Here is a 138,116-nt window from a genome sequence, read left to right as displayed (position 1 = left end):
CCCCAGTCTGTGTCAGATTCCATTTCTCCCACACTGACCAGAATGCGTGGGTTTACCCAGAATCTCACAGAGAGCGGGGTTACTCTCACCAAACACTGTCTCAGTCCCATTCACTCCAGCTCCCTCAGCAACCCTGGGCTCTGCTCAGTACTCACTGCCCTGTTCTGCTATTGCCCTCTGAAGGTCCTGTCACATGACCAAGGCCCACAGTCTTCATCTATTGACGGCGCAGCTTTGATTGGCCTTTGATGTTGTCTTGCCCCCTTAGTCCCTTGTCTTCCTCATTTCCATGTTATTCTTCAACAACACCATTCAAGGACTTGACACCATGACTTCCAGCTACGCACCAATGATAGTCAGTCTCACCCTTCCACCTGCTCCCCTGATTCCGTATAACTTCACTACGGCAGATTGATCATCCAAAGTCCAGGCCTGGGTCTAACACCATTTCCCCCACTTAAAAATGATGGAAAACCAGGACAATTGTCTTTAAACATCGCTGCAAACTCCGGAAGTCATCGCTGATTCCACCACCCACCTTTAACCCCTGACTGCTCACCCACTTCATTGTAGGCAGTCTAACTCAGGCTTGAGTTACTGACACTACATTCTCATAATCACCCAGACCATCTCCATTATAACCCTCCCTTCCCACAGACTTTGCTCCTGACTCACTCATCCTACAACTTCTTACTTAATCATTCCAATTGTCTGTCTTTAACCTGATACCATCCAAAGCTCGCTGACCCAATCCTAGCCATTGCCAATTCTTCCCCTCACCCCCAACCCCCATGAAGCTCCCATCCCTACAATGTTCCAAGTTTAACATTCTCATCCTGATGTTTAAGTCACCTTGGTACCCTAATGGGTGTCAGCCTCCTTGAGGTTAATAGTGTAATGACGCTTTGTTGGGTAGTAAGAGTGAATAATCACTTGGACCCATGTTGGATCTGGCTGAGCAGAGATTGTGGATCGGATAGTGAAGAAGGCATGTTTTCCTTTGTTGGTCAGAGTATTGAGTACAGGAGTTGGGAGGTCATGTTGCGGCTGTACAGGACATTGGTTAGGCCACTGTTAGAATATTGCGTGCAATTCTGGTCTCCTTCCTATCGTAAAGATGTTGTAAACTTGAAAGGGTTCAGAGAAGATTTACAAGGATGTTGCCAGGGTTGGAGGATTTGAGCTATAGGGAGAGGCTGAACAGGCTGGGGCTGTTTTCCCTGGAGTGTAAGAGGCTGAGGGGTGATGTTACAGAGTTTTATAAAATCATGAGGGACATGGATAAGGTAAATAGACAAGGTCTTTTCCCTGGGTGGGTCAGTCTAGAACTAGAGGGCATAGGTTTATGGTGAGAAGGGAAAGATTTAAAAGGGACCTAAGGGGCAACTTTTTCAAGCGGAGGATGGTGCGTGTATGGAATGAGCTGCCAGAGGAAGTGGTGGAGGCTGGTATGAATTCAGCATTTAAAAGGCATCTGGATGGGTACCTGAATCGAAAGGGCTTAGGGGGATATGGGCCAAGTGCTAGCAAATTGGACAAGATTAGGTTAGGATATCTGGTCGGCATGGATTAGAGTACTTACAGTGTGGAAACAGGCCCTTCGGCCCAACAAGTCCACACCGACCCACCAAAGTGCAACCCACCCAGACCCATTCCTCTACATTTACCCCTTCACCTAACACTACGGGCAATTTGGCATGGGCAATTCACCTAACCTGCACATTTTTGGACTGTGGAAGGAAACCGGAGCACCCGGAGGAAAGACACAGGGAGAATGTGCAAACTCCACACAGTCAGTTGCCTGAGGCGGGAATTGAACCCGGGTCTCTGGCGCTGTGAGGCAGCAGTGCTAACCACTGTGCCACCGTGCCACCCATAGGGACCAAAGGGTCTGTTTCAGTGTTGTACATCTCTATGACTCGATGACATGTGGTGAACTGTCATCAGGCAGGGGATGAGGAAAAACCAAAAAATATAATGATAGTTGCTGCCTGTTCGACCAGCGAGCTGAGTGGGAGCTCACTCGGGTTGGTCAGTATAGAGGGCATTCTGAGGTCAAGGGTATTCCACATCCACCTCACTCACCTCCCACAGAGCTGGGACATGAAGAGGCAGAAAGTAGGAGATCCAAAGGTGTATTGACACCCAGAGGGCAAAGTAAAACAAACCCAAAATGGAAAGAACGGTGAAGAGTGAGGTGGGGGAGGTCTTGCCTTGATAACATGGGCTAAAGCAATTAGAAATCCTTTTTAAGGTTGTACCTGGTCTCCCATTGGCTCCTGGATGTATGTCTTGAGGAGGTACTCTCTCTGTGCCTCATTCGGAGAGTTGTATCCAGTAAAACCATGGGCCTGAGGCAATGGTGATGAAACTTGGACACTGACTTCAACATCAAACAGGAAAGGCTTATCAATCATCTCAAACACATCACTCACACATTGCTTCACTCTCAACCAACCTAACGCACACTCATGACTCCTCCAGCTCAGCTCCGTGAGTGACTTCACCATCACTCACTGGTCAAACAGAAATAGCTCAATGTTCACAAATGACACAATGCTTTCGGAATCTTCTGTTAATCTACGTTCCTGTCTGAGATCTGACTTGGATGGTCACAACACCAGCTGGGTCATAACAATATTCACATTCTTTAGATACCCATTCAATCTTAATCCCAGTTGAGGAACAGTAGTGTCCTCGGACATCTATGGCTCCTTCATCAATGACTTTCCCTCCACTACCATAAGGTCAGGAGTGGGGATGTTTGCCGATGATTGTACAGTGTTCAGCACCTATTCGCATCTCCTCAGATACTGAAGCAGTCTATCTTCAAATACAAGATCTGGATAATATCCAGGCATGAGCTGATAAGTGGTAAGTAACATTTGTGCCATACAAATGCCAAGCAATGACCATCTCCAATAAGAGACACTCTAACCACCACCCCTTGACATTCAATGGTGTCACTATCAATGAATCCCCCACTATCAACATCCTGGGGGTTACTATTGACCAGAAACCCAAATGGACTTACCACATAAACACAGTGGCTACAAGAGCAGATCAGAGGAATACTGCGGTGAGTAACTCACCTCGTGACTCCCCAAAGCCTGTCCACAAGGCACAAGTCAGAAGTGTGAGGGAATACTCCCCACTTGCCTGGGTAGGTGCAGCTCTAACAACACTCAAGAAACTTGACACTATCCAGGAGAAAGTAACCTGCTTGATTGGCATCACATCCACAAACATCCACTCCCTCCACCTCAGTAGTAGCAGTATGTACCACTTGCATTATGCACTGCAGAAATTCATGTAAGATCCTTAGACAGCAGCTTCCAAACCCATGAGCACTTCCATCGAGAAGGACAAGGGCAGCAGATACATGGGAACACCATCATCTGCAGGTTCACCTCCAAGCCATTCACCATCCTGACTTGGAAATATATCGCGGTTCCTTCATTGTCGCTGGGTCACAATCCCGGAATTCCATCCTTAAGGGGATTTGAATTTACCTGCGGATTGTATCAGTTCAAGGCGGCAACTCACCACCACCTTCTCAAGGGGTAACTAGGGATGGGCAATAAATGCTGGGCCCACCCAGTGACACCAATGTCCAGAGGTGAAATGATCATATTCCAGATGTAGGTGAAGTGTCTCTTGGGAGTATTTGAAATGGGGACATGGTTAGTAAAATTTGACATGCAAATGTGTAATTGCAAATTTTCTCTCTAGAGATGCTGCCAGACTTGCACCAGCAATTTCTGCTTTTGTTTAAGATCTCCAGCATGGGCAGCTCTTTGTTTTACTTTACCATGTTATCTATCCATTTATTTCCAAAGATTGGATTCATAGAGACAGGATGACACCAGCCAGCTCCATTAAAACTCTTTCGATGTCCAACTCAATGGCTGATCTGTATCTTTATCACATTGACCAAACTATGCTCCATATCATGCACATAGAGTCATACAGCACGGAAATAGACCTTTTGGCCCAACCAGTCCATGCCGAACACAATCCCAAGCTAAACTAGTCCCACATGCCTGTTCCTGGCCCAAATCCCTCCAAACCATTCCCATTCATGTATTTACCTAAATGTCTTTTACGCATTGTAACTGTACTCACATCTCTAACGTCCTTTGAAGATTCATTCTACACACCAACCACCTCTGTAAAGAAAAGTTGTCCCTCATGTCATTTTTAAATCTTTCTCCTCTCACCTTAAAAATGTGCCCCCTAGCCTTGAAATCCCTCACCGTAGGGAAGGACACCATAGGGAAAGCCACCTTACCTATACCTCCCATGATTTTTAAACATGTGTTAAGTCACCTCTCAACATCCTACACTCCAGTACAAAAAAGCCCCAGTCTATCCAACCTCTCCTTATCACTCAAACCCTCTATTCCTGGCAGCATCCTGGTGAATCTCTTCTGAATCCTCTCTAGTTTAATAATATCTCCAACAGGGAGACCAGAACTGGACGCAGTACTCCAGAAGAGGCCTCACCAATGTCCTGTACAACCCCAACATGATATCCCAACCCCCAGTCATAGGACTGAGCAATGAAAGCCAGCGTGCTAAACACCTCCTTAACCACCCTGTCTGTATGTGATGCAAACTTCAAAGAATTATGTACCTAAGCCCTTTTATCTTTAACCCTATATCTTTCACACTCTTAAAGAAAAATTTGGCAGGCAGAGTTCTGACTCCAAATCCTCAGTCTTTTGAGGGTGTGAGTTCCAGACTTGTGCACAGAAGTGTTTTCTATTTTCATTCCAGAATAATTTGCTCAAACCTTAAAACAGTATCCTTTTGTTCATTGATTCCACAGCCTGGAGGCAATAGTTTCTTTGCAAGATTCCTTCACCCGGAAGTAATTCTCCTGTGTGTCAAGTGGCAACAAATAAACTCCGATGAAATGGAAAGGTAGGACAATGCCAGAGCTCCCAGGATGATAACAAAAAAAAGATTGACAGACTTGAAAAATGTGGTGCTGGAAAAGCAGAGCAAGGAGCAGGAGAATCGACGTTTCGGGCATAAGCCCTTCTTCAGAAAAAGACTTGGGAGTCAAACTGAGCAGAAAAAAGGAGTGTATGGGATAGGTTTCAGGTTGATAAGTGAGAACTAAGGTAACTAGGAATAAGTCCAGAGGGACTTTGTTAAGACAAAATTGAGGTGCTTTGTCTTTGCTGAGGAAGAAGATGCTACACTAAATCAGAGTGAAAGAGACATTTGTTGTGTTTAAAATGGATATGACAGAAAGCCCGGCTAGAGTTAACATTGACGAGGCACCTTGTCCAGCTGAGATGCATCCCATGAAAGTAAGGGGGGAATGGGAATTGCAAAGGCATCTGCTTTAACGTTCAATTTCTCCTTGGTGGCGCCAGAAGACTGGGGCATTGCAAATACTCTGCTCCTGCTCAAGAAAATGCATAAAACTAAGCCCAGCAACAATAGTCCAGTGGCGTTAACCTCCATTGTGGAAAAATGTATCAGCAATGATAAATAATCAAACACATTTAACAGTTCACTCGGGCAAATGTGAATTTAGATTCAGTAAAGTCAGCCCGGATTTGTCAAAGACGTCACAAAGTCACAGAGTTACATGCCACGGAGTCTGCACTGGTCAAAAATAACCCCCTAACTGTCCTAATGCCTGAATAACTTGCCTGAATTTTTTTGGAGAGGGCTTAAAGTTAGGTTAATGAGGACAGATGGAACTGCCAGGGAGCCGGCTTCGATTCCAGCCTCGGGCGACTGTCTGTGTGGAGTTTGCACATTGTCTGCGTGGGTTTCCTCTGGGTGCCCCGGTTTCCTCCCACAGTCCAAAGATTTGCAGGTTAGGTGAATTGGCCATGGGAAATTGCCCATAGTGTTAGGTGCATTAGTCAGAGGGAAATGGGTCTGGATGGGTTACTCTTCGAAGGGTCGTTGTGGACTTGTTGGGCCGAAGGGCCTGTTTCCACACTGTAGATAAGCTAATCTAATTACAGATTCACCAATGAAGGTAAAACTCCCAGAATAAAAGGGATAGTAGCAGCACAGTGGAGCTACAGGGAACATAGTGGGCGTCACGGTGGCACAGTGGTTAGCACTGTTGCCTCACAGCGCCAGAGACCCGGGTTCAATTCCCGCCTCAGACGACTGACTGTGGGGAGTTTGCACATTCTCCCCGTGTCTGCGTGGGTTTCCTCTGGGTGCTCCGGTTTCCTCCCACAGTCCAAAAAATGTGCAGGTTCAGCGAATTGGCCATACTAAATTGATCATAGTGTTAGGTGAAGGGGTAAATGTAGGGGAATGGGTCTGGGTGGGTTACGCTTCAGCGGGTCAGTGTGGACTTGTTAGGCCGAAGGGCCTGTTTCCACACTGTAATGTAATCTAATCTAATCTAATAGTGGCTGGTTACTTTTTATGGAGGAGCTCTGCCGGGGTCAGTGTGAGATCCTCTGCTTTTCCTGTTGTATATTAACAGCAGGGAGGGCAAGGCATCACACTTGAAAGAGTCATGAAGGCTGAGGAAGACAAAATTGCACTTCCAATGGACGATTGATGGAAATGAAGACAGAGAGGCGTGAAACAGTTTGTTGTAGTGAGAAGATTGGGAGAAGCAAAGGGCAAATGAAAGGAGTAATTGTAAAGAGGATGCAGAGGCAGAGGTAACCAAGGGTATTGCTGCACAGATTGTTAAAATTGTAAGGCAGGGTGAAAATAGTGGTCAATAAACCCATCAGTGTCCTGGGCTTGATGAACAGGGGTTATCTATACAAGAATAAGGAAGACAAGGGAATACTGAGAGTTAGTTTGGAGGTCATTGGTATCTCACTTTAGGAAGGATATGAAGGCAGCAGAGCAGATGCAGAAACATTGTGTGAGAAAAGTTCCGTTGGTGAGAGGTTTCAGTTCTAAGAGTAGATTGGTGGTGCAGGGACTGTTCTCTGTAGGGAAGGAGAAGTTCAGAGCAGACATATTGCAGATTTTCAAAACAATGAGGGGCCTGGACAGCAGAGAGTTGGAGGAAACGTTCCACTTGGCGGTTCGGATCTGGAAAGCACTACTTGAGAGTGTGGCAGTGGAAAATTCAAAGATAGCTTTCCGAAGGTAATTGGATAATGTCCTGAAGGAACGGTTTTGTGGAACATCAGCAGGAAGTGGGAGCGGCGAAGTATCTCTCACAGAGAGGCACTGTGGGCAGAGTGGCCCAGAGTGCAGGGACCACTTTATGATTCATTCTGCAATCCTATGTTTAAGTTAGTTCCTGTTTTGTGGAAAGCAAGATGAAGAACATGGTTTTGAGGAAGAGCAGAGCAATGAATCAAAGCAGCACTCATTGGGGTCGATGAACCACAGATGGAATGGCATGTCTTTCCAGGAAGTTGCAGTGTCGTCTGCATCAAATGGAAATAAACCCCAAGGCAAACCCCTAAGCAGGTGGAGTCCATTCAGCCCTATCAGTCTGCCCCACCATTTCATTAGGCCACAACCAATCCACACCTCAACTCCACTGCCCGTAATATCTTTGCTGAATAAAAATAAAACAAAAGCCTTTAGCATTGAAAGCTCCAACTGCGCACCCAGCAGCTTAAATCTTTTGGGAACAAGAGGGAATCTAAGATTTCTCCAACTGCCTGTGTGATGAAGCATGTCTGCCAGGGCTGGAAAATATACTCCAACATTATGTTCAATTGCACTCCGATCACCCAGTGTATTTATTTTCAGTATATTAAACCCTTTCACATGGAATAAAGCCCATTAAACATGAATCAATGCTGAAACCATTCAATATATCATAATAAAATCGCAAATATGATATTATGTATTTTTCATCAGTTCTCATTTCTCTTTAAATGGACTAAAGGATCCTAAAATATGGCTGACAGAAGTCACAAGACTATCTATTGATTCAGGCAGCAGAGTGAGCAGGCAAGTGTATTAGCTCAGTATCAGACACCAAGGGAGTACTTGGATTTTATTTCACCCTTTGACAATGCGATGTGTCCTTCCGAAACTGTGAGAATTCAAAGCTTCTGAGAGAAAAAAAAGCAGGAGGCTGAAAGAGCTGAAAGCAGGAGAATTTCAATGCAATTTGTTTTGATTTGTGGAAGCAATGCCCATCAAAAGATAACATCACATCTTACATTCTGACATGTGCAGGACAGGCTGCACTATAGACTGGGGAGGTAATAGCCCAACAAGTCCACACCTACATTCTGATCAGTAACCCACCCATACCCATTCCCCTTACCCTATTTTTACCCCTGACTAATGCACCCAGCCTACACATCCCTGAGCACTATGGGCAATTTAGCCTGGCCAATCTCCCTAACCTGCAAATGTTTGGAGTGTGGGAGGAAACCAGAGCACCCAGACGTAACCCACGCAAACACGGGGAGAATGTGCAAACCCCACACAGCCACCCCAAGGCTGGAATCAAACCCAGATCCCTGGCGCTATAAGGCAGCAGTGCTAACCACTGAGCCACCTTGCCACCCTAGACTAATAATCAAGAGACCCCGGTAACGTTTGAACTGGGTTCAAATCCCACCATGACAAATGGTGCAACTGAATTCAAGAAAAATCTGGAATTAAGAGTCCAATTGTTGGAAAATCCCATCTGGTTTACTAATGTCCTTTAGGGAAGGAAACCGCCATCCTTACCTGGTCTGGCCCACATGTAACTCCAGACCCACAGCAAAATGGTTGAATCTCGATGCCCCTCTGGGCAATCAGGGATGAGTGATAACTGCTGGTCTGAGCAGCGACACCCTCATTCCATGAATGAATTGCCTCCCTCCTCTTCACCTGATGACGGACCAATGTTTGCAATTTTAAATAAATCTGTTGGACTATAACCTGGTGTCATGTGACGTTTGGTTAAATTATGGCAGGGGAAGCAGAATTTTCAAACAAGTAACAGTCCTGTAACAGTAATAAACTGATCTTATTCTCGTATTTTATGAGTTCTTTTATCTATATTTGCTTTCAATCTTTGTATCTGTACTTTATTTGCTGTGATACTGTAAACTTCTGAATCTTAGCAACTGTTTGTGGGTTGGAAGAATCTACAAAGGTAAACTGCTACAGAGTAGCCAAGCAATAGCTAAACTGTGAAAAAGACAAAGGCGAGCTGCTGCATAGGGAATTAAAAGTAATTAGCCATTTCTGGGAAAAGAAGGAGTCGAGGCAACATGACCAACACTGTTTTGAAACCTGCTCGATAATTGGTTGTCTTGTGGCACTGCTTAAGAATTTAAGGAGTTAATTGGAAAAGAGATTGGGTCTTCAAACAGACAGGTAAGGTCAAATGCAATGAGGAGCAGAAGATTACTTCTGATAAGGAAGCAAGTTACGGTCTCAAGGACTCCAGAAGAGTAATTATCAATAATATAGAGCCGAAGGACAAAAAATTGTATAAGAGTTCAACTCCAGAACTCATCCACAGTCGACTTCAAAGAGCAACATTGGACGATGATCCTACTCTGGACATCCACTGCTGGTTGGGCTTATAGCCACCTTTAATCAGTGAATAGCTAAGTTGTGTTATGAGGCTTAATGTGCTTGGTTGATTAGCTTTCCTGAGCTGCTACATGTAATATACTCGAAATCATTGTTTCATTATTTGATTGTCTGTGAGATTTCTTAATGAGTAGCCGAATTAAAGGCAACTTGTGGTGATTTACCCACAAATCTACTAGCTGAATTCCTGTACAATTCAGTAACTTTCAGAAATGTTTGTCTGATAGCTAGCCTTCAATCTTGTTTAAAACTAAGGCTGTTGACTCTTCTTACCTGGGCAGACTCAAAATCAAATCTGAAAGGCGTGTAAATGAGTTGTACTCATTCACAGCTCATGGGTCATTATGCCTGGTGTGGTCATGACATATCGTTGGTGAATCCGGGTCCCTGCTAACACTCATCCTTCAAATAAAAAGGAACAAAAATAAAAAAACACATCAGCTGGTCATTTACTTAGTGGGATCTTATGTGTCAGAAGTCTGTTGGTTTCGTGTGTGGTTAGAATTATAATTAGTCAGTTCACAGCAGCATTCACCATAGGTTTGTTGAAGTGCAGCCTCAGGTTAGGTAGAGAACCCCCTCGCTGATTTGACTTGATCACTTAGTGGGCGGCACGGTGGCACAGTGGCACAGTGGTTAGCACTGCTGCCTCACAGCGCCAGAGACCCGGGTTCAATTCCCGCCTCAGTCGACTGACTGTGTGGAGTTTGCACGTTCTCCCCGTGTCTGCGTGGGTTTCCTCCGGGTGCTCCGGTTTCCTCCCACAGTCCAAAGATGTGCAGGTCAGGTGAATTGGCCATGCTAAATTGCCCGTAGTGTTAGGTAAGGGGTAAATGTAGGGGTATGGGTGGGTTGCGCTTCGGCAGGTCGGTGTGGACTTGTTGGGCCGAAGGGCCTGTTTCCACACTGTAATGTAATCTAAATCTAATCACTCTCACACTGTTCATCGCAGGGAACTAAAACATAGCTGCACATTAAATATGTGAAACTTACAATTACAAGGCCTGACATGCACAGAGAGAAGATGTTGAACGACATTAGGAATTATCTCTGGAAATATTTTGTCATGTTTGTCTGTGGAGTATGGGTACCACACCAGAGAGCATGACTGGAGTTGGCCATGGTGGTGGGAGGGAAGAATGGTTTTCATTTCCCTCTTCACAATGGGTTTCTTCTTTATTTTACTCATTTACAGGATGTGGGCACCACTGGCTGGGCCAACATTTACTGTCCACTCCTAAGTACCCAAATAGCAATTCAGGGTAAAGCACATTGCTGTGGGTCTGGAGTCACATGAAGGCCAGACTGTGAAGGATGGCAGATTTCCTTCCCTAAAGGGCATTAGTGAGCCAAATGGGGTCTCCCTGACAATGGATTCATGGTCATCATTAGACTCTTAATTCCAGATTTTTGTTGAACTCAAATCCCACCATCTGCTGTGACGGGACTCGAACCTGGATGCCCAGAACTTTGCCAGAGTCTAGTGGTAACATGAAAAGGTATTGGCTCTCCATGTTATAACAAACTTCAATTTGTTTCCAAAGGACAATATGCATGGGTAATGGAGTCCAAACAGAGGGGGCTGGAGGAAGATAGGAAACTTGGGTGGGAAGAGAAACAGTTAATGTCTAGAGTCTGATCTAACTCTTCTTCTGAACTGAAAGAGGCCATAAAATGATGGTTTTCATGTCAGAGACAGAGGGAGAGTAAGAGCAAGGGGCACAGTTGGTGAGGGTGTCCACAGCCAAAGGCAGAGGTTGCTAATGGTGGTGAAGGAGCGATTGAGATGTCAAATGTGTGCTAATGAAGGTGCAAAAGGGAGAAACCGTCCACACTACTCAGAGTCAACAAGACATGGCCACATGGGTAAACAGAAGCAAACTGGAGAAGGCAAACCAGGATTTACACAGTTAGCAGTTGGGTCCTGGGTGTTCTGCTGAACAATGCAATCTAGGGGTGCAGGTGCATAGTTCCTTGAAAGTGGATTCGCAGGTAGATGATTGCTTTCATTGCTCAGCGCATTCAGTGCAGGAGTCAGGTGGTCATGCTGTGGTAGTACAGGACATCGGTTAGGCCACATGTAGAATATTGTGTACAATCCTGGTCACACTGCTGCAGATAGGATTTTGTTCAATTGGAAAGGGTGAGAAAAGATTTGCAAGGGTGTTATTGTGACTGGAGGGTTTGAGCTATAGGGAGAGGGTGAATAGATGGGGCTGCTGTCCTTGGAGTGTTGGAGGCTGAGGGGAGATCTTATAGGAGCCTGTAAAATCATGAGGGGTGTGGTTAGCGTGATTAGCCAAGTTCTTTTTCCCCAGGGTCGGGGAGTTCAAAACTCGAGGGCATAGGTTTAAGGTGAGACAGGAAAGATTTGAAAGGGACCTGAAGGATACCTTTATCACACAGAGGGTGGTGCGTGTATGGAATGAGCTGCCAGAGGAAGTAGTGGAGGCTGGTTCCATTACAATATTTAAAAGGCATCCGGATAGATATATGATTGGAAGCATTAAGTGGGATATGGGCCAAATGCTGGCAAATGGGACTACTTCAGTTTAGAACATCTGGTCATAAAGTCAAAGAGATGTATGAGACTGAAACAGACCCTTCGGTCCAACTCGTCCATGCTGACCAGATACCTTCAATTAATCTAATCCCAATTGTCAGCATTTAGCCCATATCCATCTAAACCCTTCTTATTCATATCAACATCTGGATGCCTTTTAAATGCTGTAATTGGTACAGCCTCAACCACTTCCTCTGGCAGGTCATTCCATACACGTACCACCCTCTGTGTGAAAAGGTTGCCCCTCGGGACCCTTTTACATCTTTCCCCTCTCACCCTAAACCTATCCCCTCTAGTTCTGAACTCCGCCGACCCGTTAAAAAGACTGTAAATAACCCTATCCATGCTCCTAATGATTTTATAAACTGCCTAAAGGTCACCCTAAAGCCACTGACTCTCCAGGGAAAACAGCCCCAGCCTATTCGGCCTCTCCCTTTAGCTCAAACCCTCCAACCCCGGCAACATTGCTGCACAGATGAGTTGGACCAAAGGGTCTGTTTTTGTGCTGTATGACTCGATGTGGAAATTCCATGCAAGTTCAGACACATGTTGCCAGGGTTGAAGGATTTGAGCTGTAGGGAGAAGCTGAACAGGCTGAGGCTGTTTTCCCTGGAGCGTCAGAGGCTGAGGGGTGACTTTACAGAGGTTTACAAAATTATGAGGGTCATGGATAGGATAAATAGACAAAGTCTTTTCCCTGGGGTGGGGGAGTCCAGAACTAGAGGGCATAGGTTTAGGGTGAGAGGGGAAAGATATAAAAGAGACCTAAGGGGCAACTTTTTCACACAGTGGGTGGTACGTGTATGGAATGAGCTGCCAGAGGATGTGGCGGAGGCTGGTACAACTGCAACATTTAAAAGTCATTTGGATGGGTATATGAATGGGAAGGATTTGGAGGGATATGGGCCGGGTGCTGGTAGTTGGGATTAGATTGGGTTGGGATATCTGGTCAGCATGGACGGGTTGGATCGAAGGGTCTGTTTCCATGCTGTACATCTCTATGAGTCTATGACATGTGTAGAGTTTACATGCCCTTTTGTAGAGAGATCTGAATGTTAAACAAACAGTTTGTACCCGAATTGTTGGCCTCAGCCACCTGACCATTGTACAGAAACTTGGTTGGTCTAGAGTTCCCAATCAGGAAGTTTGGTTTATCAATCACATCTACCGAATTGGGTACTTGATTCTGCCAATATTGGAAGGCTAGTATGTACCCACCAACAAATAATTAGGTTTTCTGCTGTTTCACTGCATTACAACAGTGTCTATAGACCAAAAGAATTCCTGATGTTGTGAAAGGTGCTACACAAATGCAGGTGATTTAGTTCTGCTCTTTCTCTCTGGTCTGCCTGAGATGTGTTGGTCTTCCAGAACAAGGAGTTGTCCCTGACTGAATGTTACAGACTGGCACATTCCAAGGTCCCGCACTATGTGCTGAGGGACGCACTAAAGGTCAAGGCAGCTGCTGCCAAGGGGCAGTGGGGAAAGACCACTGTCTGAGGGATTCCTGCTGAAGGGAAATGGGGGCCCATCGCTGGGTCCTCCAGGTGCATCAACTGTATGTAAGTACAACCAGATCCAAATAACAAGGACCTTTGGGTTGTCTGCGCATAGAATCAAACTCCAATGTTTGTTTCATTTGCATTTGCTAATGTACAGAGCACAGCTCCTTCAATGACCGTGCATGCAGGTGATGAGTTTTTTGGAAGAAAGCGTTTTCTTGAAGTAAGAGAAAAACGTCTCTCCCCTCACCTGCCCAAGATATGAGCCCATGGGGGATACATGGAGAGGCTGGGGGGATTGCTGGGGCCCACTTTGGGTTACCGACAGGATTTCCTGGTTTTGGGAGAAACTGCTGTGGTTCCACGTTGGGTGAGAGTTAGACAGAGCCAGTCCCACATTCGAGCTGGAGAGTGATCGCTTTCCAATCGCTGCTGTTTCTGCCTGGGGATTTCCCATTCCATTTCATCACAGCCAGCAGTGACTGTGCTGCTCCTGCTGGGTATAAAGAGCTGTTAGTGAGCAGCAGCAGCAGTTCGAGAGCAGGCAGCTCCCTCCCAGAGAGAGAGAGAGACAGAGACACTCATACAGAGCCTGAGTGGACCCGAGAGAGGCTGACCCAGCGAGCTCCCTCTGCCACCTGACAGCATGAACACTGAGGCCAAGTTCTTGGAGCTGGAGAATGGGGGGCTGCTGCCCATCAGGGAGTCAGGCTCCAACACAAGCTGTTTCTGGCGGGCTCTGTGTGCACTCGCTGTCCTCGGCTTGTTGCTGCTTTGTACCTTTCTCTGCCTGCTTCAGTTTGGAGTGCTCCCTACAAACCAGGTGAGGGTCAGCCTTGGGGAGGGGGTTCTCGGAGACTAGCGCTCGCCTTCCACTTGCCGCTTGCATTGCTCCGGGACAGGGACTTGTTGGGAAGCGGGCACTTCAAGCTGCGAAGGGATTTCACTCTCAGTTCCTGCTGCAACTCTGCAGCGAAACAGCAACCTGGCCCCCAGCCCTTCAGCCAGGCCGGCCCTTTAACTGCAGTCTCTCCAACAGCGAGAGCGATTTTCCCCGGGACCCTGCTCAGTGCCCAGCCTGAGCTGAGGGAACTGTTGGAACTGCTCCCTGTTCTATGGGTCCCGCCGGATAAAGGCGGCTCTCTCAGTCTGTGCTGCCGGCGCTACTAAAGGACAAGCAGAGACTGGCAGCTGTCACTCTGAGAGTGACCGGGGGGGACACTCAGCCAGTCTGCATGGTGTCAGCGTGTGTCTGTACACAGTGGGGATGGGGGAATAGGCTGGCTGGGTCACTCCGGCTCTCCAGGGTAGCCTGTCTGTCCTGGACAGTGTACAACACAGGGGCTCCAATCCACTTAGTGTCTACAATCGTCTGGATAACATTGTGTTTCTGTCCAACACCGGGTCGCCCCTACAGCCCACCCAGCTGCAGCCCTGGGATGGGCACCAACTCCTGTTCGGTGGAGCGGAAACTCGAGTCAATTTCACATCTTAACACTTGTCCTTGTTTAATTCCTTCAGGGTTCAAGATCAAAGCTGGAAGTCTCCCATCCCTCACTGACAACAGCGGCTCAGACCAGCGGTAAGTGCTGTCAGCATCAGTGCTGTTTCTCCCACCCATCTCTCCCTCACCCTCTGGGACATTCCTTATTCATATTTTCATCAATATCTTTCCTAACATTGCTGCACCATTCCCCCTTTATCAGTCTTGTCCTTTAGCGAGTTGTCTGTTTTCCTGACTCCCTCTCAGTCTTTCCCACAAACTCTTTCAGATTGCAGCAATACTGGACTCGAGATGTTAACTCGGAGTCTCCACCCACTGATGCTGCCAGACCTGCTGAGTTTCTCCAGCCTTTTCCGTTTGTATCGCATACACTCTTTGCTCTCATGAGCCCACCTGTCTATCTGTCCCATCCTTCACCCCTCCCCCCCCCCCTCTCTCTCTGTGTCTGTCAGTCTGTGCTCTGTGGGTGATCCAGCTGGGTCTGAGTTTCTATCTTTTCCATTTCCAGGTTTGCCCCGACTCATGAAGCAGGTGGGGAGTGACCCCCGGCCGAGAATCGCAGCTCACCTGACAGGTACAGAACTGTTCTCAATGTGACAGCATCCTCTGGAGAATAGGCCACAGCAGCTGGGAGGGTGCAGGGGTGGATTGGGAAGGTGCTAACTCTCTTTATCAATAATGCAGTGTGGAGAGAGCACTGGAGGAGGAGAGTGGGAGATAACAGGGTCCTGGGCAAAGAGAAGGGGCTGTGGTGTGAATTGGTTCATCTGAACACAGAGGCAGCAGCACAGGCATCAGAGATGAAATCCTCCTGTGACCGGCCTCTCTATGGGTCAGGGTGACAAGGGAGCTCAGTTTCCAATTAAGATGCAGACCGTCCAGTTTCTTTCCCATGGGAAATCGTGGGATCTTACTGTGCACAAAGTGGTGGCTCCATTTCCTGAAATAGCACAATTACTCCTTCAATAACACCTCATTGGTTGTAAAGCGCTTTACCATATCCACAAGCCATGCCTGGTGCTACATCAATGCGGGCTAGTTATTTCTCTTTGTTTGATCCTCATGATGTCTTCTCTGTCTCTCCCACCCCTGCCCCCTCAGCTTCCCCAACCAGGAAAGGAGAGAATGTGATTTGGCAGAATGAGAGTGACTCCACCTTCACTGAGGGCCTGGAGTTCAGGGACAACCACCTCATCATCAAGAGGCCTGGACAGTACTTTGTCTACACCCAGGTGGTCTTCCACAGCATGGAGTGTCAGCCCCAGGCCGTCTACCTGAGCCACGAACTCGCCAAGCTGTCGCCAAATTATCCTGAAGAAGCCATTCTACTGAAAGCCACCAAATCCGCCTGCCACTCTCACCAACGCAAGGAGCCCTGGTACAAAACCTCCTACCAGGGAGCCATCTTTGAGTTCCTGGAGGGAGATCAGATCTTCTCCAGGGTTAACGAGGAGACAACGGGATATGTAGACACAACCGAAGGGAAGACTTTCTTTGGAATATTTGCTGTATAATTTTCCTGGTACATGCACATTGATTATCAATGACTGATCAAGAATTTCAAATTGAAATTCAGTGCAAACTGACAAAGGCACATTGTCTTCTTATCGTTAATTGTGCACAAACTAGATTAATTTCTCTTGCATTTGATTTCAAGAGTTTGCAACAACAGAAGGTGTCCGATGTGTGTGGCTTTGAGGATTGGGTGGTGCAGTGAAGTATCAGAGTAAATTTTCAGTGTTGCAATTCCAGCTTTGTACAAAGCACAGAATGGTATTGGTCAGGGAATCTGTGCTTGCCTCCAGCTTAAACCTAGGCTTGAGGGATTGAATGGCCTCCACCTGTCACTATAATGTCCCTGCTTCTAACATCCCTTTAACACTGGGCCCAGGTGGAGGTGTTTCACTGCTGTGTAACATTGATCCTGTTGGATGAGTGAATACGATTGGAACAATGTGAAGAGAGTTGTTCAGAAATTGCATTCCAAATCTGCTGTTTCTGATTGACGTGAACACAAAGCCTCACAGATCGTATACTTTATTTCATATTTAAATTGTGTTTTGTGTTGCTCACTTTATTTGAATTTGTCCTCCTCAGGTAGAAATACGTTTGTCTATCCCTGGAGTTAAAAAGAACTCCAGGATCCTGGGTCTGATATTCAGACTGATTATTCCCTGAGACCAGGTACTGGTCCTTGAAGTGTATGGTCTATTCCTCATTATTGATTTACATTCCAAAGGATCCCTGCTCTCTTTGTGAAAAATGAAGCAAGTTGATTGAGTTCGCTGTTGGGTGAGGAATGCCAAAGCACGTTCTCAGCAGGGCATTGGCTTTCTACCTCGACAATGTGATTGGTCAAATCTTCACAGAATCTTCCCTCCCCTTGAGTCCATATGGTCAGCACTGCAATTCAAATGGTGACAGAACATTCAGCAAACACTAAGAGGTTGGCTCACTAAATGTTGCCCTGTGCCTGATCTGATGGGACTGTATTGTGCTCCGACAGCTTCATCCTAGTCAATGTTGGAGGGGATTCTTTGCTGCTCTGATCCAAGGGGAATGGTTGAGATTGTTCCTTCATGGCAATGTTACCTTCTCTTTGTACCTTGTACTCTCCATTGGTCACCCTTCAGACTGGGAAATGCACAGTAAGATCCCAGTAAAAATCTGATTGGCTCTGCACGCCGAGAGATTCTCTATCTCGAATGAAGGACCACCGAAATTTAATTGCAGTTCATCGACCAACCTGAGTGTTTGTGTAAAACTGTAACATCTGTTCTATAGGTGTCTTTTAGTGACAATGATATTGTCAATGTTAAGATATTTCAGATTGATATAAGTTATTATTTAATTCTATTTATCAATGGTTGTATTTATATTATTTATATTAATATTTATGTCTGCAAACATAAAGAGGAATTAATAAAATTATTTGAAGAGTATCTAATGTTTCCTTCTGGCTGTTGTACATTGGTTTGGCTTTGGAGATGTTCCTGGACGGTGTTTAAATGAGAGGGTACACTTTCTACTCTGTTACAACTGACTGTTTGATTGATGATCACATTGGGAATTTGGGATTGACAGTATTCAGCTGGGCAAATTAATGGGATTGGGAGGTTGAAAATATGAGATAACAAAACCGGATCTTGGTAATCTTGTTGGGAGAGGAGATTGGGAATCTGAGAGAGGGAATACAGAGTTTGAAAGAAGAAATGAACAAGAGATTGTTAATGTGACCTACCCATAAGCCTCCTGTATCTTTCAATGAGATGTGGATGACAAATTGAAAATACTTGAACAAATAAACTCGCTAATGTTTCTCCCACTTTCCGCACATAGGCATTTCTCGCTATCTCTGTCTGAAATGGCCATCCCCGAATTCTGGGACTGTAGTTACACATCCTGTCCAGCCTGGTTAGAACCAGCTGCCTCTCAGCATCTCTCCTGATGAGCCATTAGAATTGGATCTGTTTCAAAGAGATCACATTGTACACAGTTCATTTCCAATGAGCACCTCTCCACACATCACTTCAGGAATCAGAAGATTAAAACAAGTGTGTGACGATAGGGTATCAGACAGTGTGCAGTGGGTGCCTGACATGCACTGCCAGGGGAGATGACAGAAGCAGATACGATAGCAACAGGTTACAGATATTTGAGCAGACACATGAAACAGGCAGAAACAGAGGGATATAGGATTTGTTTATATGAGCATCATAACTGGCACAGAGATATTGAGCTGAAGAATGTGTTCCTGCTCTGTATTATTCTATGTCCCATGTTTGAAAAATGTCCAAATTCCTCTAAACAGAGACTGGAAGGTAACATCTAAGTGTGGAAGGAAGAATCAATGCTTTCCCTCCCAGATCAGTTCTCGATAAAACACTGAGAAATATTCTATTTGCAATCCACTGTCACTAAACCATATCAACTGTGTAACAAACAGGCTGGTAGGGTGGTTTTTTGGAAGATGATAAATTAGTGAGGTTTTTGTAAATTACTGAGGCCAATGAAAGAACTATTTAAAAGTTAAAAGTATGTGGTGTATTTCAGAAAGCAAAACACTTATTGCAAATCTCTGAGCCACAACCACAGACATTCAGCGCTCAATGTCAGAACGGCTCACATGTTCCCAAGAGAGTAGAAGTTTTTCAAAGGGAGACATTTAAACATCCGACAGGACAGCCAATACTTACATGCTTTCTATGTCTTGAAGGAGATGCAGTAAATCTGCGCTCATGGATTAACTCTTGTTTGGGAGTTAACCCTTTCTTTACTTGTATTTTTGTCCTTTTCCAGGGAACTGTTAAAACACTTTATGTACAACATTTCATGCTGTGATCAAACTCGGCTGAAGCAGACCTGAATAGATTGGACCCTATGCAATGTGAAATATTTACTTTCCCTCCCAGATCGGTTCTCTATAAAACACTGAGAAATATTCTATTTGCAATCCAGTGTCACTAAACCATATCAACTGTGTAACAAACAGGCTGGCAGGGTGGTTTTTTGGAAGATGATAAATTAGTGAGGTTGCTGTAAATGTACTCAGGCCAATGAAAGAACGATTTAAAAGTTAAAAGTATGTGGTGTATTTCAGAAAGCAAAACACTTTTTCCAAATCTCTGAGCCACAACCACAGACATCAATGTCAGAACGGCTCACATGTTCCCAAGACAATAGAAGTTTTTCAAAGGAAAAAAACATTTAAACATCCAACAGGACAGCCAATATTTAAATGTCTTGAAGGAGATGCAGTAAATCTGCGCTCATGGATTAACTCTTGTTTGGGAGTTAACCCTTTTTTTAGTTGTATCTTTGTTCTTTTTCAGGGAACTGTTAAAACACTTTATGTACAACATTTCATGGTCTGATCAAACTCTGCTGAAGCAGACCTGAATAGATTGGACCCTATGCAATGTGAAATATTTACACGTGATATTTGAAACAGGGGACCATGCCCACCATCTTTGTGCTCCCAGGAAATCAAACGTTCCTGTCCATGGAGTCAGCCTGTGAGAATCTGACCGTCAGGCACACCCTGTTTTCCTGACTGATTCCATCGGTTCCCAGCCATCCCTGTAGATACACCATTCTCAGCTGAGCACAGCTCACACCAATAACACGCTTACCCCACTGTTTGGCCAAAGACTCGCAGAAATTTAAATTTCAATTCCAGCCAAAAGGAATTGCCACCGCACCCTGTTCTGTCATGGGGAATGGTGTGTGAATGAGAAACTATCACCCACTCTGCCTCAGACAGATGCACTCTGAGAATGTGTCAGGCTAACTCAGACTAACACGGCTGGCTCCATGATGAGAAATTATTCCTGTCCAAGATGGCTCGGCTTGTGACTTCCTTCCCCATTTCTAGAAAGGCACTTGCAGAATTCTGTTACACAGGAAGGGGTGTTCAGTGAATGGAAATACATACTCATCACGGTCAATCTGACCAGGGTTGGGATGAAGGGCTTTCCAATTCTCAGGGAAGTAGGGGTTGGGTTCCATCTTGATAAACTCCTTCTCCTCCCATTCACTAACGGGCCTTTGTCTGGATCCAAAGCAGGACTCGCCTCTCACTCTCAGTGAAAGCAAGTTCTACCTGAACAAGCGTTGCTCAGAAAACAACCTGTTCATTCCCGGTGTCAGTCTCACAGCCTCCTCCAACACATTCTAACTCAGTATGTAGATTGTCCAACCAGAGGTGTGGCCATATTGGATTTGGTACTTGGTAACGAACCGGGACAAGTGATGGGCTTGTTAGTGGGTGAACATTTTGGTGATGGTGACCACAATTCTGTGACTTTCACCTTGGTTATGGAGAGAGTTAGGTGCAGTCAACAGGGTAGGTTTTCCAATTGGGGGAAGGATAAATATGATGCTGCAAGACAGGATCTGAGGAACATAAGTTGGGAGCATAGATTGTCAGGGAAGGATGTCATTGAAATGTGGAACTTTTTCAAGGAACAGTTACGACGTGTCCTTGATATGTATGTACCTGTCAGACAGGAAAGAGATGGTCGTGTGAGGGAACCTTGGTTGACGAGGGAGCTTGAATGTCTAGTAAAGAGGAAGAAGGAAGCTTAAATAAGGCTGAGGAAACAAGGTTCAGACAGAACGTTGGAGGGATACAGGATAGCCAGGAGGGAGCTGAAGAAAGGGATTAGGAGAGCTAAGAGAGGGCATGAAAAATCTTTGGCGGGTAGGATCAAGGATAATCCCAAGGCCTTTTATGCGTATGTGAGAAACATGAGAATGACGAGAACGAGGGTAGGTCCGATCAAGGACAGTCGTGGGAGACTGTGTATTGAGTCGGAAGAGATAGGAGAGGTCTTGGATGAGTACTTTTCTTCAGTATTTACGAACGAGAGGGACCGTATTGTTGAAGAGGAGGGTATGAAACGGACTGGTAAGCGAGAGGAGATACTTGTTAGGAAGGAAGATGTGTTTGGGCATTTTGAAAAACTTGAGAATAGACAAGTCCCCCGGGCCTGACGGGATATGTCCTAGAATTATGTGGGAAGCAAGAGAGGAAATTTCAAAGCCGTTGGAATGATCTTTTCGTCTTCACTGTCAACAGGGGTGGTACCAGGGAACTGGAGAGTGGCAAATGTTGTGCCCCTGTTCAAAAAAGGGATTAGGGATAACCCCGGGAATTACAGGACAGTTAGTCTTACTTTGGTGGTAGGCAAAGTAATGGAACGGGTACTGAGGGATAGGATTTATGAGTATCTGGAAAGACACTGCTTGATTAGGGACAGCCAGCATGGATTTGTGAGTAGTAGGTCTTGCCTTACAAGTCTTATTGAATTCTTTGAGGACATGACCAAGCATGTGGATGAGGGTAGAGCAGTGGATGTAATATACATGGATTTTAGTAAGCCATTTGATAAGGTCCCCCATGGTAGGCTTATGCGGAAAGTCAGGAGGCATGGGATAGTGGGAAATTTGGCCAGTTGGATAGAGAACTGGCTAACCGGTCGAAGTCAGAGAGTGGTGGTAAATGGTAAATATTCAGCCTGGAGCCCAGTTACAAGTGGAGTTCCGCAGGGATCAGTTCTGGGTCCTCTGCTGTTTGTAATTTTTATTAATGACTTGGAAGAGGGTGTCGAAGGGTGGGTCAGTAAATTTGCAGACGATACGAAGATTGGTGGTGTTGTGGATAGTGAGAAGGGCTGTTGTCGGATGCAAAGGGACTTAGATATGATGCAGAGCTGGGCTGAGGAGTGGCAGATGGAGTTCAACCCTGCCAAGTGTGAGGTTGTCCATTTTGAAAGGACAAATAAGAATGCGGGATACAGGGTTAACGGTAGGGTTCTTACTAAGGTGGAGGAGCAGAGAGATCTTGGCATCTATGTTCATAGCTCTTTGAAAGTTGCCACTCAGGTGGATAGAGCTTGTAAGAAGGCCTATGGTGTATTAGCATTCATTAGCCGAGGGATTGAATTCAAGTGTCTAGAGGTGATGTTGCAGCTGTACAGGACCTTGGTAAGGCCAACTTTGGTGTACTGTGTGCAGTTCTGGTCACCTCATTTTAGGAAAGATGTGGAAGCTTTGGAGAGGGTGCAGAGGAGATTTACCAGGATGTTGCCTGGAATGGAGAATAGGTCGTACGAGGATAGGTTGAGAGTGCGAGGCCTTTTCTCATTGGAATGGCAAAGGACGAGAGGAGACTTTATAGAGGTTTATAAGATGATCAGGAGAATAGATAGAGTAGACAGTCAGAAACTTTTTCCACGGGTACAACAGAGTATTACAAGGGGACATAAATTTAAGGTGAAGGGTGGAAGGTATAGGGGGGATGTCAGGGGTGGGTCTTTACCCAGAGAGTGGTGGGGGCATGGAATACGCTGCATGTGGGAGTGGCTGAGTCAGAATCATTGGTGACCTTTAAGCAGCAATTGGATAGGTACATGGATAGGTGTTTACGCTAGGACAAATGTTCGGCACAACATCGTGGGCTGAAGGGCCTGTTCTGTGCTGTATTGTTCTATGTTCTATGTTCTCTTTATATTCTCCCCTCAATACAGAGACTGAAACTGTACACGTTATTCCAGATTGGTCTCACCCATGAGGCTGGTCTCACTGAGGAATAGCATTTTTACTTGTTTTTACAGTGTACCTAATTGATTTCGTCCCAACCCTATATGCCTTAGCCCTTTATCATGACCTGCGATCAGTCTCAATCACATTGATGTGACACCAGTTGTGGATATAGCTCAGACCCTCCCACAAACCACCCAGCCATCCATTGACTGCATCCACACTTCTCATCTCTGTGAAAAGGCAGCCAATACCAAAGAGCCCTCCCATCCCAGTTATCATCACTTCCAACTTCTTCAGTCACGCCGGGGATTTAAAGATGAAAAGTTCGTGCCAAAAGGGTGAAGGACAGCTTCTTTCCCGCTGTGAATAGACTGCTGATTGGACCTCTCATATGTACGTTAGTTCGCTCAATGAGCTGGAAGGTAGGTTTTCAGATGTTCCATCACCATGACTAGGCAACATCATCAGTTAGAGTATTCACACTTTTCATTGCACTCAGGTACATCTGACAAGAATTCATCAAATTAAACCAAATCAGCATTCTGACTAATCCAGGTAGAGTGCGTCAGGGACCTCCCCTTTACCCACAGCCCAATGTACTCCTTCCACTAATTCAAAGACACTGACTAAACCTTCTTTCCCTTTCACAAATTCCTGCTGGCTCTTCCTCACTATCTGGAGGGTTTCAGGTACACAGCTAGAACCACTTGAGTCATCAATTCCATCAGTGTCCCCATGACAGATGTCAGGCTCACTCTCCAATACTTTCCCTTCTGGAATACAGGCAGGACATATGTTGCTTTGCAGTCTGATGGAACACTTCCAGAATCTGGGGAATCCTGGAAAATGCACACCAACAAATCTCCTGCTGTATTAGAGCTGCTGTGAGGACCTTGTTGTGAAGTCCATTAGGAACTAGGAGTGGCCCTCCCACAGCTCTCTCACTGTCTTCAGTATCACTTCCCCCCTGACGATAATTTCACCAGGTTCCTGCATCCATTGCACCCCCTGATGTCCATCTCCCAGTGGAAGGTGTTTGGTTCCCCCACAGTGAAGATGGGAGGTGACTAGCTGCTGGGTTATTGTTCCATGTCCTTATTCTGGGGGTTGAACTCCCCAGTCTCACTCTCTGGGTGATCCGCACTGACGACCCTCGCTCCGCTGCTGTTTCATGACACGGAGAGCTTTCGTTGGGTTGGTCAGAGAGTCTCATTTTGTCCACCTGAGAGATCAGTTCGTTTCTCACTTTGCTGCTGCCAAGGGTTTTGTCCCACCATCTGACCACTCACACAGCTTTCTGCATGGGATGTTTTGGTTCAGCTTGATCTTTCTCTAATTTAATCCGTTATCCACTGTCGGTGGGTCTGCCCCACATTAGGACAGAACCAATTATTTCGGTAATAAAGTTAGTGCTGTGCTCTCCCTCCCTCTCTCTATCTCCTCCCTCTGTCATTGTTCCCAGTGAGAGCCAGGAGCCCATGGGGGATACATGGAGAGAGTGGGGGGAAATGCTGGGACCCACACTTTGGGTTACCGACAGGATTTCCTGGTTTTGGGAGAAACTGCTGTAGTTCCACGTTGGGTGAGAGTCAGACAGAGCCAGTCCCACATTCGAGCTGGAGAGTGATCGCTTTCCAATCGCTGCTGTTTCTGCCTGGGGATTTCCCATTCCATTTCATCACAGCCAGCAGTGACTGTGCTGCTCCTGCTGGGTATAAAGAGCTGTTAGTGAGCAGCAGCAGCAGTTCGAGAGCAGGCAGCTCCCTCCCAGAGAGAGAGAGACAGAGACAGAGACACTCATACAGAGCCTGAGTGGACCCGAGAGAGGCTGACCCAGCGAGCTCCCTCTGCCACCTGACAGCATGAACACTGAGGCCAAGTTCTTGGAGCTGGAGAATGGGGGGCTGCTGCCCATCAGGGAGTCAGGCTCCAACACAAGCTGTTTCTGGCGGGCTCTGTGTGCACTCGCTGTCCTCGGCTTGTTGCTGCTTTGTACCTTTCTCTTCCTGCTTCAGTTTGGAGTGCTCCCTACAAACCAGGTGAGGGTCAGCCTTGGGGAGGGGGTTCTCGGAGACTAGCGCTCGCCTTCCACTTGCCGCTTGCATTGCTCCGGGACAGGGACTTGTTGGGAAGCGGGCACTTCAAGCTGCGAAGGGATTTCACTCTCAGTTCCTGCTGCAACTCTGCAGCGAAACAGCAACCTGGCCCCCAGCCCTTCAGCCAGGCCGGCCCTTTAACTGCAGTCTCTCCAACAGCGAGAGCGATTTTCCCCGGGACCCTGCTCAGTGCCCAGCCTGAGCTGAGGGAACTGTTGGAACTGCTCCCTGTTCTATGGGTCCCGCCGGATAAAGGCGGCTCTCTCAGTCTGTGCTGCCGGCGCTACTAAAGGACAAGCAGAGACTGGCAGCTGTCACTCTGAGAGTGACCGGGGGGACACTCAGCCAGTCTGGATGGTGTCAGCGTGTGTCTGTACACAGTGGGGATGGGGGAATAGGCTGGCTGGGTCACTCCGGCTCTCCAGGGTAGCCTGTCTGTCCTGGACAGTGTACAACACAGGGGCTCCAATCCACTTAGTGTCTGCAATCGTCTGGATAACATTGTGTTTCTGTCCAACACCGGGTCGCCCCTACAGCCCACCCAGCTGCAGCCCTGGGATGGGCACCAACTCCTGTTCGGTGGAGCGGAAACTCGAGTCAATTTCACACCTTAACACTTGTCCTTGTTTAATTCCTTCAGGGTTCAAGATCAAAGCTGGAAGTCTCCCATCCCTCACTGACAACAGCGGCTCAGACCAGCGGTAAGTGCTGTCAGCATCAGTGCTGTTTCTCCCACCCATCTCTCCCTCACCCTCTGGGACATTCCTTATTCATATTTTCATCAATATCTTTCCTAACATTGCTGCACCATTCTCCCTTTATCAGTCTTGTCCTTTAGCGAGTTGTCTGTTTTCCTGACTCCCTCTCAGTCTTTCCCACAAACTCTTTCAGATTGCAGCAATACTGGACTCGAGATGTTAACTCGGAGTCTCCACCCACTGATGCTGCCAGACCTGCTGAGTTTCTCCAGCCTTTTCCGTTTGTATCGCATACACTCTTTGCTCTCATGAGCCCACCTGTCTATCTGTCCCGTCCTTCACCCCTCCCCCGCCCTCTCTCTCTGTGTCTGTCAGTCTGTGCTCTGTGGGTGATCCAGCTGGGTCTGAGTTTCTATCTTTTCCATTTCCCAGGTTTGCACCGACTCATGAAGCAGGTGGGGAGTGACCCCCGGCCGAGAATCGCAGCTCACCTGACAGGTACAGAACTGTTCTCAATGTGACAGCATCCTCTGGAGAATAGGCCACAGCAGCTGGGAGGGTGCAGGGGTGGATTGGGAAGGTGCTAACTCTCTTTATCAATAATGCAGTGTGGAGAGAGCACTGGAGGAGGAGAGTGGGAGATAACAGGGTCCTGGGCAAAGAGAAGGGGCTGTGGTGTGAATTGGTTCATCTGAACACAGAGACAGCAGCACAGGCATCAGAGATGAAATTCTCCTGTGACCGGCCTCTCTATGGGTCAGGGTGACAAGGGAGCTCAGTTTCCAATTAAGATGCAGACCGTCCAGTTTCTTTCCCATGGGAAATCGTGGGACCTTACTGTGCACAAAGTGGTGGCTCCATTTCCTGAAATAGCACGATTACTCCTTCAATAACACCTCATTGGTTGTAAAGCGCTTGACCATATCCACAAGCCATGCCTGGTGCTACATCAATGCGGGCTAGTTATTTCTCTTTGTTTGATCCTCATGATGTCTTCTCTGTCTCTCCCACCCCTGCCCCCTCAGCTTCCCCTACCAGGAAAGGAGAGAATGTGATTTGGCAGAATGAGAGTGACTCCACATTCACTGAGGGCCTGGAGTTCAGGGACAACCACCTCATCATCAAAAGGCCTGGACAGTACTTTGTCTACACCCAGGTGGTCTTCCACAGCATGGAGTGTCAGCCCCAGGCCGTCTATCTAAGCCACGAACTTACCAAGCTGTCGCCAAATTATCCTGAGGAAGCCATTCTACTGAAAGCCACCAAATCTGCCTGCCACTCTCACCAACGCAAGGAGCCCTGGTACAAAACCTCCTATCAGGGAGCCATCTTTGAGTTCCTGGAGGGAGATCAGATCTTCTCCAGGGTTAACGAGGAGACAACGGGATATGTAGACACAACCGAAGGGAAGACTTTCTTTGGAATATTTGCTGTATAATTTTCCTGGTACATGCACATTGATTATCAATGACTGATCAAGAATTTCAAATTGAAATTCAGTGCAAACTGACAAAGGCACATTGTCTTCTTATCGTTAATTGTGCACAAACTAGATTAATTTCTCTTGCATTTGATTTCAAGAGTTTGCAACAACAGAAGGTGCCCGATATGTGTGGCTTTGAGGATTGGGTGGTGCAGTGAAGTATCAGAGTAAATTTTCAGTGTTGCAATTCCAGCTTTGTACAAAGCACAGAATGGTATTGGTCAGGGAATCTGTGCTTGCCTCCAGCTAACACCTAGGCTTGAGGGATTGAATGGCCTCCACCTGTCACTATAATGTCCCTGCTTCTAACATCCCTTTAACACTGGGCCCAGGTGGAGGTGTTTCACTGCTGTGTAACATTGATCCTGTTGGATGAGTGAATACGATTGGAACAATGTGAAGAGAGTTGTTCAGAAATTGCATTCCAAATCTGCTGTTTCTGATCGACGTGAACACAAAGCCTCACAGATCGTATAATTTATTTCATATTTAAATTGTGTTTTGTGTTGCTCACTTTATTTGAATTTGTCCTCCTCAGGTAGAAATTCGTTTGTCTATCCCTGGAGTTAAAAAGAACTCCAGGATCCTGGGTCTGATATTCAGACTGATTATTCCCTGAGACCAGGTACTGGTCCTTGAAGAGTATGGTCTATTCCTCATTATTGATTTACATTCCAAAGGATCCCTGCTCTCTTTGTGAAAAATGAAACAAGTTGATTGAGTTCGCTGTTGGGTGAGGAATGCCAAAGCACGTTCTCAGCAGGGCATTGGCTTTCTATCTCGACAATGTGATTGGTCAAATCTTCACAGAATCTTCCCTCCCCTTGAGTCCATATGGTCAGCACTGCAATTCAAATGGTGACAGAACATTCAGCAAACACTAAGAGGTTGGCTCACTAAATGTTGCCCTGTGCCTGATCTGATGGGAATATATTGTGCTCCCTACAGCTTCATCCTAGTCAATGTTGGAGGGGATTCTTTGCTGCTCTGATCCAAGGGGAATGGTTGAGATTGTTCCTTCATGGCAATGTTACCTTCTCTTTGTACCTTGTACTCTCCATTGGTCACCCTTCAGACTGGGAAATGCACAGTAAGATCCCAGTAAAAATCTGATTGGCTCTGCAAGCCGAGAGATTCTCTATCTCGAATGAGGGACCACCGAAATTTAATTGCAGTTCATCGACCAACCTGAGTGTTTGTGTAAAACTGTAACATCTGTTCTATAGGTGTCTTTTAGTGACAATGATATTGTCAATGTTAAGATATTTCAGATTGATATAAGTTATTATTTAATTCTATTTATCAATGGTTGTATTTATATTATTTATATTAATATTTATGTCTGCAAACATAAAGAGGAATTAATAAAATTATTTGAAGAGTATCTAATGTTTCCTTCTGGCTGTTGTACATTGGTTTGGCTTTGGAGATGTTCCTGGACGGTGTTTAAATGAGAGGGTACACTTTCTACTCTGTTACAACTGACTGTTTGATTGATGATCACATTGGGAATTTGGGATTGACAGTATTCAGCTGGGCAAATTAATGGGATTGGGAGGTTGTAAATATGAGATAACAAAACCGGATCTTGGTAATCTTGTTGGGAGAGGAGATTGGGAATCTGAGAGAGGGAATCCAGAGTTTGAAAGAAGAAATGAACAAGAGATTGTTAATGTGACCGACCTATGAGCCTCCTGTATCTTTCAATGAGATGTGGATGACAAATTGAAAATACTTGAACAAATAAACTCGCTAATGTTTCTCCCACTTTCCGCACATAGGCATTTCTCGCCATCTCTGTCTGAAATGGCCATCCCCGAATTCTGGGACTGTAGTTACACATCCTGTCCAGCCTGGTTAGAACCAGCTGCCTCTCAGCATCTCTCCTGATGAGCCATTAGAATTGGATCTGTTTCAAAGAGATCACATTGTACACAGCTCAACTCCAATGAGCACCTCTCCAGTCTCCCACACATCACTTCAGGAATCAGAAGATTAAAACAAGTGTGTGACGATGGGGTATCAGACAGTGTGCAGTGGGTGCCTGACATGCACTGCCAGGGGAGATGACAGAAGCAGATACGATAGCAACAGGTTAGAGATATTTGAGCAGACACATGAAACAGGCAGAAACAGAGGGATATAGGATTTCTTTATATGAGCATCATAACTGGCACAGAGATATTGAGCTAAGAATGTGTTCCTGCTCTGTATTATTCTATGTCCCGTGTTTGAAAAATGTCCAAATTCCTCTAAACAGAGACTGGAAGGTAAGGTCCAAGTGTGGAAGGAAGAATCAATGCTTTCCCTCCCAGATCAGTCCTCGATAAAACACTGAGAAATATTCTATTTGCAATCCAGTGTCACGAAACCATATCAACTGTTTAACAAACAGGCTGGTAGGGTGGTTTTTTGGAAGATGATAAATTAGTGAGGTTGTTGTAAATGTACTCAGGCCAATGAAAATACTATTTAAAAGTTAAAAGTATGTGGTGTATTTCAGAAAGCAAAACACTTATTGCAAATCTCTGAGCCACAACCACAGACATCCAGCGCTCAATGTCAGAACGGCTCACATGTTCCCAAGAGAGTAGAAGTTTTTCAAAGGGAGACATTTAAACATCCGACAGGACAGCCAATACTTACATGCTTTCTATGTCTTGAAGGAGATGCAGTAAATCTGCGCTCATGGATTAACTCTTGTTTGGGAGTTAACCCTTTCTTTACCTGTATCGCTGTTCTTTTCCAGGGAACTGTTAAAACACTTTATGTACAACATTTCATGCTCTCATCAAACTCGGCTGAAGCAGACCTGAATCGAGTGGACCCTATGCAATGTGAAATATTTGCACGTGATATTTGAAACAGGGGACCATGCCCACCATCTTTGTGCTCCCAGGAAATCAAACGTTCCTGTCCATGGAGTCAGCCTGTGAGAATCTGACTGTCAGGCACACCCTGTTTTCCTGACTGATTCCATCGGTTCCCAGCCATCCCTGTAGATACACCATTCTCAGCTGAGCACAGCTCACACCAATAACACGCTTACCCCACTGTTTGGCCAAAGACTCGCAGAAATTTAAATTTCAATTCCAGCCAAAAGGAATTGCCACCGCACCCTGTTCTGTCATGGGGAATGGTGTGTGAATGAGAAACTATCACCCACTGTGCCTCAGACAGATGCACTCTGAGAATGTGTCAGGCTAACTCAGACTAACACGGCTGGCTCCATGATGAGAAATTATTCCTGTCCAAGATGGCTCGGCTTGTGACTTCCTTCCCCATTTCTAGAAAGGCACTTGCAGAATACTGTTACACAGGAAGGGGTGTTCAGTGAATGGAAATACATACTTATCACGGTCAATCTGACCAGGGTTGGGATGAAGGGCTTTCCAATTCTCAGGGAAGTAGGGGTTGGGTTCCATCTTGATAAACTCCTTCTCCTCCCATTCACTAACGGGCCTTTGTCTGGATCCAAAGCAGGACTCGCCTCTCACTCTCAGTGAAAGCAAGTTCTACCTGAACAAGCGTTGCTCAGAAAACAACCTGTTCATTCCAGGTGTCAGTCTCACAGCCTCCTCCAACACATTCACATTCTTCCCTCAATACAGAGACTGAAACTGTACACATTATTCCAGATTGGTCTCACCCATGAGGCCGGTCTCACTGAAGAATAGCATTTTTACTTGTTTTTAGAGTGTACCTAATTGATTTCGCCCCAGCCCTATATCCCTTAGCCCTTTACCATGACCTGTGATCAGTCTCAATCACATTGATGTGACACCAGTTGTGGATATAGCTCAGACCCTCCCACAAACCACCCATCCATCCATTGACTCCATCTACACTTCTCATCTCTGTGAAAAGGCAGCCAATATCAAAGAGCCCTCCCATCTCAGTTATCATCACTTCCAACTTCTTCAGTCACGCCGGGGATTTAAAGATGAAAAGTTTGTGCCAAAAGGGTGAAGGACAGCTTCTTTCCCGCTGTGAATAGACTGCTGATTGGACCGCTCATATGTATGTTAGTTCGCTCAATGAGCTGGAAGGTAGATTTTCAGATGTTCCATCACCATGACTAGGCAACATCATCAGTTAGAGTATTCACACTTTTCATTGCACTCAGGTACATCTGACAAGAATTCATCAACTTAACCCAAATCATCATTCTGTCTAATCCAGGTAGAGTGCGTCAGGGACCTCCCCTTTACCCACAGCCCAATGTACTCCTTCCACTAATTCGAAGATACTGACTAAACCTTCTTTCCCTTTCACAAACCCCTGCTGGCTCTTCCTCACTATCTGGAGGGTTTCAGGTACACAGCTAGAACCACTTGAGTCATCAATTCCATCAGTGTCCCCATGACAGATGTCAGGCTGACTATCCAATACTTTCCCTTCTGGAATACAGGCAGGACATATGTTGCTTTGCAGTCTGATGGAACACTTCCAGAATCTGGGGAATCCTGGAAAATTCACACCAACAAATCTCCTGCTGTATTAGTGCTGCTGTGAGGACCTTGTTGTGAAGTCCATTAGGAACTAGGAGTGGCCCTCCCACAGCTCTCTCACTGTCTTCAGTATCACTTCCCTCCTGACGATAATGTCACAGGTTCCTGCATCCCCTGATGTCCATCTCCCAGTGGAAGGTGTTTGGTTCCCCCACAGTGAAGATGGGAGGTGACTAGCTGCTGAGTTATTGTTCTTTGTCCTTATTCTGGGGGTTGAACTCCCCAGTCTCACTCTCTGGGTGATCCGCACTGACGACCCTCGCTCCGCTGCTGTTTCATGACACGGAGACCTTTCGTTGGGTTGGTCAGAGAGTCTCATTTTGTCCACCTGAGAGATCAGTTCGTTTCTCACTTTGCTGCTGCCAAGGGTTTTGTCCCACCATCTGACCACTCACACAGCTTTCTGCATGGGATGTTTTGGTTCAGCTTGATCTTTCTCTAATTTAATCCGTTATCCACTGTCGGTGGGTCTGCCCCACACTAGGACAGAACCGATTATTTCGGTAATAAAGTTAGTGCTGTGCTCTCCCTCCCTCTCTCTATCTCCTCCCTCTGTCATTGTTCCCAGTGAGAGCCAGGAGCCCATGGGGGATACATGGAGAGGCTGGGGGGATTGCTGGGACCCACTTTGGGTTACCGACAGGATTTCCTGGTTTTGGGAGAAACTGCTGTGGTTCCACGTTGGGTGAGAGTCAGACAGAGCCAGTCCCACATTCGAGCTGGAGAGTGATCGCTTTCCAATCGCTGCTGTTTCTGCCTGGGGATTTCCCATTCCATTTCATCACAGCCAGCAGTGACTGTGCTGCTCCTGCTGGGTATAAAGAGCTGTTAGTGAGCAGCAGCAGCAGTTCGAGAGCAGGCAGCTCCCTCCCAGAGAGAGAGAGAGACAGAGACAGAGACACTCATACAGAGCCTGAGTGACCCGAGAGAGGCTGACCCAGCGAGTTCCCTCTGCCACCTGACAGCATGAACACTGAGGCCAAGTTCTTGGAGCTGGAGAATGGGGGGCTGCTGCCCATCAGGGAGTCAGGCTCCAACACAAGCTGTTTCTGGCGGGCTCTGTGTGCACTCGCTGTCCTCGGCTTGTTGCTGCTTTGTACCTTTCTCTTCCTGCTTCAGTTTGGAGTGCTCCCTACAAACCAGGTGAGGGTCAGCCTTGGGGAGGGGGTTCTCGGAGACTAGCGCTCGCCTTCCACTTGCCGCTTGCATTGCTCCGGGACAGGGACTTGTTGGGAAGCGGGCACTTCAAGCTGCGAAGGGATTTCACTCTCAGTTCCTGCTGCAACTCTGCAGCGAAACAGCAACCTGGCCCCCAGCCCTTCAGCCAGGCCGGCCCTTTAACTGCAGTCTCTCCAACAGCGAGAGCGGTTTTCCCCGGGACCCTGCTCAGTGCCCAGCCTGAGCTGAGGGAACTGTTGGAACTGCTCCCTGTTCTATGGGTCCCGCCGGATAAAGGCAGCTCTCTCAGTCTGTGCTGCCGGCGCTACTAAAGGACAAGCAGAGACTGGCAGCTGTCACTCTGAGAGTGACCGGGGGGAGGGACACTCAGCCAGTCTGCCTGGTGTCAGCGTGTGTCTGTACACAGTGGGGATGGGGGAATAGGCTGGCTGGGTCACTCCGGCTCTCCAGGGTAGCCTGTCTGTCCTGGACAGTGTACAACACAGGGGCTCCAATCCACTTAGTGTCTGCAATCGTCTGGATAACATTGTGTTTCTGTCCAACACCGGGTCGCCCCTACAGCCCACCCAGCTGCAGCCCTGGGATGGGCACCAACTCCTGTTCGGTGGAGCGGAAACTCGAGTCAATTTCACATCTTAACACTTGTCCTTGTTTAATTCCTTCAGGGTTCAAGATCAAAGCTGGAAGTCTCCCATCCCTCACTGACAACAGCGGCTCAGACCAGCGGTAAGTGCTGTCAGCATCAGTGCTGTTTCTCCCACCCATCTCTCCCTCACCCTCTGGGACATTCCTTATTCATATTTTCATCAATATCTTTCCTAACATTGCTACACCATTCTCCCTTTATCAGTCTTGTCCTTTTGCGAGTTGTCTGTTTTCCTGACTCCCTCTCAGTCTTTCCCACAAACTCTTTCAGATTGCAGCAATACTGGACTCGAGATGTTAACTCAGAGTCTCCACCCACTGATGCTGCCAGACCTGCTGAGTTTCTCCAGCCTTTTCCGTTTGTATCGCATACACTCTTTGCTCTCATGAGCCCACCAGTCTATCTGTCCCGTTCTTCACCCCTCCCCCCCCCCCCCTCTCTCTGTGTCTGTCAGTCTGTGCTCTGTGGGTGATCCAGCTGGGTCTGAGTTTCTATCTTTTCCATTTCCCAGGTTTGCACCGACTCATGAAGCAGGTGGGGAGTGACCCCCGGCCGAGAATCGCAGCTCACCTGACAGGTACAGAACTGTTCTCAATGTGACAGCATCCTCTGGAGAATAGGCCACAGCAGCTGGGAGGGTGCAGGGGTGGATTGGGAAGGTGCTAACTCTCTTTATCAATAATGCAGTGTGGAGAGAGCACTGGAGGAGGAGAGTGGGAGATAACAGGGTCCTGGGCAAAGAGAAGGGGCTGTGGTGTGAATTGGTTCATCTGAACACAGAGGCAGCAGCACAGGCATCAGAGATGAAATCCTCCTGTGACCGGCCTCTCTATGGGTCAGGGTGACAAGGGAGCTCAGTTTCCAATTAAGATGCAGACCGTCCAGTTTCTTTCCCATGGGAAATCGTGGGACCTTACTGTGCACAAAGTGGTGGCTCCATTTCCTGAAATAGCACGATTACTCCTTCAATAACACCTCATTGGTTGTAAAGCGCTTTACCATATCCACAAGCCATGCCTGGTGCTACATCAATGCGGGCTAGTTATTTCTCTTTGTTTGATCCTCATGATGTCTTCTCTGTCTCTCCCACCCCTGCCCCCTCAGCTTCCCCTACCAGGAAAGGAGAGAACGTGATTTGGCAGAATGAGAGTGACTCCACCTTCACTGAGGGCCTGGAGTTCAGGGACAACCACCTCATCATCAAGAGGCCTGGACAGTACTTTGTCTACACCCAGGTGGTCTTCCACAGCATGGAGTGTCAGCCCCAGGCCGTCTACCTGAGCCACGAACTCGCCAAGCTGTCGCCAAATTATCCTGAGGAAGCCATTCTACTGAAAGCCACCAAATCCGCCTGCCACTCTCACCAACGCAAGGAGCCCTGGTACAAAACCTCCTACCAGGGAGCCATCTTTGAGTTCCTGGAGGGAGATCAGATCTTCTCCAGGGTTAACGAGGAGACAACGGGATATGTAGACACAACCGAAGGGAAGACTTTCTTTGGAATATTTGCTGTATAATTTTCCTGGTACATGCACATTGATTATCAATGACTGATCATGAATTTCAAATTGAAATTCAGTGCAAACTGACAAAGGCACATTGTCTTCTTATTGTTAATTGTGCACAAACTAGATTAATTTCTCTTGCATTTGATTTCAAGAGTTTGCAACACCAGGAGGTGCCCGATGTGTGTGGCTTTGAGGATTGGGTGGTGCAGTGAAGTATCAGAGTAAATTTTCAGTGTTGCAATTCCAGCTTTGTACAAAGCACAGAATGGTATTGGTCAGGGAATCTGTGCTTGCCTCCAGCTTAAACCTAGGCTTGAGGGATTGAATGGCCTCCACCTGTCACTATAATGTCCCTGCTTCTAACATCCCTTTAACACTGGGCCCAGGTGGAGGTGTTTCACTGCTGTGTAACATTGATCCTGTTGGATGAGTGAATTCGATTGGAACAATGTGAAGAGAGTTGTTCAGAAATTGCATTCCAAATCTGCTGTTTCTGATTGACGTGAACACAAAGCCTCACAGATCGTATAATTTATTTCATATTTAAATTGTGTTTTGTGTTGCTCACTTTATTTGAATTTGTCCTCCTCAGGTAGAAATTCGTTTGTCTATCCCTGGAGTTAAAAAGAAATCCAGGATCCTGGGTCTGATATTCAGACTGATTATTCCCTGAGACCAGGTACTGGTCCTTGAAGAGTATGGTCTATTCCTCATTATTGATTTACATTCCAAAGGATCCCTGCTCTCTTTGTGAAAAATGAAGCAAGTTGATTGAGTTCGCTGTTGGGTGAGGAATGCCAAAGCACGTTCTCAGCAGGGCATTGGCTTTCTACCTCGACAATGTGATTGGTCAAATCTTCACAGAATCTTCCCTCCCCTTGAGTCCATATGGTCAGCACTGCAATTCAAATGGTGACAGAACATTCAGCAAACACTAAGAGGTTGGCTCACTAAATGTTGCCCTGTGCCTGATCTGATGGGACTATATTGTGCTCCCTACAGCTTCATCCCAGTCAATGTTGGAGGGGATTCTTTGCTGCTCTGATCCAAGGGGAATGGTTGAGATTGTTCCTTCATGGCAATGTTACCTTCTCTTTGTACCTTGTACTCTCCATTGGTCTCTCTTCAGACTGGGAAATGCACAGTAAGATCCCAGTAAAAATCTGATTTGCTCTGCAAGCCGAGAGATTCTCTATCTCGAATGAGGGACCACCGAAATTTAATTGCAGTTCATCGACCAACCTGAGTGTTTGTGTAAAACTGTAACATCTGTTCTATAGGTGTCTTTTAGTGACAATGATATTGTCAATGTTAAGATATTTCAGATTGATATAAGTTATTATTTAATTCTATTTATCAATGGTTGTATTTATATTATTTATATTAATATTTATGTCTGCAAACATAAAGAGGAATTAATAAAATTATTTGAAGAGTATCTAATGTTTCCTTCTGGCTGTTGTACATTGGTTTGGCTTTGGAGATGTTCCTGGACGGTGTTTAAATGAGAGGGTACACTTTCTACTCTGTTACAACTGACTGTTTGATTGATGATCACATTGGGAATTTGGGATTGACAGTTTTCAGCTTAGCAAATTAATGGGATTGGGAGGTTGTAAATATGAGATAACAAAACCGGATCTTGGTAATCTTGTTGGGAGAGTAGATTGGGAATCTGAGAGAGGGAATCCAGAGTTTGAAAGAAGAAATGAACAAGAGATTGTTAATGCGACCGACCTATAAGCCTCCTGTATCTTTCAATGAGATGTGGATGACAAATTGAAAATACTTGAACAAATAAACTCGCTAATGTTTCTCCCACTTTCCGCACATAGGCATTTCTCGCCATCTCTGTCTGAAATGGCCATCCCTGAATTCTGGGACTGTAGTTACACATCCTGTCCAGCCTGGTTAGAACCACCTGCCTCTCAGCATCTCTCCTGATGAGCCATTAGAATTGGATCTGTTTCAAAGAGATCACATTGTACACAGCTCAACTCCAATGAGCACCTCTCCACACATCACTTCAGGAATCAGAAGATTAAAGCAAGTGTGTGACGATGGGGTATCAGACAGTGTGCAGTGGGTCCCTGACATGCACTGCCAGGGGAGATGACAGAAGCAGATACGATAGCAACAGGTTACAGATATTTGAGCAGACACATGAAACAGGCAGAAACAGAGGGATATAGGATTTGTTTATATGAGCATCATAACTGGCACAGAGATATTGAGCTGCAGAATTTGTTCCTGCTCTGTATTATTCTATGTCCCATGTTTGAAAAATGCCCAAATGCCTCTAAACAGAGACAGGAAGGTAAGGTCTAAGTGTGGAAGGAAGAATCAATACTTTCCCTCCCAGATCAGTTCTCGATAAAACACTGAGAAATATTCTATTTGCAATTCAGTGTCACTAAACCATATCAACTGTGTAACAAACAGGCTGGTAGGGTGGTTTTTTGGAAGATGATAAATTAGTGAGGTTGTTGTAAATGTACTCAGGCCAATGAAAGAACGATTTAAAAGTTAAAAGTATGTGGTGTATTTCAGAAAGTAAAACACTTATTGCAAATCTCTGAGCCACAACCACAGACATCACACGCTCAATGTCAGAACGGCTCACATGTTCCCAAGAGAGTAGAAGTTTTTCAAAGGGAGACATTTAAACATCCGACAGGACAGCCAATACTTACATGCTTTCTATGTCTTGAAGGAGATGCAGTAAATCAGCGCTCATGGATTAACTCTTGTTTGGGAATTAACCCTTTCTTTAGTTGTATCTTTGTTATTTTTCAGGGAACTGTTAAAAAACTTAATGTACAACATTTCATGCTCTGATCAAACTCGGCTGAAGCAGACATGAATCGAGTGGACCCTATGCAATGTGAAATATTTACACGTGATATTTGAAACAGGGGACCATGCCCACCATCTTTCTGCTCCCAGGAAATCAAACGTTCCTGTCCATGGAGTCAGCCTGTGAGAATCTGACTGTCTGGCACACCGTGTTTTTCTGACTGATTCCATCGGTTCCCAGCCATCCCTGTAGATACACCATTCTCAGCTGAGCACAGCTCACACCAATAACACGCTTACCCCACTGTTTGGCCAAAGACTCGCAGAAATTTAAATTTAAATTCCAGCCAAAAGGAATTGCCACCGCACCCTGTTCTGTCATGGGGAATGGTGTGTGAATGAGAAACTATCACCCACTGTGCCTCAGACAGATGCACTCTGAGAATGTGTCAGGCTAACTCAGACTAACACGGCTGGCTCCATGATGACAAATTATTCCTGTCCAAGATGGCTTGGCTTGTGACTTCCTTCCCCATTTCTAGAAAGGTACTTGCAGAATTCTGTTACACAGGAAGGGGTGTTCAGTGAATGGAAATACATACTCATCACGGTCAATCCAATTCTCAGGGAAGTAGGGGTTGGGTTCCATCTTGATAAACTCCTTCTCCTCCCATTCACTAACGGGCCTTTGTCTGGATCCAAAGCAGGACTCGCCTCTCACTCTCAGTGAAAGCAAGTTCTACCTGAACAAGCGTTGCTCAGAAAACAACCTGTTCATTCCCGGTGTCAGTCTCACAGCCTCCTCTTCCAACACATTCTAACTCAGTATGTCGATTGTCCGACCAGTGGGGTGGCCATATTGGATTTGGTACTCGGTAACGAACCGGGACAAGTGATGGGCTTGTTAGTGGGTGAACATTTTGGTGATGGTGACCACAATTCTGTAACTTTCACCTTGGTTATGGAGAGAGTTAGGTGCGTGCAACAGGGTAGGATTTACAATTGGGGGAAGGGTAAATACGATGCTGCAAGACATGATCTGAGGAGCATAAGTTGGGAGCATAGGTTGTCAGGGAAGGATGTCATTGAAATGTGGAACTTTTTCAAGGAACAGTTACGACGTGTCCTTGATATGTACGTACCTGTCAGGCAGGAAAGAGATGGTCGTGTGAGGGAACCTTGGTTGATGAGGGAGGTTGAATGTCTTGTAAAGAGGAAGAAGGAAGCTTACAAGGTTCAGACAGAGCATTGGAGGGATACAGGATAGCCAGGAGGGAGCTGAAGAAAGGGATTAGGAGAGCTAAGAGAGGGCATGAAAAATCTTTGGTGGGTAGGATCAAGGATAATCCCAAGGCCTTTTATGCGTATGTGAGAAACATGAGAATGACGAGAGCGAGGGCAGGTCCGATCAAGGACAGTCGTGGGAGACTGTGTATTGAGTCGGAAGAGATAGGAGAGGTCTTGAATGAGTACTTTTCTTCAGTATTTACAAATGAGAGGGACCATATTGTTGAAGAGGGGGGTATGAAACGGACTGGTAAGCTAGAGGAGATACTTGTTAGGAAGGAAGATGTGTTTGGGCATTTTGAAAAACTTGAGGATAGACATGTCCCCCGGGCCTGACGGGATATATCCTAGGAGTATGTGGGAAGCAAGAGAGAGAATTGCAGAGCCGTTAGCAATGAACTTTTCGTCTTCACTGTCAACAGGGGTGGTACCAGGGAACTGGAGAGTGGCAAATGTTGTGCCCCTGTTCAAAAAAGGGAATAGGGATAACCCCGGAAATTACAGGCCATTTAGTCTTATTTCGGTGGTAGGAAAAGTAATGGAATGGGTACTGAGGGATAGGATTTATGAGTATCTGGAAAGACACTGCTTGATTAGGGACAACCAGCACGGATTTGAGAGTGGTAGGTCTTGCCTTACAAGCCTTATTGAATTCTTTGAGGACATGACCAAGCATGTGGATGAGGGTAGAGCAGTGGATGTAGTACACATGGATTTTAGTAAGGCATTTGATAAGGTTCCCCATGGTAGGCGTATGCGGAAAGTCAGGAGGCATGGGATAGTGGGAAATTTAGCCAGTTGGATAGAGAACTAGCTAACCGGTCGAAGTCAGAAAGTGGTGGTAGATGGTAAATATTCAGCCTGGAGCCCAGTTACAAGTGGAGTTCCGCAGGGATCAGTTCTGGGTCCTCTGCTGTTTGTAATTTTTATTAGTGACTTGGAAGAGGGAGTCGAAGGGTGGGTCAGTAAATTTGCAGACGATACGAAGATTGGTGGTGTTGTGGATAGTGAGGAGGGCTGTTGTCGGCTGCAAAGGGACTTTGATATGATGCAGAGCTGGGCTGAGGAGTGGCAGATGGAGTTCAACCCTGTCAAGTGTGAGGTTGTCCATTTTGGAAGGACAAATAAGAATGCGGAATACAGGATTAACGGTAGGGTTCTTAGTGAGGTGGAGGAGCAGAGGGATCTTGGCGTCTATGTTCATAGATCTTTGAAAGTTGCCACTCAGGTGGATAGAGCTTGTAAGAAGGCCTTTGATGTATTAGCGTTCATTAGCAGAGGGATTGAATTCAAGAGTTGAGAGGTGATGTTGCAGCTGTACAGGACTTTGGTTAGGCCACCTTTGGTGTACTGTGTGCAGTTCTGGTCACCTCATTTTAGGAAAGATGTGGAAGCTTTGGAGAGGGTGCAGAGGAGATTTACCAGGATGTTGCCTGGAATGGAGAATAGGTCGTACGGGGATAGGTTGAGAGTGCTAGGCCTTTTCTCATTGGAAAGGCAAAGGATGAGGGGAGACTTGATAGAGGTTTATAAGATGATCAGAGGAATAGATAGAGTAGACAGTCAGAGACTTTTTCCCCGGGTACAACAGAGTGTTACAAGGGGAAATAAATTTCAGGTGAAGGGTGGAAGGTATAGGGGGGATGTCAGGGGTAGGTTCTTTATCCAGAGAGTGGTGGGGGCATGGAATATGCTGCCTGTGGGAGTGGCAGAGTCAGAATCATTGGTGACCTTTAAGCGGCAATTGGATAGGTACATGGATAGGTGTTTACGCTCGGACAAATGTTCGGCACAACATCGTGGGCCGAAGGGCCTGTTCTGTGCTGTATTGTTCTATGTTCAATGTTCTATTTACATTCTCCCTTCAATACAGAGACTGAAACTGTACACGTTATTCCAGATTGGTCTCACCCATGAGGCCGGTCTCACTGAGGAATAGCATTTTTACTTGTTTTTACAGTGTACCTAATTGATTTCGCCTCAGCCCTATATCCCTTAGCCCTTTATCATGACCTGCGATCAGTCTCAATCACATTGATGTGACACCAGTTGTGGATATAGCTCAGACCCTCCCACAAACCACCCATCCATCCATTGACTCCATCTACACTTCTCATCTCTGTGAAACGGCAGCCAATATCAAAGAGCCCTCCCATCCCAGTTATCATCACTTCCAACTTCTTCAGTCACGCCGGGGATTTAAAGATGAAAAGTTCGTGCCAAAAAGGTGAAGGACAGCTTCTTTCCCGCTGTGAATAGACTGCTGATTGGACCTCTCATATGTACGTTAGTTCGCTCAATGAGCTGGAAGGTTTGTTTTCAGATGTTTCATCACCAGGACTAGGCAAAATCACCGGTGAGAGTATTCACACTTTTCATTGCACTCAGGTACATCTGACAAGAATTCATCAAATTAACCCAAATCAGCATTCTGTCTAATCCAGGTAGAGTGCGTCAGGGACCTCCCCTTTACCCACAGCCCAATGTACTCCATCCACTAATTCGAAGACACTGACTAAACCTTCTTTCCCTTTCACAAACCCCTGCTGGCTCTTCTTCACTATCTGGAGGGTTTCAGGTACACAGCTAGAACCACTTGAGTCATCAATTCCAACAGTGTCTCCATGACAGATGTCAGGCTAACTCTACAATACTTTCCCTTCTGGAATACAGGCAGGACATATGTTGCTTTGCAGTCTGATGGAACACTTCCAGAATCTGGGGAATCCTGGAAAATTCACACCAACAAATCTCCTGCTGTATTAGTGCTGCTGTGAGGACCTTGTTGTGAAGTCCATTAGGAACTAGGAGTGGCCCTCCCACAGCTCTCTCACTGTCTTCAGTATCACTTCCCCCCTGACGATAATTTCACCAGGTTCCTGCATCCATTGCACCCCCTGATGTCCATCTCCCAGTGGAAGGTGTTTGGTTCCCCCACAGTGAAGATGGGAGGTGACTAGCTGCTGGGTTATTGTTCCATGTCCTTATTCTGGGGGTTGAACTCCCCAGTCTCACTCTCTGGGTGATCCGCACTGACGACCCTCGCTCCGCTGCTGTTTCATGACACGGAGACCTTTCGTTGGGTTGGTCAGAGAGTCTCATTTTGTCCACCTGAGAGATCAGTTCGTTTCTCACTTTGCTGCTGCCAAGGGTTTTGTCCCACCATCTGACCACTCACACAGCTTTCTGCATGGGATGTTTTGGTTCAGCTTGATCTTTCTCTAATTTAATCCGTTATCCACTGTCGGTGGGTCTGCCCCACACTAGGACAGAACCGATTATTTCGGTAATAAAGTTAGTGCTGTGCTCTCTCTCCCTCTCTCTATCTCCTCCCTCTGTCATTGTTCCCAGTGAGAGCCAGGAGCCCATGGGGATACATGGAGAGACTGGGGGGATTGCTGGGACCCACTTTGGGTTACCGACAGGATTTCCTGGTTTTGGGAGAAACTGCTATGGTTCCACGTTGGGTGAGAGTTAGACAGAGCCAGTCCCACATTCGAGCTGGAGAGTGATCGCTTTCCAATCGCTGCTGTTTCTGCCTGGGGATTTCCCATTCCATTCCATCACAGCCAGCAGTGACTGTGCTGCTCCTGCTGGTTATAAAGAGCTGTTAGTGAGCAGCAGCAGCAGTTCGAGAGCAGGCAGCTCCCTCCCAGAGAGAGAGAGACAGAGACAGAGACAGAGACACTCATACAGAGCCTGAGTGGACCCGAGAGAGGCTGACCCAGCGAGCTCCCTCTGCCACCTGACAGCATGAACACTGAGGCCAAGTTCTTGGAGCTGGAGAATGGGGGGCTGCTGCCCATCAGGGAGTCAGGCTCCAACACAAGCTGTTTCTGGCGGGCTCTGTGTGCACTCGCTGTCCTCGGCTTGTTGCTGCTTTGTACCTTTCTCTTCCTGCTTCAGTTTGGAGTGCTCCCTACAAACCAGGTGAGGGTCAGCCTTGGGGAGGGGGTTCTCGGAGACTAGCGCTCGCCTTCCACTTGCCGCTTGCATTGCTCCGGGACAGGGACTTGTTGGGAAGCGGGCACTTCAAGCTGCGAAGGGATTTCACTCTCAGTTCCTGCTGCAACTCTGCAGCGAAACAGCAACCTGGCCCCCAGCCCTTCAGCCAGGCCGGCCCTTTAACTGCAGTCTCTCCAACAGCGAGAGCGGTTTTCCCCGGGACCCTGCTCAGTGCCCAGCCTGAGCTGAGGGAACTGTTGGAGCTGCTCCCTGTTCTATGGGTCCCGCCGGATAAAGGCGGCTCTCTCAGTCTGTGCTGCCGGCGCTACTAAAGGACAAGCAGAGACTGGCAGCTGTCACTCTGAGAGTGACCGGGGGGACACTCAGCCAGTCTGCCTGGTGTCAGCGTGTGTCTGTACACAGTGGGGATGGGGAATAGGCTGGCTGGGTCACTCCGGCTCTCCAGGGTAGCCTGTCTGTCCTGGACAGTGTACAACACAGGGGCTCCAATCCACTTAGTGTCTGCAAACGTCTGGATAACATTGTGTTTCTGTCCAACACCGGGTCGCCCCTACAGCCCACCCAGCTGCAGCCCTGGGTTGGGCACGAACTCCTGTTCGGTGGAGCGGTAACTCGAGTCAATTTCACATCTTAACACTTGTCCTTGTTTAATTCCTTCAGGGATCAAGATTAAAGCTGGAAGTCTCCCATCCCTCACTGACAACAGCGGCTCAGACCAGCGGTAAGTGCTGTCAGCATCAGTGCTGTTTCTCGGACCCATCTCTCCCTCACCCTCTGGGACATTCCTTATTCATATTTTCATCAATATCTTTCCTAACATTGCTGCACCATTCTCCCTTAATCAGTCTTGTCCTTTAGCGAGTTGTCTGTTTTCCTGACTCCCTCTCAGTCTTTCCCACAAACTCTTTCAGATTGCAGCAATACTGGACTCGAGATGTTAACTCGGAGTCTCCACCCACTGATGCTGCCAGACCTGCTGAGTTTCTCCAGCCTTTTCCGTTTGTATCGCATACACTCTTTGCTCTCATGAGCCCACCTGTCTATCTGTCCCGTCCTTCACCCCTTCCCCCCACCCACCCCACCCTCTCTCTCTGTGTCTGTCAGTCTGTGCTCTGTGGGTGATCCAGCTGGGTCTGAGTTTCTATCTTTTCCATTTCCAGGTTTGCCCCGACTCATGAAGCAGGTGGGGAGTGACCCCCGGCCGAGAATCGCAGCTCACCTGACAGGTACAGAACTGTTCTCAATGTGACAGCATCCTCTGGAGAATAGGCCACAGCAGCTGGGAGGGTGCAGGGGTGGATTGGGAAGGTGCTAACTCTCTTTATCAATAATGCAGTGTGGAGAGAGCACTGGAGGAGGAGAGTGGGAGGTAACAGGGTCCTGGGCAAAGAGAAGGGGCTGTGGTGTGAATTGGTTCATCTGAACACAGAGACAGCAGCACAGGCATCAGAGATGAAATCCTCCTGTGACCGGCCTCTCTATGGGTCAGGGTGACAAGGGAGCTCAGTTTCCAATTAAGATGCAGACCGTCCAGTTTCTTTCCCATGGGAAATCGTGGGATCTTACTGTGCACAAAGTGGTGGCTCCATTTCCTGAAATAGCACAATTACTCCTTCAATAACACCTCATGGGTTGTAAAGCGCTTTACCATATCCACAAGCCATGCCTGGTGCTACATCAATGCGGGCTAGTTATTTCTCTTTGTTTGATCCTCATGATGTCTTCTCTGTCTCTCCCACCCCTGCCCCCTCAGCTTCCCCAACCAGGAAAGGAGAGAACGTGATTTGGCAGAATGAGAGTGACTCCACCTTCACTGAGGGCCTGGAGTTCAGGGACAACCATCTCATCATCAAGAGGCCTGGACAGTACTTTGTCTACACCCAGGTGGTCTTCCACAGCATGGAGTGTCAGCCCCAGGCCATCTACCTGAGTCACGAACTCGCCAAGCTGTCGCCAAATTATCCTGAGGAAGCCATTCTACTGAAAGCCACCAAATCCGCCTGCCACTCTCACCAAAGCAAGGAGCCCTGGTACAAAACCTCCTACCAGGGAGCCATCTTTGAGTTCCTGGAGGGAGATCAGATCTTCTCCAGGGTTAACGAGGAGACAACGGGATATGTAGACACAACCGAAGGGAAGACTTTCTTTGGAATATTTGCTGTATAATTTTCCTGGTACATGCACATTGATTATCAATGACTGATCAAGAATTTCAAATTGAAATTCAGTGCAAACTGACAAAGGCACATTGTCTTCTTATTGTTAATTGTGCACAAACTAGATTAATTTCTCTTGCATTTGATTTCAAGAGTTTGCAACAACAGAAGGTGCCCGATGTGTGTGGCTTTGAGGATTGGGTGGTGCAGTGAAGTATCAGAGTAAATTTTCAGTGTTGCAATTCCAGCTTTGTACAAAGCACAGAATGGTATTGGTCAGGGAATCTGTGCTTGCCTCCAGCTAACACCTAGGCTTGAGGGATTGAATGGCCTCCACCTGTCACTATAATGTCCCTGCTTCTAACATCCCTTTAACACTGGGCCCAGGTGGAGGTGTTTCACTGCTGTGTAACATTGATCCTGTTGGATGAGTGAATCCGATTGGAACAATGTGAAGAGAGTTGTTCAGAAATTGCATTCCAAATCTGCTGTTTCTGATCGACGTGAACACAAAGCCTCACAGATCGTATAATTTATTTCATATTTAAATTGTGTTTTGTGTTGCTCACTTTATTTGAATTTGTCCTCCTCAGGTAGAAATTCGTTTGTCTATCCCTGGAGTTAAAAAGAACTCCAGGATCCTGGGTCTGATATTCAGACTGATTATTCCCTGAGACCAGGTACTGGTCCTTGAAGAGTATGGTCTATTCCTCATTATTGATTTACATTCCAAAGGATCCCTGCTCTCTTTGTGAAAAATGAAGCAAGTTGATTGAGTTCGCTGTTGGGTGAGGAATGCCAAAGCACGTTGTCAGCAGGGCATTGGCTTTCTACCTCGACAATGTGATTGGTCAAATCTTCACAGAATCTTCCCTCCCCTAGAGTCCATATGGTCAGCACTGCAATTCAAATGGTGACAGAACATTCAGCAAACACTAAGAGGTTGGCTCACTAAATGTTGCCCTGTGCCTGATCTGATGGGACTATATTGTGCTCCCTACAGCTTCATCCCAGTCAATGTTGGAGGGGATTCTTTGCTGCTCTGATCCAAGGGGAATGGTTGAGATTGTTACTTCATGGCAATGTTACCTTCTCTTTGTACCTTGTCCTCTCCATTGGTCACCCTTCAGACTGGGAAATGCACAGTAAGATCCCAGTAAAAATCTGATTTGCTCTGCACGCCGAGAGATTCTCTATCTCGAATGAGGGACCACCGAAATTTAATTGCAGTTCATCGACCAACCTGAGTGTTTGTGTAAAACTGTAACATCTGTTCTATAGGTGTCTTTTAGTGACAATGATATTGTCAATGTTAAGATATTTCAGATTGATATAAGTTATTATTTAATTCTATTTTTCAATGGTTATATTTATATTATTTATATTAATATTTATGTCTGCAAACATAAAGAGGAATTAATAAAATTATTTGAAGAGTATCTAATGTTTCCTTCTGGCTGTTGTACATTGGTTTGGCTTTGGAGATGTTCCTGGACGGTGTTTAAAGGAGAGGGTACACTTTCTACTCTGTTACAACTGACTGTTTGATTGATGATCACATTGGGAATTTGGGATTGACAGTTTTCAGCTTAGCAAATTAATGGGATTGGGAGGTTGTAAATATGAGATAACAAAACCAGATCTTGGTAATCTTGTTGGGAGAGGAGATTGGGAATCTGAGAGAGGGAATCCAGAGTTTGAAAGAAGAAATGAACAAGAGATTGTTAATGTGACCGACCTATAAGCCTCCTGTATCTTTCAATGAGATGTGGATGACAAATTGAAAATACTTGAACAAATAAACTCGCTAATGTTTCTCCCACTTTCCGCACATAGGCATTTCTCGCCATCTCTGTCTGAAATGGCCATCCCCGAATTCTGGGACTGTAGTTACACATCCTGTCCAGCCTGGTTAGAACCAGCTGCCTCTCAGCATCTCTCCTGATGAGCCATTAGAATTGGATCTGTTTCAAAGAGATCACATTGTACACAGCTCAACTCCAATGAGCACCTCTCCAGTCTCCCACACATCACTTCAGGAATCAGAAGATTAAAGCAAGTGTGTGAGGATGGGGTATCAGACAGTGTGCAGTGGGTCCCTGACATGCACTGCCAGGGGAGATGACAGAAGCAGATACGATAGCAACAGGTTAGAGATATTTGAGCAAACACATGAAACAGGCAGAAACAGAGGGATATAGGATTTGTTTATATGAGCATCATAACTGGCACAGAGATATTGAGCTTAGAATGTGTTCCTGCTCTTTATTATTCTGTGTCCCATGTTTGAAAAATGTCCAAATTCCTCTAAACAGAGACAGGAAGGTAAGGTCCAAGTGTGGAAGGAAGAATCAATGCTTTCCCTCCCAGATCGGTTCTCGATAAAACACTGAGAAATATTCTATTTGCAATCCACTGTCACTAAACCATATCAACTGTGTAACAAACAGGCTGGCAGGGTGGTTTTTTGGAAGATAATAAATTAGTGAGGTTTTTGTAAATGTACTGAGGCCAATGAAAGAACTATTTAAAAGTTAAAAGTATGTGGTGTATTTAAGAAAGCAAAACACTTATTGCAAATCTCTGAGCCACAACCACAGACATCACGCGCTCAATGTCAGAACGGCTCACATGTTCCCAAGAGAGTAGAAGTTTTTCAAAGGGAGACATTTAAACATCCGACAGGACAGCCAATACTTACATGCTTTCTATGTCTTGAAGGAGATGCAGTAAATCTGCGCTCATGGATTAACTCTTGTTTGGGAATTAACCCTTTCTTTAGTTGTATTTTTGTCTTTTTCCAGGGAACTGTTAAAAACACTTTATGTACAACATTTCATGCTGTGATCAAACTCGGCTGAAGCAGGCATGAAAGGAGTGGACCCTATGCAATGTGAAATATTTACACGTGATATTTGAAACAGGGGACCATGCCCACCATCTTTGTGCTCCCAGGAAATCAAACGTTCCTGTCCATGGAGTCAGCCTGTGAGAATCTGACTGTCAGGCACACGCTGTTTTCCTGACTGATTCCATCGGTTCCCAGCCATCCCTGTAGATACACCATTCTCAGCTGAGCACAGCTCACACCAATAACACGCTTACCCCACTGTTTGGCCAAAGACTCGCAGAAATTTAAATTTCAATTCCAGCCAAAAGGAATTGCCACCGCACCCTGTTCTGTCATGGGGAATGGTGTGTGAATGAGAAACTATCACCCACTGTGCCTCAGACAGATGCACTCTGAGAATGTGTCAGGCTAACTCAGACTAACACGGCTGGCTCCATGATGAGAAATTATTCCTGTCCAAGATGGCTCGGCTTGTGACTTCCTTCCCCATTTCTAGAAAGGCACTTGCAGAATTCTGTTCCACAGGAAGGGGTGTTCAGTGAATGAAAATACATACTCACCAAGGTCAATCAGACCAGGGTTGGGATGAAGGGCTTTCCAATTCTCAGGGAAGTAGGGGTTGGGTTCCATCTTGATAAACTCCTTCTCCACCAATTCACTAACGGACCTTTGTCTGGATCCAAAGCAGGACTCGCCTCTCACTCTCAGTGAAAGCAAGTTCTACCTGAACAAGCGTTGCTCAGAAAACAACCTGTTCATTCTAGGTGTCAGTCTCACAGCCTCCTCCAACACATTCTAACTCAGTATGTAGATTGTCCAACCAGAGGTGTGGCCATATTGGATTTGGTACTTGGTAACGAACCAGGACAAGTGATGGGCTTGTTAGAGGGTGAACATTTTGGTGATGGTGACCACAATTCTGTGACTTTCACCTTGGTTATGGAGAGAGTTAGGTGCATTCAACAGGGTAGGTTTTCCAATTGGGGGAAGGGTAAATATGATGCTGCAAGACAGGATCTGAGGAACATAAGTTGGGAGCATAGATTGTCAGGGAAGGATGTCATTGAAATGTGGAACTTTTTCAAGGAACAGTTACGACGTGTCCTTGATATGTATGTACCTGTCAGACAGGAAAGAGATGGTCGTGTGAGGGAACCTTGGTTGACGAGGGAGGTTGAATGTCTTGTAAAGAGGAAGAAGGAAGCTGAAATAAGGCTGAGGAAACAAGGTTCAGACAGAGCATTGGAGGGATACAGTATAGCCAGGAGGGAGCTGAAGAAAGGGATTAGGAGAGCTAAGAGAGGGCATGAAAAATCTTTGGCGGGTAGGATCAAGGATAATCCCAAGGCCTTTTATGCGTATGTGAGAAACATGAGAATGACGAGAGCAAGGGTAGGTCCGATCAAGGACAGAAGTGGGAGACTGTGTATTGTGTCGGAAGAGATAGGAGAGGTCTTGAATGAGTACTTTTCTTCAGTATTTACAAATGAGAGGGACCATATTGTTTAAGAGGAGGGTATGAAACGGACTGGTAAGCTAGAGGAGATACTTGTTAGGAAGGAAGATGTGTTTGGGCATTTTGAAAAACTTGAAGATAGCCATGTCCCCCGGGCCTGACGGGATATATGCTAGGATTATGTGGGAAGCAAGAGAGAAAATTGCAGAGCCGTTAGCAATGATCTTTTCGTCTTCACTGTCAACAGGGGTGGTACCAGGGAACTGGAGAGTGGCAAATGTTGTGCCCCTGTTCAAAAAAGCGAATAGGGATAACCCCGGGAATTACAGGCCATTTAGTCTTATTTCGGTGGTAGGCAAATTAATGGAACGGGTACTGAGGGATAGGATTTATGAGTATCTGGAAAGACACTGCTTGATTAGCGACAGCAAGCACGGATTTGAGAGTGGTAGGTCTTGCCTTACAAGTCTTTTTGAATTCTTTGAGGACATGACCAAGCATGTGGATGAGGGTAGAGCAGTGGATGTAGTACACATGGATTTTAGTAAGGCATTTGATAAGGTTCCCCATGGTAGGCGTATGCGGAAAGTCAGGAGGCATGGGATAGTGGGAAATTTGGCCAGTTGGATAGAGAACTAGCTAACCGGTGGAAGTCAGAGAGTGGTGGTAGATGGTAAATATTCAGCCTGGAGCCCAGTTACAAGTGGAGTTCCGCAGTGATCAGTTCTGGGTCCTCTGCTGTTTGTAATTTTTATTAGTGACTTGGAAGAGGGAGTCGAAGGGTGGGTCAGTAAATTTGCAGACGATACGAAGATTGGTGGTGTTGTGGGTAGTGAGGAGTGCTGTTGTCGGCTGCAAAGGGACTTAGATATGATGCAGAGCTGGGCTGAGGAGTGGCAGATGGAGTTCAACCCTGTCAAGTGTGAGGTTGTCCATTTTGGAAGGACAAATAAGAATGCGGAATACAGGGTTAACAGTAGGGTTCTTAGTAAGGTGGAGGAGCAGAGGGATCTTGGCGTCTATGTTCATAGCTCTTTGAAAGTTGCCACTCAGGTGGATAGAGCTTGTGAGAAGGCCTTTGGTGTATTAGCGTTCATTAGCAGAGGGATTGAATTCAAGAGTCGAGAGGTGATGTTGCAGCTGTACAGGACTTTGGTTAGGCCACCTTTGGTGTACTGTGTGCGGTTCTGGTCGCCTCATTTTAGGAAAGATGTGGAAGCTTTGGAGAGGGTGCAGAGGAGATTTACCAGGATGTTGCCTGGAATGGAGAATAGGTCGTACGGGGATAGGTTGAGAGTGCTAGGCCTTTTCTCATTGGAAAGGCAAAGGATGAGGGGAGACTTGATAGAGGTTTATAAGATGATCAGAGGAATAGATAGAGTAGACAGTCAGAAACTTTTTCCCCGGGTACAACAGAGTGTTACAAGGGGAAATAAATTTCAGGTGAAGGGTGGAAGGTATGGGGGGATGTCAGGGGTAGGTTCTTTACCCAGAGAGTGGTGGGGGCATGGAATATGCTGCCTGTGGGAGTGGCAGAGTCAGAATCATTGGTGACCTTTAAGCGGCAATTGGATAGGTACATGGATAGGTGTTTACGCTAGGACAAATGTTTGGCACAACATCGCGGGCCGAAGGGCCTGTTCTGTGCTGTATTGTTCTATGCTCAACGTTCTATTTACATTCTTCCTTCAATACAGAGACTGAAACTGTACACGTTATTCCAGATTGGTCTCATCCATGAGGCTGGTCTCATTGAGGAATAGCATTTTTACTTGTTTTTACAGTGTACCTAATTGATTTCGCCGCAGCCCTATATGCCTTAGCCCTTTATCATGACCTGCGATCAGTCTCAATCACATTGATGTGACACCAGTTGTGGATATAGCTCAGACCCTCCCACAAACCACCCAGCCATCCATTGACTCCATCGACACTTCTCATCTCTGTGAAACGGCAGCCAATATCAAAGAGCCCTCCCATCCCAGTTATCATCACTTCCAACATCTTCAGTCATGCCCGGGATTCAAAGATGAAAAGTTCGTGCCAAAAGGGTGAAGGACAGCTTCTTTCCCGCTGTGAATAGACTGCTGATTGGACCTCTCATATGTACGTTAGTTCGCTCAATGAGCTGGAAGGTAGGTGTTCAGATGTTCCATCACCATGACTAGGCAACATCATCAGTTAGAGTATTCACACTTTTCATTGCACTCAGGTACATCTGACAAGAATTCATCAAATTAACCCAAATCAGCATTCTGACTAATCCAGGTAGAGTGCGTCAGGGACCTCCCCTTTACCCATAGCCCAATGTACTCCATCCACTAATTCGAAGACACTGACTAAACCTTCTTTCCCTTTCACAAACCCCTGCTGGCTCTTCCTCACTATCTGGAGGGTTTCAGGTCCACAGCTAGAACCACTTGAGTCATCAATTCCAACAGTGTCTCCATGACAGATGTCAGGCTAACTATCCAATACTTTCCCTTCTGGAATACAGGCAGGACATATTTTGCTTTGCAGTCTGATGGAACAGTTCCAGAATCTGCGGAATCCTGGAAAATTCACACCAACAAATCTCCTGCTGTATTAGTGCTGCTGTGAGGACCTTGTTGTGAAGTCCATTAGGAACTAGGAGTGGCCCTCCCACAGCTCTCTCACTGTCTTCAGTATCACTTCCCTCCTGACGATAATGTCACCAGGTTCCTGCATCCATTGCACCCCCTGATGTCCATCTCCCAGTGGAAGGTGTTTGGTTCCCCCACAGTGAAGATGGGAGGTGACTAGCTGCTGGGTTATTGTTCCATGTCCTTATTCTGGGGGTTGAACCCCCCAGTCTCACTCTCTGGGTGATCCGCACTGACGACCCCAGCTCCGCTGCTGTTTCATGACACGGAGACCTTTCGTTGGGTTGGTCAGAGAGTCTCATTTTGTCCACCTGAGAGATCAGTTCGTTTCTCACTTTGCTGCTGCCAAGGGTTTTGTCCCACCATCTGACCACTCACACAGCTTTCTGCATGGGATGTTTTGGTTCAGCTTGATCTTTCTCTAATTTAATCCGTTATCCACTGTCGGTGGGTCTGCCCCACACTAGGACAGAACCGAATATTTCGGTAATAAAGTTAGTGCTGTGCTCTCCCTCCCTCTCTCTATCTCCTCCCTCTGTCATTGTTCCCAGTGAGAGCCAGGAGCCCATGGGGGATACATGGAGAGACTGGGGGGATTGCTGGGACCCACTTTGGGTTACCGACAGGATTTCCTGGTTTTGGGAGAAACTGCTGTGGTTCCACGTTGGGTGAGAGTTAGACAGAGCCAGTCCCACATTCGAGCTGGAGAGTGATCGCTTTCCAATCGCTGCTGTTTCTGCCTGGGGATTTCCCATTCCATTTCATCACAGCCAGCAGTGACTGTGCTGCTCCTGCTGGGTATAAAGAGCTGTTAGTGAGCAGCAGCAGCAGTTCGAGAGCAGGCAGCTCCCTCCCAGAGAGAGAGAGACAGAGACAGAGACACTCATACAGAGCCTGAGTGGACCCGAGAGAGGCTGACCCAGCGAGCTCCCTCTGCCACCTGACAGCATGAACACTGAGGCCAAGTTCTTGGAGCTGGAGAATGGGGGGCTGCTGCCCATCAGGGAGTCAGGCTCCAACACAAGCTGTTTCTGGCGGGCTCTGTGTGCACTCGCTGTCCTCGGCTTGTTGCTGCTTTGTACCTTTCTCTTCCTGCTTCAGTTTGGAGTGCTCCCTACAAACCAGGTGAGGGTCAGCCTTGGGGAGGGGGTTCTCGGAGACTAGCGCTCGCCTTCCACTTGCCGCTTGCATTGCTCCGGGACAGGGACTTGTTGGGAAGCGGGCACTTCAAGCTGCGAAGGGATTTCACTCTCAGTTCCTGCTGCAACTCTGCAGCGAAACAGCAACCTGGCCCCCAGCCCTTCAGCCAGGCCGGCCCTTTAACTGCAGTCTCTCCAACAGCGAGAGCGATTTTCCCCGGGACCCTGCTCAGTGCCCAGCCTGAGCTGAGGGAACTGTTGGAACTGCTCCCTGTTCTATGGGTCCCGCCGGATAAAGGCGGCTCTCTCAGTCTGTGCTGCCGGCGCTACTAAAGGACAAGCAGAGACTGGCAGCTGTCACTCTGAGAGTGACGGGGGAGGGACACTCAGCCAGTCTGCCTGGTGTCAGCGTGTGTCTGTACACAGTGGGGATGGGGAATAGGCTGGCTGGGTCACTCCGGCTCTCCAGGGTAGCCTGTCTGTCCTGGACAGTGTACAACACAGGGGCTCCAATCCACTTAGTGTCTGCAATCGTCTGGATAACATTGTGTTTCTGTCCAACACCGGGTCGCCCCTACAGCCCACCCAGCTGCAGCCCTGGGTTGGGCACCAACTCCTGTTCGGTGGAGCGGAAACTCGAGTCAATTTCACATCTTAACACTTGTCCTTGTTTAATTCCTTCAGGGTTCAAGATCAAAGCTGGAAGTCTCCCATCCCTCACTGACAACAGCGGCTCAGACCAGCGGTAAGTGCTGTCAGCATCAGTGCTGTTTCTCCCACCCATCTCTCCCTCACCCTCTGGGACATTCCTTATTCATATTTTCATCAATATCTTTCCTAACATTGCTGCACCATTCTCCCTTTATCAGTCTTGTCCTTTAGCGAGTTGTCTGTTTTCCTGACTCCCTCTCAGTCTTTCCCACAAACTCTTTCAGATTGCAGCAATACTGGACTCGAGATGTTAACTCAGAGTCTCCACCCACTGATGCTGCCAGACCTGCTGAGTTTCTCCAGCCTTTTCCGTTTGTATCGCATACACTCTTTGCTCTCATGAGCCCACCTGTCTATCTGTCCCGTCCTTCACCCCTCCCCCCCCCCCCCCCCCCCCTCTCTCTGTGTCTGTCAGTCTGTGCTCTGTGGGTGATCCAGCTGGGTCTGAGTTTCTATCTTTTCCATTTCCAGGTTTGCCCCGACTCATGAAGCAGGTGGGGAGTGACCCCCGGCCGAGAATCGCAGCTCACCTGACAGGTACAGAACTGTTCTCAATGTGACAGCATCCTCTGGAGAATAGGCCACAGCAGCTGGGAGGGTGCGGGGGTGGATTGGGAAGGTGCTAACTCTCTTTATCAATAATGCAGTGTGGAGAGAGCACTGGAGGAGGAGAGTGGGAGATAACAGGGTCCTGGGCAAAGAGAAGGGGCTGTGGTGTGAATTGGTTCATCTGAACACAGAGGCAGCAGCACAGGCATCAGAGATGAAATCCTCCTGTGACCGGCCTCTCTATGGGTCAGGGTGACAAGGGAGCTCAGTTTCCAATTAAGATGCAGACCGTCCAGTTTCTTTCCCATGGGAAATCGTGGGATCTTACTGTGCACAAAGTGGTGGCTCCATTTCCTGAAATAGCACGATTACTCCTTCAATAACACCTCATTGGTTGTAAAGCGCTTTACCATATCCACAAGCCATGCCTGGTGCTACATCAATGCGGGCTAGTTATTTCTCTTTGTTTGATCCTCATGATGTCTTCTCTGTCTCTCCCACCCCTGCCCCCTCAGCTTCCCCTACCAGGAAAGGAGAGAATGTGATTTGGCAGAATGAGAGTGACTCCACATTCACTGAGGGCCTGGAGTTCAGGGACAACCACCTCATCATCAAGAGGCCTGGACAGTACTTTGTCTACACCCAGGTGGTCTTCCACAGTATGGAGTGTCAGCCCCAGGCCGTCTACCTGAGCCACGAACTCGCCAAGCTGTCGCCAAATTATCCTGAGGAAGCCATTCTACTGAAAGCCACCAAATCCGCCTGCCACTCTCACCAACGCAAGGAGCCCTGGTACAAAACCTCCTACCAGGGAGCCATCTTTGAGTTCCTGGAGGGAGATCAGATCTTCTCCAGGGTTAACGAGGAGACAACGGGATATGTAGACACAACCGAAGGGAAGACTTTCTTTGGAATATTTGCTGTATAATTTTCCTGGTACATGCACATTGATTATCAATGACTGATCATGAATTTCAAATTGAAATTCAGTGCAAACTGACAAAGGCACATTGTCTTCTTATTGTTAATTGTGCACAAACTAGATTAATTTCTCTTGCATTTGATTTCAAGAGTTTGCAACAACAGAAGGTGCCCGATGTGTGTGGCTTTGAGGATTGGGTGGTGCAGTGAAGTATCAGAGTAAATTTTCAGTGTTGCAATTCCAGCTTTGTACAAAGCACAGAATGGTATTGGTCAGGGAATCTGTGCTTGCCTCCAGCTAACACCTAGGCTTGAGGGATTGAATGGCCTCCACCTGTCACTATAATGTCCCTGCTTCTAACATCCCTTTAACACTGGGCCCAGGTGGAGGTGTTTCACTGCTGTGTAACATTGATCCTGTTGGATGAGTGAATCCGATTGGAACAATGTGAAGAGAGTTGTTCAGAAATTGCATTCCAAATCTGCTGTTTCTGATCGACGTGAACACAAAGCCTCACAGATCGTATACTTTATTTCATATTTAAATTGTGTTTTGTGTTGCTCACTTTATTTGAATTTGTCCTCCTCAGGTAGAAATTCGTTTGTCTATCCCTGGAGTTAAAAAGAAATCCAGGATCCTGGGTCTGATATTCAGACTGATTATTCCCTGAGACCAGGTACTGGTCCTTGAAGAGTATGGTCTATTCCTCATTATTGATTTACATTCCAAAGGATCCCTGCTCTCTTTGTGAAAAATGAAGCAAGTTGATTGAGTTCGCTGTTGGGTGAGGAATGCCAAAGCACGTTCTCAGCAGGGCATTGGCTTTCTACCTCGACAATGTGATTGGTCAAATCTTCACAGAATCTTCCCTCCTCTAGAGTCCATATGGTCAGCACTGCAATTCAAATGGTGACAGAACATTCAGCAAACACTAAGAGGTTGTCTCACTAAATGTTGCCCTGTGCCTGATCTGATGGGACTATATTGTGCTCCCTACAGCTTCATCCTAGTCAATGTTGGAGGGGATTCTTTGCTGCTCTGATCCAAGGGGAATGGTTGAGATTGTTCCTTCATGGCAATGTTACCTTCTCTTTGTACCTTGTACTCTCCATTGGTCACCCTTCAGACTGGGAAATGCACAGTAAGATCCCAGTAAAAATCTGATTTGCTCTGCAAGCCGAGAGATTCTCTATCTCGAATGAGGGACCACCGAAATTTAATTGCAGTTCATCGACCGACCTGAGTGTTTGTGTAAAACTGTAACATCTGTTCTATAGGTGTCTTTTAGTGACAATGATATTGTCAATGTTAAGATATTTCAGATTGATATAAGTTATTATTTAATTCTATTTATCAATGGTTGTATTTATATTATTTATATTAATATTTATGTCTGCAAACATAAAGAGGAATTAATAAAATTATTTGAAGAGTATCTAATGTTTCCTTCTGGCTGTTGTACATTGGTTTGGCTTTGGAGATGTTCCTGGACGGTGTTTAAATGAGAGGGTACACTTTCTACTCTGTTACAACTGACTGTTTGATTGATGATCACATTGGGAATTTGGGATTGACAGTTCAGCTGGGCAAATTAATGGGATTGGGCGGTTGTAAATATGAGATAACAAAACCGGTCTTGGTAATCTTGTTGGGAGAGTAGATTGGGAATCTGAGAGAGGGAATCCAGAGTTTGAAAGAAGAAATGAACAAGAGATTGTTAATGCGACCGACCTATAAGCCTCCTGTATCTTTCAATGAGATGTGGATGACAAATGGAAAATACTTGAACAAATAAACTCGCTAATGTTTCTCCCACTTTCCGCACATAGGCATTTCTCGCCATCTCTGTCTGAAATGGCCATCCCCGAATTCTGGGACTGTAGTTACACATCCTGTCCAGCCTGGTTAGAACCACCTGCCTCTCAGCATCTCTCCTGATGAGCCATTAGAATTGGATCTGTTTCAAAGAGATCACATTGTACACAGCTCAACTCCAATGAGCACCTCTCCACACATCACTTCAGGAATCAGAAGATTAAAACAAGTATGTGAGGATGGGCTTTCAGACAGTGTGCAGTGGGTGCCTGACATGCACTGCCAGGGGAGATGACAGAAGCAGATACGATAGCAACAGGTTAGAGATATTTGAGCAGACACATGAAACAGGCAGAAACAGAGGGATATAGGATTAGTTTATGTGAGCATCATAACTGGCACAGAGATATTGAGCTAAGAATGTGTTCCTGCTCTGTATTATTCTATGTCCCATGTTTGAAAAATGCCCAAATTCCTCTAAACAGAGACTGGAAGGTAAGGTCTAAGTGTGGAAGGAAGAATCAATACTTTCCCTCCCAGATCGGTTCTCTATAAAACACTGAGAAATATTCTATTTGCAATCCACTGTCACTAAACCATATCAACTGTGTAACAAACAGGCTGGTAGGGTGGTTTTTTGGAAGATGATAAATTAGTGAGGTTGTTGTAAATGTACTCAGGCCAATGAAAGAACGATTTAAAAGTTAAAAGTATGTGGTGTATTTCAGAAAGTAAAACACTTATTGCAAATCTCTGAGCCACAACCACAGACATCACACGCTCAATGTCAGAACGGCTCACATGTTCCCAAGAGAGTAGAAGTTTTTCAAAGGGAGACATTTAAACATCCGACAGGACAGCCAATACTGACATGCTTTCTATGTCTTGAAGGAGATGCAGTAAATCAGCGCTCATGGATTAACTCTTGTTTGGGAATTAACCCTTTCTTTAGTTGTATCTTTGTTATTTTTCAGGGAACTGTTAAAAAACTTAATGTACAACATTTCATGCTCTGATCAAACTCGGCTGAAGCAGACATGAATCGAGTGGACCCTATGCAATGTGAAATATTTACACGTGATATTTGAAACAGGGGACCATGCCCACCATCTTTGTGCTCCCAGGAAATCAAACGTTCCTGTCCATGGAGTCAGCCTGTGAGAATCTGACTGTCTGGCCCACCGTGTTTTCCTGACTGATTCCATCGGTTCCCAGCCATCCCTGTAGATACACCATTCTCAGCTGAGCACAGCTCACACCAATAACACGCTTACCCCACTGTTTGGCCAAAGACTCGCAGAAATTTAAATTTCAATTCCAGCCAAAAGGAATTGCCACCGCACCCTGTTCTGTCATGGGGAATGGTGTGTGAATGAGAAACTATCACCCACTGTGCCTCAGACAGATGCACTCTGAGAATGTGTCAGGCTAACTCAGACTAACACGGCTGGCTCCATGATGAGAAATTATTCCTGTCCAAGATGGCTCGGCTTGTGACTTCCTTCCCCATTTCTAGAAAGGTACTTGCAGAATTCTGTTCGACAGGAAGGGGTGTTCAGTGAATGGAAATACATACTCATCACGGTCAATCTGACCAGGGTTGGGATGAAGGGCTTTCCAATTCTCAGGGAAGTAGGGGTTGGGTTGCATCTTGATAAACTCCTTCTCCTCCCATTCACTAACGGGCCTTTGTCTGGATCCAAAGCAGGACTCGCCTCTCACTCTCAGTGAAAGCAAGTTCTACCTGAACAAGCGTTGCTCAGAAAACAACCTGTTCATTCCAGGTGTCAGTTTCACAGCCTCCTCCAACACGTTTTAACTCAGTATGTAGATTGTCCGACCAGTGGGGTGGCCACATTGGATTTGGTACTCGGTAACGAACCGGGACAAGTGATGGGCCTGTTAGTGGGTGAACATTTTGGTGATGGTGACCACAATTCTGTAACTTTCACCTTGGTTATGGAGAGAGTTAGGTGCGTGCAACAGGGTAGGATTTCCAATTGGGGGAAGGGTAAATACGATGCTGCAAGACAGGATCTGAGGAGCATAAGTTGGGAGCATAGGTTGTCAGGGAAGGATGTCATTGAAATGTGGAACTTTTTCAAGGAACAGTTACGACGTGTCCTTGATATGTACGTACCTGTCAGACAGGAAAGAGATGGTTGTGTGAGGGAACCTTGGTTGATGAGGGAGGTTGAATGTCTTGTAAAGAGGAAGAAGGAAGCTTACAAGGTTCAGACAGAGCATTGGAGGGATACAGGATAGCCAGGAGGGAGCTGAAGAAAGGGATTAGGAGAGCTAAGAGAGGGCATGAAAAATCTTTGGTGGGTAGGATCAAGGATAATCCCAAGGCCTTTTATGTGTATGTGAGAAACATGAGAATGACGAGAGCGAGGGTAGGTCCGATCAAGGACAGTAGTGGGAGACTGTGTATTGAATCGGAAGAGATAGGAGAGGTCTTGAATGAGTACTTTTTTTCAGTATTTACAAATGAGAGGGACCGTATTGTTGAAGAGGACTGGTAAGCTAGAGGAGATACTTGTTAGGAAGGTAGATTGTTTGGGCATTTTGAAAAACTTGAGGATAGACATGTACCCCGGGCCTGACGGGATATATCCTAGGATTAAGCAAGAGAGAAAATTGCAGAGCCGTTAGCAATGATCTTTTCGTCTTCACTGTCAACAGGGGTGGTACCAGGGAAGTGGAGAGTGGCAAATGTTGTGCCCCTGTTCAAAAAAGGGAATAGGGATAACCCCGGGAATTACAGGCCATTTAGTCTTATTTCGGTGGTAGGCAAAGTAATGGAACGGGTACTGAGGGATAGGATTTATGAGTATCTGGAAAGACACTGCTTGATTAGGGACAGCCAGCACGGATTTGAGAGTGGTAGGTCTTGCCTTACAAGTCTTATTGAATTCTTTGAGGACATGACCAAGCATGTGGATGAGGGTACAGCAGTGGATGTAGTACACATGGATTTTAGTAAGGCATTTGATAAGGTTCCCCATGGTAGGCTCATGCGGAAAGTCAGGAGGCATGGGATAGTGGGAAATTTGGCCAGTTGGATAGAGAACTAGCTAACCGGTCGAAGTCAGAAAGTTGTGGTAGATGGTAAATATTCAGCCTGGAGACTAGTTACAAGTGGAGTTCTGCAGGGATCAGTTCTGGGTCCTCTGCTGTTTGTAATTTTTATTAGTGACTTGGATGAGGGAGTCGAAGGGTGGGTCAGTAAATTTGCAGACGATACGAAGATTGGTGGAGTTGTGGATAGTGAGAAGGGCTGTTGTCGGCTGCAAAGGGACTTTGATATGATGCAGAGCTGGGCTGAGGAGTGGCAGATGGAGTTCAACCCTGTCAAGTGTGAGGTTGTCCATTTTGGAAGGACAAATAAGAATGCGGAATACAGGGTTAACGGTAGGGTTCTTAGTAAGGTGGAGGAGCAGAGGGATCTTGGCGTCTATGTTCATAGCTCTTTGAAAGTTGCCACTCAGGTGGATAGAGCTTGTAAGAAGGCCTTTGGTGTATTAGTGTTTATTAGCAGAGGGATTGAATACAAGAGTCGAGAGGTGATGTTGCAGCTGTACAGGACCTTGGTAAGGCCACATTTGGTGTACTGTGTGCAGTTCTGGTCGCCTCATTTTAGGAAAGATGTGGAAGCTTTGGAGAGGGTGCAGAGGAGATTTACCAGGATGTTGCCTGGAATGGAGAATAGGTCGTACGGGGATAGGTTGAGAGTGCTAGGCCTTTTCTCATTGGAAAGGCAAAGGATGAGGGGAGACTTGATAGAGGTTTATAAGATGATCAGAGGAATAGATAGAGTAGACAGTAGAGACTTTTTCCCCGGGTACAACAGAGTGTTACAAGGGGAAATAAATTTCAGGTGAAGGGTGGAAGGTATGGGGGGATGTCAGGGGTAGGTTCTTTACCCAGAGAGTGGTGGGGGCATGGAATATGCTGCCTGTGGGAGTGGCAGAGTCAGAATCATTGGTGACCTTTAAGCGGCAATTGGATAGGTACATGGATAGGTGTTTACGCTAGGACAAATGTTTGGCACAACATCGTGGGCCGAAGGGCCTGTTCTGTGCTGTATTGTTCTATGCTCAACGTTCTATTTACATTCTCCCTTCAATACAGAGACTGAAACTGTACACGTTATTCCAGATTGGTCTCACCCATGAGGCTGGTCTCATTGAGGAATAGCATTTTTACTTGTTTTTAGAGTGTACCTAATTGATTTCGCCCCAGCCCTATATGCCTTAGCCCTTTATCATGACCTGCGATCAGTCTCAATCACATTGATGTGACACCAGTTGTGGATATAGCTCAGACCCTCCCACAAACCACCCAGCCATCCATTGACTCCATCCACACTTCTCATCTCTGTGAAACGGCAGCCAATATCAAAGAGCCCTCCCATCCCAGTTATCATCACCTCCAACTTCTTCAGTCATGCCCGGGATTCAAAGATGAAAAGTTCGTGCCAAAAGGGTGAAGGACAGCTTCTTTCCCGCTGTGAATAGACTGCTGATTGGACCTCTCATATGTACGTTAGTTCGCTCAATGAGCTGGAAGGTAGGTGTTCAGATGTTCCATCACCATGACTGGGCAACATCATCAGTTAGAGTATTCACACTTTTCATTGCACTCAGGTACATCTGACAAGAATTCATCAAATTAACCCAAATCAGCATTCTGTCTAATCCAGGTGGAGTGCGTCAGGGACCTCCCCTTTACCCACAGCCCGATGTACTCCATCCACTAATTCGAAGACACTGACTAAACCTTCTTTCCCTTTCACAAACCCCTGCTGGCTCTTCCTCACTATCTGGAGGGTTTCAGGTACACAGCTAGAACCACTTGAGTCATCAATTCCATCAGTGTCCCCATGACAGATGTCAGGCTAACTCTCCAATACTTTCCCTTCTGGAATACAGGCAGGACATATTTTGCTTTGCAGTCTGATGGAACAGTTCCAGAATCTGGGGAATCCTGGAAAATTCACACCAACAAATCTCCTACTGTATTAGTGCTGCTGTGAGGACCTTGTTGTGAAGTCCATTAGGAACTAGGAGCGGCCCTCCCACAGCTCTCTCACTGTCTTCAGTGTCACTTCCCTCCTGACGATAATGTCACCAGGTTCCTGCATCCATTGCACCCCCTGATGTCCATCTCCCAGTGGAAGGTGTTTGGTTCCCCCACAGTGAAGATGGGAGGTGACTAGCTGCTGAGTTATTGTTCTTTGTCCTTATTCTGGGGGTTGAACTCCCCAGTCTCACTCTCTGGGTGATCCGCACTGACGACCCTCGCTCCGCTGCTGTTTCATGACACGGAGACCTTTCGTTGGGTTGGTCAGAGAGTCTCATTTTGTCCACCTGAGAGATCAGTTCGTTTCTCACTTTGCTGCTGCCAAGGGTTTTGTCCCACCATCTGACCACTCACACAGCTTTCTGCATGGGATGTTTTGGTTCAGCTTGATCTTTCTCTAATTTAATCCGTTATCCACTGTCGGTGGGTCTGCCCCACACTAGGACAGAACCGATTATTTCGGTAATAAAGTTAGTGCTGTGCTCTCCCTCCCTCTCTCTATCTCCTCCCTCTGTCATTGTTCCCAGTGAGAGCCAGGAGCCCATGGGGGAGACATGGAGAGGCTGGGGGGATTGCTGGGGCCCACTTTGGGTTACCGACAGGATTTCCTGGTTTTGGGAGAAACTGCTGTGGTTCCACGTTGGGTGAGAGTTAGACAGAGCAAGTCCCACATTCGAGCTGGAGAAGGATCGCTTTCCAATCGCTGCTGTTTCTGCCTGGGGATTTCCCATTCCATTTCATCACAGCCAGCAGTGACTGTGCTGCTCCTGCTGGGTATAAAGAGCTGTTAGTGAGCAGCAGCAGCAGTTCGAGAGCAGGCAGCTCCCTCCCAGAGAGAGAGAGACAGAGACAGAGACACTCATACAGAGCCTGAGTGGACCCGAGAGAGGCTGACCCAGCGAGTTCCCTCTGCCACCTGACAGCATGAACACTGAGGCCAAGTTCTTGGAGCTGGAGAATGGGGGGCTGCTGCCCATCAGGGAGTCAGGCTCCAACACAAGCTGTTTCTGGCGGGCTCTGTGTGCACTCGCTGTCCTCGGCTTGTTGCTGCTTTGTACCTTTCTCTTCCTGCTTCAGTTTGGAGTGCTCCCTACAAACCAGGTGAGGGTCAGCCTTGGGGAGGGGGTTCTCGGAGACTAGCGCTCGCCTTCCACTTGCCGCTTGCATTGCTCCGGGACAGGGACTTGTTGGGAAGCGGGCACTTCAAGCTGCGAAGGGATTTCACTCTCAGTTCCTGCTGCAACTCTGCAGCGAAACAGCAACCTGGCCCCCAGCCCTTCAGCCAGGCCGGCCCTTTAACTGCAGTCTCTCCAACAGCGAGAGCGATTTTCCCCGGGACCCTGCTCAGTGCCCAGCCTGAGCTGAGGGAACTGTTGGAACTGCTCCCTGTTCTATGGGTCCCGCCGGATAAAGGCGGCTCTCTCAGTCTGTGCTGCCGGCGCTACTAAAGGACAAGCAGAGACTGGCAGCTGTCACTCTGAGAGTGACCGGGGGGGGGGGGGGACACTCAGTCAGTCTGCATGGTGTCAGCGTGTGTCTGTACACAGTGGGGATGGGGAATAGGCTGGCTGGGTCACTCCGGCTCTCCAGGGTAGCCTGTCTGTCCTGGACAGTGTACAACACAGGGGCTCCAATCCACTTAGTGACTGCAATCGTCTGGATAACATTGTGTTTCTGTCCAACACCGGGTCGCCCCTACAGCCCACCCAGCTGCAGCCCTGGGTTGGGCACCAACTCCTGTTCGGTGGAGCGGAAACTCGAGTCAATTTCACATCTTAACACTTGTCCTTGTTTAATTCCTTCAGGGTTCAAGATCAAAGCTGGAAGTCTCCCATCCCTCACTGACAACAGCGGCTCAGACCAGCGGTAAGTGCTGTCAGCATCAGTGCTGTTTCTCCCACCCATCTCTCCCTCACCCTCTGGGACATTCCTTATTCATATTTTCATCAATATCTTTCCTAACATTGCTGCACCATTCTCCCTTTATCAGTCTTGTCCTTTTGCGAGTTGTCTGTTTTCCTGACTCCCTCTCAGTCTTTCCCACAAACTCTTTCAGATTGCAGCAATACTGGACTCGAGATGTTAAATCGGAGTCTCCACCCACTGATGCTGCCAGACCTGCTGAGTTTCTCCAGCCTTTTCCGTTTGTATCGCATACACTCTTTGCTCTCATGAGCCCACCTGTCTATCTGTCCCGTCCTTCACCCCTCCCCCCCTCTCTCTCTCTGTGTCTGTCAGTCTGTGCTCTGTGGGTGATCCAGCTGGGTCTGAGTTTCTATCTTTTCCATTTCCAGGTTTGCACCGACTCATGAAGCAGGTGGGGAGTGACCCCCGGCCGAGAATCGCAGCTCACCTGACAGGTACAGAACTGTTCTCAATGTGACAGCATCCTCTGGAGAATAGGCCACTGCAGCTGGGAGGGTGCGGGTGTGGATTGGGAAGGTGCTAACTCTCTTTATCAATAATGCAGTGTGGAGAGAGCACTGGAGGAGGAGAGTGGGAGATAACAGGGTCCTGGGCAAAGAGAAGGGGCTGTGGTGTGAATTGGTTCATCTGAACACAGAGACAGCAGCACAGGCATCAGAGATGAAATCCTCCTGTGACCGGCCTCTCTATGGGTCAGGGTGACATGGGAGCTCAGTTTCCAATTAAGATGCAGACCGTCCAGTTTCTTTCCCATGGGAAATCGTGGGATCTTACTGTGCACAAAGTGGTGGCTCCATTTCCTGAAATAGCACAATTACTCCTTCAATAACACCTCATTGGTTGTAAAGCGCTTTACCATATCCACAAGCCATGCCTGGTGCTACATCAATGCGGGCTAGTTATTTCTCTTTGTTTGATCCTCATGATGTCTTCTCTGTCTCTCCCACCCCTGCCCCCTCAGCTTCCCCAACCAGGAAAGGAGAGAACGTGATTTGGCAGAATGAGAGTGACTCCACATTCACTGAGGGCCTGGAGTTCAGGGACAACCACCTCATCATCAAGAGGCCTGGACAGTACTTTGTCTACACCCAGGTGGTCTTCCACAGCATGGAGTGTCAGCCCCAGGCCGTCTATCTAAGCCACGAACTCACCAAGCTGTCGCCAAATTATCCTGAGGAAGCCATTCTACTGAAAGCCACCAAATCCGCCTGCCACTCTCACCAACGCAAGGAGCCCTGGTACAAAACCTCCTACCAGGGAGCCATCTTTGAGTTCCTGGAGGGAGATCAGATCTTCTCCAGGGTTAACGAGGAGACAACGGGATATGTAGACACAACCGAAGGGAAGACTTTCTTTGGAATATTTGCTGTATAATTTTCCTGGTACATGCACATTGATTATCAATGACTGATCAAGAATTTCAAATTGAAATTCAGTGCAAACTGACAAAGACACATTGTCGTCTTATCGTTAATTGTGCACAAACTAGATTAATTTCTCTTGCATTTGATTTCAAGAGTTTGCAACAACAGAAGGTGCCCGATGTGTGTGGCTTTGAGGATTGGGTGGTGCAGTGAAGTATCAGAGTAAATTTTCAGTGTTGCAATTCCAGCTTTGTACAAAGCACAGAATGGTATTGGTCAGGGAATCTGTGCTTGCCTCCAGCTAACACCTAGGCTTGAGGGATTGAATGGCCTCCACCTGTCACTATAATGTCCCTGCTTCTAACATCCCTTTAACACTGGGCCCAGGTGGAGGTGTTTCACTGCTGTGTAACATTGATCCTGTTGGATGAGTGAATCCGATTGGAACAATGTGAAGAGAGTTGTTCAGAAATTGCATTCCAAATCTGCTGTTTCTGATTGACGTGAACACAAAGCCTCACAGATCGTATAATTTATTTCATATTTAAATTGTGTTTTGTGTTGCTCACTTTATTTGAATTTGTCCTCCTCAGGTAGAAATTCGTTTGTCTATCCCTGGAGTTAAAAAGAACTCCAGGATCCTGGGTCTGATATTCAGACTGATTATTCCCTGAGACCAGGTACTGGTCCTTGAAGAGTATGGTCTATTCCTCATTATTGATTTACATTCCAAAGGATCCCTGCTCTCTTTGTGAAAAATGAAGCAAGTTGATTGAGTTCGCTGTTGGGTGAGGAATGCCAAAGCACGTTCTCAGCAGGGCATTGGCTTTCTACCTCGACAATGTGATTGGTCAAATCTTCACAGAATCTCCCCTCCCCTAGAGTCCATATGGTCAGCACTGCAATTCAAATGGTGACAGAACATTCAGCAAACACTAAGAGGTTGTCTCACTAAATGTTGCCCTGTGCCTGATCTGATGGGAATATATTGTGCTCCCTACAGCTTCATCCCAGTCAATGTTGGAGGGGATTCTTTGCTGCTCTGATCCAAGGGGAATGGTTGAGATTGTTACTTCATGGCAATGTTACCTTCTCTTTGTACCTTGTACTCTCCATTGGTCACCCTTCAGACTGGGTAATGCACAGTAAGATCCCAGTAAAAATCTGATTGGCTCTGCAAGCCGAGAGATTCTCTCTCTCGAATGTGGGACCACCGAAATTTAACTGCAGTTCATCGAGCAACCAGAATGTTTGTGTTAAACTATAACATCTGTTCTATAGGTGTCTTTTAGTGACAATGATATTGTCAATGTTAAGATATTTCAGATTGATATAAGTTATTATTTAATTCTATTTATCAATGGTTGTATTTATATTATTTATATTAATATTTATGTCTGCAAACATAAAGAGGAATTAATAAAATTATTTGAAGAGTATCTAATGTTTCCTTCTGGCTGTTGTACATTGGTTTGGCTTTGGAGATGTTCCTGGACGGTGTTTAAATGAGAGGGTACACTTTCTACTCTGTTACAACTGACTGTTTGATTGATGATCACATTGGGAATTTGGGATTGACAGTTCAGCTGGGCAAATTAATGGGATTGGGAGGTTGTAAATATGAGATAACAAAACCGGATCTTGGTAATCTTGTTGGGAGAGGAGATTGGGAATCTGAGAGAGGGAATCCAGAGTTTGAAAGAAGAAATGAACAAGAGATTGTTAATGCGACCGACCTATAAGCCTCCTGTATCTTTCAATGAGATGTGGATGACAAATGGAAAATACTTGAACAAATAAACTCGCTAATGTTTCTCCCACTTTCCGCACATAGGCATTTCTCACCATCTCTGTCTGAAATGGCCATCCCCGAATTCTGGGACTGTAGTAACACATCCTGTCCAGCCTGGTTAGAACCACCTGCCTCTCAGCATCTCTCCTGATGAGCCATTAGAATTGGATCTGTTTCAAAGAGATCACATTGTACACAGTTCATTTCCAATGAGCACCTCTCCACACATCACTTCAGGAATCAGAAGATTAAAGCAAGTATGTGAGTTTGGGCTTTCAGACAGTGTGCAGTGGGTGCCTGACATGCACTGCCAGGGGAGATGACAGAAGCAGATACAATAGCAACAGGTTAGAGATATTTGAGCAGACACATGAAACAGGCAGAAACAGAGGGATATAGGATTAGTTTATATGAGCATCATAACTGGCACAGAGATATTGAGCTAAGAATGTGTTCCTGCTCTGTATTATTCTATGTCCCATGTTTGAAAAATGTCCAAATTCCGCTAAACAGAGACTGGAAGGTAAGGTCCAAGTGTGGAAGGAAGAATCAATGCTTTCCCTCCCAGATCGGTTCTCGATAAAACACTGAGAAATAATCTATTTGCAATCCAGTGTCACTAAACCATATCAACTGTGTAACAAACAGGCTGGCAGGGTGGTTTTTTGGAAGATGATAAATTAGTGAGGTTGCTGTAAATGTACTCAGGCCAATGAAAGAACTATTTAAAAGTTAAAAGTATGTGGTGTATTTCAGAAAGTAAAACACTTATTGCAAATGTCTGAGCCACAACCACAGACATCCAGCGCTCAATGTCAGAACGGCTCACATGTTCCCAAGAGAGTCGAAGTTTTTCAAAGGGAGACATTTAAACATCCGACAGGACAGCCAATACTTACATGCTTTCTATGTCTTGAAGGAGATGCAGTAAATCTGCACCTCATGGATTAACTCTTGTTTGGGAGTTAACCCTTTCTTTACTTGTATTTTTGTCCTTTTCCAGGGAACTGTTAAAACACTTTATGTACAACATTTCATGCTGTGATCAAACTCGGCTGAAGCAGACCTGAATAGATTGGACCCTATGCAATGTGAAATATTTACACGCGATATTTGAAACAGGGGACCATGCCCACCATCTTTGTGCTCCCAGGAAATCAAACGTTCCTGTCCATGGAGTCAGCCTGTGAGAATCTGACCGTCAGGCACACCCTGTTTTCCTGACTGATTCCATCGGTTCCCAGCCATCCCTGCAGATACACCATTCTCAGCTGAGCACAGCTCACACCAATAACACGCTTACCCCACTGTTTGGCCAAAGACTCGCAGAAATTTAAATTTCAATTCCAGCCAAAAGGAATTGCCACCGCACCCTGTTCTGTCATGGGGAATGGTGTGTGAATGAGAAACTATCACCCACTGTGCCTCAGACAGATGCACTCTGAGAATGTGTCAGGCTAACTCAGACTAACACGGCTGGCTCCATTATGAGAAATTATTCCTGTCCAAGATGGCTCGGCTTGTGACTTCCTTCCCCATTTCTAGAAAGGTACTTGCAGAATACTGTTACACAGGAAGGGGTGTTCAGTGAATCGAAATACATACTCATCACGGTCAATCAGACCAGGGTTGGGATGAAGGGCTTTCCAATTCTCAGGGAAGTAGGGGTTGGGTTGCATCTTGATAAACTCCTTCTCCTCCCATTCACTAACGGGCCTTTGTCTGGATCCAAAGCAGGACTCGCCTCTCACTCTCAGTGAAAGCAAGTTCTACCTGAACAAGCGTTGCTCAGAAAACAACCTGTTCATTCCAGGTGTCAGTCTCACAGCCTCCTCCAACACGTTTTAACTCAGTATGTAGATTGTCCGACCAGTGGGGTGGCCATATTGGATTTGGTACTCGGTAACGAACCGGGACAAGTGATGGGCCTGTTAGTGGGTGAACATTTTGGTGATGGTGACCACAATTCTGTAACTTTCACCTTGGTTATGGAGAGAGTTAGGTGCGTGCAACAGGGTAGGATTTCCAATTGGGGGAAGGGTAAATACGATGCTGCAAGACAGGATCTGAGGAGCATAAGTTGGGAGCATAGGTTGTCAGGGAAGGATGTCATTGAAATGTGGAACTTTTTCAAGGAACAGTTACGACGTGTCCTTGATATGTACGTACCTGTCAGGCAGGAAAGAGATGGTCGTGTGAGGGAACCTTGGTTGATGAGGGAGGTTGAATGTCTTGTAAAGAGGAAGAAGGAAGCTTACAAGGTTCAGACAGAGCATTGGAGGGATACAGGATAGCCAGGAGGGAGCTGAAGAAAGGGATTAGGAGAGCTAAGAGAGGGCATGAAAAATCTTTGGTGGGTAGGATCAAGGATAATCCCAAGGCCTTTTATGTGTATGTGAGAAACATGAGAATGACGAGAGCGAGGGCAGGTCCGATCAAGGACAGTCGTGGGAGACTGTGTATTGAGTCGGAAGAGATAGGAGAGGTCTTGAATGAGTACTTTTCTTCAGTATTTACAAATGAGAGGGACCATATTGTTGAAGAGGGGGGTATGAAACGGACTGGTAAGCTAGAGGAGATACTTGTTAGGAAGGAAGATGTGTTTGGGCATTTTGAAAAACTTGAGGATAGACATGTCCCCCGGGCCTGACGGGATATATCCTAGGAGTATGTGGGAAGCAAGAGAGAGAATTGCAGAGCCGTTAGCAATGATCTTTTCGTCTTCACTGTCAACAGGGGTGGTACCAGGGAAGTGGAGAGTGGCAAATGTTGTGCCCCTGTTCAAAATAGGGAATAGGGATAACCCCGGAAATTACAGGCCATTTAGTCTTATTTCGGTGGTAGGAAAAGTAATGGAATGGGTACTGAGGGATAGGATTTATGAGTATCTGGAAAGACACTGCTTGATTAGGGACAGCCAGCACGAATTTGAGAGTGGTAGGTCTTGCCTTACAAGCCTTATTGAATTCTTTGAGGACATGACCAAGCATGTGGATGAGGGTAGAGCAGTGGATGTAGTACACATGGATTTTAGTAAGGCATTTGATAAGGTTCCCCATGGTAGGCGTATGCGGAAAGTCAGGAGGCATGGGATAGTGGGAAATTTAGCCAGTTGGATAGAGAACTAGCTAACCGGTCGAAGTCAGAAAGTGGTGGTAGATGGTAAATATTCAGCCTGGAGCCCAGTTACAAGTGGAGTTCTGCAGTGATCAGTTCTGGGTCCTCTGCTGTTTGTAATTTTTATTAGTGACTTGGAAGAGGGAGTCGAAGGGTGGGTCAGTAAATTTGCAGACGATACGAAGATTGGTGGTGTTGTGGATAGTGAGGAGGGCTGTTGTCGGCTGCAAAGGGACTTTGATATGATGCAGAGCTGGGCTGAGGAGTGGCAGATGGAGTTCAACCCTGGCAAGTGTGAGGTTGTCCATTTTGGAAGGACAAATAAGAATGCGGAATACAGGATTAACGGTAGGGTTCTTAGTGAGGTGGAGGAGCAGAGGGATCTTGGCGTCTATGTTCATAGCTCTTTGAAAGTTGCCACTCAGGTGGATAGAGCTTGTAAGAAGGCCTTTGATGTATTAGCGTTCATTAGCAGAGGGATTGAATTCAAGAGTTAAGAGGTGATGTTGCAGCTGTACAGGACTTTGGTTAGGCCACCTTTGGTGTACTGTGTGCAGTTCTGGTCACCTCATTTTAGGAAAGATGTGGAAGCTTTGGAGAGGGTGCAGAGGAGATTTACCAGGATGTTGCCTGGAATGGAGAATAGGTCGTACGGGGATAGGTTGAGAGTGCTAGGCCTTTTCTCATTGGAAAGGCAAAGGATGAGGGGAGACTTGATAGAGGTTTATAAGATGATCAGAGGAATAGATAGAGTAGACAGTCAGAGACTTTTTCCCCGGGTACAACAGAGTGTTACAAGGGGAAATAAATTTCAGGTGAAGGGTGGAAGGTATAGGGGGGATGTCAGGGGTAGGTTCTTTACCCAGAGAGTGGTGGGGGCATGGAATATGCTGCCTGTGGGAGTGGCAGAGTCAGAATCATTGGAGACCTTTAAGCGGCAATTGGATAGGTACATGGATAGGTGCTTAAGCTAGGACAAATGTTCGGCACAACATCGTGGGCCGAAGGGCCTGTTCTGTGCTGTATTGTTCTGTGCTCAACGTTCTATTTACATTCTCCCTTCAATACAGAGATTGAAACTGGACACGTTATTCCAGATTGGTCTCACCCATGAGGCCGGTCTCACTGAGGAATAGCATTTTTACTTGTTTTTAGAGTGTACCTAATTGATTTCGCCCCAACCCTATATGCCTTAGCCCTTTATCATGAGCTGCGATCAGTCTCAATCACATTGATGTGACACCAGTTGTGGATATAGCTCAGACCCTCCCACAAACCACCCAGCCATCCATTGACTCCATCCACACTTCTCATCTCTGTGAAACGGCAGCCAATATCAAAGAGCCCTCCCATCCCAGTTATCATCACTTCCAACTTCTTCAGTCACGCCGGGGATTTAAAGATGAAAAGTTTGTGCCAAAAGGGTGAAGGACAGCTTCTTTCCCGCTGTGAATAGACTGCTGATTGGACCTCTCATATGTACGTTAGTTCGCTCAATGAGCTGGAAGGTAGGTTTTCAGATGTTCCATCACCATGACTAGGCAACATCATCAGTTAGAGTATTCACACTTTTCATTGCACTCAGGTACATCTGACAAGAATTAATCAAATTAACCCAAATCAGCATTCTGTCTAATCCAGGTAGAGTGCGTCAGGGACCTCCCCTTTACCCACAGCCCAATGTACTCCATCCACTAATTCGAAGACACTGACTAAACCTTCTTTCCCTTTCACAAACCCCTGCTGGCTCTTCCTCACTATCTGGAGGGTTTCAGGTACACAGCTAGAACCACTTGGGTATTCAATTCCAACAGTGTCTCCATGACAGATGTCAGGCTAACTATCCAATACTTTCCCTTCTGGAATACAGGGAGGACATATTTTGCTTTGCAGTCTGATGGAACACTTCCAGAATCTGGGGAATCCTGGAAAATTCACACCAACAAATCTCCTGCTGTATTAGTGCTGCTGTGAGGACCTTGTTGTGAAGTCCATTAGGAACTAGGAGCGGCCCTCCCACAGCTCTCTCACTGTCTTCAGTGTCACTTCCCTCCTGACGATAATTTCACCAGGTTCCTGCATCCATTGCACCCCCTGATGTCCATCTGCCAGTGGAAGGTGTTTGGTTCCCCCACAGTGAAGATGGGAGGTGACTAGCTGCTGGGTTATTGTTCCATGTCCTTATTCTGGGGGTTGAACTCCCCAGTCTCACTCTCTGGGTGATCCGCACTGACGACCCTCGCTCCGCTGCTGTTTCATGACACGGAGAGCTTTCGTTGGGTTGGTCAGAGAGTCTCATTTTGTCCACCTGAGAGATCAGTTTGTTTCTCACTTTGCTGCTGCCAAGGGTTTTGTCCCACCATCTGACCACTCACACAGCTTTCTGCATGGGATGTTTTGGTTCAGCTTGATCTTTCTCTAATTTAATCCGTTATCCACTGTCGGTGGGTCTGCCCCACACTAGGACAGAACCGATTATTTCGGTAATAAAGTTAGTGCTGTGCTCTCCCTCCCTCTCTCCATCTCCTCCCTCTGTCATTGTTCCCAGTGAGAGCCAGGAGCCCATGGGGGATACATGGAGAGACTGGGGGGATTGCTGGGACCCACTTTGGGTTACCGACAGGATTTCCTGGTTTTGGGAGAAACTGCTGTAGTTCCACGTTGGGTGAGAGTCAGACAGAGCCAGTCCCACATTCGAGCTGGAGAGTGATCGCTTTCCAATCGCTGCTGTTTCTGCCTGGGGATTTCCCATTCCATTTCATCACAGCCAGCAGTGACTGTGCTGCTCCTGCTGGGTATAAAGAGCTGTTAGTGAGCAGCAGCAGCAGTTCGAGAGCAGGCAGCTCCCTCCCAGAGAGAGAGAGAGACAGAGACAGAGACACTCATACAGAGCCTGAGTGACCCGAGAGAGGCTGACCCAGCGAGCTCCCTCTGCCACCTGACAGCATGAACACTGAGGCCAAGTTCTTGGAGCTGGAGAATGGGGGGCTGCTGCCCATCAGGGAGTCAGGCTCCAACACAAGCTGTTTCTGGCGGGCTCTGTGTGCACTCGCTGTCCTCGGCTTGTTGCTGCTTTGTACCTTTCTCTTCCTGCTTCAGTTTGGAGTGCTCCCTACAAACCAGGTGAGGGTCAGCCTTGGGGAGGGGGTTCTCGGAGACTAGCGCTCGCCTTCCACTTGCCGCTTGCATTGCTCCGGGACAGGGACTTGTTGGGAAGCGGGCACTTCAAGCTGCGAAGGGATTTCACTCTCAGTTCCTGCTGCAACTCTGCAGCGAAACAGCAACCTGGCCCCCAGCCCTTCAGCCAGGCCGGCCCTTTAACTGCAGTCTCTCCAACAGCGAGAGCGATTTTCCCCGGGACCCTGCTCAGTGCCCAGCCTGAGCTGAGGGAACTGTTGGAACTGCTCCCTGTTCTATGGGTCCCGCCGGATAAAGGCGGCTCTCTCAGTCTGTGCTGCCGGCGCTACTAAAGGACAAGCAGAGACTGGCAGCTGTCACTCTGAGAGTGACCGGGGGGGACACTCAGCCAGTCTGCATGGTGTCAGCGTGTGTCTGTACACAGTGGGGATGGGGGAATAGGCTGGCTGGGTCACTCCGGCTCTCCAGGGTAGCCTGTCTGTCCTGGACAGTGTACAACACAGGGGCTCCAATCCACTTAGTGTCTACAATCGTCTGGATAACATTGTGTTTCTGTCCAACACCGGGTCGCCCCTACAGCCCACCCAGCTGCAGCCCTGGGATGGGCACCAACTCCTGTTCGGTGGAGCGGAAACTCGAGTCAATTTCACATCTTAACACTTGTCCTTGTTTAATTCCTTCAGGGTTCAAGATCAAAGCTGGAAGTCTCCCATCCCTCACTGACAACAGCGGCTCAGACCAGCGGTAAGTGCTGTCAGCATCAGTGCTGTTTCTCCCACCCATCTCTCCCTCACCCTCTGGGACATTCCTTATTCATATTTTCATCAATATCTTTCCTAACATTGCTGCACCATTCTCCCTTAATCAGTCTTGTCCTTTAGCGAGTTGTCTGTTTTCCTGACTCCCTCTCAGTCTTTCCCACAAACTCTTTCAGATTGCAGCAATACTGGACTCGAGATGTTAAATCGGAGTCTTCTCCCACTGATGCTGCCAGACCTGCTGAGTTTCTCCAGCCTTTTCCGTTTGTATCGCATACACTCTTTGCTCTCATGAGCCCACCTGTCTATCTGTCCCGTCCTTCACCCCTCCCCCCCCCCCCCCTCTCTCTCTCTGTGTCTGTCAGTCTGTGCTCTGTGGGTGATCCAGCTGGGTCTGAGTTTCTATCTTTTCCATTTCCAGGTTTGCCCCGACTCATGAAGCAGGTGGGGAGTGACCCCCGGCCGAGAATCGCAGCTCACCTGACAGGTACAGAACTGTTCTCAATGTGACAGCATCCTCTGGAGAATAGGCCACAGCAGCTGGGAGGGTGCAGGGGTGGATTGGGAAGGTGCTAACTCTCTTTATCAATAATGCAGTGTGGAGAGAGCACTGGAGGAGGAGAGTGGGAGATAACAGGGTCCTGGGCAAAGAGGAGGGGTTGTGGTGTGAATTGGTTCATTTGAACACAGAGACAGCAGCACAGGCATCAGAGATGAAATCCTCCTGTGACCGGCCTCTCTGTGGGTCAGGGTGACAAGGGAGCTCAGTTTCCAATTAAGATGCAGACCATCCAGTTTCTTTCCCATGGGAAATCGTGGGATCTTATTGTGCACAAAGTGGTGGCTCCATTTCCTGAAATAGCACAATTACTCCTTCAATAACACCTCATTGGTTGTAAAGTGCTTTACCATATCCACAATCCATGCCTGGTGCTACATCAATGCGGGCTAGTTATTTCTCTTTGTTTGATCCTCATGATGTCTTCTCTGTCTCTCCCACCCCTGCCCCCTCAGCTTCCCCAACCAGGAAAGGAGAGAACGTGATTTGGCAGAATGAGAGTGACTCCACCTTCACTGAGGGCCTGGAGTTCAGGGACAACCACCTCATCATCAAGAGGCCTGGACAGTACTTTGTCTACACCCAGGTGGTCTTCCACAGCATGGAGTGTCAGCCCCAGGCCGTCTACCTGAGTCACGAACTCGCCAAGCTGTCGCCAAATTATCCTGAGGAAGCCATTCTACTGAAAGCCACCAAATCCGCCTGCCACTCTCACCAACGCAAGGAGCCCTGGTACAAAACCTCCTACCAGGGAGCCATCTTTGAGTTCCTGGAGGGAGATCAGATCTTCTCCAGGGTTAACGAGGAGACAACGGGATATGTAGACACAACCGAAGGGAAGACTTTCTTTGGAATATTTGCTGTATAATTTTCCTGGTACATGCACATTGATTATCAATGACTGATCAAGAATTTCAAATTGAAATTCAGTGCAAACTGACAAAGGCACATTGTCTTCTTATTGTTAATTGTGCACAAACTAGATTAATTTATCTTGCATTTGATTTCAAGAGTTTGCAACAACAGAAGGTGTCCGATGTGTGTGGCTTTGAGGATTGGGTGGTGCAGTGAAGTATCAGAGTAAATTTTCAGTGTTGCAATTCCAGCTTTGTACAAAGCACAGAATGGTATTGGTCAGGGAATCTGTGCTTGCCTCCAGCTAACACCTAGGCTTGAGGGATTGAATGGCCTCCACCTGTCACTATAATGTCCCTGCTTCTAACATCCCTTTAACACTGGGCCCAGGTGGAGGTGTTTCACTGCTGTGTAACATTGATCCTGTTGGATGAGTGAATCCGATTGGAACAATGTGAAGAGAGTTGTTCAGAAATTGCATTCCCAATCTGCTGTTTCTGATCGACGTGAACACAAAGCCTCACAGATCGTATACTTTATTTCATATTTAAATTGTGTTTTGTGTTGCTCACTTTATTTGAATTTGTCCTCCTCAGGTAGAAATTCGTTTGTCTATCCCTGGAGTTAAAAAGAACTCCAGGATCCTGGGTCTGATATTCAGACTGATTATTCCCTGAGACCAGGTACTGGTCCTTGAAGAGTATGGTCTATTCCTCATTATTGATTTACATTCCAAAGGATTCCTGCTCTCTTTGTGAAAAATGAAGCAAGTTGATTGAGTTCGCTGTTGGGTGAGGAATGCCAAAGCACGTTCTCAGCAGGGCATTGGCTTTCTACCTCGACAATGTGATTGGTCAAATCTTCACAGAATCTTCCCTCCCCTTGAGTCCATATGGTCAGCACTGCAATTCAAATGGTGACAGAACATTCAGCAAACACTAAGAGGTTGTCTCACTAAATGTTGCCCTGTGCCTGATCTGATGGGACTGTATTGTGCTCCTACAGCTTCGTCCTAGTCAATGTTGGAGGGGATTCTTTGCTGCTCTGATCCAAGGGGAATGGTTGAGATTGTTCCTTCATGGCAATGTTACCTTCTCTTTGTACCTTGTACTCTCCATTGGTCACCCTTCAGACTGGGAAATGCACAGTAAGATCCCAGTAAAAATCTGATTGGCTCTGCAAGCCGAGAGATTCTCTATCTCGAATGAGGGACCACCGAAATTTAATTGCAGTTCATCGACCAACCTGAGTGTTTGTGTAAAACTGTAACATCTGTTCTATAGGTGTCTTTTAGTGACAATGATATTGTCAATGTTAAGATATTTCAGATTGATATAAGTTATTATTTAATTCTATTTATCAATGGTTGTATTTATATTATTTATATTAATATTTATGTCTGCAAACATAAAGAGGAATTAATAAAATTATTTGAAGAGTATCTAATGTTTCCTTCTGGCTGTTGTACATTGGTTTGGCTTTGGAGATGTTCCTGGACGGTGTTTAAAGGAGAGGGTACACTTTCTACTCTGTTACAACTGACTGTTTGATTGATGATCACATTGGGAATTTGGGATTGACAGTTTTCAGCTGGGCAAATTAATGGGATTGGGAGGTTGTAAATATGAGATAACAAAACCGGATCTTGGTAATCTTGTTGGGAGAGGAGATTGGGAATCTGAGAGAGGGAATCCAGAGTTTGAAAGAAGAAATGAACAAGAGATTGTTAATGTGACCGACCTATAAGCCTCCTGTATCTTTCAATGAGATGTGGATGACAAATTGAAAATACATGAACAAATAAACTCGCTAATGTTTCTCCCACTTTCCGCACATAGGCATTTCTCGCCATCTCTGTCTGAAATGGCCATCCCCGAATTCTGGGACTGTAGTTACACATCCTGTCCAGCCTGGTTAGAACCAGCTGCCTCTCAGCATCTCTCCTGATGAGCCATTAGAATTGGATCTGTTTCAAAGAGATCACATTGTACACAGTTCATTTCCAATGAGCACCTCTCCACACATCACTTCAGGAATCAGAAGATTAAAACAAGTGTGTGATGATAGGGTATCAGGCAGTGTGCAGTGGGTGCCTGACATGCACTGCCAGGGGAGATGACAGAAGCAGATACGATAGCAACAGGTTAGAGATATTTGAGCAGACACATGAAACAGGCAGAAACAGAGGGATATAGGATTAGTTTATATGAGCATCATAACTGGCACAGAGATATTGAGCTGCAGAATTTGTTCCTGCTCTGTATTATTCTATGTCCCATGATTGAAAAATGTCCAAATTCCTCTAAACAGAGACTGGAAGGTAAGGTCTAAGTGTGGAAGGAAGAATCAATACTTTCCCTCCCAGATCGGTTCTCTATAAAACACTGAGAAATATTCTATTTGCAATCCAGTGTCACTAAACCATATCAACTGTGTAACAAACAGGCTGGCAGGGTGGTTTTTTGGAAGATGATAAATTAGTGAGGTTTTTGTAAATTACTGAGGCCAATGAAAGAACTATTTAAAAGTATGTGGTGTATTTCAGAAAGCAAAACACTTATTGCAAATCTCTGAGCCACAACCACAGACATTCAGCGCTCAATGTCAGAACGGCTCACATGTTCCCAAGAGAGTAGAAGTTTTTCAAAGGGAGACATTTAAACATCCGACAGGACAGCCAATACTTACATGCTTTCTATGTCTTGAAGGAGATGCAGTAAATCTGCGCTCATGGATTAACTCTTGTTTGGGAGTTAACCCTTTCTTTACTTGTATTTTTGTCCTTTTCCAGGGAACTGTTAAAACACTTTATGTACAATATTTCATGCTGTGATCAAACTCGGCGAAGCAGACATGAATCGAGTGGACCCTATGCAATGTGAAATATTTACACGTGATATTTGAAACAGGGGACCATGCCCACCATCTTTGTGCTCCCAGGAAATCAAACGTTCCTGTCCATGGAGTCAGCCTGTGAGAATCTGACCGTCAGGCACAGCCTGTTTTCCTGACTGATTCCATCGGTTCCCAGCCATCCCTGTAGATACACCATTCTCAGCTGAGCACAGCTCACACCAATAACACGCTTACCCCACTGTTTGGCCAAAGACTCGCAGAAATTTAAATTTCAATTCCAGCCAAAAGGAATTGCCACCGCACCCTGTTCTGTCATGGGGAATGGTGTGTGAATGAGAAACTATCACCCACTGTGCCTCAGACAGATGCACTCTGAGAATGTGTCAGGCTAACTCAGACTAACACGGCTGGCTCCATGATGAGAAATTATTCCTGTCCAAGATGGCTCGGCTTGTGACTTCCTTCCACATTTCTAGAAAGGTACTTGCAGAATACTGTTACACAGGAAGGGGTGTTCAGTGAATGGAAATACATACTCATCACGGTCAATCTGACCAGGGTTGGGATGAAGGGCTTTCCAATTCTCAGGGAAGTAGGGGTTGGGTTCCATCTTGATAAACTCCTTCTCCTCCCATTCACTAACGGGCCTTTGTCTGGATCCAAAGCAGGACTCGCCTCTCACTCTCAGTGAAAGCAAGTTCTACCTGAACAAGCGTTGCTCAGAAAACAACCTGTTCATTCTAGGTGTCAGTCTCACAGCCTCCTCCAACACATTCTAACTCAGTATGTAGATTGTCCGACCAGAGGTGTGGCCATATTGGATTTGGTACTTGGTAACGAACCGGGACAAGTGATGGGCCTGTTAGTGGGTGAACATTTTGGTGATGGTGACCACAATTCTGTAACTTTCACCTTGGTTATGGAGAGAGTTAGGTGCATTCAACAGGGTAGGTTTTCCAATTGGGGGAAGGGTAAATATGATGCTGCAAGACAGGATCTGAGGAACATAAGTTGGGAGCATAGATTGTCAGGGAAGGATGTCATTGAAATGTGGAACTTTTTCAAGGAACAGTTACGACGTGTCCTTGATATGTATGTACCTGTCAGACAGGAAAGAGATGGTCGTGTGAGGGAACCTTGGTTGACGAGGGAGGTTGGATGTCTTGTAAAGAGGAAGAAGGAAGCTTAAATAAGGCTGAGGAAACAAGGTTCAGACAGAACGTTGGAGGGATACAGGATAGCCAGGAGGGAGCTGAAGAAAGGGATTAGGAGAGCTAAGAGAGGGCATGAAAAATCTTTGGCGGGTAGGATCAAGGATAATCCCAAGGCCTTTTATGCGTATGTGAGAAACATGAGAATGACGAGAACGAGGGTAGGTCCGATCAAGGACAGTAGTGGGAGACTGTGTATTGAGTCGGAAGAGATAGGAGAGGTCTTGAATGAGTACTTTTCTTCAGTATTTACGAACGAGAGGGACCATATTGTTGAAGAGGAGGGTATGAAACGGACTGGTAAGCGAGAGGAGATACTTGTTAGGAAGGAAGATGTGTTTGGGCATTTTGAAAAACTTGAGAATAGACAAGTCCCCCGGGCCTGACGGGATATATCCTAGAATTATGTGGGAAGCAAGAGAGGAAATTTCAGAGCCGTTGGAATGATCTTTTCGTCTTCACTGTCAACAGGGGTGGTACCAGGGAACTGGAGAGTGGCAAATGTTGTGCCCCTGTTTAAAAAAGGGAATAGGGATAACCCCGGGAATTACAGGACAGTTAGTCTTACTTTGGTGGTAGGCAAAGTAATGGAACGGGTACTGAGGGATAGGATTTATGAGTATCTGGAAAGACACTGCTTGATTAGGGACAGCCAGCACGGATTTGTGAGTAGTAGGTCTTGCCTTACAAGTCTGATTGAATTCTTTGAGGACATGACCAAGCATGTGGATGAGGGTAGAGCAGTGGATGTAGTATACATGGATTTTAGTAAGCCATTTGATAAGGTCCCCCATGGTAGGCTTATGCGGAATGTCAGGAGGCATGGGATAGTGGGAAATTTGGCCAGTTGGATAGAGAACTGGCTAACCGGTCGAAGTCAGAGAGTGGTGGTAAATGGTAAATATTCAGCCTGGAGCCCAGTTACAAGTGGAGTTCCGCAGGGATCAGTTCTGGGTCCTCTGCTGTTTGTAATTTTTATTAATGACTTGGAAGAGGGAGTCGAAGGGTGGGTCAGTAAATTTGCAGACGATACGAAGATTGGTGGTGTTGTGGATAGTGAGAAGGGCTGTTGTCGGATGCAAAGGGACTTAGATATGATGCAGAGCTGGGCTGAGGAGTGGCAGATGGAGTTCAACCCTGTCAAGTGTGAGGTTGTCCATTTTGAAAGGACAAATAAGAATGCGGAATACAGGGTTAACGGTAGGGTTCATACTAAGGTGGAGGAGCAGAGGGATCTTGGCATCTATGTTCATAGCTCTTTGAAAGTTGCCACTCAGGTGGATAGAGCTTGTAAGAAGGCCTATGGTGTATTAGCATTCATTAGCCGAGGGATTGAATTCAAGTGTTGAGAGGTGATGTTGCAGCTGTACAGGACCTTGGTAAGGCCAACTTTGGTGTACTGTGTGCAGTTCTGGTCACCTCATTTTAGGAAAGATGTGGAAGCTTTGGAGAGGGTGCAGAGGTGATTTACCAGGTTGTTGCCTGGAATGGAGAATAGGTCGTATGAGGATAGGTTGAGAGTGCTAGGCCTTTTCTCATTGGAATGGCAAAGGATGAGAGGAGACTTTATATAGGTTTATAAGATGATCAGGAGAATAGATAGAGTAGACAGTCAGAAACTTTTTCTACGGGTACAACAGAGTATTACAAGGGGACATAAATTTAAGGTGAAGGGTGGAAGGTATAGGGGGGATGTCAGAGGTGGGTCTTTACCCAGAGAGTGGTGGGGGCATGGAATACGCTCCATGTGGGAGTGGCTGAGTCAGAATCTTTGGTGACCTTTAAGCGGCAATTGGATAGGTACATGGATAAGTGTTTAAGCTAGGACAAATGTTCGGCACAACATCGTGGGCCGAAGGGCCTGTTCTGTGCTGTATTGTTCTATGTTCTATGTTCTATTTACATTCTCCCCTCAATAATGAGACTGAAACTGTACACATTATTCCAGATTGGTCTCACCCATGAGGCTGGTCTCATTGAGGAATAGCATTTTTACTTGTTTTTACAGTGTACCTAATTGATTTCGCCCCAGCCCTATATGCCTTAGCCCTTTATCATGACCTGTGATCAGTCTCAATCACATTGATGTGACACCAGTTGTGGATATAGCTCAGACCCTCCCACAAACCACCCAGCCATCCATTGCCTCCATCCACACTTCTCATCTCTGTGAAACGGCAGCCAATATCAAAGAGCCCTCCCATCCCAGTTATCATCACTTCCAACTTCTTCAGTCACGCCGGGGATTTAAAGATGAAAAGTTCATGCCAAAAGGGTGAAGGACAGCTTCTTTCCTGCTGTGAATAGACTGCTGATTGGACCTCTCATATGTACGTTAGTTCGCTCAATGAGCTGGAAGGTAGGTTTTCAGATGTTCCATCACCATGACTAGGCAACATCATCAGTTAGAGTATTCACACTTTTCATTGCACTCAGGTACATCTGACAAGAATTAATCAAATTAAACCAAATCAGCATTCTGACTAATCCAGGTGGAGTGCGTCAGGGACCTCCCCTTTACCCACAGCCCAATGTACTCCTTCCACTAATTCAAAGACACTGACTAAACCTTCTTTCCCTTTCACAAACCCCTGCTGGCTCTTCCTCACTATCTGGAGGGTTTCAGGTACACAGCAAGAACCACTTGAGTCATCAATTCCATCAGTGTCCCCATGACAGATGTCAGGCTAACTATCCAATACTTTCCCTTCTGGAATACAGGCAGGACAGATGTTGCTTTGCAGTCTGATGGAACACTTCCAGAATCTGGGGAATCCTGGAAAATTCACACCAACAAATCTCCTGCTGTATTAGTGCTGCTGTGAGGACCTTGTTGTGAAGTCCATTAGGAACTAGGAGTGGCCCTCCCACAGCTCTCTCACTGTCTTCAGTATCACTTCCCCCCTGACGATAATTTCACCAGGTTCCTGCATCCATTGCACCCCCTGATGTCCATCTGCCAGTGGAAGGTGTTTGGTTCCCCCACAGTGAAGATGGGAGGTGACTAGCTGCTGGGTTATTGTTCCATGTCCTTATTCTGGGGGTTGAACTCCCCAGTCTCACTCTCTGGGTGATCCGCACTGACGACCCTCGCTCCGCTGCTGTTTCATGACACGGAGACCTTTCGTTGGGTTGGTCAGAGAGTCTCATTTTGTCCACCTGAGAGATCAGTTCGTTTCTCACTTTGCTGCTGCCAAGGGTTTTGTCCCACCATCTGACCACTCACACAGCTTTCTGCATGGGATGTTTTGGTTCAGCTTGATCTTTCTCTAATTTAATCCGTTATCCACTGTCGGTGGGTCTGCCCCACACTAGGACAGAACCGAATATTTCGGTAATAAAGTTAGTGCTGTGCTCTCCCTCCCTCTCTCTATCTCCTCCCTCTGTCATTGTTCCCAGTGAGAGCCAGGAGCCCATGGGGGATACATGGAGAGACTGTGGGGATTGCTGGGACCCACTTTGGGTTACCGACAGGATTTCCTGGTTTTGGGAGAAACTGCTGTAGTTCCACGTTGGGTGAGAGTCAGACAGAGCCAGTCCCACATTCGAGCTGGAGAGTGATCGCTTTCCAATCGCTGCTGTTTCTGCTTGGGGATTTCCCATTCCATTTCATCACAGCCAGCAGTGACTGTGCTGCTCCTGCTGGGTATAAAGAGCTGTTAGTGAGCAGCAGCAGCAGTTCGAGAGCAGGCAGCTCCCTCCCAGAGAGAGAGAGACAGAGACAGAGACACTCATACAGAGCCTGAGTGGACCCGAGAGAGGCTGACCCAGCGAGCTCCCTCTGCCACCTGACAGCATGAACACTGAGGCCAAGTTCTTGGAGCTGGAGAATGGGGGGCTGCTGCCCATCAGGGAGTCAGGCTCCAACACAAGCTGTTTCTGGCGGGCTCTGTGTGCACTCGCTGTCCTCGGCTTGTTGCTGCTTTGTACCTTTCTCTTCCTGCTTCAGTTTGGAGTGCTCCCTACAAACCAGGTGAGGGTCAGCCTTGGGGAGGGGGTTCTCGGAGACTAGCGCTCGCCTTCCACTTGCCGCTTGCATTGCTCCGGGACAGGGACTTGTTGGGAAGCGGGCACTTCAAGCTGCGAAGGGATTTCACTCTCAGTTCCTGCTGCAACTCTGCAGCGAAACAGCAACCTGGCCCCCAGCCCTTCAGCCAGGCCGGCCCTTTAACTGCAGTCTCTCCAACAGCGAGAGCGGTTTTCCCCGGGACCCTGCTCAGTGCCCAGCCTGAGCTGAGGGAACTGTTGGAACTGCTCCCTGTTCTATGGGTCCCGCCGGATAAAGGCGGCTCTCTCAGTCTGTGCTGCCGGCGCTACTAAAGGACAAGCAGAGACTGGCAGCTGTCACTCTGAGAGTGACCGGGGGGACACTCAGCCAGTCTGCCTGGTGTCAGCGTGTGTCTGTACACAGTGGCGATGGGGGAATAGGCTGGCTGGGTCACTCCGGCTCTCCAGGGTAGCCTGTCTGTCCTGGACAGTGTACAACACAGGGGCTCCAATCCACTTAGTGTCTACAATCGTCTGGATAACATTGTGTTTCTGTCCAACACCGGGTCGCCCCTACAGCCCACCCAGCTGCAGCCCTGGGATGGGCACCAACTCCTGTTCGGTGGAGCGGAAACTCGAGTCAATTTCACATCTTAACACTTGTCCTTGTTTAATTCCTTCAGGGTTCAAGATCAAAGCTGGAAGTCTCCCATCCCTCACTGACAACAGCGGCTCAGACCAGCGGTAAGTGCTGTCAGCATCAGTGCTGTTTCTCCCACCCATCTCTCCCTCACCCTCTGGGACATTCCTTATTCATATTTTCATCAATATCTTTCCTAACATTGCTACACCATTCTCCCTTTATCAGTCTTGTCCTTTTGCGAGTTGTCTGTTTTCCTGACTCCCTCTCAGTCTTTCCCACAAACTCTTTCAGATTGCAGCAATACTGGACTCGAGATGTTAACTCGGAGTCTCCACCCACTGATGCTGCCAGACCTGCTGAGTTTCTCCAGCCTTTTCCGTTTGTATCTCATACACTCTTTGCTCTCATGAGCCCACCTGTCTATCTGTCCCATCCTTCACCCCTCCCCCCCCTCTCTCTCTGTGTCTGTCAGTCTGTGCTCTGTGGGTGATCCAGCTGGGTCTGAGTTTCTATCTTTTCCATTTCCAGGTTTGCACCGACTCATGAAGCAGGTGGGGAGTGACCCCCGGCCGAGAATCGCAGCTCACCTGACAGGTACAGAACTGTTCTCAATGTGACAGCATCCTCTGGAGAATAGGCCACAGCAGCTGGGAGGGTGCAGGGGTGGATTGGGAAGGTGCTAACTCTCTTTATCAATAATGCAGTGTGGAGAGAGCACTGGAGGAGGAGAGTGGGAGATAACAGGGTCCTGGGCAAAGAGAAGGGGCTGTGGTGTGAATTGGTTCATCTGAACACAGAGACAGCAGCACAGGCATCAGAGATGAAATCCTCCTGGGACCGGCCTCTCTATGGGTCAGGGTGACAAGGGAGCTCAGTTTCCAATTAAGATGCAGACCGTCCAGTTTCTTTCCCATGGGAAATCGTGGGATCTTACTGTGCACAAAGTGGTGGCTCCATTTCCTGAAATAGCACAATTACTCCTTCAATAACACCTCATGGGTTGTAAAGCGCTTTACCATATCCACAAGCCATGCCTGGTGCTACATCAATGCGGGCTAGTTATTTCTCTTTGTTTGATCCTCATGATGTCTTCTCTGTCTCTCCCACCCCTGCCCCCTCAGCTTCCCCAACCAGGAAAGGAGAGAACGTGATTTGGCAGAATGAGAGTGACTCCACATTCACTGAGGGCCTGGAGTTCAGGGACAACCACCTCATCATCAAAAGGCCTGGACAGTACTTTGTCTACACCCAGGTGGTCTTCCACAGCATGGAGTGTCAGCCCCAGGCCATCTACCTGAGTCACGAACTCGCCAAGCTGTCGCCAAATTATCCTGAGGAAGCCATTCTACTGAAAGCCACCAAATCCGCCTGCCACTCTCACCAACGCAAGGAGCCCTGGTACAAAACCTCCTACCAGGGAGCCATCTTTGAGTTCCTGGAGGGAGATCAGATCTTCTCCAGGGTTAACGAGGAGACAACGGGATATGTAGACACAACCGAAGGGAAGACTTTCTTTGGAATATTTGCTGTATAATTTTCCTGGTACATGCACATTGATTATCAATGACTGATCAAGAATTTCAAATTGAAATTCAGTGCAAACTGACAAAGGCACATTGTCTTCTTATTGTTAATTGTGCACAAACTAGATTAATTTCTCTTGCATTTGATTTCAAGAGTTTGCAACAACAGAAGGTGCCCGATGTGTGTGGCTTTGAGGATTGGGTGGTGCAGTGAAGTATCAGAGTAAATTTTCAGTGTTGCAATTCCAGCTTTGTACAAAGCACAGAATGGTATTGGTCAGGGAATCTGTGCTTGCCTCCAGCTAACACCTAGGCTTGAGGGATTGAATGGCCTCCACCTGTCACTATAATGTCCCTGCTTCTAACATCCCTTTAACACTGGGCCCAGGTGGAGGTGTTTCACTGCTGTGTAACATTGATCCTGTTGGATGAGTGAATTCGATTGGAACAATGTGAAGAGAGTTGTTCAGAAATTGCATTCCAAATCTGCTGTTTCTGATTGACGTGAACACAAAGCCTCACAGATCGTATAATTTATTTCATATTTAAATTGTGTTTTGTGTTGCTCACTTTATTTGAATTTGTCCTCCTCAGGTAGAAATTCGTTTGTCTATCCCTGGAGTTAAAAAGAACTCCAGGATCCTGGGTCTGATATTCAGACTGATTATTCCCTGAGACCAGGTACTGGTCCTTGAAGAGTATGGTCTATTCCTCATTATTGATTTACATTCCAAAGGATCCCTGCTCTCTTTGTGAAAAATGAAGCAAGTTGATTGAGTTCGCTGTTGGGTGAGGAATGCCAAAGCACGTTCTCAGCAGGGCATTGGCTTTCTACCTCGACAATGTGATTGGTCAAATCTTCACAGAATCTTCCCTCCCCTTGAGTCCATATGGTCAGCACTGCAATTCAAATGGTGACAGAACATTCAGCAAACACTAAGAGGTTGTCTCACTAAATGTTGCCCTGTGCCTGATCTGATGGGACTGTATTGTGCTCCTACAGCTTCGTCCTAGTCAATGTTGGAGGGGATTCTTTGCTGCTCTGATCCAAGGGGAATGGTTGAGATTGTTCCTTCATGGCAATGTTACCTTCTCTTTGTACCTTGTACTCTCCATTGGTCACCCTTCAGGCTGGGTAATGCACAGTAAGATCCCAGTAAAAATCTGATTGGCTCTGCACGCCGAGTGATTCTCTATCTCGAATGAGGGACCACCAAAATTTAATTGCAGTTCATCGACCAACCTGAGTGTTTGTGTAAAACTGTAACATCTGTTCTATAGATGTCTTTTAGTGACAATGATATTGTCAATGTTAAGATATTTCAGATTGATATAAGTTATTATTTAATTCTATTTATCAATGGTTGTATTTATATTATTTATATTAATATTTATGTCTGCAAACATAAAGAGGAATTAATAAAATTATTTGAAGAGTATCTAATGTTTCCTTCTGGCTGTTGTACATTGGTTTGGCTTTGGAGATGTTCCTGGACGGTGTTTAAAGGAGAGGGTACACTTTCTACTCTGTTACAACTGACTGTTTGATTGATGATCACATTGGGAATTTGGGATTGACAGTTTTCAGCTTAGCAAATTAATGGGATTGGGAGGTTGTAAATATGAGATAACAAAACCGGATCTTGGTAATCTTGTTGGGAGAGGAGATTGGGAATCTGAGAGAGGGAATCCAGAGTTTGAAAGAGGAAATGAATAAGAGATTGTTAATGTGACCTACCTATAAGCCTCCTGTATCTTTCAATGAGATGTGGATGACAAATTGAAAATACTTGAACAAATAAACTCGCTAATGTTTCTCCCACTTTCCGCACATAGGCATTTCTCGCCATCTCTGTCTGAAATGGCCATCCCCGAATTCTGGGACTGTAGTTACACATCCTGTCCAGCCTGGTTAGAACCACCTGCCTCTCAGCATCTCTCCTGATGAGCCATTAGAATTGGATCTGTTTCAAAGAGATCACATTGTACACAGTTCATTTCCAATGAGCACCTCTCCACACATCACTTCAGGAATCAGAAGATTAAAACAAGTGTGTGACGATGGGGTATCAGACAGTGTGCAGTGGGTGCCTGACATGCACTGCCAGGGGAGATGACAGAAGCAGATACGATAGCAACAGGTTAGAGATATTTGAGCAGACACATGAAACAGGCAGAAACAGAGGGATATAGGATTTCTTTATATGAGCATCATAACTGGCACAGAGATATTGAGCTAAGAATGTGTTCCTGCTCTGTATTATTCTATGTCCCGTGTTTGAAAAATGTCCAAATTCCTCTAAACAGAGACTGGAAGGTAAGGTCCAAGTGTGGAAGGAAGAATCAATGCTTTCCCTCCCAGATCAGTCCTCGATAAAACACTGAGAAATATTCTATTTGCAATCCAGTGTCACGAAACCATATCAACTGTTTAACAAACAGGCTGGTAGGGTGGTTTTTTGGAAGATGATAAATTAGTGAGGTTGTTGTAAATGTACTCAGGCCAATGAAAATACTATTTAAAAGTTAAAAGTATGTGGTGTATTTCAGAAAGCAAAACACTTATTGCAAATCTCTGAGCCACTACCACAGACATCAATGTCAGAATGGCTCACATGTTCCCAAGAGAGTCGAAGTTTTTCAAAGGGAGACATTTAAACATCCAACAGGACAGCCAATACTTACATGCTTTCTATGTCTTGAAGGAGATGCAGTAAATCTGCGCTCATGGATTAACTCTTGTTTGGGAGTTAACCCTTTCTTTACTTGTATTTTTGTCCTTTTCCAGGGAACTGTTAAAACACTTTATGTACAACATTTCATGCTCTAATCAAACTCGGCTGAAGCAGACCTGAATAGATTGGACCCTATGCAATGTGAAATATTTACACGTGATATTTGAAACAGGGGACCATGCCCACCATCTTTGTGCTCCCAGGAAATCAAACGTTCCTGTCCATGGAGTCAGCCTGTGAGAATCTGACCGTCAGGCACACCCTGTTTTCCTGACTGATTCCATCGGTTCCCAGCCATCCCTGTAGACACACCATTCTCAGCTGAGCACAGCTCACACCAATAACACGCTTACCCCACTGTTTGGCCAAAGACTCGCAGAAATTTAAATTTCAATTCCAGCCAAAAGGAATTGCCACCGCACCCTGTTCTGTCATGGGGAATGGTGTGTGAATGAGAAACTATCACCCACAGTGCCTCAGACAGATGCACTCTGAGAATGTGTCAGGCTAACTCAGACTAACACGGCTGGCTCCATGATGAGAAATTATTCCTGTCCAAGATGGCTCGGCTTGTGACTTCCTTCCCCATTTCTAGAAAAGCACTTGCAGAATTCTGTTCGACAGGAAGGGGTGTTCTGTGAATGGAAATACATACTTATCACGGTCAGTCTGACCAGGGTTGGGATAAAGGGCTTTCCAATTCTCAGGGAACTGGGGTTGAGTTCCATCTTGATAAACTCCTTCTCCACCAATTCACTAATGGACCTTTGTCTGGATCCAAAGCAGGACTCGCCTCTCACTCTCAGTGAAAGCAAGTTCTACCTGAACAAGCGTTGCTCAGAAAACAACCTGTTCATTCTAGGTGTCAGTCTCACAGCCTCCTCCAACACATTCTAACTCAGTATGTAGATTGTCCAACCAGAGGGGTGGCCATATTGGATTTGGTACTAGGTAACGAACTGGGACAAGTGATGGTCTTGTTAGAGGGTTAACATTTTGGTGATGGTGACCACAATTCTGTGACTTTCACCTTGGTTATGGAGAGAGTTAGGTGCATTCAACAGGGTAGGTTTTCCAATTGGGGGAAGGGTAAATATGATGCTGCAAGACAGGATCTGAGGAACATAAGTTGGGAGCATAGATTGTCAGGGAAGGATGTCATTGAAATGTGGAACTTTTTCAAGGAACAGTTACGACGTGTCCTTGATATGTATGTACCTGTCAGACAGGAAAGAGATGGTCGTGTGAGGGAACCTTGGTTGACGAGGGAGGTTGAATGTCTAGTAAAGAGGAAGAAGGAAGCTGAAATAAGGCTGAGGAAACAAGGTTCAGACAGAGCATTGGAGGGATACAGGATAGCCAGAAGGGAGCTGAAGAAAGGGATTAGGAGAGCTAAGAGAGGGCATGAAAAATCTTTGGCGGGTAGGATCAAGGATAATCCCAAGGCCTTTTATGCGTATGTGAGAAACATGAGAATAACGAGAACGAGGGTAGGTCCGATCAAGGACAGTAGTGGGAGACTGTGTATTGAGTTGGAAGAGATAGGAGAGGTCTTGGATGAGTACTTTTCTTCAGTATTTACGAACGAGAGGGACCGTATTGTTGAAGAGGAGGGTATGAAACGGACTGGTAAGCGAGAGGAGATACTTGTTAGGAAGGTAGATGTGTTTGAGCATTTTGAAAAACTTGAGAATAGACAAGTCCCCCGGGCCTGACAGGATATATCCTAGGATTATGTGGGAAGCAAGAGAGGAAATTGCAGAGCCGTTGGAATGATCTTTTCGTCTTCACTGTCAACAGGGGTGGTACCAGGGAACTGGAGAGTGGGAAATGTTGTGCCCCTGTTCAAAAAAGGGAATAGGGATAACCCCGGGAATTACAGGACAGTTAGTCTTACTTCGGTGGTAGGCAAAGTAATGGAACGTGTACTGAGGGATAGGATTTATGAGTATCTGGAAAGACACTGCTTGATTAGGGACAGCCAGCACGGATTTGTGAGGAGTAGGTCTTGCCTTACAAGTCTGATTGAATTCTTTGAGGACATGACCAAGCATGTGGATGAGGGTAGAGCAGTGGATGTAGTATACATGGATTTTAGTAAGCCATTTGATAAGGTCCCCCATGGTAGGCTTATGCGGAAAGTCAGGAGGCATGGGATAGTGGAAAATTTGGCCAGTTGGATAGAGAACTGGCTAACCGGTCGAAGTCAGAGAGTGGTGGTAAATGGTAAATATTCAGCCTGGAGCCCAGTTACAAGTGGAGTTCCGCAGGGATCAGTTCTGGGTCCTCTGCTGTTTGTAATTTTTATTAATGACTTGGAAGAGGGAGTCGAAGGGTGGGTCAGTAAATTTGCAGACGATACGAAGATTGGTGGTGTTGTGGATAGTGAGAAGGGCTGTTGTCGGATGCAAAGGGACTTAGATATGATGCAGAGCTGGGCTGAGGAGTGGCAGATGGAGTTCAACCCTGTCAAGTGTGAGGTTGTCCATTTTGGAAGGACAAATAAGAATGCGGAATACAGGGTTAACGGTAGGGTTCATACTAAGGTGGAGGAGCAGAGAGATCTTGGCATCTATGTTCATAGCTCTTTGAAAGTTGCCACTCAGGTGGATAGAGCTTGTAAGAAGGCCTATGGTGTATTAGCATTCATTAGCCGAGGGATTGAATTCAAGTGTCGAGAGGTGATGTTGCAGCTGTACAGGACCTTGGTAAGGCCAACTTTGGTGTACTGTGTGCAGTTCTGGTCACCTCATTTTAGGAAAGATGTGGAAGCTTTGGAGAGGGTGCAGAGGAGATTTACCAGGATGTTGCCTGGAATGGAGAATAGGTCGTACGAGGATAGGTTGAGAGTGCTAGACCTTTTCTCATTGGAATGGCAAAGGATGAGGGGAGACTTTATAGAGGTTTATAAGATGATCAGGAGAATAGATAGAGTAGACAGTCAGAAACCTTTTCCACGGGTACAACAGAGTATTACAAGGGACATAAATTTAAGGTGAAGGGTGGAAGGTATAGGGGGGATGTCAGGGGTGGGTCTTTACCCAGAGAGTGGTGGGGGCATGGAATACGCTGCATGTGGGAGTGGCTGAGTCAGAATCTTTGGTGACCTTAAAGCGGCAATTGGATAGGTACATGGATAAGTGTTTAAGCTAGGACAAATGTTCGGCACAACATCGTGGGCTGAAGGGCCTGTTCTGTGCTGTATTGTTCTATGTTCTATGTTCTATTTACATTCTCCCTTCAATACAGAGACTGAAACTATACACATTATTCCAGATTGGTCTCACCCATGAGGCCGGTCTCACTGAGGAATAGCATTTTTACTTGTTTTTACAGTGTACCTAATTGATTTCGTCCCAACCCTATATGCCTTAGCCCTTTACCATGACCTGCGATCAGTCTCAATCACATTGATGTGACACCAGTTGTGGATATAGCTCAGACCCTCCCACAAACCACCCAGCCATCCATTGACTCCATCTACACTTCTCATCTCTGTGAAAAGGCAGCCAATATCAAAGAGCCCTCCCATCCCAGTTATCATCACTTCCAACTTCTTCAGTCACGCCGGGGATTTAAAGATGAAAAGTTCGTGCCAAAAGGGTGAAGGACAGCTTCTTTCCCGCTGTGAATAGACTGCTGATTGGACCTCTCATATGTACGTTAGTTCGCTCAATGAGCTGGAAGGTAGGTTTTCAGATGTTCCATCACCATGACTAGGCAACATCATCAGTTAGAGTATTCACACTTTTCATTGCACTCAGGTACATCTGACAAGAATTAATCTAATTAAACCAAATCAGCATTCTGTCTAATCCAGGTAGAGTGCGTCAGGGACCTCCCCTTTACAGGAGAAAGTGAGGTCTGCAGATGCTGGAGATCAAAGTTGAAACTTTATTGCTGGAACAGCACAGCAGGTCAGGCAGCATCCAGGGAACAGGAGATTCGACGTTTCGGGCACAGGCCCTTCTTCAGGAATGAGCAGAGAGTGTTCAGCAGGAGAAGATAAAAGGTAGGGAGGAGGGACTTGGAGGAGGGGAGTTGGAAATGTGATAGGTGGAAAGAGGTCAAGGTGAGGGTGATAGGTCGGAGTAGGGTGGAGGCGGAGAGGTCAAGAAGAAGACTGCAGGTCAGGAAGGCGATGCCGGGCTGGAAGGAAGAGCTTCTGTGCAGAGGAGATGACCTGGGGTGTGCAGTGAGAGAGGGACTCACTGAGATCTTTGTAGAGAGAGGCAGAGAGCTTCTTCAAGGAAGGCATCCTTGTAAGAGGATTCGCAGTAGGTTGAAATCTTCGAGGAGAAAGTGAGGTCTGCAGATGCTGGAGATCAAAGTTGAAACTTTATTGCTGGAACAGCACAGCAGGTCAGGCAGCATCCAGGGAACAGGAGATTCGACGTTTCGGGCACAGGCCCTTCTTCAGGAATGAGCAGAGAGTGTTCAGCAGGAGAAGATAAAAGGTAGGGAGGAGGGACTTGGAGGAGGGGAGTTGGAAATGTGATAGGTGGAAAGAGGTCAAGGTGAGGGTGATAGGTCGGAGTAGGGTGGAGGCGGAGAGGTCAAGAAGAAGACTGCAGGTCAGGAAGGCGGTGCCGGGCTGGAAGGAAGAGCTTCTGTGCAGAGGAGATGACCTGGGGTGTGCAGTGAGAGAGGGACTCACTGAGATCTTTGTAGAGAGAGGCAGAGAGCTTCTTCAAGGAAGGCATCCTTGTAAGAGGATTCGCAGTAGGTTGAAATCTTCGAGGAGAAAGTGAGGTCTGCAGATGCTGGAGATCAAAGTTGAAACTTTATTGCTGGAACAGCACAGCAGGTCAGGCAGCATCCAGGGAACAGGAGATTCGACGTTTCGGGCACAGGCCCTTCTTCAGGAATGAGCACAGAAGCTCTTCCTTCCAGCCCGGCACCGCCTTCCTGACCTGCAGTCTTCTTCTTGACCTCTCCGCCTCCACCCTACTCCGACCTATCACCCTCACCTTGACCTCTTTCCACCTATCACATTTCCAACTCCCCTCCTCCAAGTCCCTCCTCCCTACCTTTTATCTTCTCCTGCTGAACACTCTCTGCTCATTCCTGAAGAAGGGCCTGTGCCCGAAACGTCGAATCTCCTGTTCCCTGGATGCTGCCTGACCTGCTGTGCTGTTCCAGCAATAAAGTTTCAACCTCCCCTTTACCCATAGCCCAATGCACTCCTTCCACTAATTCAAAGACACTGACTAAATCTTCTTTCCCTTTCACAAACCCCTGCTGGCTCTTCCTCACTATCTGGAGGGTTTCAGGTACACAGCTAGAACCACTTGCGTCATCAATTCCATCAGTGTCCCCATGACAGATGTCAGGCTAACTATCCAATACTTTCCCTTCTGGAATACAGGCAGGACATATGTTGCTTTGCAGTCTGATGGAACACTTCCAGAATCTGGGGAATCCTGGAAAATTCACACCAACAAATCTCCTGCTGTATTAGTGCTGCTGTGAGGACCTTGTTGTGAAGTCCATTAGGAACTAGGAGTGGCCCTCCCACAGCTCTCTCACTGTCTTCAGTATCACTTCCCTCCTGACGATAATGTCACAGGTTCCTGCATCCCCTGATGTCCATCTCCCAGTGGAAGGTGTTTGGTTCCCCCACAGTGAAGATGGGAGGTGACTAGCTGCTGGGTTATTGTTCCATGTCCTTATTCTGGGGGTTGAACTCCCCAGTCTCACTCTCTGGGTGATCCGCACTGACGACCTTCGCTCCGCTGCTGTTTCATGACACGGAGAGCTTTCGTTGGGTTGGTCAGAGAGTCTCATTTTGTCCACCTGAGAGATCAGTTTGTTTCTCACTTTGCTGCTGCCAAGGGTTTTGTCCCACCATCTGACCACTCACACAGCTTTCTGCATAGGATGTTTTGGTTCAGCTTGATCTTTCTCCAATTTAATCCGTTATCCACTGTCGGTGGGTCTGCCCCACACTAGGACAGAACCAATTATTTCGGTAATAAAGTTAGTGCTGTGCTCTCCCTCCCTCTCTCTATCTCCTCCCTCTGTCATTGTTCCCAGTGAGAGCCAGGAGCCCATGGGGGATACATGGAGAGAGTGGGGGGAAATGCTGGGACCCACTTTGGGTTACCGACAGGATTTCCTGGTTTTGGGAGAAACTGCTGTAGTTCCACGTTGGGTGAGAGTTAGACAGAGCCAGTCCCACATTCGAGCTGGAGAGTGATCGCTTTCCAATCGTTGCTGTTTCTGCCTGGGGATTTCCCATTCCATTTCATCACAGCCAGCAGTGACTGTGCTGCTCCTGCTGGGTATAAAGAGCTGTTAGTGAGCAGCAGCAGCAGTTCGAGAGCAGGCAGCTCCCTCCCAGAGAGAGAGAGACAGAGACAGAGACACTCATACAGAGCCTGAGTGGACCCGAGAGAGGCTGACCCAGCGAGCTCCCTCTGCCACCTGACAGCATGAACACTGAGGCCAAGTTCTTGGAGCTGGAGAATGGGGGGCTGCTGCCCATCAGGGAGTCAGGCTCCAACACAAGCTGTTTCTGGCGGGCTCTGTGTGCACTCGCTGTCCTCGGCTTGTTGCTGCTTTGTACCTTTCTCTTCCTGCTTCAGTTTGGAGTGCTCCCTACAAACCAGGTGAGGGTCAGCCTTGGGGAGGGGGTTCTCGGAGACTAGCGCTCGCCTTCCACTTGCCGCTTGCATTGCTCCGGGACAGGGACTTGTTGGGAAGCGGGCACTTCAAGCTGCGAAGGGATTTCACTCTCAGTTCCTGCTGCAACTCTGCAGCGAAACAGCAACCTGGCCCCCAGCCCTTCAGCCAGGCCGGCCCTTTAACTGCAGTCTCTCCAACAGCGAGAGCGATTTTCCCCGGGACCCTGCTCAGTGCCCAGCCTGAGCTGAGGGAACTGTTGGAGCTGCTCCCTGTTCTATGGGTCCCGCCGGATAAAGGCGGCTCTCTCAGTCTGTGCTGCCGGCGCTACTAAAGGACAAGCAGAGACTGGCAGCTGTCACTCTGAGAGTGACCGGGGGGGGGGGGGGGGGGACACTCAGCCAGTCTGCCTGGTTTCAGCGTGTGTCTGTACACAGTGGGGATGGGGGAATAGGCTGGCTGGGTCACTCCGGCTCTCCAGGGTAGCCTGTCTGTCCTGGACAGTGTACAACACAGGGGCTCCAATCCACTTAGTGTCTACAATCGTCTGGATAACATTGTGTTTCTGTCCAACACCGGGTCGCCCCTACAGCCCACCCAGCTGCAGCCCTGGGATGGGCACCAACTCCTGTTCGGTGGAGCGGAAACTCGAGTCAATTTCACATCTTAACACTTGTCCTTGTTTAATTCCTTCAGGGTTCAAGATCAAAGCTGGAAGTCTCCCATCCCTCACTGACAACAGCGGCTCAGACCAGCGGTAAGTGCTGTCAGCATCAGTGCTGTTTCTCCCACCCATCTCTCCCTCACCCTCTGGGACATTCCTTATTCATATTTTCATCAATATCTTTCCTAACATTGCTGCACCATTCTCCCTTTATCAGTCTTGTCCTTTCGCGAGTTGTCTGTTTTCCTGACTCCCGATCAGTCTTTCCCACAAACTCTTTCAGATTGCAGCAATACTGGACTCGAGATGTTAACTCGGAGTCTCCACCCACTGATGCTGCCAGACCTGCTGAGTTTCTCCAGCCTTTTCCGTTTGTATCGCATACACTCTTCGCTCTCATGAGCCCACCTGTCTATCTGTCCCGTCCTTCACCCCTCCCCCCCCCCCCCCCCTCTCTCTGTGTCTGTCAGTCTGTGCTCTGTGGGTGATCCAGCTGGGTCTGAGTTTCTATCTTTTCCATTTCCCAGGTTTACACCGACTCATGAAGCAGGTGGGGAGTGACCCCCGGCCGAGAATCGCAGCTCACCTGACAGGTACAGAACTGTTCTCAATGTGACAGCATCCTCTGGAGAATAGGCCACAGCAGCTGGGAGGGTGCAGGGGTGGATTGGGAAGGTCCTAACTCTCTTTATCAATAATGCAGTGTGGAGAGAGCACTGGAGGAGGAGAGTGGGAGATAACAGGGTCCTGGGCAAACAGAAGGGGCTGTGGTGTGAATTGGTTCATCTGAACACAGAGGCAGCAGCACAGGCATCAGAGATGAAATCCTCCTGTGACCGGCCTCTCTATGGGTCAGGGTGACAAGGGAGCTCAGTTTCCAATTAAGATGCAGACCGTCCAGTTTCTTTCCCATGGGAAATCGTGGGATCTTGCTGTGCACAAAGTGGTGGCTCCATTTCCTGAAATAGCACAATTACTCCTTCGATAACACCTCATTGGTTGTAAAGCGCTTTACCATATCCACAAGCCATGCCTGGTGCTACATCAATGCGGGCTAGCTATTTCTCTTTGTTTGATCCTCATGATGTCTTCTCTGTCTCTCCCACCCCTGCCCCCTCAGCTTCCCCTACCAGGAAAGGAGAGAACGTGATTTGGCAGAATGAGAGTGACTCCACATTCACTGAGGGCCTGGAGTTCAGGGACAACCACCTCATCATCAAGAGGCCTGGACAGTACTTTGTCTACACCCAGGTGGTCTTCCACAGCATGGAGTGTCAGCCCCAGGCCGTCTACCTGAGCCACGAACTCGCCAAGCTGTCGCCAAATTATCCTGAGGAAGCCATTCTACTGAAAGCCACCAAATCCGCCTGCCACTCTCACCAACGCAAGGAGCCCTGGTACAAAACCTCCTACCAGGGAGCCATCTTTGAGTTCCTGGAGGGAGATCAGATCTTCTCCAGGGTTAACGAGGAGACAACGGGATATGTAGACACAACCGAAGGGAAGACTTTCTTTGGAATATTTGCTGTATAATTTTCCTGGTACATGCACATTGATTATCAATGACTGATCAAGAATTTCAAATTGAAATTCAGTGCAAACTGACAAAGACACATTGTCTTCTTATTGTTAATTGTGCACAAACTAGATTAATTTCTCTTGCATTTGATTTCAAGAGTTTGCAACAACAGAAGGTGCCCGATGTGTGTGGCTTTGAGGATTGGGTGGTGCAGTGAAGTATCAGAGTAAATTTTCAGTGTTGCAATTCCAGCTTTGTACAAAGCACAGAATGGTATTGGTCAGGGAATCTGTGCTTGCCTCCAGCTAACACCTAGGCTTGAGGGATTGAATGGCCTCCACCTGTCACTATAATGTCCCTGCTTCTAACATCCCTTTAACACTGGGCCCAGGTGGAGGTCCTTCACTGCTGTGTAACATTGATCCTGTTGGATGAGTGAATCCGATTGGAACAATGTGAAGAGAGTTGTTCAGAAATTGCATTCCAAATCTGCTGTTTCTGATTGACGTGAACACAAAGCCTCACAGATCGTATAATTTATTTCATATTTAAATTGTGTTTTGTGTTGCTCACTTTATTTGAATTTGTCCTCCTCAGGTAGAAATTCGTTTGTCTATCCCTGGAGTTAAAAAGAACTCCAGGATCCTGGGTCTGATATTCAGACTGATTATTCCCTGAGACCAGGTACTGGTCCTTGAAGAGTATGGTCTATTCCTCATTATTGATTTACATTCCAAAGGATCCCTGCTCTCTTTGTGAAAAATGAAGCAAGTTGATTGAGTTCGCTGTTGGGTGAGGAATGCCAAAGCACGTTCTCAGCAGGGCATTGGCTTTCTACCTCGACAATGTGATTGGTCAAATCTTCACAGAATCTTCCCTCTCCTTGAGTCCATATGGTCAGCACTGCAATTCAAATGGTGACAGAACATTCAGCAAACACTAAGAGGTTGGCTCACTAAATGTTGCCCTGTGCCTGATCTGATGGGACTATATTGTGCTCCCTACAGCTTCATCCTAGTCAATGTTGGAGGGGATTCTTTGCTGCTCTGATCCAAGGGGAATGGTTGAGATTGTTCCTTCATGGCAATGTTACCTTCTCTTTGTACCTTGTACTCTCCATTGGTCACCCTTCAGACTGGGTAATGCACAGTAAGATCCCAGTAAAAGTCTGATTTGCTCTGCACGCCGAGAGATTCTCTATCTCGAATGAGGGACCACCGAAATTTAATTGCAGTTCATCGACCGACCTGAGTGTTTGTGTAAAACTGTAACATCTGTTCTATAGGTGTCTTTTAGTGACAATGATATTGTCAATGTTAAGATATTTCAGATTGATATAAGTTATTATTTAATTCTATTTATCAATGGTTGTATTTATATTATTTATATTAATATTTATGTCTGCAAACATAAAGAGGAATTAATAAAATTATTTGAAGAGTATCTAATGTTTCCTTCTGGCTGTTGTACATTGGTTTGGCTTTGGAGATGTTCCTGGACGGTGTTTAAAGGAGAGGGTACACTTTCTACTCTGTTACAACTGACTGTTTGATTGATGATCACATTGGGAATTTGGGATTGACAGTTTTCAGCTGGGCAAATTAATGGGATTGGGAGGTTGTAAATATGAGATAACAAAACCGGATCTTGGTAATCTTTTTGGGAGAGTAGATTGGGAATCTGAGAGAGGGAATCCAGAGTTTGAAAGAAGAAATGAACAAGAGATTGTTAATGCGACCGATCTATAAGCCTCCTGTATCTTTCAATGAGATGTGGATGACAAATTGAAAATACTTGAACAAATAAACTCGCTAATGTTTCTCCCACTTTCCGCACATAGGCATTTCTCGCCATCTCTGTCTGAAATGGCCATCCCCGAATTCTGGGACTGTAGTTACACATCCTGTCCAGCCTGGTTAGAACCACCTGCCTCTCAGCATCTCTCCTGATGAGCCATTAGAATTGGATCTGTTTCAAAGAGATCACATTGTACACAGCTCAACTCCAATGAGCACCTCTCCACACATCACTTCAGGAATCAGAAGATTAAAGCAAGTGTGTGAGGATGGGCTTTCAGACAGTGTGCAGTGGGTGCCTGACATGCACTGCCAGGGGAGATGACAGAAGCAGATACGATAGCAACAGGTTAGAGATATTTGAGCAGACACATGAAACAGGCAGAAACAGAGGGATATAGGATTAGTTTATATGAGCATCATAACTGGCACAGAGATATTGAGCTGAAGAATGTGTTCCTGCTCTATATTATTCTATGTCCCATGATTGAAAAATGTCCAAATTCCTCTAAACAGAGACTGGAAGGTAAGGTCTAAGTGTGGAAGGAAGAATCAATACTTTCCCTCCCAGATCGGTTCTCTATAAAACACTGAGAAATATTCTATTTGCAATCCAGTATCACTAAACCATATCAACTGTGTAACAAACAGGCTGGCAGGGTGGTTTTTTGGAAGATGATAAATTAGTGAGGTTGCTGTAAATGTACTCAGGCCAATGAAAGAACGATTTAAAAGTTAAAAGTATGTGGTGTATTTCAGAAAGCAAAACACTTTTTCCAAATCTCTGAGCCACAACCACAGACATCAATGTCAGAACGGCTCACATGTTCCCAAGACAATAGAAGTTTTTCAAAGGAAAAAAACATTTAAACATCCAACAGGACAGCCAATATTTAAATGTCTTGAAGGAGATGCAGTAAATCTGCGCTCATGGATTAACTCTTGTTTGGGAGTTAACCCTTTTTTTAGTTGTATCTTTGTTCTTTTTCAGGGAACTGTTAAAACACTTTATGTACAACATTTCATGGTCTGATCAAACTCTGCTGAAGCAGACCTGAATAGATTGGACCCTATGCAATGTGAAATATTTACACGTGATATTTGAAACAGGGGACCATGCCCACCATCTTTGTGCTCCCAGGAAATCAAACGTTCCTGTCCATGGAGTCAGCCTGTGAGAATCTGACCGTCAGGCACACCCTGTTTTCCTGACTGATTCCATCGGTTCCCAGCCATCCCTGTAGATACACCATTCTCAGCTGAGCACAGCTCACACCAATAACACGCTTACCCCACTGCTTGGCCAAAGACTCGCAGAAATTTAAATTTCAATTCCAGCCAAAAGGAATTGCCACCGCACCCTGTTCTGTCATGGGGAATGGTGTGTGAATGAGAAACTATCACCCACTGTGCCTCAGACAGATGCACTCTGAGAATGTGTCAGGCTAACTCAGACTAACACGGCTGGCTCCATGATGAGAAATTATTCCTGTCCAAGATGGCTCGGCTTGTGACTTCCTTCCCCATTTCTAGAAAGGCACTTGCAGAATTCTGTTACACAGGAAGGGGTGTTCAGTGAATGGAAATACATACTCATCACGGTCAATCTGACCAGGGTTGGGATGAAGGGCTTTCCAATTCTCAGGGAAGTAGGGGTTGGGTTCCATCTTGATAAACTCCTTCTCCTCCCATTCACTAACGGGCCTTTGTCTGGATCCAAAGCAGGACTCGCCTCTCACTCTCAGTGAAAGCAAGTTCTACCTGAACAAGCGTTGCTCAGAAAACAACCTGTTCATTCCCGGTGTCAGTCTCACAGCCTCCTCCAACACATTCTAACTCAGTATGTAGATTGTCCAACCAGAGGTGTGGCCATATTGGATTTGGTACTTGGTAACGAACCGGGACAAGTGATGGGCTTGTTAGTGGGTGAACATTTTGGTGATGGTGACCACAATTCTGTGACTTTCACCTTGGTTTTGGAGAGAGTTAGGTGCAGTCAACAGGGTAGGTTTTCCAATTGGGGGAAGGGTAAATATGATGCTGCAAGACAGGATCTGAGGAACATAAGTTGGGAGCATAGATTGTCAGGGAAGGATGTCATTGAAATGTGGAACTTTTTCAAGGAACAGATACGACGTGTCCTTGATATGTATGTACCTGTCAGACAGGAAAGAGATGGTCGTGTGAGGGAACCTTGGTTGACGAGGGAGGTTGAATGTCTAGTAAAGAGGAAGAAGGAGGCTTAAATAAGGCTGAGGAAACAAGGTTCAGACAGAACGTTGGAGGGATACAGGATAGCCAGGAGGGAGCTGAAGAAAGGGATTAGGAGAGCTAAGAGAGGGCATGAAAAATCTTTGGCGGGTAGGATCAAGGATAATCCCAAGGCCTTTTATGCGTATGTGAGAAACATGAGAATGACGAGAACGAGGGTAGGTCCGATCAAGGACAGTCGTGGGAGACTGTGTATTGAGTCGGAAGAGATAGGAGAGGTCTTGGATGAGTACTTTTCTTCAGTATTTACGAACGAGAGGGACCGTATTGTTGAAGAGGAGGGTATGAAACGGACTGGTAAGCGAGAGGAGATACTTGTTAGGAAGGAAGATGTGTTTGGGCATTTTGAAAAACTTGAGAATAGACAAGTCCCCCGGGCCTGACGGGATATGTCCTAGAATTATGTGGGAAGCAAGAGAGGAAATTTCAAAGCCGTTGGAATGATCTTTTCGTCTTCACTGTCAACAGGGGTGGTACCAGGGAACTGGAGAGTGGCAAATGTTGTGCCCCTGTTCAAAAAAGGGAATAGGGATAACCCCGGGAATTACAGGACAGTTAGTCTTACTTTGGTGGTAGGCAAAGTAATGGAACGGGTACTGAGGGATAGGATTTATGAGTATCTGGAAAGACACTGCTTGATTAGGGACAGCCAGCATGGATTTGTGAGTAGTAGGTCTTGCCTTACAAGTCTTATTGAATTCTTTGAGGACATGACCAAGCATGTGGATGAGGGTAGAGCAGTGGATGTAATATACATGGATTTTAGTAAGCCATTTGATAAGGTCCCCCATGGTAGGCTTATGCGGAAAGTCAGGAGGCATGGGATAGTGGGAAATTTGGCCAGTTGGATAGAGAACTGGCTAACCGGTCGAAGTCAGAGAGTGGTGGTAAATGGTAAATATTCAGCCTGGAGCCCAGTTACAAGTGGAGTTCCGCAGGGATCAGTTCTGGGTCCTCTGCTGTTTGTAATTTTTATTAATGACTTGGAAGAGGGTGTCGAAGGGTGGGTCAGTAAATTTGCAGACGATACGAAGATTGGTGGTGTTGTGGATAGTGAGAAGGGCTGTTGTCGGATGCAAAGGGACTTAGATATGATGCAGAGCTGGGCTGAGGAGTGGCAGATGGAGTTCAACCCTGTCAAGTGTGAGGTTGTCCATTTTGAAAGGACAAATAAGAATGCGGGATACAGGGTAAACGGTAGGGTTCTTACTAAGGTGGAGGAGCAGAGAGATCTTGGCATCTATGTTCATAGCTCTTTGAAAGTTGCCACTCAGGTGGATAGAGCTTGTAAGAAGGCCTATGGTGTATTAGCATTCATTAGCCGAGGGATTGAATTCAAGTGTCTAGAGGTGATGTTGCAGCTGTACAGGACCTTGGTAAGGCCAACTTTGGTGTACTGTGTACAGTTCTGGTCACCTCATTTTAGGAAAGATGTGGAAGCTTTGGAGAGGGTGCAGAGGTGATTTACCAGGTTGTTGCCTGGAATGGAGAATAGGTCGTACGAGGATAGGTTGAGAGTGCGAGGCCTTTTCTCATTGGAATGGCAAAGGACGAGAGGAGACTTTATAGAGGTTTATAAGATGATCAGGAGAATAGATAGAGTAGACAGTCAGAAACTTTTTCCACGGGTACAACAGAGTATTACAAGGGGACATAAATTTAAGGTGAAGGGTGGAAGGTATAGGGGGGATGTCAGGCGTGGGTCTTTACCCAGAGAGTGGTGGGGGCATGGAATACGCTGCATGTGGGAGTGGCTGAGTCAGAATCATTGGTGACCTTTAAGCAGCAATTGGATAGGTACATGGATAGGTGTTTACGCTAGGACAAATGTTCGGCACAACATCGTGGGCTGAAGGGCCTGTTCTGTGCTGTATTGTTCTATGTTCTATGTTCTCTTTATATTCTCCCCTCAATACAGAGACTGAAACTGTACACGTTATTCCAGATTGGTCTCACCCATGAGGCTGGTCTCACTGAGGAATAGCATTTTTACTTGTTTTTACAGTGTACCTAATTGATTTCGTCCCAACCCTATATGCCTTAGCCCTTTATCATGACCTGCGATCAGTCTCAATCACATTGATGTGACACCAGTTGTGGATATAGCTCAGACCCTCCCACAAACCACCCAGCCATCCATTGACTGCATCCACACTTCTCATCTCTGTGAAAAGGCAGCCAATACCAAAGAGCCCTCCCATCCCAGTTATCATCACTTCCAACTTCTTCAGTCACGCCGGGGATTTAAAGATGAAAAGTTCGTGCCAAAAGGGTGAAGGACAGCTTCTTTCCCGCTGTGAATAGACTGCTGATTGGACCTCTCATATGTACGTTAGTTCGCTCAATGAGCTGGAAGGTAGGTTTTCAGATGTTCCATCACCATGACTAGGCAACATCATCAGTTAGAGTATTCACACTTTTCATTGCACTCAGGTACATCTGACAAGAATTAATCAAATTAAACCAAATCAGCATTCTGACTAATCCAGGTAGAGTGCGTCAGGGACCTCCCCTTTACCCACAGCCCAATGTACTCCTTCCACTAATTCAAAGACACTGACTAAACCTTCTTTCCCTTTCACAAACCCCTGCTGGCTCTTCCTCACTATCTGGAGGGTTTCAGGTACACAGCTAGAACCACTTGAGTCATCAATTCCATCAGTGTCCCCATGACAGATGTCAGGCTCACTCTCCAATACTTTCCCTTCTGGAATACAGGCAGGACATATGTTGCTTTGCAGTCTGATGGAACACTTCCAGAATCTGGGGAATCCTGGAAAATGCACACCAACAAATCTCCTGCTGTATTAGAGCTGCTGTGAGGACCTTGTTGTGAAGTCCATTAGGAACTAGGAGTGGCCCTCCCACAGCTCTCTCACTGTCTTCAGTATCACTTCCCCCCTGACGATAATTTCACCAGGTTCCTGCATCCATTGCACCCCCTGATGTCCATCTCCCAGTGGAAGGTGTTTGGTTCCCCCACAGTGAAGATGGGAGGTGACTAGCTGCTGGGTTATTGTTCCATGTCCTTATTCTGGGGGTTGAACTCCCCAGTCTCACTCTCTGGGTGATCCGCACTGACGACCCTCGCTCCGCTGCTGTTTCATGACACGGAGAGCTTTCGTTGGGTTGGTCAGAGAGTCTCATTTTGTCCCCCTGAGAGATCAGTTCGTTTCTCACTTTGCTGCTGCCAAGGGTTTTGTCCCACCATCTGACCACTCACACAGCTTTCTGCATAGGATGTTTTGGTTCAGCTTGATCTTTCTCTAATTTAATCCGTTATCCACTGTCGGTGGGTCTGCCCCACATTAGGACAGAACCAATTATTTCGGTAATAAAGTTAGTGCTGTGCTCTCCCTCCCTCTCTCTATCTCCTCCCTCTGTCATTGTTCCCAGTGAGAGCCAGGAGCCCATGGGGGATACATGGAGAGAGTGGGGGGAAATGCTGGGACCCACACTTTGGGTTACCGACAGGATTTCCTGGTTTTGGGAGAAACTGCTGTAGTTCCACGTTGGGTGAGAGTCAGACAGAGCCAGTCCCACATTCGAGCTGGAGAGTGATCGCTTTCCAATCGCTGCTGTTTCTGCTTGGGGATTTCCCATTCCATTTCATCACAGCCAGCAGTGACTGTGCTGCTCCTGCTGGGTATAAAGAGCTGTTAGTGAGCAGCAGCAGCAGTTCGAGAGCAGGCAGCTCCCTCCCAGAGAGAGAGAGACAGAGACAGAGACACTCATACAGAGCCTGAGTGGACCCGAGAGAGGCTGACCCAGCGAGCTCCCTCTGCCACCTGACAGCATGAACACTGAGGCCAAGTTCTTGGAGCTGGAGAATGGGGGGCTGCTGCCCATCAGGGAGTCAGGCTCCAACACAAGCTGTTTCTGGCGGGCTCTGTGTGCACTCGCTGTCCTCGGCTTGTTGCTGCTTTGTACCTTTCTCTTCCTGCTTCAGTTTGGAGTGCTCCCTACAAACCAGGTGAGGGTCAGCCTTGGGGAGGGGGTTCTCGGAGACTAGCGCTCGCCTTCCACTTGCCGCTTGCATTGCTCCGGGACAGGGACTTGTTGGGAAGCGGGCACTTCAAGCTGCGAAGGGATTTCACTCTCAGTTCCTGCTGCAACTCTGCAGCGAAACAGCAACCTGGCCCCCAGCCCTTCAGCCAGGCCGGCCCTTTAACTGCAGTCTCTCCAACAGCGAGAGCGATTTTCCCCGGGACCCTGCTCAGTGCCCAGCCTGAGCTGAGGGAACTGTTGGAACTGCTCCCTGTTCTATGGGTCCCGCCGGATAAAGGCGGCTCTCTCAGTCTGTGCTGCCGGCGCTACTAAAGGACAAGCAGAGACTGGCAGCTGTCACTCTGAGAGTGACCGGGGGGAGGGACACTCAGTCAGTCTGCCTGGTGTCAGCGTGTGTCTGTACACAGTGGGGATGGGGGAATAGGCTGGCTGGGTCACTCCGGCTCTCCAGGGTAGCCTGTCTGTCCTGGACAGTGTACAACACAGGGGCTCCAATCCACTTAGTGTCTACAATCGTCTGGATAACATTGTGTTTCTGTCCAACACCGGGTCGCCCCTACAGCCCACCCAGCTGCAGCCCTGGGTTGGGCACCAACTCCTGTTCGGTGGAGCGGAAACTCGAGTCAATTTCACATCTTAACACTTGTCCTTGTTTAATTCCTTCAGGGTTCAAGATCAAAGCTGGAAGTCTCCCATCCCTCACTGACAACAGCGGCTCAGACCAGCGGTAAGTGCTGTCAGCATCAGTGCTGTTTCTCCCACCCATCTCTCCCTCACCCTCTGGGACATTCCTTATTCATATTTTCATCAATATCTTTCCTAACATTGCTGCACCATTCTCCCTTTATCAGTCTTGTCCTTTAGCGAGTTGTCTGTTTTCCTGACTCCCTCTCAGTCTTTCCCACAAACTCTTTCAGATTGCAGCAATACTGGACTCGAGATGTTAACTCGGAGTCTTCTCCCACTGATGCTGCCAGACCTGCTGAGTTTCTCCAGCCTTTTCCGTTTGTATTTCATACACTCTTTGCTCTCATGAGCCCACCTGTCTATCTGTCCCGTCCTTCACCCCTCCCCCTCTCTCTCTCTCTGTGTCTGTCAGTCTGTGCTCTGTGGGTGATCCAGCCGGGTCTGAGTTTCTATCTTTTCCATTTCCAGGTTTGCACCGACTCATGAAGCAGGTGGGGAGTGACCCCCGGCCGAGAATCGCAGCTCACCTGACAGGTACAGAACTGTTCTCAATGTGACAGCATCCTCTGGAGAATAGGCCACTGCAGCTGGGAGGGTGCAGGGGTGGATTGGGAAGGTGCTAACTCTCTTTATCAATAATGCAGTGTGGAGAGAGCACTGGAGGAGGAGAGTGGGAGATAACAGGGTCCTGGGCAAAGAGAAGGGGCTGTGGTGTGAATTGGTTCATCTGAACACAGAGACAGCAGCACAGGCATCAGAGATGAAATCCTCCTGTGACCGGCCTCTCTGTGGGTCAGGGTGACAAGGGAGCTCAGTTTCCAATTAAGATGCAGACCGTCCAGTTTCTTTCCCATGGGAAATCGTGGGATCTTACTGTGCACAAAGTGGTGGCTCCATTTCCTGAAATAGCACAATTACTCCTTCAATAACACCTCGTTGGTTGTAAAGCGCTTTACCATATCCACAAGCCATGCCTGGTGCGACATCAATGCGGGCAAGTTATTTCTCTTTGTTTGATCCTCATGATGTCTTCTCTGTCTCTCCCACCCCTGCCCCCTCAGCTTCCCCAACCAGGAAAGGAGAGAATGTGATTTGGCAGAATGAGAGTGACTCCACATTCACTGAGGGCCTGGAGTTCAGGGACAACCACCTCATCATCAAGAGGCCTGGACAGTACTTTGTCTACACCCAGGTGGTCTTCCACAGCATGGAGTGTCAGCCCCAGGCCGTCTACCTGAGCCACGAACTCGCCAAGCTGTCGCCAAATTATCCTGAGGAAGCCATTCTACTGAAAGCCACCAAATCCGCCTGCCACTCTCACCAACGCAAGGAGCCCTGGTACAAAACCTCCTACCAGGGAGCCATCTTTGAGTTCCTGGAGGGAGATCAGATCTTCTCCAGGGTTAACGAGGAGACAACGGGATATGTAGACACAACCGAAGGGAAGACTTTCTTTGGAATATTTGCTGTATAATTTTCCTGGTACATGCACATTGATTATCAATGACTGATCATGAATTTCAAATTGAAATTCAGTGCAAACTGACAAAGGCACATTGTCTTCTTATTGTTAATTGTGCACAAACTAGATTAATTTCTCTTGCATTTGATTTCAAGAGTTTGCAACAACAGAATGTGCCCGATGTGTGTGGCTTTGAGGATTGGGTGGTGCAGTGAAGTATCAGAGTAAATTTTCAGTGTTGCAATTCCAGCTTTGTACAAAGCACAGAATGGTATTGGTCAGGGAATCTGTGCTTGCCTCCAGCTAACACCTAGGCTTGAGGGATTGAATGGCCTCCACCTGTCACTATAATGTCCCTGCTTCTAACATCCCTTTAACACTGGGCCCAGGTGGAGGTGTTTCACTGCTGTGTAACATTGATCCTGTTGGATGAGTGAATCCGATTGGAACAATGTGAAGAGAGTTGTTCAGAAATTGCATTCCAAATCTGCTGTTTCTGATTGACGTGAACACAAAGCCTCACAGATCGTATAATTTATTTCATATTTAAATTGTGTTTTGTGTTGCTCACTTTATTTGAATTTGTCCTCCTCAGGTAGAAATTCGTTTGTCTATCCCTGGAGTTAAAAAGAAATCCAGGATCCTGGGTCTGATATTCAGACTGATTATTCCCTGAGACCAGGTACTGGTCCTTGAAGAGTATGGTCTATTCCTCATTATTGATTTACATTCCAAAGGATCCCTGCTCTCTTTGTGAAAAATGAAGCAAGTTGATTGAGTTCGCTGTTGGGTGAGGAATGCCAAAGCACGTTCTCAGCAGGGCATTGGCTTTCTACCTCGACAATGTGATTGGTCAAATCTTCACAGAATCTTCCCTCCCCTTGAGTCCATATGGTCAGCACTGCAATTCAAATGGTGACAGAACATTCAGCAAACACTAAGAGGTTGGCTCACTAAATGTTGCCCTGTGCCTGATCTGATGGGACTATATTGTGCTCCCTACAGCTTCATCCTAGTCAATGTTGGAGGGGATTCTTTGCTGCTCTGATCCAAGGGGAATGGTTGAGATTGTTCCTTCATGGCAATGTTACCTTCTCTTTGTACCTTGTACTCTCCATTGGTCACCCTTCAGACTGGGAAATGCACAGTAAGATCCCAGTAAAAATCTGATTGGCTCTGCAAGCCGAGAGATTCTCTATCTCGAATGAGGGACCACCGAAATTTAATTGCAGTTCATCGACCGACCTGAGTGTTTGTGTAAAACTGTAACATCTGTTCTATAGGTGTCTTTTAGTGACAATGATATTGTCAATGTTAAGATATTTCAGATTGATATAAGTTATTATTTAATTCTATTTATCAATGGTTGTATTTATATTATTTATATTAATATTTATGTCTGCAAACATAAAGAGGAATTAATAAAATTATTTGAAGAGTATCTAATGTTTCCTTCTGGCTGTTGTACATTGGTTTGGCTTTGGAGATGTTCCTGGACGGTGTTTAAAGGAGAGGGTACACTTTCTACTCTGTTACAACTGACTGTTTGATTGATGATCACATTGGGAATTTGGGATTGACAGTTTTCAGTTGGGCAAATTAATGGGATTGGGAGGTTGTAAATATGAGATAACAAAACCGGATCTTGGTAATCTTGTTGGGAGAGGAGATTGGGAATCTGAGAGAGGGAATCCAGAGTTTGAAAGAAGAAATGAACAAGAGATTGTTAATGTGACCTACCTATGAGCCTCCTGTATCTTTCAATGAGATGTGGATGACAAATTGAAAATACTTGAACAAATAAACTCGCTAATGTTTCTCCCACTTTCCGCACATAGGCATTTCTCGCCATCTCTGTCTGAAATGGCCATCCCCGAATTCTGGGACTGTAGTTACACATCCTGTCCAGCCTGGTTAGAACCAGCTGCCTCTCAGCATCTCTCCTGATGAGCCATTAGAATTGGATCTGTTTCAAAGAGATCACATTGTACACAGCTCAACTCCAATGAGCACCTCTCCAGTCTCCCACACATCACTTCAGGAATCAGAAGATTAAAGCAAGTGTGTGACGATGGCGTATCAGACAGTGTGCAGTGGGTCCCTGACATGCACTGCCAGGGGAGATGACAGAAGCAGATACGATAGCAACAGGTTAGAGATATTTGAGCAGACACATGAAACAGGCAGAAACAGAGGGATATAGGATTAGTTTATATGAGCATCATAACTGGCACAGAGATATTGAGCTAAGAATGTGTTCCTGCTCTGTATTATTCTATGTCCCATGTTTGAATAATGTCCAAATTCCTCTAAACAGAGACAGGAAGGTAAGGTCCAAGTGTGGAAGGAAGAATCAATGCTTTCCCTCCCAGATCGGTTCTCGATAAAACACTGAGAAATATTCTATTTGCAATCCAGTGTCACGAAACCATATCAACTGTATAACAAACAGGCTGGCAGGGTGGTTTTTTGGAAGATAATAAATTAGTGAGGTTTTTGTAAATGTACTGAGGCCAATGAAAGAACTATTTAAAAGTTAAAAGTATGTGGTGTATTTAAGAAAGCAAAACACTTATTGCAAATCTCTGAGCCACAACCACAGACATCCAGCGCTCAATGTCAGAACGGCTCACATGTTCCCAAGAGAGTAGAAGTTTTTCAAAGGGAGACATTTAAACATCCGACAGGACAGCCAATACTTACATGCTTTCTATGTCTTGAAGGAGATGCAGTAAATCTGCGCTCATGGATTAACTCTTGTTTGGGAATTAACCCTTTCTTTAGTTGTATTTTTGTCTTTTTCCAGGGAACTGTTAAAACACTTTATGTACAACATTTCATGCTGTGATCAAACTCGGCTGAAGCAGGCATGAAAGGAGTGGACCCTATGCAATGTGAAATATTTACACGTGATATTTGAAACAGGGGACCATGCCACCATCTTTGTGCTCCCAGGAAATCAAACGTTCCTGTCCATGGAGTCAGCCTGTGAGAATCTGACTGTCAGGCACACCCTGTTTTCCTGACTGATTCCATCGGTTCCCAGCCATCCCTGTAGATACACCATTCTCAGCTGAGCACAGCTCACACCAATAACACGCTTACCCCACTGTTTGGCCAAAGACTCGCAGAAATTTAAATTTCAATTCCAGCCAAAAGGAATTGCCACCGCACCCTGTTCTGTCATGGGGAATGGTGTGTGAATGAGAAACTATCACCCACTGTGCCTCAGACAGATGCACTCTGAGAATGTGTCAGGCTAACTCAGACTAACACGGCTGGCTCCATGATGAGAAATTATTCCTGTCCAAGATGGCTCGGCTTGTGACTTCCTTCCCCATTTCTAGAAAGGTACTTGCAGAATACTGTTACACAGGAAGGGGTGTTCAGTGAATGGAAATACATACTCATCACGGTCAATCTGACCAGGGTTGGGATGAAGGGCTTTCCAATTCTCAGGGAAGTAGGGGTTGGGTTCCATCTTGATAAACTCCTTCTCCTCCCATTCACTAACGGGCCTTTGTCTGGATCCAAAGCAGGACTCGCCTCTCACTCTCAGTGAAAGCAAGTTCTACCTGAACAAGCGTTGCTCAGAAAACAACCTGCTCATTCCAGGTGTCAGTCTCACAGCCTCCTCCAACACATTCTAACTCAGTATGTAGATTGTCCAACCAGTGGGGTGGCCATATTGGATTTGGTACTTGGTAACGAACCGGGACAAGTGATGGGCCTGTTAGAGGGTGAACATTTTGGTGATGGTGACCACAATTCTGTGACTTTCACCTTGGTTATGGAGAGAGTTAGGTGCATTCAACAGGGTAGGTTTTCCAATTGGGGGAAGGGTAAATATGATGCTGCAAGACAGGATCTGAGGAACATAAGTTGGGAGCATAGATTGTCAGGGAAGGATGTCATTGAAATGTGGAACTTTTTCAAGGAACAGTTACGACGTGTCCTTGATATGTATGTACCTGTCAGACAGGAAAGAGATGGTCGTGTGAGGGAACCTTGGTTGACGAGGGAGGTTGAATGTCTAGTAAAGAGGAAGAAGGAAGCTGAAATAAGGCTGAGGAAACAAGGTTCAGACAGAGCATTGGAGGGATACAGGATAGCCAGGAGGGAGCTGAAGAAAGGGATTAGGAGAGCTAAGAGAGGGCATGAAAAATCTTTGGCGGGTAGGATCAAGGATAATCCCAAGGCCTTTTATGCGTATGTGAGAAACATGAGAATAACGAGAACGAGGGTAGGTCCGATCAAGGACAGTAGTGGGAGACTGTGTATTGAGTCGGAAGAGATAGGAGAGGTCTTGGATGAGTACTTTTCTTCAGTATTTACGAACGAGAGGGACCGTATTGGTGAAGAGGAGGGTATGAAACGGACTGGTAAGCGAGAGGAGATACTTGTTCGGAAGGAAGATGTGTTTGGGCATTTTGAAAAACTTGAGAATAGACAAGTCCCCCGGGCCTGACAGGATATATCCTAGGATTATGTGGGAAGCAAGAGAGGAAATTGCAGAGCCGTTGGAATGATCTTTTCGTCTTCACTGTCAACAGGGGTGGTACCAGGGAACTGGAGAGTGGCAAATGTTGCGCCCCTGTTCAAAAAAGGGAATAGGGATAACCCCGGGAATTACAGGACAGTTAGTCTTACTTCGGTGGTAGGCAAAGTAATGGAACGTGTACTGAGGGATAGGATTTATGAGTATCTGGAAAGACACTGCTTGATTAGGGACAGCCAGCACGGATTTGTGAGGAGTAGGTCTTGCCTTACAAGTCTGATTGAATTCTTTGAGGACATGACCAAGCATGTGGATGAGGGTAGAGCAGTGGATGTAGTATACATGGATTTTAGTAAGCCATTTGATAAGGTCCCCCATGGTAGGCTTATGCGGAAAGTCAGGAGGCATGGGATAGTGGAAAATTTGGCCAGTTGGATAGAGAACTGGCTAACCGGTCGAAGTCAGAGAGTGGTGGTAAATGGTAAATATTCAGCCTGGAGCCCAGTTACAAGTGGAGTTCCGCAGGGATCAGTTCTGGGTCCTCTGCTGTTTGTAATTTTAATTAATGACTTGGAAGAGGGAGTCGAAGGGTGGGTCAGTAAATTTGCAGACGATACGAAGATTGGTGGTGTTGTGGATAGTGAGAAGGGCTGTTGTCGGATGCAAAGGGACTTAGATATGATGCAGAGCTGGGCTGAGGAGTGGCAGATGGAGTTCAACCCTGTCAAGTGTGAGGTTGTCCATTTTGAAAGGACAAATAAGAATGCGGAATACAGGGTTAACGGTAGGGTTCTTACTAAGGTGGAGGAGCAGAGACATCTTGGCATCTATGTTCATAGCTCTTTGAAAGTTGCCACTCAGGTGGATAGAGCTTGTAAGAAGGCCTATGGTGTATTAGCATTCATTAGCCGAGGGATTGAATTCAAGTGTCGAGAGGTGATGTTGCAGCTGTACAGGACCTTGGTAAGGCCAATTTTGGTGTACTGTGTGCAGTTCTGGTCACCTCATTTTAGGAAAGATGTGGAAGCTTTGGAGAGGGTGCAGAGGAGATTTACCAGGATGTTGCCTGGAATGGAGAATAGGTCGTACGAGGATAGGTTGAGAGTGCTAGGCCTTTTCTCATTGGAATGGCAAAGGATGAGGGGAGACTTTATAGAGGTTTATAAGATGATCAGGAGAATAGATAGAGTAGACAGTCAGAAACCTTTTCCACGGGTACAACAGAGTATTACAAGGGACATAAATTTAAGGTGAAGGGTGGAAGGTATGGGGGATGTCAGGCGTGGGTCTTTACCCAGAGAGTGGTGGGGGCATGGAATACGCTGCATGTGGGAGTGGCTGAGTCAGAATCTTTGGTGACCTTAAAGCGGCAATTGGATAGGTACATGGATAGGTGTTTAAGCTAGGACAAATGTTCGGCACAACATCGTGGGCTGAAGGGCCTGTTCTGTGCTGTATTGTTCTATGTTCTATGTTCTATTTTCATTCTCCCCTCAATAAAGAGACTGAAACTGTACACATTATTCCAGAGTGGTCTCACCCATGAGGCCGGTCTCACTGAGGAATAGCATTTTTACTTGTTTTTACAGTGTACCTAATTGATTTCGCCCCAGCCCTATATGCCTTAGCCGTTTATCATGAGCCGCGATCAGTCTCAATCACATTGATGTGACACCAGTTGTGGATATAGCTCAGACCCTCCCACAAACCACCCAGCCATCCATTGACTCCATCTACACTTCTCATCTCTGTGAAAAGGCAGCCAATATCAAAGAGCCCTCCCATCCCAGTTATCATCACTTCCAACTTCTTCAGTCACGCCGGGGATTTAAAGATGAAAAGTTCGTGCCAAAAGGGTGAAGGACAGCTTCTTTCCCGCTGTGAATAGACTGCTGATTGGACCTCTCATATGTACGTTAGTTCGCTCAATGAGCTGGAAGGTAGGTTTTCAGATGTTCCATCACCATGACTAGGCAACATCATCAGTTAGAGTATTCACACTTTTCATTGCACTCAGGTACATCTGACAAGAATTAATCTAATTAAACCAAATCAGCATTCTGTCTAATCCAGGTAGAGTGTGTCAGGGACCTCCCCTTTACCCATAGCCCAATGCACTCCTTCCACTAATTCAAAGACACTGACTAAATCTTCTTTCCCTTTCACAAACCCCTGCTGGCTCTTCCTCACTATCTGGAGGGTTTCAGGTACACAGCTAGAACCACTTGCGTCATCAATTCCATCAGTGTCCCCATGACAGATGTCAGGCTAACTATCCAATACTTTCCCTTCTGGAATACAGGCAGGACATATGCTGCTTTGCAGTCTGATGGAACACTTCCAGAATCTGGGGAATCCTGGAAAATTCACACCAACAAATCTCCTGCTGTATTAGTGCTGCTGTGAGGACCTTGTTGTGAAGTCCATTAGGAACTAGGAGTGGCCCTCCCACAGCTCTCTCACTGTCTTCAGTATCACTTCCCTCCTGACGATAATTTCACCAGGTTCCTGCATCCATTGCACCCCCTGATGTCCATCTCCCAGTGGAAGGTGTTTGGTTCCCCCACAGTGAAGATGGGAGGTGACTAGCTGCTGGGTTATTGTTCATGTCCTTATTCTGGGGGTTGAACTCCCCAGTCTCACTCTCTGGGTGATCCGCACTGACGACCCTCGCTCCGCTGCTGTTTCATGACACGGAGAGCTTTCGTTGGGTTGGTCAGAGAGTCTCATTTTGTCCACCTGAGAGATCAGTTCGTTTCTCACTTTGCTGCTGCCAAGGGTTTTGTCCCACCATCTGACCACTCACACAGCTTTCTGCATGGGATGTTTTGGTTCAGCTTGATCTTTCTCCAATTTAATCCGTTATCCACTGTCGGTGGGTCTGCCCCACACTAGGACAGAACCGATTATTTCGGTAATAAAGTTAGTGCTGTGCTCTCCCTCCCTCTCTCTATCTCCTCCCTCTGTCATTGTTCCCAGTGAGAGCCAGGAGCCCATGGGGGATACATGGAGAGACTGGGGGGATTGCTGGGACCCACTTTGGGTTACCGACAGGATTTCCTGGTTTTGGGAGAAACTGCTGTGGTTCCACGTTGGGTGAGAGTTAGACAGAGCCAGTCCCACATTCGAGCTGGAGAGTGATCGCTTTCCAATCGCTGCTGTTTCTGCCTGGGGATTTCCCATTCCATTCCATCACAGCCAGCAGTGACTGTGCTGCTCCTGCTGGGTATAAAGAGCTGTTAGTGAGCAGCAGCAGCAGTTCGAGAGCAGGCAGCTCCCTCCCAGAGAGAGAGAGACAGAGACAGAGACACTCATACAGAGCCTGAGTGGACCCGAGAGAGGCTGACCCAGCGAGCTCCCTCTGCCACCTGACAGCATGAACACTGAGGCCAAGTTCTTGGAGCTGGAGAATGGGGGGCTGCTGCCCATCAGGGAGTCAGGCTCCAACACAAGCTGTTTCTGGCGGGCTCTGTGTGCACTCGCTGTCCTCGGCTTGTTGCTGCTTTGTACCTTTCTCTTCCTGCTTCAGTTTGGAGTGCTCCCTACAAACCAGGTGAGGGTCAGCCTTGGGGAGGGGGTTCTCGGAGACTAGCGCTCGCCTTCCACTTGCCGCTTGCATTGCTCCGGGACAGGGACTTGTTGGGAAGCGGGCACTTCAAGCTGCGAAGGGATTTCACTCTCAGTTCCTGCTGCAACTCTGCAGCGAAACAGCAACCTGGCCCCCAGCCCTTCAGCCAGGCCGGCCCTTTAACTGCAGTCTCTCCAACAGCGAGAGCGATTTTCCCCGGGACCCTGCTCAGTGCCCAGCCTGAGCTGAGGGAACTGTTGGAACTGCTCCCTGTTCTATGGGTCCCGCCGGATAAAGGCGGCTCTCTCAGTCTGTGCTGCCGGCGCTACTAAAGGACAAGCAGAGACTGGCAGCTGTCACTCTGAGAGTGACGGGGGGGGACACTCAGCCAGTCTGCCTGGTGTCAGCGTGTGTCTGTACACAGTGGGGATGGGGGAATAGGCTGGCTGGGTCACTCCGGCTCTCCAGGGTAGCCTGTCTGTCCTGGACAGTGTACAACACAGGGGCTCCAATCCACTTAGTGTCTACAATCGTCTGGATAACATTGTGTTTCTGTCCAACACCGGGTCGCTGGACAATATAGTGTCTGTGTGAAATAGACTGTCCACTAGACTGTCTCTGAAACAATGTCTGTGTGTACACTAATGTCCAATACGGTGTCTCTGCACAGTACATTCGCTGTACGGTATAGCGAGTGGACAAAGTGGTGTCTCTGTACCCCATCGTTTCACTGTACAGTGCAGTGTCTCCCTCCAATACAGTGTCTCCTGACACTACAGTGTCTCTCCACACTACAGTGTCTCTCCACAATACAGTGTCTCTCCACACTACAGTGGCTGCCTACCATGTGTTGAACAGTTAAGATAGCCAGCTTACAGACCCTACAGTCCACCCAGCTGCAGCCCTGGGTCGAACACCAACTCCTGTCAGGTGCAGCGGAAATTTGAGAGAATTTCACATCTTAACGTCTGCCCTGTTTAATTTCTTCAGGATTCAGGATTAAAGCTGGAAGTCTCCCATCCCTCACTGACAACAGCTGCTCAGACCAGCGGTAAGTGCTGTCAGGATCAGTACATCATATTCCGTTATCAACGTCTATCTCGGTTTAACCTCTGACTTTGTGTCAATCTTTACCAATATTTCTGTCTTCTCATCGCTGCCATTTCCAGCACAGTATCGCTCTGTTACTTTCTTTCCTTAGTTATTTTGATGTCCATTCTCCGGAGTCCTCGTCTGTCTTTTGAGAATAATCTTTCAGTTTGTAGTGATATCAGACTCGAAATCTTAATTCTGTTTCTTCCTGCAGAAATGTGTTTCATCTTTCAATCTTCTCTCTCATGAGCCCACCTGTCTATCTGTCCCGTCCTTCACCCCCCGCCCCCAACCCCCCTCTCTCTCTGTGTCTGTCAGTCTGTGCTCTGTGGGTGATCCAGCTGGGTCTGAGTTTCTATCTTTTCCATTTCCAGGTTTGCACCGACTCATGAAGCAGGTGGGGAGTGACCCCCGGCCGAGAATCGCAGCTCACCTGACAGGTACAGAACTGTTCTCAATGTGACAGCATCCTCTGGAGAATAGGCCACAGCAGCTGGGAGGGTGCAGGGGGTGGGTTGGGAAGGTGCTAACTCTCTTTATCAATAATGCAGTGTGGAGAGAGCACTGGAGGAGGAGAGTGGGAGATAACAGGGTCCTGGGCAAAGAGGAGGGGTTGTGGTGTGAATTGGTTCATCTGAACACAGAGATAGCAGCACAGGCATCAGAGATGAAATCCTCCTGTGACCGGCCTCTCTATGGGTCAGGGTGACAAGGGAGCTCTGAGGAATTCACTGAAGGCAACATCCTTGATTAGTGAGTTGAGCATGAGGGTGATGGTGGTCTTTCAAATGGTCCATTGGATCCAAACCCCAACCTTGCTCTGAGCCCTGGGTTTCCCTGGCTCCCAGTGAGTAGCAGTGAGGGACAGATTCGAGTTAATATGTGTCCTCATTCTCCCTGAGAGCTGCAGCCACTTACATCCCATCGGTTCCCTACCTGGTCCAGATCAGCTGTTTCAGCACAGTTTCATGGAGATTTCACAATGTCTCCTTTAGAGAGTAATGAGTAGAATTTGCACTTTTTTCAGAAATAAGATGCAGACCATCCAATTTCTCTCAAGTTGTAAGCTGTGGGATCTTGCTGTGCACAAATTGGTTGTTCCATTTCCTGCATTAGCACAACTTTTCCTTCAAAAACCCATCATTGGTTGTAAAGTGCTTTGTCATATCCCCAGGCCATGACTGGCGCCTCATAAATGCAGGCTGTTTCTTTCTCTTTGTTCGATCCTCATGGTGTCTTCTGTCTCTCTCACCCCAACCCCCCCCCCCCCCCCCCCCCCCCCGTCAGCTTTCCCAACCAGGAAAGGAGGGAACGTGATTTGGCAGAATGAGAGTGACTCCACATTCACTGAGGGCCTGGAGTTCAGGGACAACCATCTCATTATCAAGAGGCCTGGACAGTACTTTGTCTACACCCAGGTGGTCTTCCACAGCATGGAGTGTCAGCCCCAGGCCGTCTACCTGAGCCACGAACTCACCAAGCTGTCGCCAAGTTATCCTGAGGAAGCCATCCTACTGAAAGCCACCAAATCCGCCTGCCACTCTCACCAACGCAAGGAGCCTTGGTACAAAACCTCCTACCAGGGAGCCATCTTTGAGTTCCTGGAGGGAGATCAGATCTTCTCCAGGGTTAACGAGAAGACAACGGGATATGTCGACACAACCGAAGGGAAGACTTTCTTTGGAATATTTGCTGTATAATGATCCCGGGTCACTTCCACTGTTTTTCGATGACTGTTCAAGAATTTCAAATTGAAATGCAGATTGGGGCACATTGTCCTCACCAGCACTAATTGCACAATGAGATGAACTTCTTTATTTTATTTAAAGGCTTGCAGCAACATAAGTTCTCAAATATGCAGGGATTTTATGTCTGGGTTGTCCAGGTGAATTACCAGGATAGCAAACCCTGATTTCTGCATAGCACCATATCACTCATCAGAGCCCATTAACCAGGGTTTCGGTATTTTCAAATTAAGCTGTTTTGGAATGTTTTGACACAACTCTGAAGCAGATAAGACTTCAGTCTGGCCTCCTACATTGGAGTTAGGGACATTACTACTCTGCCACCAGACTCTGATATTCAGCAGACGAGCCCGAAAAGGCTAAATAGCCTCCACTTTTCCCCATGATGTTCCTATTTCCCACAGACTGGGAACAGCTGGGAACATTCATTGCTGTCTGTGTGATAACATGAATTGCCTTGTTAAAGTGTAAGTGGAGAGTTGCAAATAATTGTGCTCTAACTAAGCTGAACTGTTCATTTAAGCAAACATTACACACCACTATTTAAACGTCCTGTGGCAGAATGGTAATATCTCCATTTCTGATTCCAAAAATGTGTGGGTTGAAGTCCCACCTGCTTCAGCAGCATTTCTTAACATGTGAGTTAGTCAATTGAAATTATCAGTAAGACAGTGGTTCTTAATTTATTTCGTATTTATATCACATTTTTTGTAGTTTAACTTATTTGAACTTTTACTCCTTATGGAGACATTAATTAAACAATCACTGGAACTAACAAGCGGGGTCTTGGGTCTGATCCTCCGAATGCTTTGCCCCTGAGAACAGGAACTGGTTTTCCTGATAGTGCCCTACTTGTATGTTTATGTATCTCTATTATTGAGACCCTTGTGGCACAGTGCTAATGTCCCTAGCTTTTGAGCCAGGATGCTTTGATTCAAGTGCCACCTACTGCTGAGGCTTGTCATAACATGACTGAATGTGTTAACAAAAGAAAATATTGGATGTAGGTTTGCTTGCTGAGCTTGAGGGTTCATTAGCGAGTCACAAAGATGCGCAGGTCAGGTGGATTGGCCATGCTAAATTGCCCATAGTGTTAGGTGCATTAGTCAGAGGGAAATGGGTCCGGGTGCGTTCCTCTTTGGAGGGTCGGTGTGGACTTGTTGGGCTGAAGGGCCCGTTTCTACACTGTAGGGAATCTAATCTAATCAAACCTACATCCAAAACCTCAACTTGAGCTACAAATCATCTCAAAAGTCGCTAAAAGAAAATCGAAATCGCTGTAAATTCTCCATGGTGGTATTTGTACTAGCGTTGTAAATCTTCAGTGATCATTACTTGTCCCAATTCAATGAAGAAGACATTGGATGAAGAGGACCAACAATCAATTGGCCTTCAGTGTGGTTGGTTGGCAATTTTTAAAATATGTATGCATATTACAATGTACACATTTTCTCCAAACAGTATCCTGAAAGGTGCCTGATGGTGAATACAGTTGAGAGACCTTTACTTGGTTGTTTCTTTAATGATGATTATTTAAGTGGAATATGTTTGGCTCTAACTTAAGTTTAACTATTGGAGATTTTTTTCTCTTGAATGTTTAATGGAGTTGGATTCCTTTAATGGCCTGTATCTTCCATCAGTTATTCTTGAGCCTGGGTAACGAGAAATCTAATTGGTTCAATGGCCAAGAGAGTTTCTACCTTGAGAATGAGGTGCTTGAATGGGCAAGCGAAAGCAGTGTCTCGTGTCAAACTGCAATATTTGTTTTCAAGAAGTCTTTATTGGTGAAAATATTGTCAAGTTTGAGATGTTTCAGATTGATTTAAGTTGTTAAATATATTTATTAATTTTTATTTATATTATTTATTATTTGTGTTATTAATTGCAAAGATTGGAATTAATAAAAACATTTTTAAGATGAAGAAATGTATCTCTCTAATTAGTACAGATTGATCTGCCTTTTGACTGAATGGGATGTGATTCCAGAAAATACTTTACACATTGACAGCTAAGAATTCAGAAGCAGCATTGTCCAGTTGGGATTTGAGTGTGCATCAGGAAGTTGGGAGTTGAGTGAGGATCAAGAGGTTGGGATCTGAACAAGGGTTGGGAGATTGGGATTTGAATGTGGATCAGGAGGTTGGGAAATAGAGTTTTACAGTATAGAAACAGACCCTATCGTCCAACTCGTTCATGCCGACCAGATAGCCCAACCCAACCTAAAAATGCCATTTACTAGCACTTGGCCCGTATACCTGCAAATCCAGTGCAGTGGTTCAATGGTTAGTACTTCTACCTGACAGTGTCAGGGTCCGAGGTTCATTTCCACCCTTGGGTGACAGTCTGTGTGGAGCTTGTATGCTCTCCCTGTATCTGTGTGCATTTGTTCTGGTTTCTTTCCACAATCCAAAGATGTGCAAGTTAGTTGAATTGGCCATGCTAAATTTTCCACCGTGTTCAAGATGTGTAGGTTAGGTGCATTAGTCATCAGAAATATAGGGGATGGATCTGGATGGGATACTCTTTGGATGGTCACTTTACCTGAAGGGCCTGTTCCCACACAGTAGGGGTTCTATGGTTTATTCATGTGGCTACTGAGATGCTTTTTAAATGCTGTAATTGTACCAGTCTCCACCACTTCCTCTGGCAGCTCATTCCATTCATGCACGTACCACCCTTTGTGTGAAAAACTTGTCCCTTGGGTCCCTTTTATATCTTTCCCCTCTCACCCTAAACCCATGCTCTATAGTTCTGGACTCCCTTGTCTATTTACCCTATCCATGCCCCTCATGATTTTATAAACCTCCCTCAGCCTCTGATGCTCCAGGGAAAACAGCCCCAGCCCATTCTGCCTCTCCCTATAGCTCAAATCCTCCGACCCTGGCAACATCCTTGTAAATATTTTCTGAACCCTTTCAAGTTTCACAACATCTTTCCAATAGGAAGGAGACCAGAATTGCACACAATATTCCAACAGTGGCCTAACCAATGTCCTGTACAGCCGCAACATGATTTCCCAACTCCTGTACTCAATGCTTTGACCAATGAAGGAAAGCATACCAAACACCTTCTTCACTATCCTATTTACCTGCGACTCCACTTTCAAGGAGCCATGAACCTGCACTCCAAGGTCTCTTTGTTCAGCAACACTCCCCAGGACTTTACCATTAAGTGTATAAGACCTGCCCTGATTTTCCTTCCCAAAATGCAGCAGGTTGCATTTATCTAATTTAAACTCCATCTGCCACTCCTCAGCCCATTGACCCATCTGATCAAGATCCCATCATAGTCTGAGGTAATCTTCTTCACCATTCACAACACCTTCAATTTTGGGTCATCAGCAAACTTACTAACTGTACCTCTTATGCTCATATCCAAATCATTTATATAAATGACAAAAGGCAGAGGACCCAGCACCGATCTTGTGGTACACCACTGGTCACAGGCCTCCAGTCTGAAAAACAACCCTGTCCTGCCACCCTCTGTCTTCTACCTTTGAGCCAGTTCTGTGTTCCAAATGGCTAGCTCTTCCCATATGCCATGTGATCTCACCTTGCTAACCAGTCATCCATGAGAAACCTTGTCAAATGCCCTCCTGACATAGATCAAGACTACTGCTCTGCCCTCATCAATCCTCTTTGTTACTTCTTCAAAAAACTCAATCAAGTTAGTGAGATGTGATTTCCCACGCACAAAGCCGTGCTGACTATCCGTAATCAGTCCTTAGCTTGAGTGAGGATCAGGAGATTGGGATTTGAGTGAGGATCAGGAGATTGAGATTTGAGTGAGGATAATGTGATTGGGATTTGAGAGAGAATCTGCAGATTGGCCAATGGAAGGATCCAAGGGATTGGCAGTCTTAGAGAGAATTAAATGATCATGGATCTGCCAAAAGGCATTAGATATTGGGCAAGCGAAAATAGTACAAATGATTAAGATTCCAAGAAACCTCCTGCCACATTTATCTTTCAACTAACATCAGTTTTTAAAAGAGTTACCTGGTAATTCAAATTGGAGAGTTCTAGGCAGAGACTGGTATGCGACAGTTTGTTTTGTGGCTATAATAGAAAGCTGGTTCAAGGAATTCGGGGTTGGGTGTTAAACATTCCCAAATACAAGGAACACTGTTCAGTGTTATCTGGGGGTCACCAATTAGTGGGAAGGATCTCGAGGAATTTGCAGAGGATTGTGACAATGATACAGTAGTTACAATGAGGGAGATTATTGACCTGAATAGAGACTGGGGTAGCATTAGTATGAAGAACAGAAAGGACAGAGCGTTTTCAGTGTATGTTCAGGAAACGTTTCTCCAGAGGCATTGCTACTTGCTTCCTCTGCTAGGACAGGCTTAAATGTCAATGGGAGAAAATTTATTGATTAGTGATCACTGTAGCATAAGATTGGGAATGAGTTGGAAAGCGCTTTAAAAAATCCAGAACAATTACTTGAGGGAAAGCCAATTTCAATAGGGGTAAGAATGGATCTCACGTTGAACAAATTAGGGTCAAAGCTTGGCAGGACGAAACATAGTTGAATGAGTGGAGCCTTCATAGAAGCAATGATTCGGGCACAGCTCCCTCAAAGGGGAAAGATGGGTTAAACAAATCCAGATCTCCCTGGATGGCCAAACTAGGAGAAATGACGCCTGCTGTGGGATTGAAAATGCCATTGAGAGCTCGGCTGGTTATAACAGATTGAGAGGGCTGTTAAAAAGGTAAAGGAAAGAAGCATAGGTGGAATACAAAAGGAAATTGGCAGCAAAAACCAAAAGGGAATCCCGAACAAAATGTCTCCAGGTAAGTAAATAGTAATAAAAGGAGAAATCAGACTAATCCAGGACCCAAAAACGGTGCTACCAGACCTGCTGAGTTTCTCCAGAATTTCCTGTTCTCTTTTCGATCTTGCAGCAGCTGTGAAGGGAAATGAGAGTTAAGGTTCTGGATTTGGTAACACTTCCTCAGTCATCCTAAAGTGACTGAGCCAAAGTCCTGTCCAGCTGCAACTCGACCTCCCCAACTCCTGCCCTCAGTACACTGACCAAGAAAGGGCATGAATTATGTTCCTCAGGAACTGAAGCTGAAAGATCATTCTCATCGAGTGGCAGAAAAGGCTATCTCCTGCAGGTCTCAGTTATTCTAACTCTCATATTCTACTGATGAGCCACTTGAGCTCCCTCTTCTTCTGACCTCTGGGTGTTGTCGGGGCTTCTGTGGATGATACCAACTGCACAGGCAGAAAAGGGGCAGACTTTCAGGCAAATAAGTTTGGAGCAAGTTTGGCATTGTCAGCCAGCAGGAGGAGAGTGGTCACAGCAACACCTTACACACAGGATGGGATTCAGGTCAAAACGGTTTTTATTTGATAGAATGAAGAAAGAGATATTGTCTGCACAGAGGAGAAAGTCAGAAATAGAGGGCACGGCTTTAAGGTAACTGACAAATGAAGACACACTTGAGGGAGGCATTTTAATGCAGCGAGATATTAAGACCAGCATCGTAGAATCCATACACTGTGGAAAGAGGCCATTTTGCCCATTGAGTCTGCTCTGACCCTCTGAAGAGCATGTGATAGCCTGGGGCTGGCGGGGTTTGGGGGGTGGAGATGATCATCTACTATTTGTTTTTATGTTTTAGCATGGAATGGTGGTGGAGAAGCATTGTATTATGGTCGGAGGGTCTACCTATGGGACTCCTCAGACTGACATTTGACCAGCTGACAGACCTGTGAATATTCTAAACAGTTCCGCAAAAACAGTTTAGAATCAAAGCATTCCAAGCAATTTATTTGTCAAGCATTCATCTAGAAAACCAACTTTAACAGATTCAATATACATCCTTTGAACAAGCTTCATGTTTTAACCTGAGACCATCTAAAATGCGAACAATTGGCAATTGCGAATTCATTTTTGAAAGATCTCAAAGTCATGTCGGCTAATTCGGGATTCCCGTAATATTCCAGAGTGCATCGCCATTCTACCCCGCAGCAGTGACTGTCAGATTCCCCATTGGAATATCGACATTATAACTGCTGCCTCGCACAAAGGATGATTAAAATCTGAAACTCCCTTTCCCACAAAAGGTGGTGGTGATCATTTAAAAATACCTAAGGCTGGCAGAAATGTTTTGGTCAGGATCTTACTGAACCAAAGTATCTAATTGGGATCATTTCTCCTTATATTTGTTCTTGGGATGAGGACACCCCAGAGGGCAGTTAAGAATCAGCCACATTGCTGTGGGTCTGGAGTCACATATCGTTGTTGTTGTGTTGCCACAGCCTTACCAGACCACAGAGGCTGTTCTCTCATTAGAGAGAAAAGCAAGTCACACATAGGCCAGACCAGGTAAGGATAGCAGTGATCCAAGATGGATTCATAGTCATTATTAGACTCTTAATTCTGGATTTTTAACCAAACTCAAATCCCACCTCCTGCTGTGACAGGATTTGAACCCAGGACCTGGGAACATTTCCTTGGTCTCTAGATTAACAGTCCAGCGATTACACCACTAAGCCACCAGCTCCCCTTGCTCCTATGATGCTTCCAGGGAGCTTAAAACATCAACCTTGTTCATGGAAAATACAGACAGCAGGAGGCCATTTGTCCCCTCCAACCTGTTCTCCCATTCAATTACATCCTGCTCAATCTGTATCTCAACGCCAACAGCCTGCGATGGTTCACATACCTGCAGGCCCCTTGTCAATCAGAAAGCGCAGTTTTGAAACATCAACTTGTTTTCCTCCAACACCCACCATCCTAAAGAGCTGCTGTCTTTCGAGGGGGAGAGTTTCTGTTTCGATCATTCTTCTGACAATCAGCAGCCTCCTGACAGACCTCGGAAAAGTGGGGGGGGCAGGTTCTCATTTTCAGGCTCCCTCCCCCACGTTTTGGATTTCCCCCAGAAGAAATCGATTTTATCTGTCCACCCAAGTAAACTATTTAATTGTCTCAACGATCTCGATCACCTCACCTCATCGCCCTCAATATTCTGGGACACGTCTGGAAGTTTTTCATTACAAACATTTACAAGGGATAATGGGAAAAGATACTGAAGAGGCCCCAGTAGTTCATAGGACTCGTGAAACCTGATTCGATTTGATCTGTTTTATTGTTGCCACATGTGCCTAAGTACAGTGAATAGTTGTGTTTTGTGTGCAGTACAGACAGCAGATATCATACAAAGATCATACGGTGATGAATGGAATAGAATCCCTGCTGTGTTGAATCAGGTTATTCAGCCTAACGAGTCCACCCCAACCTTCCAAACAGCATCCCACCCAGACCCATCCCTCTACCCCAACTCCTGTAACTGTAGCATTTCCCATGGCTAACCCACCTAACCTCCACATCCCTGAGCACTATGGGTAACCTAGTATGGCCAATCCACGTCATTTGAGGAAAGTAGAGCACCCTGGAGGAAGCCCACACAGAAACAGAGGGAATGTGCAAACTCCACGCAGACAGTAAACTGAGGGTGGAATCGAGCCCGGGTGCCTGACACTGTGAGGCAGCAGTGCTGACCACTGAGCTACCCTGATAGAACAGGGCAAAGAATACAAAGTTATGGCTGCAAAGAAGATGTAAGATCCACATTTGATTTGAAACCTGAGAGGTCCATTCAGAAGTCTATCGGCAGTAGGGGATAAGCTGTTCCTGAACCTGTTAATAGGATTGTTTAAAAGCTTTTGCATCTTCTGCCAAATGGAAGAGATCCTAACAGCAGTTTGATTAGATTCCCTACAGTGGAAACAGGATCTTTGGCCCAACAAGTCCACACCGACCCTCCGAAGAGTAACTGCCCTCTGACTAATGCGCCTAACACTATGTGCAATTTAGCATGGCCAATCCATCTGACCTGCACACCCTTGGACTGTGGGAGGAAAACCACGCAGACAGGGGGAGAATTTGCAAACTCCACAGAGTCGCCCGAGGCTGGTAATCAAACCCGGGTCCCTAGTGCTGTGAGGCAGCAGTGCTAACCACTGAGTCACTGTGCCACCCAATGGGAATGGGTCTTTGATGGGTCTTTGACAATGTTAGCTACCTTCCTGCAGCTTCAAGAAGTGTAGATGGAGTTAATAGATGGAAGGTTGGATTCTGTGATGGTCTGGGCTGTATTCACAACTCTCTGTAGTTACTTACAGTCCTGGGCAGAGCAGCTGCTGTACCAGGCCGCAATGTATCCCAATAGAATACATTTTGGGTTCAAAAATAATGTAGATTCCCAATGATTGGAAAGGCAAGTGTGAGATCCCACAAGAAAAGCCAAGTCAAAAAGACTCCTAACCAATGTGGTAGTGTCCCCATGCTTCAGCCAGGGGGGCCAGGTTCAAATCTCACCTGCTATAGAGGGATACAGAAACATCTCTGAACTAGGCTGATTAAAAAAAAAGGTAAATGAACCAGTCAGAATAACCCTCCCAACTCTCCCCTAACCCACAAAAGCTGATCGCTTTCTGATTGGTCTCAGTCCTGATGACAGATGGTTAAAATAAAGTGGATTAGTCATACAGTTTCCTCATCTCCCCTCCCCCCCACCTTATCCCAGATCCAACCGTCCCTCTTGAACAGTCCCACCTGTCCATCTTCCTTCCCACCTATCCGCTTCACCCTCCCCTCCATCACCATCACCATCACCCCCTTCTCCACCTTCATCTACCTATCACATTCCCAGATACCTTACCCCCATTCCCAACCCCCTCCCACATATCTCTCAGCCCGCTTGGACTCCACCCGCCCTCATTCCTGATGAAGAGTTTATGCTCCTCGGATGCTGCCTGACCTGCTGTGCTTTTCCAGCACCACCATCTCCACTCTGATCTCCAGCATCTACAGTCGAACAGTCTGCTTGCTCACTCAGAATGGGGTAATCACACCAGAGTTTAGAATCAGTGTGGTGCTGGAAAAGCACAGCAGGTCAGGCAGCATCCGAGGAGCAGGAAAATCGATGTTTCGGGCAAAAGCCCTTCATCAGGAATAGAAACGTTGATTTTCCTGCTCCTCGGATGCTGCCTGACCTGCTGTGCTTTTCCAGCACCACTCTGATCTAAACTCTGGCTTCCAGCATCTGCAGTCCTCACGTTTGCCTTAATCACATCAGAGCCCAGGGACTGTAAAGCAGAAGGCAGCTCACTTTTGCTCTGCATCATTACCCTGATTAGTTTAATTTTTTTTTAAAAATGGCATTTTCTTTCACTCGGAGGGTAGTGGGAATCTGGAATTTGCTGCCTCGCAGGATAACAAAGGCACGAGAGCTCACGACGCTTAAAAGAAATTACTTGGAAGAGCCATTAGAAGTATTGTGACAATGGCAAAAGTGAGGAATGCAGATACTAGAGATCAGAGTCGAGAGTGTGGTGCTGGAAAAGCACAGCCGGTCAGGCAGCATCCAAGGAGCAGGCCAAGGGCTGTACAGTGGGATCAGCGCAGATAGGACTGTGCCTGTTCAACCCTGCTTCAGAATGTGAACAGGCTGTGACAAATTCCACGTTGACATCTCCCTCCACACATTGGTCTTTTCACACCAGCTGCAATGTTACACAGCTCTGAAGCAGGTGAGACCTCAACCTGGGTCCTCCTAGATCGGAGGCAGGAACGCAACAGAAATATGACTTTGCTTTACATAGCAGAGGTCAGCATGGTTGAGATGTGGAGAGTTGATGTTAACAGAGTGAGTTACGGACCCCAAGCCACAAACACATGACGCCACTTCGCGCTGAGGTTCAGGGAAATCTCCAGCATTTCGACAGCGCCTGTCACAGCCTGAGGCTGTCCCAGAGCTCTCTACAGCCAGCGGTGGGCTTTGTACGGTGCTGTCAACGGCAGAGGGGAATGCCAAAAGTATAGTCAGCGCACAGTATGATCCCACAAACACCAAGGTGCTGGGTAAATGGATTGGGGCACTACCTCATGCACTGGTGTGATAAGGTGGTGAGACAGCGGAATATCACACACAAAACTCACCACCGGGTGAGTCTTGGGCAGGGCAGGTTTTAAATAGCAGGGCAGGTTAAACTGCGTCGAAGGAGAGAGACAGAGATTTTGTCCCTTTGCCCAATTGGTACCCAATAGCATAGCATGGTTGATTACGTCTTGGTGCAGTTCAATCCGAACTTGTAATCGTTCATCAGTATTGTGTTTTGGTTAGAAGGGTGTTGGGTGAGCGGGCTCTTGAGGTGCAGTCGTAGTGTCCCTATCTCTTAGCCAGAAGGCCCAGGTATTAGGAAAAACATTGAAAAGGGTCTAAGAATCCTCTCACAACAAATATTCCAAAGAAAGTCTTCCCTTCGGTTGTGTCTACATATCCCGTTGTCTCCTCGTTAACCCTGGAGAAGATCGGATCTCCCTCCAGGAACTCAAAGATGGCTCCCTGGTAGGAGGTTTGTACCAGGGCTCCTTGCGTTGGTGAGAGTGGCAGGCGGATTTGGTGGCTTTCAGTAGAATGGCTTCCTCAGGATAACTTGGCGACAGCTTGGTGAGTTCGTGGCTTAGATAGACGGCCTGGGGCTGACACTCCATGCTGTGGAAGACCGCCTGGGTGTAGACAAAGTACTGTCCAGGCCTCTTGATGATGAGATGGTTGTCCCTGAACTCCAGGCCCTCAGTGAATGTGGAGTCACTCTCATTCTGCCATCTTCTCCATGTGTGTGATACTGAGGGGCGATAATGAGAGGTGGCAGTTTTTTTAGATGAGATTAGTTTCCCTACAGCGTGGAAACAGGCCATTTGGCCCAACAAATCCACAACAACCCTCCGAAGAGTAACCCAGCTAGACCCATTTCTGTACATTTACCCCTGACTAATGCAGCTATCACTACGGGCAATTTAGCATGGCCAATTCACCTGACCTGCACATTTTTGGACTGTGGGAGGAAACCGGAGCACCCGGTGGAAACCCACTCAGACACGGAGAGAATGTGCAAGCACCACAGAGACAGTTGCTGGAATTGAACCTGGGTTTGTGGCGCTGTGAGGCCGCAGTACTAACCACTGAGCCACCATGCTGCTCTTTGTGATGATGCTGCCCCTTTAACAAGGTTATGTTGTCCTTGGTTTTTTTCAGGGGGGGGTTGTAAAGGCAGTGGTGCTGAAATGACTAACAGACACTGCCTGAGTCAGCAGAGGATGCCTTTCGGGGTTTTTTTACAATGAAAGGGGAGCGGCCAGTTCTCCCAGTTCAGGTGTTTTTTTTCGCCGAGTTTAGTTTTACCAAGGAGTCAGAAGTTACTGGTAGCAGAGAAGCAGCTACAGTGTAAAGCGATTCCATACTTAACAGAGGCCTTGCCTGACCGTTCTGTCTGAAATCTCAAACCTGTGTTTGAATTTACCTTTTGCCAAGGGGTGCGTTAATGGGATGTTGGGGGAAGTGGAGCAGCTTGGTTAAGTTGTTATTTTGCGTTTTCAAATAATTAAGTTATTCTCAATTCTGTTTTTTTTCAATTATGTTTCAATAATTTGTGTTTGGCTTCAAGCTGAGTGGTTTGAGCAGCTGCATCTCTCCTGGATTATCCACTCCACATCTGCCGAAAAAAATATTAGGCTGCCTTCTTAAAATGTTTTGAGGGGGTTCTGGCCTGGTCCATCAAATGGTGCATGGGATATGTTACATTTTTGGTAATGTTCACTTTGTCACACACTTTGTCAAAGGATGTGCTGTCACCTTTACATCTTCCCACTTCAATATCCAGCTTTCCTCTGTTGCACTTTCAGAATCATTCAGACCCCTGTTGTACTGAAAGTTATTTTTCGCTTACAAGGTGTGAACTGTTTGTCCTGTCAGAATGGAACACATAGCTTACTTGACATAATGTGTGCACTTTGCGGTCCGTGAGACACATTTCACATCACACTTCAGCATCAGAGGAAAAATCAAGGATGTGCATTTACACGGCACCTATCACTGCCGTGAGAAACCCCAAATGTCTTCACCATCAACAAAGAGCTCTCGGAGCATTTTGTCCCTGTTGCAACGGAGGAAGTGAGGCAGCCAACTCCCACAGCTAGCTCCAACCCCACAGTCTGAACAGCTTTTGGTTGGCGAGAGTTCCAGGCTCTCCCTGCCCCTCTTTATGGCACTACTCCTGAAACTCACTCACTGCAACATGAATACTCCTCAGAGGAGAACAGAGGGCTGGGAGTAGACCATTCAGCCCGACAAGCCTGCTGCTCCAATCAATACCATCAGCTTCAATTCTACTTAAAGAGAGATAGACTGGAAGAGATGAATATGATTGACGGAGGGAAGTAGAGAGTTTGATTTAAAAATTGAAATTTCAAAGCATTCAAAGAAAGAGGGTGGGGGTGTGTGAAATACTCTTAAGATGCTGGTATTCCATCACCAATCACCTTTTATTTACAAATGCAGAGTCTGGGACAATAGCACTGCCTCTTGCAAAGCCAGGTTTTCGGGGGGGGGGAGGGGCGGGGGTGGTCACGATGTCCCTGACATTTCACCTTTTCTATCAACCGCTTCCCCTGATTGGACTGGATTAACAGCCCCAATCAGGGAACTCATATTCCATCAGGTCCAGCTGACTGACTCCATTACAATCACTATACAGGAGTTTGGTAGAGATTCGAAGATACAAGAGAGAGAGAGAGAGAGAGAGAGAGAGAGAGAGGGATTGGGGGAGATTGGGAGACACAGAGAGAGGGATTGGGGGAGATCGGGAGACAGAGAGAGAGAGAGAGGGATTGGTAGAGACTTGGCGACAGAGTTATAGGGATCGTTAGAGATTGGTAGACACAGAGATAAGGGATTGGTAGAGATTGGTAGACACAGAGAGAGGGATTGGGGAGATTGGGAGGCAGAGAGAGAGAGGGAGGGATTAGTAGAGACTTGGCGACAGAGTTATAGGGATCGTTAGAGATTGGTAGACACAGAGATAAGGGATTAGGGGAGATTGGGAGGCAGAAAAAGAGAGAGAGAGGGAGGGATTAGTAGAGACTGGGAGACAGACAAGGAGGGATTGGTAGAGATTGAATGACACAGAGAGAGAGGGATTAGGGGAGATTGGGAGACAGAGAGAGGGATTGGTAGAGATTGTGAGACACAGAGATAGGGATTGGTAGGGATTGATACAGGGAGCAAGGGCTAGACTGACACCCAGTGGTCAGCACATAGAGACATAGAATCAGAATCCCGACAGTGTGGAAACAGGCCAATTGACCCAATAGGTCCACAATGATCTTCTGGAGACTAACTCACCAAGACCTATTCCCCTACCCTAAAGGTCAACATTTCCCTCTAACCTACACATCCCTGAACACTATGGGCAATTTCGCATGGTCAGTTCACTGAACCTGCACATCTTTGGGCTGTGGGAGGAAACCAGAGCACCCGGAGGGAACTCGCACAGATGCAGGGTGAACGTGCAACCTCCACACAGATGGTCGTCCAAGGCTGGAATCAAACCCAGGTCCCTATAGCTGTGAGGCAGCAGTGCTAACCTCTGAGCCCCCATGCCATGTCCTCGAGACCCTGAGGGAAAAGGAAGGGCTGGATCCTATCGAGCGGTTCCCTGAGCAGACTGTCAAAGCCATTTGGCAGAATGCCTCATCACCAGAACTTTCCAACAAGCACCAAGCCATCGCTGGGCTGGTGGTGAGAAGGGCTCTGCCTGTGAGATCCTTCATGTGCACCCAGTCAGTCTGTACCACCGCACGCTGCCCTCGAAGCGGCTGCGGGGGGTAGAGACTGTCACCCATCTCCTTCTGGAATGTTCCTTTGTAAAGGAAGGCTGGAGGAAGGTGTAGTGGCTTGTGTCGATGTTTGCCCTGAGCAGCTCTGTGACGCGGGACTCTGTTCCACGGTCTGTTCCCCGGGACACACACCGAGACAAACATCGACTGCACCTGGAGGACCGTCAACTCAGTGAAAGATGCTCTTTGGCCTGACTGAAATGTGTTGGTCTTCCAGAGCGAGGAGCTGACCCTGACCGAGTGTTACAGACTGGCACAGTCCAAGATGCAGGACTATGTCCTGAGGGACGTACTAAAGCCTGTGGCGGCTGTTGCCTAGGGGCAGTGGGGAAAGACCACTGTCTGAGGGCTTCCCGCTGAAGGGAAATGGGGGTTCAGTTATCGGACCCTCCTAGTGCCTCATACACAGGTAAATATTAGTATTGTATGTGTAAGAGAGGTCTTTGGTTTCTTGGACAGAGTCAATGTATTGTTTGAGGAGAAAGTGAGGTCTGCAGATGCTGGAGATCAGAGCTGGAAATGTGTTGCTGGAAAAGCGCAGCAGGTCAGGCAGCATCCAGGGAACAGGCGAATCGACGTTTCAGGCATAAGCCCTTCTTCAGGAAGGGCTTATGCCCGAAACGTCGATTCTCCTGTTCCCTGGATGCTGCCTGACCTGCTGCGCTTTTCCAGCAACACATTTCCAGCTCAATGTATTGTTTGTTTATTTTTGATATGCAGCTATACAGAGCCAGACTGCATTTGTTGACAATGTATACGCAAGGGATTATTGTATGAATAAGGTGTATTTTTGAAATAAAAAGGGATGTTTCTCACAGGGACTGAATGACTCTCCATTTTCTGTCCTGAAACAGGAGCTAAGTTCAGTGCTTCCTGCAGCCAGACAGAGTTCAAACTGACTTGGAGGAGCCGATGTTGAACTGGGCTGGACAAAGTGAAAAATCACACAACACCAGGTTATAGTCCAACAGGTTTATTTGGAAGCACTAGCTTTCAGAGCGACGCTCCTTCATCAGGTGGTTGTGGAGGTTAAAATCTTGCTAGTGAGATCAAACTGTCAGACTTGGCCCAACTCCTGTCCCAGTACAGGGTCAGCAGGATGGTGAGCTGCAGTACACTGGGATGTTTGCTGTAAAATCCGTTCCCTGATTCTCAGACTCCAGATAAAAGACAGGGGTCTCAGCCAACCACCCCACTCAATCCCATGGACTTTCTCCAATTGGAGCTGAACCCAAAATATAACCAGAGGGTATAATTTTCAAGGTAAGGGGAAAAAGATTTAAAAAGGACGTGAGAAGCAAATTGTTTTTTAAACAGAGGGTGATTCATGTCTGGAATAAACTGCCTGAGGAAGTGGTGGATGTGAGTACAGTTACAATGTTTAAAAGACATTTGAATAAGTACATCAATAGGGAAGGTGTGGAGGGATCTGAGCCAGGAGCAGACAGGTAGGGGTTATGGTTGGCATGGACTGGTTAGATCGGTTTCTGTGCTGTGTGACTCTATGTCGATGCACCCTAAAAGTGACACAGTTAGTCATGTTTCCCTGCATTTTCCCCCTGTGGCTCTGCATGGAGATAATTCTCTCTGCAGAGAATTACCCAAATTTCTTTCGAAGTTTTCACTTGTATTTGTTGCCACAAAGATAAGGTGTGCATTTCAGATCCCAATCCCTCATTGGGTTAAAATGTTATGTCCCAGAGAGCATAGGGAAGGAACGGAGTGGCAGAGACAGAAATAAGGATTGTGAACATGTCTGACTACTGTCCATCAATGCGCAGTCTTAAAGGGTGTGTGCTGGGGTGGGCTGTGAAAAGATTTTGTCAAGTATTTGTGGCGGAGAATGGGAAGTGGATTGGACAACTCACATGTCAACTCTCTAGAGCGAAACCTGTTAGGTCCCCAAATATGTCTATTTCATCACAGCATTGTAACCCACTGGAAATAGTTTGAAAAGGATGTGGTCAGTGAACACAGTACCGTCATTTCAAGAAGGATGTGAGACGCGTTTAGCAGGGGGAAAGGGAGGTGGGCTGTTTGGGAAGTGGGTGCAGTGAAGGGACTGGGTATTATTGGTAGTCACCATGAGTAACACATCTTTATCGACTGAAAAGGAAAAGGGAGGAATTCCCCAGAGTTAATTTTAAAGTCAGAGAGATTCAATTACCTCTCAGATTAGATGGTGATTTATCCTGAATATTATGATGACCTTTCCGAGTCTCTATCTCCCAATCCCATCTCACATTCCCATTCTGCCTTATCCTCTTAAATTGCCAGTTCAGTTATCCTGGCTCCACGCTGTCAACAGTACCTACCAGGAGTACCAGGTGGTGAGTGGATGATGGTGGCTCAGTGATTGGCACTGCTGCCTCACAGCACTCGGGACCCGGGTTCGATTCCAGCCTCGGGTGACTGGCTGTGAGGAGTTTGCACATTCTCCCAGTGTCTGCGTGGGTTTCCTCCCACAGTCACAAAGATGTGTTGGTCAGGTGAATTGGCCATGCTAAGTTGCCCATAGTGTTAGGTGCATTAGTCAGAGGGAAATGGGTCTGAGTGGGTTACTCTTCGGAGGGGCGGTGTGGACTGGTTGGGCCAAATGGCTTGTTTCCACACTAAGGAATCTAATCTAATTGCCAACAAACACTAATCATTGTGTAATAATCAGAAACAAACATTCAATGTACTGAAAATATCTTTATTAACTCCCATCTGTGAGTTTGACTTTAAATAACAGATAAAATCAACAATGAATAAATAGGTTTAAATACCAACATTTCAATCTGGAACATCTTAAACTTGGCAACAGTTTTGTCACTGAAAGTCATCTTTAAAACAGATGTCATAGTTTTACATCAAACACTGATGGTTCCAAGGGAGATTACTGCTAAAGTCACCATAGCCCTACCAGACCATAAAGCAGTGATTTCATGTGTGTGAGACACACACACACAGCGAGGGAGAGAGAGAGAGAGAGAGAGAGACAGAGCGAGACAGAGACAGAGCGAGACAGAGAGCGAGACAGAGAGCGAGACAGAGAGCGAGACAGAAAGAGAGACAGAAAGAGAGACAGAGAGAGAGCTTGGCAGGCTTTCATCACTTAACAGAAATCTCAAGACTTTGTGCAATCATTGACAATGATTTTTCACAGATATATTAGTGATCTAATCTAAATTGACGGAAAGGCATAAACCATACTATACAAGGATTGATACCTGAGCTCGTGAGCCTGAATATCAGACCTGTCAGTGACAGGGATTGTTGTATTATTCTCTCCCTGAGGAGTACGCATTCACATCCCATTATGGACATTAAATATCATTGAAATATTAAATAAATTAACAGACTAGTTATGACAGCATTATCTTAAATAATAAAATCAGGTCAGCGTACTGAGAGCATGTTATTTGCCTGTTCACTCAAACACAATCAATTACATCTCCAGCAGCGAATCATCACCCAACGTTAAAAGAATGAAACAGAACAAGACCATCCCAGGAACATGCTTAGGCCATTCGATCCCTCTGGATTGTTCTGCCAGATGGAACCAAAGCCTGCACTCCGATTAGAGCTTTGTTCTTGAAAGATAATGCGCCACACTACCCCATCCCAACACATTTGGTTAGCTTTTCTTGCTGCACGTCTTTAAATAAATAGAAAGAGAACACATTCCGTTTGGTGAACTAAGACAGGACCATGTTCCCCAATCAACTTGCACTGCATTTCAATTTGAAATTTTTTGTGATCAGCGTTCATCAATGAAAGTGGCCTCATTTACACAGCAAATATTCCAAAGAAAGTCTTCCCTTCGGTTGTGTCTACATATCCCGTTGTCTCCTCGTTAACCCTGGAGAAGATCTGATCTCCCTCCAGGAACTCAAAGATGGCTCCCTGGTAGGAGGTTTTGTACCAGGGCTCCTTGCGTTGGTGAGAGTGGCAGGCGGATTTGGTGGCTTTCAGTAGAATGGCTTCCTCAGGATAATTTGGCGACAGCTTGGTGAGTTCGTGGCTTAGATAGACGGCCTGGGGCTGACACTCCATGCTGTGGAAGACCGCCTGGGTGTAGACAAAGTACTGTCCAGGCCTCTTGATGATAAGATGGTTGTCCCTGAACTCCAGGCCCTCGGTGAATGTGGAGTCACTCTCATTCTGCCAAATCACGTTCCCTCCTTTGGTTTGCAATGCTGATGAAAGACAGAGAGCCAGGACTATGTAAGAATGGAATAGTTTACCCACCTGAACATACTGGCTCTGTTTAGTTTTCCCACTAACTAATAGGACCCTTGCTGGAATAGCCCCCAGTCTCTCCTTCCAAGTGCTAAATCATTCCGTGCTTGCACCTAAATGGGTGAGAAGCCTGATGCTGTGGTCAGACGGATGGAATTGTATTGGAGACTTGCTCACCAGATTCAGAAATGATCATTTCAGAGATCTCACCCTTGAATGATGTGGCAAGCTTTGACCTCTGTTTGAACAAGGCACAAGACTTTACTCAAAGTCATTTGAGTCCAATCTGAAGCATTACATCAGGAAGCCTTAGAGTAACCTGTATCACGTTATGAGTGTCCTCATAACTAGCACACAGTCGGGTGATTGCTGGGATTGCCGAAGGTGGGCTGTGGGGTAAGGGTTTTTCCACAATATCCCCTCCACATCTCACCTGACATCTCCGTGGAGGGTGACGGTGACATGGGGAGGGGTTGGGACTAGGTAGCACCAAGCTAAGATGTTCCAGTCTAGGACAGACATGACCATCTGGCCAATCCTATCCTGTCCAGCACATCATTTGTTCCAGTTTCCACCAGGAACATGTTCCCATCAGAACCTTTATTGGGATTGGTGCAAACCTTCTCACAACCAGCATTAAATATTCTGCCACTGAGCACTGATATATTTGCTGGTTGTTCCAAAACCAGTCAATTGGGTTTTAGTGCCACCCAATTAACCCAACTGTTCCCTATCCAACATATACAGGTATGTTGCCACTAGCCATTATGCTGATTGGCTCAAATCCTCTTAGGTACAGAGAAGGCAAAATCTCATCAGTATACATCCCTTTTCCCAACCCCTCCACCTTCTCCCGACCCCCTCCCAGCTGCTGTGGCCTATTCACTAGAGGATGCTGTCACATTGAGAACAGTTCTGTACCTGTCAGGTGAGCTGCGATTCTCGGCCGGGGGTCACTCCCCACCTGCTGCAGGAGTTCGGGCAAACCTGGAAATGGAAAAGATGGCCATTTAGTCTTTCCCGCAACAGTCACAGAGAGAGAGGACGCTTAGAAACTGGGAGATGGCGAGAGAGAGAGAGAGAGTTTGAAAACCAGAGATGGTAGGGGTGGAAAGGGAGAGAGCGAGCGAGAGCGAGAAAAACAGGTTGGTACTGACTGGGAGACACACACACACACACAGGGATTGGTACT

At 46.7% G+C, this 138,116-nt stretch overlaps 13 protein-coding genes across 19 annotated transcripts in view; 11 read left to right on the top strand and 2 right to left on the bottom strand.

Moving 5' to 3' along the window:
• Window positions 1–14,224: 14,224 nt before the first annotated feature.
• LOC148140043 (tumor necrosis factor-like) lies at window positions 14,225–16,828 on the top strand. Of its 2 annotated transcripts, XM_087978854.1 has the most exons (5): window positions 14,225–14,407; window positions 14,552–14,581; window positions 15,154–15,160; window positions 15,591–15,656; window positions 16,184–16,828. In XM_087978854.1, the coding sequence occupies exons 1-5, from the start codon at window positions 14,225–14,227 to the stop codon at window positions 16,594–16,596; spliced, it is 699 nt and encodes a 232-aa protein (XP_087834980.1). In that variant the 3' UTR covers window positions 16,597–16,828. The 2 variants fall into 2 exon arrangements, with proteins under 2 accessions (XP_087834980.1, XP_087834979.1); XM_087978853.1 differs by lacking the exon at window positions 14,552–14,581 and having other exon boundaries at window positions 14,225–14,401; window positions 15,100–15,160.
• Window positions 16,829–24,922: 8,094 nt separating this feature from the next.
• Window positions 24,923–27,732, top strand: LOC148140042 (lymphotoxin-alpha-like). Of its 2 annotated transcripts, XM_087978851.1 has the most exons (5): window positions 24,923–25,173; window positions 25,318–25,347; window positions 25,919–25,925; window positions 26,355–26,420; window positions 26,948–27,732. In XM_087978851.1, exons 1-5 carry the CDS (start codon window positions 24,991–24,993, stop codon window positions 27,358–27,360), a joined length of 699 nt encoding a protein of 232 aa, XP_087834977.1. In that variant the 5' UTR covers window positions 24,923–24,990; the 3' UTR covers window positions 27,361–27,732. The 2 variants fall into 2 exon arrangements, with proteins under 2 accessions (XP_087834977.1, XP_087834976.1); XM_087978850.1 differs by lacking the exon at window positions 25,318–25,347 and having other exon boundaries at window positions 24,923–25,167; window positions 25,865–25,925.
• Window positions 27,733–32,874: 5,142 nt separating this feature from the next.
• On the top strand, window positions 32,875–35,258 carry LOC148140041 (tumor necrosis factor-like). Its single transcript, XM_087978691.1, has 4 exons — window positions 32,875–33,059; window positions 33,761–33,821; window positions 34,253–34,318; window positions 34,846–35,258. The coding sequence occupies exons 1-4, from the start codon at window positions 32,883–32,885 to the stop codon at window positions 35,256–35,258; spliced, it is 717 nt and encodes a 238-aa protein (XP_087834817.1). The 5' UTR covers window positions 32,875–32,882.
• A 7,797-nt stretch (window positions 35,259–43,055) lies between these two features.
• On the top strand, window positions 43,056–46,887 carry LOC148140040 (tumor necrosis factor-like). Of its 3 annotated transcripts, XM_087978849.1 has the most exons (5): window positions 43,056–43,268; window positions 43,413–43,442; window positions 44,013–44,019; window positions 44,459–44,524; window positions 45,052–46,887. In XM_087978849.1, exons 1-5 carry the CDS (start codon window positions 43,086–43,088, stop codon window positions 45,462–45,464), a joined length of 699 nt encoding a protein of 232 aa, XP_087834975.1. In that variant the 5' UTR covers window positions 43,056–43,085; the 3' UTR covers window positions 45,465–46,887. The 3 variants fall into 3 exon arrangements, with proteins under 3 accessions (XP_087834975.1, XP_087834974.1, XP_087834973.1); XM_087978848.1 differs by lacking the exon at window positions 43,413–43,442 and having other exon boundaries at window positions 43,056–43,262; window positions 43,959–44,019; XM_087978847.1 differs by lacking the exons at window positions 43,413–43,442; window positions 44,013–44,019 and having other exon boundaries at window positions 43,056–43,261; window positions 44,394–44,524.
• A 6,366-nt stretch (window positions 46,888–53,253) lies between these two features.
• Window positions 53,254–57,141, top strand: LOC148140039 (tumor necrosis factor-like). Its single transcript, XM_087978846.1, has 4 exons — window positions 53,254–53,510; window positions 54,209–54,269; window positions 54,707–54,772; window positions 55,300–57,141. Exons 1-4 carry the CDS (start codon window positions 53,334–53,336, stop codon window positions 55,710–55,712), a joined length of 717 nt encoding a protein of 238 aa, XP_087834972.1. The 5' UTR covers window positions 53,254–53,333; the 3' UTR covers window positions 55,713–57,141.
• A 6,381-nt stretch (window positions 57,142–63,522) lies between these two features.
• Window positions 63,523–65,972, top strand: LOC148140038 (tumor necrosis factor-like). Its single transcript, XM_087978845.1, has 4 exons — window positions 63,523–63,707; window positions 64,412–64,472; window positions 64,901–64,966; window positions 65,494–65,972. The coding sequence occupies exons 1-4, from the start codon at window positions 63,531–63,533 to the stop codon at window positions 65,904–65,906; spliced, it is 717 nt and encodes a 238-aa protein (XP_087834971.1). The 5' UTR covers window positions 63,523–63,530; the 3' UTR covers window positions 65,907–65,972.
• A 7,688-nt stretch (window positions 65,973–73,660) lies between these two features.
• LOC148140037 (tumor necrosis factor-like) lies at window positions 73,661–77,556 on the top strand. Of its 2 annotated transcripts, XM_087978844.1 has the most exons (5): window positions 73,661–73,934; window positions 74,079–74,108; window positions 74,681–74,687; window positions 75,123–75,188; window positions 75,716–77,556. In XM_087978844.1, exons 1-5 carry the CDS (start codon window positions 73,752–73,754, stop codon window positions 76,126–76,128), a joined length of 699 nt encoding a protein of 232 aa, XP_087834970.1. In that variant the 5' UTR covers window positions 73,661–73,751; the 3' UTR covers window positions 76,129–77,556. The 2 variants fall into 2 exon arrangements, with proteins under 2 accessions (XP_087834970.1, XP_087834969.1); XM_087978843.1 differs by lacking the exon at window positions 74,079–74,108 and having other exon boundaries at window positions 73,661–73,928; window positions 74,627–74,687.
• Window positions 77,557–83,910: 6,354 nt separating this feature from the next.
• Window positions 83,911–87,666, top strand: LOC148140036 (tumor necrosis factor-like). Its single transcript, XM_087978842.1, has 4 exons — window positions 83,911–84,155; window positions 84,853–84,913; window positions 85,341–85,406; window positions 85,934–87,666. Exons 1-4 carry the CDS (start codon window positions 83,979–83,981, stop codon window positions 86,344–86,346), a joined length of 717 nt encoding a protein of 238 aa, XP_087834968.1. The 5' UTR covers window positions 83,911–83,978; the 3' UTR covers window positions 86,347–87,666.
• A 9,233-nt stretch (window positions 87,667–96,899) lies between these two features.
• On the top strand, window positions 96,900–99,320 carry LOC148140035 (tumor necrosis factor-like). Its single transcript, XM_087978841.1, has 2 exons — window positions 96,900–96,951; window positions 97,479–99,320. Exons 1-2 carry the CDS (start codon window positions 96,900–96,902, stop codon window positions 97,889–97,891), a joined length of 465 nt encoding a protein of 154 aa, XP_087834967.1. The 3' UTR covers window positions 97,892–99,320.
• A 6,352-nt stretch (window positions 99,321–105,672) lies between these two features.
• Window positions 105,673–109,542, top strand: LOC148140034 (tumor necrosis factor-like). The gene is made up of 4 exons (XM_087978839.1): window positions 105,673–105,917; window positions 106,619–106,679; window positions 107,108–107,173; window positions 107,701–109,542. Exons 1-4 carry the CDS (start codon window positions 105,741–105,743, stop codon window positions 108,111–108,113), a joined length of 717 nt encoding a protein of 238 aa, XP_087834965.1. The 5' UTR covers window positions 105,673–105,740; the 3' UTR covers window positions 108,114–109,542.
• A 6,403-nt stretch (window positions 109,543–115,945) lies between these two features.
• On the top strand, window positions 115,946–120,920 carry LOC122541180 (tumor necrosis factor). Its single transcript, XM_043677806.2, has 4 exons — window positions 115,946–116,152; window positions 117,158–117,218; window positions 117,634–117,699; window positions 118,547–120,920. Exons 1-4 carry the CDS (start codon window positions 115,976–115,978, stop codon window positions 118,957–118,959), a joined length of 717 nt encoding a protein of 238 aa, XP_043533741.1. The 5' UTR covers window positions 115,946–115,975; the 3' UTR covers window positions 118,960–120,920.
• Window positions 120,921–129,218: 8,298 nt separating this feature from the next.
• Window positions 129,219–130,804, bottom strand: LOC148140033 (tumor necrosis factor-like). The gene is given in 3 exon segments (XM_087978690.1): window positions 129,219–129,382; window positions 129,385–129,651; window positions 130,798–130,804. Coding segments are annotated over 3 exon segments (438 nt in total).
• Window positions 130,805–136,471: 5,667 nt separating this feature from the next.
• LOC122546262 (lymphotoxin-alpha-like) overlaps window positions 136,472–138,116 on the bottom strand; it is a 4,390-nt gene continuing 2,745 nt past the window's right edge. For both annotated transcript variants that reach the window (XM_087978837.1, XM_087978838.1), the window contains 2 exons: window positions 137,846–137,971; window positions 136,472–136,881 (listed from right to left, as the gene is read on the bottom strand). In XM_087978837.1, the coding sequence (XP_087834963.1) occupies window positions 136,472–136,881; window positions 137,846–137,971 (536 nt within the window). The remainder of the gene's footprint in view (window positions 136,882–137,845; window positions 137,972–138,116) is intronic.

The sequence above is a fragment of the Chiloscyllium plagiosum genome, unplaced genomic scaffold, assembly GCF_037043375.1.
Source record: "Chiloscyllium plagiosum isolate Xiang-an unplaced genomic scaffold, Cpla_swu_hap1 HiC_scaffold_35, whole genome shotgun sequence".
NCBI classification, from domain to species: Eukaryota; Metazoa; Chordata; class Chondrichthyes; order Orectolobiformes; family Hemiscylliidae; genus Chiloscyllium; species Chiloscyllium plagiosum.
This window is presented reverse-complemented; position numbering and strand designations above follow the sequence as displayed.

What these genes read in the sequence shown, in the direction of transcription:
- LOC148140043 (XM_087978853.1), top strand. Translation starts at nt 14,225, where the DNA reads ATGAACACTGAGGCCAAGTTCTTGGAGCTGGAGAATGGGGGGCTGCTG. An exon ending in AACAGCGGCTCAGACCAGCG is followed by an intron (nt 15,161 to 15,590) that starts GTAAGTGCTGTC and finishes TTCCATTTCCAG; the next exon opens with GTTTGCCCCGACTCATGAAG. An exon ending in AATCGCAGCTCACCTGACAG is followed by an intron (nt 15,657 to 16,183) that starts GTACAGAACTGT and finishes CTGCCCCCTCAG; the next exon opens with CTTCCCCAACCAGGAAAGGA.
- LOC148140042 (XM_087978850.1), top strand. Translation starts at nt 24,991, where the DNA reads ATGAACACTGAGGCCAAGTTCTTGGAGCTGGAGAATGGGGGGCTGCTG. An exon ending in GAGTGCTCCCTACAAACCAG is followed by an intron (nt 25,168 to 25,864) that starts GTGAGGGTCAGC and finishes TAATTCCTTCAG; the next exon opens with GGTTCAAGATCAAAGCTGGA. An exon ending in AACAGCGGCTCAGACCAGCG is followed by an intron (nt 25,926 to 26,354) that starts GTAAGTGCTGTC and finishes TCCATTTCCCAG; the next exon opens with GTTTGCACCGACTCATGAAG.
- LOC148140041 (XM_087978691.1), top strand. Translation starts at nt 32,883, where the DNA reads ATGAACACTGAGGCCAAGTTCTTGGAGCTGGAGAATGGGGGGCTGCTG. An exon ending in AACAGCGGCTCAGACCAGCG is followed by an intron (nt 33,822 to 34,252) that starts GTAAGTGCTGTC and finishes TCCATTTCCCAG; the next exon opens with GTTTGCACCGACTCATGAAG. An exon ending in AATCGCAGCTCACCTGACAG is followed by an intron (nt 34,319 to 34,845) that starts GTACAGAACTGT and finishes CTGCCCCCTCAG; the next exon opens with CTTCCCCTACCAGGAAAGGA.
- LOC148140040 (XM_087978847.1), top strand. Translation starts at nt 43,086, where the DNA reads ATGAACACTGAGGCCAAGTTCTTGGAGCTGGAGAATGGGGGGCTGCTG. An exon ending in GGAGTGCTCCCTACAAACCA is followed by an intron (nt 43,262 to 44,393) that starts GGTGAGGGTCAG and finishes CTCTCTCTCTGT; the next exon opens with GTCTGTCAGTCTGTGCTCTG. An exon ending in AATCGCAGCTCACCTGACAG is followed by an intron (nt 44,525 to 45,051) that starts GTACAGAACTGT and finishes CTGCCCCCTCAG; the next exon opens with CTTCCCCAACCAGGAAAGGA.
- LOC148140039 (XM_087978846.1), top strand. Translation starts at nt 53,334, where the DNA reads ATGAACACTGAGGCCAAGTTCTTGGAGCTGGAGAATGGGGGGCTGCTG. An exon ending in GAGTGCTCCCTACAAACCAG is followed by an intron (nt 53,511 to 54,208) that starts GTGAGGGTCAGC and finishes TAATTCCTTCAG; the next exon opens with GGTTCAAGATCAAAGCTGGA. An exon ending in AATCGCAGCTCACCTGACAG is followed by an intron (nt 54,773 to 55,299) that starts GTACAGAACTGT and finishes CTGCCCCCTCAG; the next exon opens with CTTCCCCTACCAGGAAAGGA.
- LOC148140038 (XM_087978845.1), top strand. Translation starts at nt 63,531, where the DNA reads ATGAACACTGAGGCCAAGTTCTTGGAGCTGGAGAATGGGGGGCTGCTG. An exon ending in AACAGCGGCTCAGACCAGCG is followed by an intron (nt 64,473 to 64,900) that starts GTAAGTGCTGTC and finishes TTCCATTTCCAG; the next exon opens with GTTTGCACCGACTCATGAAG. An exon ending in AATCGCAGCTCACCTGACAG is followed by an intron (nt 64,967 to 65,493) that starts GTACAGAACTGT and finishes CTGCCCCCTCAG; the next exon opens with CTTCCCCAACCAGGAAAGGA.
- LOC148140037 (XM_087978843.1), top strand. Translation starts at nt 73,752, where the DNA reads ATGAACACTGAGGCCAAGTTCTTGGAGCTGGAGAATGGGGGGCTGCTG. An exon ending in AACAGCGGCTCAGACCAGCG is followed by an intron (nt 74,688 to 75,122) that starts GTAAGTGCTGTC and finishes TTCCATTTCCAG; the next exon opens with GTTTGCCCCGACTCATGAAG. An exon ending in AATCGCAGCTCACCTGACAG is followed by an intron (nt 75,189 to 75,715) that starts GTACAGAACTGT and finishes CTGCCCCCTCAG; the next exon opens with CTTCCCCAACCAGGAAAGGA.
- LOC148140036 (XM_087978842.1), top strand. Translation starts at nt 83,979, where the DNA reads ATGAACACTGAGGCCAAGTTCTTGGAGCTGGAGAATGGGGGGCTGCTG. An exon ending in AACAGCGGCTCAGACCAGCG is followed by an intron (nt 84,914 to 85,340) that starts GTAAGTGCTGTC and finishes TTCCATTTCCAG; the next exon opens with GTTTGCACCGACTCATGAAG. An exon ending in AATCGCAGCTCACCTGACAG is followed by an intron (nt 85,407 to 85,933) that starts GTACAGAACTGT and finishes CTGCCCCCTCAG; the next exon opens with CTTCCCCAACCAGGAAAGGA.
- LOC148140035 (XM_087978841.1), top strand. Translation starts at nt 96,900, where the DNA reads ATGAAGCAGGTGGGGAGTGACCCCCGGCCGAGAATCGCAGCTCACCTG. An exon ending in AATCGCAGCTCACCTGACAG is followed by an intron (nt 96,952 to 97,478) that starts GTACAGAACTGT and finishes CTGCCCCCTCAG; the next exon opens with CTTCCCCTACCAGGAAAGGA.
- LOC148140034 (XM_087978839.1), top strand. Translation starts at nt 105,741, where the DNA reads ATGAACACTGAGGCCAAGTTCTTGGAGCTGGAGAATGGGGGGCTGCTG. An exon ending in AACAGCGGCTCAGACCAGCG is followed by an intron (nt 106,680 to 107,107) that starts GTAAGTGCTGTC and finishes TTCCATTTCCAG; the next exon opens with GTTTGCACCGACTCATGAAG. An exon ending in AATCGCAGCTCACCTGACAG is followed by an intron (nt 107,174 to 107,700) that starts GTACAGAACTGT and finishes CTGCCCCCTCAG; the next exon opens with CTTCCCCAACCAGGAAAGGA.
- LOC122541180 (XM_043677806.2), top strand. Translation starts at nt 115,976, where the DNA reads ATGAACACTGAGGCCAAGTTCTTGGAGCTGGAGAATGGGGGGCTGCTG. An exon ending in GAGTGCTCCCTACAAACCAG is followed by an intron (nt 116,153 to 117,157) that starts GTGAGGGTCAGC and finishes TAATTTCTTCAG; the next exon opens with GATTCAGGATTAAAGCTGGA. An exon ending in AACAGCTGCTCAGACCAGCG is followed by an intron (nt 117,219 to 117,633) that starts GTAAGTGCTGTC and finishes TTCCATTTCCAG; the next exon opens with GTTTGCACCGACTCATGAAG.